Genomic DNA, 144,179 nt, shown 5'->3' on the forward strand with positions numbered 1-144,179 from the left:
GTACACTTACCGTTACAGGTGCTTCCCCGTCCCCCCCCTCCCTACAACCGTCCTGAAGAAGACCCGCAGCAGAGGTCGTGACTTTCCCTTATTGCGCCAGGGTCGAAACGTCGACGATCCCCCCCGTTACTCCCTTAAAGCCTACACCTGCCCCTTCCCGTCCCCTTGTATATTATTGTATATAGATTGTAAATGGGTAGGCTTTACATGTGCAATGTACAAATAATTTCTCTGTTGCACTAAATTACTTTGAAATCTATATTCACATTTTCCTTCACTTGAGCACCAACTTTGTTTCCTTTCCTTTCTTTCTTTGCTGAAATTTTATGAAATTGTAAATAAATTGTAGTAGAAATTGTTGTATACATTGTTGTGTTGGGTTTCCTGTATTCTTGAGCTGAATTAAGCTAACAATACATCTCCGTGTGTTTGTTTGTTCAGATTTAGTCTGATTTTGTTTTTTGACTGTGAAGAAACAATATTCACATCATTAGTTGTGCTTAAATTTTGTATCTAGGACCACTTTCTTCATATATATACACAGTTACCCAGGTCCTATTGATCTTTTGGGTCTACCCCATTGTTTTCAATGATGCCTTCTCTTGCAGCACTTCCTCTTCACTGTACTGGAACACATCCCAGAAGCCCTAATTTGTAAATAAGTAAGACCTTCTATCATCAGAAGGATATCTGACTCTTCCCATGCCACTCACCAATGTTGAAGAGGTATCCTCCTTTTTCAACTTAATGAACTGGTATTCCTATTTCTGGGGCTTTCATCAGGGAGCCTTAGGCACGCTGAAGGCAAGCCTGTCCACACACCGGCAGCACACAGAAAAAGCCATTCTACTCATGTTTCTATCAAGAACACATTAAATTTGATGAAATGATGTAGCAGAAACTTACTGTTGGACCTGGCATTTCTTCAATCAATGGAGGTGGGGAGAAGGAAATCTTGGATCCATCCACTTTCCTTATGGTCAATTCTTTCAATCAAATGTGGGGTGGATCACTTGTCCTGCTAACCTGGATTCCTCAGGTATTCTGTCCGTCCCTTGATAAAAGAACCCTCATGCACTCGAGTTTTTGGCGTAAGTAGCGGTATATCTTGGTTCTCCGCTAAATTGCTTGAGTGTCTGCATAATCACGGGGTTGCTTTGTATGCAGCCTCCACCAGGAGGTAGTCATCCAAGGTTATGTGCAGTAGTGTCCAGTGATAAGTGGAAGTGGTGAAATTTAAAATAACACAAACATCCGGAAACCAATTTTATTATTCCAGAGTTGGGCTAGGTTCTTTGAAAATATCTCTGGTATGCGTTATGAGAATTTTAGGGTTCTCAACGCTACCTATTCTCGTGATTTAAAAGGTCGACATGTTTCAGCCCTCTTTGTCAGGATGATCAATGGGCTTTCTTCAGGACCACGTTGTGAGGGTGAGAAGGTGACGTATTAGTCCCTTCTTTTTCTGAGTCTATCTTTGTGCCTAAAAAGATAAATGTGTCACCTTGGGTGAGGGTGAAAGGGAACTGGTTTACATATTTTATGTTACATTATTCGTCTATTCAATTGTGCCATATCACATCACACACTCATCCTACTTCTGGTAACCACATACCTAAACTCTTTTATGATAAATTTTTATCACTAGTATGTATCATAGATCTGACAGATCTGATTTCGATTTGTTTTCATTCCCTATGTTGTTGTTTTAGTTTCTTATATGTACAGTTAGTTAAACTCGTCATACGTTCATGAGACCATGTGGTTTGTTATGATTACTCACGCATTCGCAGCGGGGCTACTTCCTGATTCTGTTTATGTGTATCCCGCTATTTATTTTTGATACAGCCCAATCATATTCACCTTAACTACGTTCTCTCAAGTTTTCAAATGGCTGTCATCTTCAGTATATGACATGAGAGATTTTGTCATAAATCTATCCATTACTTAGATGTTGTGACTATTTAATTATTATTTTTGTGCATTGGTTGTTAATTTTCTCGATATGTTATGATGGAAAATCTTTGTTTTCTTCAAAACGGCGCATTTTGTTGTATTTCATGCATTCACGCACTCCCAATCAGTTTTTAATCACATACCTCTGCACGTGCTATTATGGGGGTCTTATTCTGTATAAATCATAAAGTGGGACAGGGGTTGGTCACGGTCTTTAAAATAAGTAACTTATCTGATTTTGCGGGAGGCTGGCGTCTTCCTCGTGTTACCTGCAGATCCTCCGCGCGTTACTTGTGCTGACTCTGCTTGCCCGGACCCGGTAGGGTTACCTGGTTGCTAGGAGTCATTTAATCCAACTCGGTATCGACAGTGCAGGAAGACTTCCATGTTAGTCTTTCTTTTTGGACCACATTTTAAATTCTCATGTTTTTAAATATGAGTATTGTAATATGTGGTTCTGCTGAATTAAGTACACCCTGTCTTATTTAAAAATGTTTCATAAAAAAACGCCGTGTATCATCTTTATCTGCTCTCGAGTTACTAATAACTAAATGTCATTAGTTAGAAGAGGCTATCACTTTTTGTCTCTTTTGCTATATGGAATACGTTTTGATTAGTTACTTTTGCATATAATTCCGACAACACATTGTTGAGAGTGGGCCATGTTTCAAAGGGTTACTATACGAATGCACAGCCTCCCCCTCTTTTTTAAAAAGGGCGGTTTCTGTAAATGCACAAAGGGTTATAATTCAGATTCTTGATCTTCATTAAGGGCCTGTTGCACGGGGCTCTTTGTACCTGGCGACTCTTAATTATTCAGGATAAAATTCTTAATACTTCAAGGACTCCTGTATAATATTTTGAAGTTTTTTGGGACCTAGTATTAAAGGGTATGGGTTCATGTCTACCTTGGGAGGTATGATGTGTTATTACTCTCTATTTACTCATACTTGCCCAAGGGACATTGTCATTCAATCCTTGTACATCTGTACCCAATCGGTGCACCCACCTCTGCTCTTTCTCAAAGAGGATGCGTTCTGCATTGTGGTCCTTAGTTTGCAATGTCTCCAAGATTACCCATTGCAAATCATCCACTGTGTGACCTTTATCCAGATAGTGTATCGCCATATTTGTCGTTGTTTTCTTGCATTTGACGTTACTGCGATGTTCGCATATTCTCTGTTTCGCCTTTCGGCACGTCATTCCGATATAGGTCATACTGCAAGGACATGTAATCATGTAGATTATGTGGCTAGTATTACAGTTTGTGTGCGTCCGGATTGTCCATTTGAAATTTGGCAGTAACTGTAGCTCCTTTATTGGTTTGGTAAGTGAGCAAACTGAACACATACCGCATGGAAAATGTCCTTTGATTTGTGGTAAATTCCACAAGGTCGTTTGACTTTGTGGGCACGGTGGTTTTGGTCTCGTGTGGACTAGTTGGTCTTTCAGATTTGCTGTTCGTTTATTCGCAAAGCGTGGTTTTGGCCAGGATATATTTGCAGAGGTGAGAATTCGCCAATGTTTATTTATAATTTTCTTCACTTGATTTGTGATTGGACTGTATGTAGTTACACACGTGAGTAGATCTTCCTGTGGAGTTTTTTCCGTACTCTCCAGTAAGCTTTCTCGATTCTGATTACGAGCTCTTTTCTTGCACTTGTTTATCACCCTCTCCGGATAGTCACGTGCTTTCAATTTGTTGCAGAGATCTTTGGCTTGTGATGTATAGTCTTCTATTTCGCTACAATTCCTTCGAAGCCTTAAAAATTGGCTGTAGGGAAGGTTTTCCCTTAATGGCCGAGGGTGGTAGCTGTTGAAGGACAACAGACTGTTTTTTGCAGTTGGTTTAAAGAAAGTCTTAGTACAGAGGTGATCATTTTCCGCAAAGATAGTAATGTCTAGAAAGTCTATTCTTTTTTTGTCAGCAGTGTAGGTAAATCTGAGCCATTCATCTTGTACATTTAGCCAAGTGTAAAAATCAATGAAGCTCTCTTTATCCCCATTCCAAATTATCAATATGTCGTCAATATAACGTTTCCAGAAGTGGATTTGGTTTTGGAACGGGTTTAGATCTGTATTGACGAACTGTTTTTCAAAATTGCTGACGTATAGTCCAGCCACACTTGGGGCGAAGGTGCTGCCCATCGATGTCCCATGGCGTTGTCTGTACATTGTCTTTTCATATTCGAAAAAGTTCTCAGTTAATGCTAAATTGCAGCATTCTAGGACAAAGTGGCGTGGAGTCTTGTAATTCCACTCTTTCTCGAACAGTAGGTTTTCCAAAGTGTTCAGAGTCTTCTCTTGAGGCAGACTAGTGTATAGACTTTCTACGTCCAACCCTACTAGCAGCATGGTATCTTCTGAGTAGGTTATGTGGCTCAATTAGTTCAAAAGGTCCCTCGTATCTTTCAAATAAGTTGGAGTTTGTTGCACAAGCGGTTTGAGATATTCATCTGCAAATTGTGACAAAGGTTCTAGCACAGACCCAATGCCAGAGACAATGGGTCTGCCTGGAGGTGGTTGTCGTGCTTTATGAATTTTCGGGAGTGAATAAAAATACGGTGTCCTTGGTGTGTTCATCATAAGGAATTCTCCTTCTTTTTTTGTGATCCAGTTGTTTGTTTCTGCTTCCTCAATCATGAGGGAGATTGTTCTCTGTAATGTTGCAGTTGGATCAATGGTTATGATCTCATAAAATCTCTCATCTGAAAGCAGATCAAGGCATTGTTTGTTGTAGCCATCTTTGCTTAACAGGACTACTCCTCCCCCTTTATCCGCTGGTTTAATTACAATTGTCTCATCATTCCTCAGGGTGTTCAGAGCTTGTCTTTCTAACTTGGTCATATTCTGGAACGGTTTATCAATGCGTTCTCTCAGAGTGTCTACCTCTTTCATCACGGCTTGTTAGAATGTTCCGATTTCCATCGGTACCTGGGAATTTAGTGGGCAGAATTTGGATTTTGGGCGATGCTGAGTGTCTCCATCTTTTGGTTGAGGTGTTTGGTTGGAAAAGAAGGCTTTAAGTTTCAACATACGGCAAAATTCTGACACTTCACATTTTGTTCTAAAAATGTCTATTGAAGGTGTAGGTACGTATCCTAAGCCTTTGTTCAAAACTTTGGTCTCCTCCGGAGAGAGTACTCGGTTTGTTAAATTTACGATGAGGGAGCTGTGCTCGGTCCTGCTTTTGCTTTTGTCACGCTCCTGGTTTGGTATTGGCGTGTCTGATCCGACCATGTCACTCCTCTGCGTCTTTGTCTCTGTGGTGCATGGCCCCCCCCTAAAAAAGGAACTCGTTGGTTGTAATTCTGTCCATTACGAGGTTGGTATTGTTGTTGATTCATCATTGGTGGGCCTGGGAAATACGGATTCATCCACCCTTGGAAGTGAGGATCAAATAGTTGAAACGGAGGGGGACCCATCTGGTGATGTTGCCACATATTTCGTCCTCCTCTGTTACCTCTCCGATTTTGATTCCCTCTTCTGCCCATGTTTTGGTATCCGTCGCCACTAGAATCACTGCCATCTCCAGATAAACTGTTGTTAGAGCCATAGTTTGAGGCATTGTCATTGGATCTATACTCCTTGCTACTGTAAGGATGGATTTTTTCCAAAGAGAATTTAGTCAATTCCTTTGTCAGTTTCTGCATTTTCGTTTGTGTCAGAAACTCTTCCATTTCGCTCATCTCTTTGTTGATGCCATCTAATTTGGTCTTGAAGACTGTTATGTGGGGCATGGAATTGAGTTGTGATTCAATCAGCCGGATCTTTATCCTCAGTTCCTCTGTGAGTCTTGTTGCTGTTTTTATAATTAACACCAGGTAGTCTCGAGTACACTTCCAAGATATAGCAGACCAATCTTTGCGGAATGCTAGATCTTTCAAAACAATTCGTGGCGAGTTCGTCACCCAAAGACCACGTGGGGCCGCATTTGCTCTTAAGTACTCCGTCATGATTATGCCATGGACTGCCGTTCTCACCTGTTCCTTCTTAAGATCTGTGAGTTCATCCCATTCATTTGTATTCGTTAGAGTTTGAGTCAGATTTCCTTCAGCTAGGAGTGGTGGTTTTGCTAATATGGCATCAATTTCCTCAATAGAGTAGCTAAGGCCGAAGTTTTCCGCCATGTTGTTCTCAGGACAGTTGCTACTTGAGGTTTTTATGTCGTTAGGTACCTATCAAACGATAGTGTCTCGTTTATTCTCCCACTGCTGTTCGCAGCTAATCATTCTTCAATCAATGGAGGTGGGGAGAAGGAAATCTTGGATCCATCCACTTTCCTTATGGTCAATTCTTTCAATCAAATGTGGGGTGGATCACTTGTCCTGCTAACCTGGATTCCTCAGGTATTCTGTCCGTCCCTTGATAAAAGAACCCTCATGCACTCGAGTTTTTGGCGTAAGTAGCGGTATATCTTGGTTCTCCGCTAAATTGCTCGAGTGTCTGCATAATCACGGGGTTGCTTTGTATGCAGCCTCCACCAGGAGGTAGTCATCCAAGGTTATGTGCAGTAGTGTCCAGTGATAAGTGGAAGTGGTGAAATTTAAAATAACACAAACATCCGGAAACCAATTTTATTATTCCAGAGTTGGGTTAGGTTCTTTGAAAATATCTCTGGTATGCGTTATGAGAATTTTAGGGTTCTCAACGCTACCTATTTCTCCAGGTTAAACCCCAAACTTTTTACCTTCATCTGCCTATTTTTCAGACCTTCTTTTTGTTGGCTTTAGGACTCTAGGCACGTTACCACAGTTAATCAGTACTAAAGTGCATTTGCTTTCTCCCTTAAAACATGGTATGATTGGTTTAGACCGGTCTGTCATATTTAATTTACGTGTAAGTCTCTTGTACAGTGGCATCCCATATACCCAGGGCCTGTAAACTAATTGCTACTAGTGGGCCTGTAGCACTGCTTGTGCCACCCATAGAAGTAGCCTTTCAAACCTGCCCCTATAGGGCCTGAATATGCAGTTTACTACCACAGTGACTTGACTTTTAAAACTACTTGTTAAGACTTAAACTCCCCTTTTATTACACATAGGTCACCCCTAAGTATAGTTAGCCCTACGGGCAGGGCGCAGCATAAGTAACAGGTAAGACATGTGCCTTTATTGTGTGACATGTCCTGGTAGTGACAAACAGCCTATTTTGTTTCTCACTACTGTGAGTCCTACTCCTCTTACAGGCTTGCATTGGGAATTCCCTTATATATGTTTAAGCAGAAATTCCAAATCTGAAAGGAGTAGCGTTGCCATGTTTGGTATGTTTGGAATAGTGGTGATAAATCCTGCTTACTGGTGTAGTTGGATTTCACATTACTATTTTAGAAAGGGCAAACACAAGGAGATGATGGACAGAGCGCTGAAACTTTCCAGACACACACCCCTAGTCACAGATCTGGATGAATTCATCATTGTTCTTTAGCTCACTTCGCCACCCCAGTTCAGACCCAACCATATGCAAATAAGTCTTTACCATGTTCCTTATGGGAACATTGCAACCTGACCTACCAAGCCAGATCTTCCCTGGACAGGAAAAAAGTTTCCAGGGACCAGTATTGGGGTAACATTCCTCATCAACCAGGCTAGCTTGAATCCAGTGGCAAAGTGAGCAAGGGACCCATGTCTAGGCACATCTTGCCAACTTAGGGTGAACAAAGCAAGCAAAAGGAGATGATGGACGGAGAGCTGAAACTTTTCAGACACTCACCTACAGTCACAGATCTGTCTGGGTTGAATGCGTCATTGTTCTTAAGCTTACTCCCATCCCAGTACAGAACCAGCCATATGCAAATCAGTCTTGACCCTCACGGGAACAGTCCAGCCTGAACTGCCAAGCCAGGTCTACCCTGGTCTGGAGACAAGCATCCGGAGACCGTTTTCTGGGTAACACCCCTCCTTAGCCAGGCTAGCTTGAATCCAGTGGTAAAGTGAGCAAGGGACCCACGTCTGGGCCTCCCCTGCCAACTTTTAGAAAGGGGGCATTTCTCCTTGCTTATGGCTCTTAGTACTTTGCAGCCTGATTCCAATTCACGCCTGGGCCTGGTTGACAGCTATACTTTGTGCATACTTTCCATACAGCCATCACACAAGAAGGGTTGGGTGTGACAGGGTTACATCTGGATACTGATGGTCTTCCTGAGCTAGGAGAAAGAGGGGCATTCACACTTTACATTTGTATAGGCTGTGTCCTGCCCTCACACAAAGGGCTGATTTGCCCCCTATTGATGTCTGAATCCAGGGCTGGGGATGAAAAGAAGGGTTGTGTACTTCTAAGGCTTCCTTTTGAAGTTCATCCTTCAACAAAGATTTGAGGATAAGTATGGGGCTCTGACCCCATGTTTGTAGAGCACTTTTGGAATTGGGACTGAACTTCTGTCAGAAGGGCTGCTGCACTGCTTGAAGGATTCATCCAAACTGCTCCTCTGCTTCTGCCCTTCAGCCTGCTACTTGCTGGGGGGGCCAAGGGGCTCACTGGTGTGTTTTTCTGTTTGTTGACATGCTGACATCTGCTCCCTGACTCTGTTCTGCTAGGGCACTATGCTGCTGCCAGGTGAGATTGCCATTAGGACTGCAGGTGTGGATGTGCTGGTCTACCTGCCTACCAATGCCTGGCATGTGCTTTCCCTTGGTGTTCTCCAAGGGGCTAGCATGGGTTTAATGTTGCTTTGTGGCTCCATGTTTCCATGAGTGCCTCAGCGCTCTGCCCCCGGAGACTAAAGGGTGCCTTTGAAACTAGCACATGGTGAGTGTTTCTTTTCCTGCCAGGATCCAAAATTGCCTATAAGCCCTAAATCTGGACTCTGTCTAGAAGCTATAATTGAATGTTCCATTCTTTGAAAGCCATCGCATGGTGAGTGCTTCATTTTTATTCAAATTTCACCACAAAGTAGCATGTGGTTGGCTCTTAGTTTTCACCCCTTGACAAGAGCAGATCGTGTTGATTGCTTTCGCCCAGCAAAGCCTTTGTTCTTGGCAATACGGTCCGCACGGCAAGGAGACTATGACATATGGCACCTGAAGGGAAACGTGCAGTCTAGAGGCACCCTCTCTACCTAGCAGGATACCGCCAGCCGTTTGGAAACCCCCCAGTGGGGCTCTCTCAACAGGGTAGCCACCGTGCTGAGGGAGGATCTCTGCAGTCGCCGCCTGGGGCCAAGATAGTGTTGGCCTCCGGGATCACAAGGACCGTGCTCATCATGCCAGGAGTGCAGACAGTGCGTCGGGCTACAGGGAAGTCGTTCAATCATCATGCGCTCCTTCCCGGGAGGCTCCGCAGTTGCTAGGAGGGCCGTTGCCGCTCTAGGGAGGTGCTGATGATTGTTGACACTCTTGCTGATGGGACCACACCCAAAGTCCTCTGTCCTTCATTGTCGCTGGCTTCAGCCTCGGAACGGCTGCATTCCTTTGTTTTCCTGACTGCGGCATAGACCGAGCAAGGCCTTCTCACATGACTCATTCAGTGTGGGGCCCTCCCCACTTTTTTGGGCCAGAGTTTACCATATTTCATGTAAGAGGCACACAGGTGTCTCTGTTCCTACGCCTGGGGGCTGATTATCATATCAGATTTAATAGGAGCACAGGTGAACCGTACCCTACGAGTGTCTGATGGTACATGTTTTTGTCTCTGAAACCACAGGCTTTACTTGTACTATGCATTGTTTCTGTGGTAAATGATTGCCTATGGGAATTCATGTGTTATCTCTGACAAACCATGATTCATGTGCTTATGGCGACACTTAGTGATTTATGTGTTATACACTATGATTTATACGTTTACTACTGCATCTTCTGAGGATATCATGTATGTTGTTTTGATGCCTGCACAGGCAGGACAGAGAGTAGTATTTCATTCATTGCACTATATGCAAAGTATTATTATTATTATTAGGGAGTTTTATAAAGCGCCTGGTTACGCTCAGATGGCGTGTCCCCGTGCTATGGCAAGTGAAGTAGGCAATGCTGGGCCGCACGGTCAGGTGGATTACCGTGTGTATAGGTACGTTTTAAGCTTCTTCCTGAAGCCAAGTTCAGATGGCTCCAAACGGAGGTCCAGAGGTAAGGCATTCCAGCTTTTCGCCGCCAGGTAACGGAAAGATCTGCCTCCCATGCGAGCCTTTCTTATCCTGGGGACCTTTAAAGGCCTCTATAGGAGGAGCGCAGGGCGCGCATGGGTGCATATCGGGTGACCAAGTACTTAGGATCTATGACACTGTTTGGTCTTATGATATGCATACAAAATAGAAGTCATATTTTGATGTAGTTCCGTGTGATGTTTTCTTTCGTGGTGTATTTAATGTCTTACTGGTTTGAGTGTGTTGCGCACACAGTTTACACACTGCCTCTGATTATAAGCCTGCCTGCTCTATCCCAAGCTACCAGAGGGTGAGCACCAGTTATCTTTGCTGTGCAACTTACTTGCCCTGACTACAGTGGTGGGTCCTGCCTTGCTTAGGTCTATACCCTAGCCAACTAGAAACCCCATTTCTAAAACTTACCTACAAAAGAAACAGTTAAATCAGAACAGTTTACATGATTTAAGTTCCTTTACTTTTTCTAAGGGTATCTCACACACCATTTGCTCCTCATGTTGGATTGCAGGAATAATACGTTATCATCCGCCTGGACCCAATGCTGATTTTGCACAAGCCTTTATGGACTATGTGTCACCTTTTATTATCTTGCATGCATCATTTATTCACCTTGGTTACTTCACTATATGGGCTGATGCCCCCAATAGTACAGCAGCCTCAGATCTGGTGAATTCACTTGCACAGTGGTTCATCAACAGATGGTCACGTCCCTACGCCAAGACATTAGGAGGTGTGTCCCTTACTCTGGACTAATCAATCAGTCATTACATTTCTACCTTCAGTTAGCTGATAACTTTTTTGAGAGAACCAAATGGGAACCTTGTTGTCTCTAAAGAGTCATTGTCTGAACTTATTCCTGAGGTCCTATTAGAAATGTTTCTATCATCCATCCATCCTGCCAGTACAGGTTTGTTAGTAGAGGCATATGACAATTATCGGACATGGATTATCAAGGCCCTGGATTTAATGCTACATTTAAAAAAAACAGGTCTGAGTCAGCACCCTTCTGCACTCTAATTTAATGACGAGCTACTAGTGACCAAACGTCAATGAAAGAAACTTGAAAGATACTGGTACTTGAATCACACAGCAGAATTGAAAGCTGAGTATAAGTAGGCATTATGGAGATATAGAAAGCAGGTCCAAATAGCTAAGGCAGAATATATTTCATGAGCAACTAATCCTGCCAGGAACATTTTTTTATACCATTCACAAGCTATACAATCCCTCCTGTGCTGTACATCTGGTTACCCCCACTCAACTACGTTGTGCTTATCTGACAGCCCTCTTTGGGAATAGGATCAAAGATATTCTCTCATCTCTCACCACTGATCCTAATGACTTAACAACTTCCCTCTCTGTGTCATGAATAGGGTAGGCATCCCCAATTGCAGGTTCTTCCTTTTATTTTTTTACAAATACTTTTTATTGGATTTTGAAGTTTTATAAAGCTTTATAATACAGTAATACATTGTGACAAAATGTACAGTATTCAATCATTATTCCACTGTGTAGATTAGGACAGTACGACACAAAAAATTGCTTTTTTGTGACATTCAGTATGTAGTGACAACTAACATGGACAGTTGCAGAGAATAATAAATGCAGTTGCACTCTTTCATTGTTGTTTGTGTTTTGCCTCCAGTGAAGAGAGAGAACCCAAACTCTCTTAGAGCTCTAAGTCATGAATAATTGATTGAGACAGGTTTACTCTTTGTCAGTTACGTTACTGCATCAACAATGTAATGTGATCAAGATGCGATTATATATAACCAAACATGTGTAACAGGAAGAGACTGATAGGTTTGGGAGACTCCAACGTGGAGGATGAATAAAGGGGAGTGCACTAGCATGTACAGTAGATAGGCGGAGAAGGGGGTTAAGCGACAACCAGGCTGGGGGGCAGCTGAGTAGCCAGAGGGCCTAGTGTCAAGTGCTTTGAAACCAGATGCAGGGTGTGCCTCAGCCTCTTTCTCGGGGGTACTATGAGGCTCTCTACGTGTGACCATTGCACATGAGAGGGCTGCTGGCTGACCACGGCATGGGAGAAGGCCCCTATGATTTATCGGTCGGTCCAGGGGTTGGCCGGCAAGGGGAGCAGGAGGATGTGGGGTGGGGGTTCTTGGCTGTGAGTTCTCTGAATTGTGTTAGCATAGGGTCCCAGGCTGATGCTATGGGTAGTTTCATGATTCACCAGGCTTCCTCTCAGAGTAATGAAGAGCTTTCAGCATCTGCCCAACTGAGTAATTCCCAGGGCCATCGGGAGTAGGTTGGGTGCTGTTGTGCTCGCCAATGCATGACCAGCAATCGCTTAGCCAATAGAAGGGCCACATTAACAATACACCCCCTCACCTTCTGGTTTTTCCTCCTGGGAAATATGCCTAATGCAGTGGCCTGGAACAACAATAAGATGAGGAAGGGCCTAAGGGAGTTTAAAGACCATGCAGAGACACATTCCCTAACTGAACATATGAAATACAAAAGTGTCAAAGGGTCTATATCCAAAGTCTATGTGTGGTACATTAAACTAAAGAAGACTTCTTTTAGTTTAATGTACCACACATAGACTTTGGATATAGACCCTTTGACACTTTTGTATTTCATAATGCAGTGGCCTCCCATGAGTTGAGTGTTCTTAATTCCGTCTCAGTGGTTAGTAGAGTATGTGTGGAGTGCCAGAAGTGGGCTATTTTGGGGCATGACCAAATCATGTGCTGGAAGTCAGCTGACTGAGCTTGACATCTGGGGCAGGTAAGTATGGCCACTGCGAACATTCAATTTAATAGGGAGAGGGGTTGGCCTAACGGCTAAGGCGCTCGACCTCGGACCTGGGGATCTGGGTTTGAGTCTCGGTAATGACGCCAAAAACCTCCTGTGATTCTGGGCAAATCACTTAATCTCCCCGTGCCTAAAAATGAAAGTGTGTGTGTGTCCTCATGTAAAAACGTAACTTGTGCTATGTGAAGCGCTCTGATACCTGATTCAGTTCGGGTCTAGTTTGCGCTATATAAAACTCTGCAAAAAAAAAAAAAAAAAAAAAAGGTGTGAAGTATGCCCAATGGAGAAACATATATTGGAAGTGCTTAAATTGTGTGTTTCTGGAGATGACGTGGGGGGATATGAGTGCCCATATCAATTCAGTGTCCTGTAAGGGCCGTCCCAGATCCTCCTCCCACACCCGCCGGAGATATATCAGCGAGATTCCAGTGTGTTCTCTAATGGCTTTGCAAAGCCAAATAATGAGGTGTCGCCCACCTCCCATGGTAAGTAACATATGTATCACTGCATGGGCGGGTGGTTCTTTGTCACTCACACCCAACAGTGACCTGAGGGCTCCGAATAACTGTCTGTATAAAAGAAATTGACTCAGAGGAATGCTATTTTCCTGGCATAGCTGGTTGAATGGAAGGATCGGGGCTTCCAAAATTAAACCCCCTACCAGGAACTCTCATGTCAGATTGCTAATTGGTCAGCAGTAAAATGCACCAAGGGTCCTGGGATGCCATACAGTGGTGTGGCCAGGGATTAATGGAGTGCGCGTTTTGTGAAATGAGCGACTGTCTCTTGGCACCTCAAGGCGATCCACACATCGAAGGGACCATGAGCAGTATAGTTTAAGGGTGCGATGGAGAAGCTGTTGTATTAAAGGTGGGATGGAGAAGCTGTCGTATTACACATGAAGGGAGAGGACCTTCTGGGTTTCTTCCTTAATGGTGTTAGATGACGTTGGTCTTATATAAGGATATGAATTTTTTGACATTGTTAATTTTATAAGATCTGGTTCTCTGTTAGACCCACTACAGTCCAGAATCTGGAAGCTGCTGTTTGAATATCTTGCTGGTCTTTTTAACAGCTTTATCCAACTGTCATTAGAGACATTAGAGGCAGTTAATGTCCCCTTAGAATGGAAAAAGGCAATAGTATTTTGAAGATGCCTTTCGCAGATCTGCTTAGCAATTTCAGACCTATTTCTCTCCTGCTCTTACCTATAAAAATCCTATAGAATTTTGTTAATAAACTATTCATAAAATGTATGCAAGAAAACACCTTACTAGAGGAGGCTCATTTGGGGTTTGCACTCTCCACGGAATGGAAGGGACGTTGGTCTCTGCCCTGGATGATCTGCACATGACGATCTGCACATGCTTGTACAGGTAGTGCTTGTTATACTTGACCTGTCCACTGTGTTTAATACTGTCAGCCATGATATTTCGGTCACCGGGTTCGCTGATGGAGGTGATGGGAAGAGCTATGCGATGGCTAGTCTCATTTACAGATTGAAGAATACAAGCGATTCACTTGCCACATTTTCAATCCTCGTTTGGAGCAGTTAAGCAGGCAGTACCACAGGGCTCAGCTCTCCCCCCAACAATTTTTAATGTGTATCTTCAACCATTAGCTAAATTAATGAAATCACATGGCCTAACATCTGTGAACTATATCGATGATACACAATTATTTTTCATGTCGGTATGTATTTCACACTCTCCTATGGTTTCTTTTCAAAAGTGTATGAGAGACATCTCAAAGTGGTGTCAATGTGGCTCTTTTAAATGTAATGGAAGTTAGACTGATGTAATGAGCTGCTTTATGGGTTCCTATCTGCAGCCTTTGCTGGTGCATTTTTGGCCTTCAGCTTAACTCTGATAACTGTGACATCTGTTGAGAATCTGGGAGTTTACTTGGACAATGATGTATCTCTTTCACCCATGCCAATACACTATCCTCTACTTGTTTAGACTAAGGAGAGCACTTCGTAAAATACTGCCACTATTACCATTGCACCGTCACCTACTTGTAGTGCAGAGCACCACCCTGATTAAACTTGATTATGGAAATGTTCTGTTTCTAGAGTCACTTGGCAATTTTTACTTAAGCGCTTACAATGTATAGAGGCTGCAGTAGCACATTTTGCACTTTCTTTGCTGAGTTACTCCTCAACTTCAAGGGTTTTGGACTCTTTTAACTGGTTTCTGGCAGCCAAGAGAATTGAATTCTCATCCCAATGCATAATACACAGGGCTTTTCACACCGCATCTGCTGTTTCATAAACTGCAACGCTATACAACTCTTAGATTTCTGCACTCTGTCAATGCCAATTTTTTAAAGGTCCCTAAACTTAACACAAGATTAAACCGGTGACAGAGTGTTCTCTGTGCAGGCAGACAATCTTTGGAAAAGCTTGCCTATCTCACTTCGCTCTGTTGAAAACCTTTATGCTTACAGGAAAGGTTTGAAGACCAAGCTTTACAATCTATTGAGCTTCGACTATGTTTTAGATTGGTCACTGTTAGTGAGTGCCAGGATGCCTGTATAGGTTCAGTCTGCACTTTATAAGTGTAATAATAATAATAATAATAATAATAATAATAATAATAATAATAATCATAATAATAATAAGAGGGTAATGGGAAGGAACCTGAAAAGATCCTGTTCAGGTTCTACATGTCAAAAGAGGTGGGGGGAGATTACCAAAATTTGACACAATGTCAGAACTGCACAAAATCTACTATTCTTACACATAGTTTAGAACTTTACCATGTTTGCATGTGTGCTGTATAGCACAGCAGACTTGCATTGTTGGAAAATCTTTGAGAAAAGTAAACTTTCTCCAACTTTGAGGAGCCCTATTTCCTTGACACAAATCTGTGACTACCAATGTAGATAGGGATTTGCATCAAAATACATTTGGCAGAAAAGAAAATCATGTAATATATGTCCACTCTTCTTTATAACCAGGGCCACTGGAATTGTGCAGGCCCAGCGATTTTCACAGAATGATAATTTGCTGCTTACTTTACTTTATTCTTTATTCGGTTTTTAGAAAAAACATAAAAGCACAAATAAAAACTGAAAAAAAATATAATAAAATCTATTCAAGGTTAAAGCCGTAAGCAACAAGGTTCCAGTTAAAAATAGTTATGAGGGTGCAGGCCTGGACTAAATACAAAATACAATAGATTCCAAGTGGGAAGCAGATGTTAAGTAAAAAGTATTGGCCAATTCAACAATACGACTCATGGAACAGGGCTAAAATACATATAAACAAATAATTCCTAAGGGGCAAGTGCAAAAAATTAGGTACAACCCATCGGCAGTAGGAATCCATTCCAGAAGGAGAAGAACGCGGCAGAGGCGATTCGAAAATCCTGAGCAGAACATATCCAGTTCCCAGGCTAAAAGATACAGACATATGCCCGTTCATGAGAACATTTTAATCTCTACAAAGTTTTACAAACCAAAGAGAGAAGAGGACCCATGCCCTTCAGACCAAAAGACAAGGAAGAGACCTTTTATATTGTGAGGTGTATCAAAAACATAAAAAAACAGCGACCATTGGGAGGAGGATTCCCCAAGGGCAGTGTATACAGAGAGATTCCTATAACACCTATAACATCCATAGGAGATTTTAAACAATAAGTCTAGAAGCCGGTGACCCCAAAGAGACGGCATGTTCTGATGAAGGTGTTACAACATCCAGTGATATAACACCGAAACGCGTTGACGCATTCTTAAATGTTTTAGAATCCAAACAAGGTCAAGGAAGCAACAGATATCTGTATTTTACTGCTACTGTTCTTTGCACCACTAATATAAAAGAAAGACCATTGGATCTAGATAAATAGTGGCGGGAGAATCTTAAGGCCACAGTGGTAGGGGGTTTGTGAAAAGAATTTAATAGTATTTTATATTGTAATTGTATTGATTATCTGTTCCCTTTTTTTTTTAACCTTTTTTCTCGTCAAATAATTTCAATGTATATGATACCGTTATGTTTATGTAATATGTGATGATTTGTTATTAACTGTCGGTGTAACTTTATGGTAATTGATTCATAAAGTGATGTTTTATGATACCTGTTCAAAGGAAAAAAAAAATCTTTGAAATTTTAACATATGATTGTGTGAAGAGGAGTCTTTACGTTTTAGAACAATAATAAAAGATTGTGAACGTTCAATTTTTAGTGTGGAAATCCATTTCTACTTATAATTTTTATTTTTTTATTTTAATTCTTGAGTTGTGTAGACAAACAATGTGCATGACTGAATTGAAGGTATAAAGTAACACAATTACACATTTGCCATAACGTACAACCAGGGATTTCCCTTTGACTAAGTTGTCACTGTACCCTGTTCCCTGGTGTCAGTGGGGTACTCTCTCTTGAGTTTACAGGAATCCTTTCCATAACCTGGTGCTTGGCTGTAGGTTCTTACATCCTAAGCGCCAGGCAATTATCAGGTATTTAAATAGTGCAAAGATTAGCCATTCTGTACAATCGCTTCTTAGGATTCTGATAGTAGTCTTCAAATGTCTTATGGAGATTAAGACAAATTGGGATAAGCCAGGTTTGCCTAATAGTTGTGTAATTTGGGCAAATGTTGGGAGGGTGGGTATGGTTAGAGAAAGGGATGAGAGAGGAAGACAGTCCCCAGAGGAAGGACCAGTGGGTCAGGAGTTGCCAGCTCTGAGGTTGGAGCACCCCCAGGACTGACCCTAGTGAGGCAACTTCTGGCCTGGGGGGGTCTTCATGCTCTGTCAGGTGGACAAGAGGCTGGAGACCTCCGCAAGACAGACTCTCGCACAACTCATGAGGAGTATGGTTGGTGTACTCCCCCGGATGTCCTGGGTTGCCAGGCACAGGTCCAGCCTAAGGGTATAGACCCTGGGTTGGAGGAACAGGTTCAGGGTATCCCCTGACCTGGGAGAAGGGGTGACTGCTAGCAGTTCCCCTACTGGTTTGTCTTCTGGGAGTTCAGCTCTGGGTGGGAGGGTGCAGAACCCAGGAGGGGGGGCAGGGAGAGAGAAGCCTCGCACCAGATCCTGTCCAGCCAAAGGGTACAGACCCTTGTCTGATGTACCAGTCGCAGGATAGCACCCCTGAAGTGATGGGATAATTGTGTAGGGCAACTGCCACAGGTACCCTGACAATTCTGGAGTCTGGGGGTACCACTCCAGGTGGGAGGGTGCGTAGCCCCAGGGAGGAGGACAGGATGTGGGAGAGCCCACCCCATTCTCTTGTCCAGCCGCAGGGTAAAGACCCTGGGCTGGTGGGCCAGTGTCAGGATGCCATACCTGACTTGGCAGAAGGGAGAGTGGATAAAGGGTGCCAGGCACCTGGGTGCCCCCACACTCTGTGTTGCGCAATCAGTCACGGCATTCCGGTTGTGTCCGTCTTGAAGTTGTAAGGTCCCAATTCCCCCCTGAACCAACCAGCTCAACAAGGAAGTGAACACTTGATGAACTGACTAATCCGCAAGGGAAAGGGGAAGTGGAGAGAGAAACAAACAAACACTGGATCTTCGTCTCAGGGGATCCAAATGTTTTCTCTTGCTGAAGTGCTCTGGACCTTCAATCAGCGGGGTGAATCTTGGCCTATAATGACAACAACACCCGGAAGCAAAGACTTATCTGTTGTAAATAACATTCATTTGTTATTCCTCAATTCTCAGTAACATACCTAATGTCTGAAGGGCCATGCAAACACTTCTACAGTTTTTCTGGTGATTCAAAAGGGCTTTACTTCAAAAAAGCTTTACCACCTTAAATGACACAAAACACTTTCAGTTTCTTTTAACACCATCAAGTGCTGAACTGGTTAATAAGTGTTAGTAAAGAAATGGTTGAACATCCACACTAACATTCATACATTTTTCAAACTGTATGCAGAGTCTTCTATAATGGGGTTCTGTAAAGACAATAAAAAATAAAAAAACAACAATACCCCCAAAGATTCTGGGGTTTAGGCCAATTTTGCTTTGGCCTAATATTCAACTCACAATTATCAGTTCCTCTTAGTTTAAATAACGTCAGCGTTTGTACTGTAATTATAAACCCAACACTGATGTAAGGATCACCTAAACATTGTGCACTGCAGTTATATTCATGCTGCAACTATTATTACCAACACGATGTTTTAGATGCAGTATTGTCTTCAATAGAATTTATTGTCCAAATAATATAGAGGTCTGTGCGCGTTAATGCCACAAATGCTCAAAAATCTCTTCTGCTTTTTGCCGGTTAAATGTATTACACTAAGTTCAAGAAGTCTTACCAGTCTTTTGTCGCTTCTTATCAGTGTCCGGTTACCTAGTAACCAGAATTGTTTTCTTTCTTTCTGATTTACAGGAAGTCGTCCTGTTCGCAACCGGAACCCCCCAAAAAGGAAACACAGGCTGGAAGTTCCGATTAACCCAGTGACGAGAACCGATGTCCGAAGTCTTCTTGAAACAGGTAAGAGGGAGCGGGAGAAAGGAGGAGGGAGCGGGAGAAGGGAGGAGGGAAGATGTGATGCTTGCCGGTCTCTGTGCAGTTGGAAGAAGCCGTCCTCGCTGGTGAAGGTCACACGCCGGCTGTCAGCTGTTCCGAAGTCGGGTCCGCAACGCACGTGGTGATGCGTATCAAAGGGAAGTGAAGCTCCGTCTCATTCCAAGGCGCGCCTTTTATACCAGCAGTACGGCGTGTCTTGGAGCATTTGCATGCGCCTCACGTGGGTTTTGACAAGCCGTTTAGATGGTTAACTCACGTGAGGCAGGTAGCAGGGTTTCAAGAAGGCAACAAGCATTGTTAATCACCAGTATTCTCAAAGAAGGCAACAAGCATTGCTAACCACAAATATTCTTAGTCTTGAAACAATCTCATGATTAGAAAATAAATACTGATGTCAAAGGGAAATATCATAACATCTTAATGAGGGGTCACACTCAGGAGATTGCGGCAAATGAACCCTTAACACTCTGATGCCACATATGTTAGAGAGTCCTGAGAAGCCTGGGGCATGGTTCTCAGTTGTCAGTGGCCACTGTGGCTTTCTCTCCTGGTGGACAGAGTTGGCCCTAGGTGGGGGACAGGAGTCACACCATTGGGGTGGACTGGGCCACACCACTGTGTTGGCCATGTGGGTACTGTCAGCCTGTCGGGACACATATGTGAGCAAAGTAATTTCAGGCGCTGCACAGATGGGGTCCACAGGTGAGAAGGGTTCCCCACTGGATAGCTTAATGGGCCCTGAGAGTATGGATAGAGGGATCCAACTGGGTTCAGGGAAGTGTAGAACAGGAAAATACCCCTGCTGTTTTCCGGCCAGGTTCCATGTTCTATCCCCCCAAGCAGGAAAGCCCATTGAGTTATGGATTAGTCTACCCTGGTTTTAGGCTGGAAGGGGGTTGGGTTGGACGTGGCCTTTTTTGCAGGGTTATCCCCAAACGTTTTGCTTCTTCCTCCTATTTTTGCCTGACCTCTGTTTGTTGGCTATTGGACTTTGGGAAATTAATCACTGCTGATCAGTTCTAAAGTGTATATGCCCTCTGGATAATAGTTTTTATGGATTGGTGATTCCATGATTGACATATTTGATTTACTGCTAATTATTAGTAAAGTGCGCTGAGTGTGCCAGGGCCTGTAAATCAAATGCTGCTAGTTGACCTGCAGCACTGATTGTGCCACCAGCATGCATAGCCCTTGAAAAGGTATCTCAGACCTGCCACTGCAGTGTCTGTGCACAGTTTTAAACTGCCATGCATGTGCATCCACATGCCAGGCCCTAACCTTCCCTTTTCTTATATGTAAGGTACCCCTATGGTAGGCCCAAGGTACCCCCATGGGCAAGGTACATTGTATGTGAAAGGAAGGACATGTACTGGTGTATGTGACATGTCCTGATAGTAAAATACGGCCAATTCAGCTTTTCACTATTGAACGGCTATCTGCCACATAGGATAGAATAGGAAATACTTTGTAACAACTTACAAGAATAACTTCCCTTTGGGACAAGATGGAGAAATAAAGTTTAGGCTCTCTGAACTCAAAATGTAATAAAACATCTTTTAGTAACAATGGTTTTTAAATTGTTTTTTCGAAAATGCCACTTTTAGAAAGTAGGCATTTTCCTGTTTAACCATCCTGTGTGCCTCTGCCTGTTTGTGGATTGACTGTCTGGTTTTGGGGTGACAGGGGTTGGGGATGTGCATTCACTGTAGACAGCCACTAGTGGGGATTGAGGTGTGCCTGGCCCATCCTGGATGACTCAGAGCAGAGCCGAATGGAGCTTGGCTGCATTTAGAGTAGTGGGAGGAGATTTCCTTGCACATGAACAGGGCCTGTTTCCCTTGCACAATAATGTCTCCACCCCTGTGGTCATACTGGAACAGTGAGGACAGAACTGGTTTGGACTGGGCTAAGAGACCCTTGCACAAATAGAACAAAGACAAAACGGGATATTAGTAGCAGACCTTAAACCCCAAAACTAGAGACAACTTCTGAACTCAAGAGGAACCTTTGCTAAGAGCGGTGAGGAGGAGTACTGCCCCTTTTGCTGAGTGCTGTGTGGGGTTGACCAGCAGTTGCTGTTTCTGCCAAGGAAAGGACAAAGACTAGAACTTTGCTGGCCTCCTGTTCTGAAGTCTCTTGGACAGAAAGACTTCACCCCCAGCTCCCCTGAACTCTATTACCGAGAGTTCTCACCTGCCAGGAGGTGCCTATTTCAGTATTTTGGCCTTTGGAGGTGGTTCCTGCTGTGGGGAGCTGGAAGAAACCTAAGAGAAGTATGCAAATCTGTCCCCGTCTTCCCTCAGCAACTCTACTGTGACCCCGTGACCTGCACCGAGGCCAGGAGGAACGGTATTGTATTTCTCAATGCAGCGCCCGGTCTGCACTGCAGCTCTGACGTCCTTTGATGCCTGCTGACGCCTGCAGTTATTGGCATTTCCTGATGCTGGCACTCGCACATACTCTGTCATCGCCAACGCTTACATCCTGGTGTCGCTGTTCTGATAACCGCCGAGGGTGACTCCACAAACTCACTGCCTTTGCATCATCACCAGAACCAATGCCTCACCGCAGACACAACTGTCTGCCCCTGTCCTGGACTCGACACCCCGCCTACTCGTGGACACAACGCCTCACTTCCCCAATGGTAGCCAGGCAGCTGGCCACGGCCTCAGCACGGACGCCTCCCCTCCACGACGCCATGCGTTGTCATAGACTTTGTTTCCAAGGTACTGTTTGTTTGGGGGTCCATGTGACTCCAGGCCTGACACTGCGCTCCCCACAGTCGATAGATAGTTTGGATTTATTGCTTTCAGAATGTCGCAATAGCCTCAGGTGGAGCTATTTGTTTTCTACTAGGGATATTTTTGTGATAACTGTTCTAAAGTCATATCTTATTACCTGTATGTTGGACTTTTGTCATTTTGCGTTTAGATAAAGACACTTTATTTTTCTAAACTGGTGTGGTGTCCATCTGTGGTGTTATCACTGTATTACTGTGTGTTTTGAGTACAAATACTTTACACATTGCCATCAGTATAAGCCTGTCTGCACAAGCCAAGCTACCTAGGGGGTGAGCATGGGTCATCTAAAGTGTGTATCCCCCTTACCCTGACTAGAAGCAAGGCTCCCGATTTAGACAAAAAAACTGCCTGTGCCAAGAAAAGGCCCCTATTTATATAAGTGAGTATAAAGTTCTTCAACTGATTGTGCACCTATGAAGTATATTTGTGCAAGAATAACTTGATCCCTCTCAATCACAAGCCACTTAACCCTCCCTGTATTATTACTAAGGGCAGTAGGATGGATTATTTTACCCTTCAGTTGGGAATGTGAGGGAAGAACGAGTGGCCCAACTCTAATATCAAGGCATTGTGATCATTATGTAGTCTGTTGGTTACCCTCATATCATCATAAAGCTCCAAAGAGATAGATCCAGTAAGATAGAGTCTATTCTAGTTCTATAATTAGCTCTTTTAAAGGTGTGTCTTAGATCCTTATCTGAAATTGATCTCCCATTAAAGGCTCGCAAGCCATATTTAAGAGTAAGTGAGGCTACTTGAAATGCCACTTTCGTGTTCCTGGCAGATCTGTGGTGACATAAAACGAGAACTCCCCATTACTCCTCTTCTTCCTCAGTAGCATTTAAGATTCCTTAAAGGTGTTCATTAGTAGTGTTCAGGTTTGCAACAAGTAGTAGATATTTGACACCATCGGCACTTTCTAAGAAATCATCCAGGGCTGTGATAGTGGAAGAGTCAAGGTTCTGCAAAGAGAATCTGTTGTAACTGTTAAGCTTCAGAACCAGTTGCTTATTGTTTGGACTTTTTAGTCTCACAGCTAGTATGTCCCTACAGTTTAAGTTATGCTTTTTAAGAGTGCAATTCGTATATTGACCCAATCTTTAAATCCCCCTGATGGGTGACAAGAGCATGCCAAGTGGCTTCTACACTAAAGTTATTGAACCTCACCTTCTAGACTATATCAATAGCACATGTCTCCCGTAAGACACATATATCAAAACTATATATAACCCCTCCATTCCTCACTAATCAATTTGGTTTTTAGGCGGTCAGAAATGAAAGTGGATGGGTGGGCCCTACTTCAAGGGAGGGAAGTAGGGCCCACCCATCCACTTCTGTTTCTGACCGCTGTCAGAGCAGCACGAGAACATGCAGGGTACCAGACCCCAGATTGAGGAGTTGAACTCAACTAGCCAAGGCCCCCGAATTAACCCCCTCAGAGGGCCGCCAAACAAGCGTGTAAACACCATATAGGCTAGACACCAAGGCATCCTTGGGATCCAGAACAGGACCATCAAAAGAACCCCGAAGGTTTCCATCGATAAACCAACCTGAAAAGCCAAACAATTAAATGGGAGGTGTCCTTAAAGGAACTTGATATACCCTTGGAGAAAACCAACAGCAATCAGCTGTCTTAACGTGTCCACAAAGTTCTCTGCCCTGAAGAAGACTTTCCTTGAAATACACCTTAGGCCCACCTTGAATGAGAAAAACGCATCAGCGCATATACAAACGGGGCCAGGAGCAACCATTAAGTGCAGCATATACGCATAAAACTGTGCATTACGGATGACGGACTCAACAGATTTCATCGGAACATAAATTTAGGCTCTGACCACCATTGGAATAGGGCCAAGTAGTAATGCTGACGACTACAACTATGAGGGTTATAGTGATAAATGCCCCATAAATCTGACAGTGTAGGACACTGGATACGTAACTGTGTATCCCTTTTTCCTATATGTTTTTTGCTTAATTCCTTTTCAAATGTATAACAAATCATGTCATGTCATGCTTTTTTGTCTGTACATGTTTTGTCCTAAATTATTTATTGCAGTGTGACAGAGTTCAATGTACATTATCGAACAACTTACTCAGTAAAAACAGGCTAAATTTTGGATGCTTGAAGAAACAATCGTTTGGTTTCTTAAATAGAGTAAAGATTTGATTGATGATCTTGAAGGTACTTCTCTATGATAAAATTTGCATTGATCCCAGCCTCCAAAGTCATCAACTAGTTCACTCTCCTTTACAACACTCCATAGCACTTCACAGTCTCCTGCTTTGATCTAAAGTGTCACACAATTCCCTCGCTCTGGAGATAGAGTGTATAGAGCAAAGTTTATAATCAAGTATATATGTATAAGAGCAAAGGAACGCTCAGGCGAACGCTTAAAAGCTCTTCCAGCAGTTTTCTTTAATCATTCATTATCCCCAGGTCCTTTTTGTCCTCGTCCCATTCATTACAAAGTGGAGATAACCATCTACCAACAGAAAAAAAGACAGGGGTAATGCTGGTACCCTAATACTGCCCCTCCCACCGGGAGTACATAAGCAGCACTTACCCCGCATCCCGCCTGTTCTTTTTTTCTGTCTGTCGACAGACTGGACATGGATTTGCTGGTGCTGCTCCTACTGGGCTGGAGAGGTGATCTTCTCTCTTCCCCCCGCCTGGCTGCTTGGCTGTGCGGGCGCAGGGTTTTCTGGACTGTCTCCTGGCTTGCTGGGAGTAGGTTGCGGTTTTCTGATGTATTCCTGCATGGCTGCCCGGCCCTTTGCAGCTGTGGCATGGTGTCCTGGTTCCTTCTGGGTCGCGGGCAAGTCCTGGCCAGGTGAGGCATTCCGCGCTTGCAGTGTTCCGGCTGTTCCTTGGTTGAGGTGCGGGCCTTGTTGCTCGTGGAGGCCCCCGCTCCGGGTGAGATCCGCCTGGCGGCTTTGTTTTTTTCCCCTGCCGTTTATTGTCTGTGTTTTCACTCGGCGGTGAGGACACCCTCATGGCGCTTTTGCTCGGCTGGGTGCTGCCGCTCCTCCTTTGCTGGGTTGCGGGACGTTGCTGTGCCGCCATGTGTGCTCCTGCTATCATGGGCTCTCAGGAGTTACGAGGGTTCACTGCTGTTTACCGTTCATAGCAGTTGGATGAGTGTCTGCCTGGGTGACTCCAGGTGCTGTTTCCTGACTTCTGGCTCGTGTCAGTTGGTGCCTGGGGGGGGGGGCGCTTTTCTGGCTGGGAGCTGTCTGTACTGTGGACTCGGTTCGGCCCCTTTCTTGGCCCTGGACTCCGTGTGCCTGTTGCTCGCTGTTCTGTTTTAAGGCCCCTGGTGCATGGGCTCTCACAGAGCGACGTTTCTGTTTCCCTCCGGACTTCGGATTTATCCATTGTTGGGAGACTTTGATCTTGTATCCCCATGGGAGCGGGTTTGCTTCGGTACAATCTCCTGGCGTTCAGAAGAAGGCTCAAAACCTGGCTATATGAGCAAACTCTTGGGTGATCTCCCTGTGTGTGACTCCTTGCCTGATTAGCGCCATGAAACCCTTGGGTGACCGTGCGCTCTATAAATTCCTACTAAGATAAGATAAGATAAGATAAGAGCTCCAGTGGCGCAATTGGTTAGCACGGTACTTATACTGCAGAACTTGCCCTGAGCCATGCTGAGGTTGTGGGTGTGTGCCCCACCTGGAGCAGCGGAGTGGTTTTTCTTAAACCATTTCACTAAAAAGTATAGTTTAAAACTCGGAGTAAAGACGGCCCTTGCTTGTGAGTCTTTACTTCTTAGTCCTTTTGCGGTGCTCCAGGGGGGCTGTGCAGGGGTCCTGGTGATGTGGGCTCTGCTGCACCCTTAGGGGGCTGTGGCTCGTGGGGGTGCCGGTGTTGTTCTGGGGTCTCATGCCTGCTAGCTTGAGATCTGCCCCCTGCTGTTTGCTCTGCGGGTTGGGGTCGCCTCTCACATTCCCAGTCGTGGCCTTTTGGGGCGCGCTTCTGGTCCTCCCTGATCCGGGATCCTCCGCGGCTCCTTGCCCCAGGCTGGTGGTAGGGCAGTGTTCCTGCTCCTTTGGCGGCTGTGTGGGGGGGGCCTGTTGGCTCCCCTGAGTTCCTGTTGGCCTGCCGGGGTCTGCCCCGCTTTTCTTTGCTGCCCCGTTTTTTTCTTTTTTGCCCGTCCCTGCTTCTTGGGGTTGTCGCGGGGGCTGTGGCCTGGCCTTGGGTGTGCTGGGTCTGTCTGTCTGACCCACCCTTTCTGGGGTGGCCTTGCCTCCGCTGTTCATGGCTTCTGGGGTTTCCTTGGTGTTGGCCTTGTGTTCCCCTGTTTCTGTTGTGCCCCTGCTTGCCTTGGGCTTGCTTTGGTGATCCTGGTCGCCCCTCCTGGTTCTGCCAGCAATCCTGCTCTTGTCTGGTCTCTGGGGTCCCGCTTGGTAGGGCCTGGTTTGTTCCTGGTTGGGGCTGCCTGGGGGTGCCTGGTGCTGTGGGCATCTCTGGCTGGTGTGGTTGGGCGCCTGCTCTTCCTTTCCTGTGCGTCCCCCCGGGGTGTGTTTCCGGTGGCTGTTCCCTTTTGGTCCCTGAGGTTAGTGCCACTGCTGTTTGAGCCTGGCTGTCTTTCGCTGCTGCTGTGTCCTTGGCATGGCTCCTGTTTCCTCTCTTCTGTTCTGGGGTTCTCCCGGTTTGGGGTCCGTCTGGGCTCTGGGTGCGTTTGCTCCCTGGGGGGTCCTGGTCTCGTCTGGTTCCCGTTGTGGATGCTTGGCTGGATGTCTGCTGGGGCTTTCCGGCTCCTGCAGGTTTTGAGCACCTGTTGGTTGCTTTTTTTGGCTCTGTGTCCTTGCCTGTGCTCTCTTTGTGTGTTCTGGTGGGGCGCTCTGCTAGTTTGTGGCTGTGTCCTGGTAGGTCCTTCGGGGCCTGCTCCTGCCGGCGGTTCTCTTCCCGAGCTTGGTTCGCCTCTGGTTGGGTGTCCGTTTTTCGGCCTGGGGTTTCCGCTGGTTGCTACTGAGCTTCCGGTTTCCCCTTTTGCCCTGGTGCTCCTTCTTCGTTGGCCCTTCCTCCTGAGTTTCGGTTTCCCGATTCAGGCCTGTGTGAGGTCCTGGTGTTCAGTGTTTCTGGGTTGGCGTGTCCTAGGTTGCCTCCTGTTGCTCCAGGTCTGCTGGCTTCCTGCTGGTTCTGGGTGGCCTCGAGCTGTGCCTCCTTGGCTTGCTGGCTGTGCTGTCGCTTTTTGGCCGACTATGAGGTGTGTTTTGCTGGGCATTCCTGGTTCTTTCCTGGTTCTGGTGTCCTGGTTCGGTCCTGTCTTCCCTTGCTTACCAGGGCTCTGTTCCCGGTGTCGGTGCCCCCACCCCCCTTCTCTGCTTGGGGTGCAGTTCTGTTGTGTTCATCTTGTCTCTGTGGGGTCCTCCCTCTTGGCTGCCTGGGGTGTTGCTGCTGCTTGGCCCTCTACATTCTCTGCTTTCTCCGGTTTCCGTTTTTGTCGGTTTTCTCTGTTTCTTTTTCCGATCTTCTGTGTGATCCTGCGGTGGTGTACTGGGGGCCTCTGCTGGCCTCCCTGCCCTTTGCGTTGGCCTGGGCGCTGTGTGGGCTCCTTCCGGGGGTTGGTTGCGCTTGCGGGTCCTCCTGCATCAGCGGGTTGCTTGGCTTCGGTCCAGGCTTCCTGGTTCCTTTTGCCTTCGTTGGCCTGGTTTGTGCTGTTTTCTTGGCTCCTCTAATGTGTTAGCTGGGGTTGGGCCTTGTGGGCTTCTGGTCTGGGGGTGTGTGCCCTGGGGCCGTTTTTTTTCCCCGCTGCCCCTACCCTTGCTGCATGCTTGGCCTGGGTGTGGGGTGCCTGTGCGGTCCTCCGCCATGCAGCACCTGTTTTTTTCTGCCCTCTGTAGTTCGGTGAGTTTCTGCCTGGTTGTTACCTAGTTTGGGGGCTGCCGGGGGATTTCCCCGTTGTCCTGGACTCCCGTCCTGCCTTGTTTTTCCCTCTTTTTTGGGGTTGGGGGTTTTTGAGGGTTGTGGCCGGTGGCCCTGTCCCAGCCCTTGCTGGGCTTGTTCGTTGTTGGTTTCCAGTCTTTGTTGACCTCTCCGTTGTTTGGTCGGCTTTCAGCTGGTTCTTTCTGGGTCGTCTCTGGCCTGTGGTCTTTGGGTTGGTCCCCTCTGCCCATGCTGTTCTGGGTTTGGTGGCTGTTCTGGTTTGGTTTGCGGCCTCCTTCCCTGTGGGGCTTTTGGCCTCCCGGGGTTTCGTTTCTCTGTCTCATTCCCTGTCCTTTTCTGTTTGGTTGGGATCTCGCTCCTGTTCGGCCCCTGGGCTCTTGCTAAGGCTCCTCCCTCTGGTTGGGTGCTTGGTGGTTGTTCGTTGGTGGCCCTGGGGGTGCTGTTTTTTCTTTCCTGGTTCCAGGGCCTACTCGGCAAAGTTTGGTTGGCTTTCCCCACTGGGCTCTCCTGGGCCGGGTCGTTCGGTTGGTGGGGTCGGCCGGTTTCTGGCCTGTGTTTTCCTCCTTCCTTGTTGGTCTGGCCTTCTTTGGGGAGGTCGCGGTTTGCTCTGTGTCTGTGTGGCTGCCGGGTCCTATGTGCCTTCCAGGTCGTTCTTGACTGGGCGGCCTTGTCCGGTGAGTTCCTTGGCCGTGTCCTTTGGGTCTTGGTCCTGGTTGCCCAGTCTCTATTTTCTATAGTTGGCAGCCTCCTTCTTGGGGCCCTGGACTTCTGCTTTTTTTCTTGATAGGCTCCTGTTCTTGTTTGATCTTTGCTGTCCTGTTCTGAATTACTGGTCGGTTGCTTCCTGCGGTCCCCTTCCCTCTCTCTCGGTGCTCCCTTGGGTTGCTGCTTTTGTTATGGTTTCATGGGTGCGCTTGTGGGTTCGTAAGGCTGGTTTTCTGCTTTGGTATTCTCCACTTTGTAATGAATGGGACGAGGACAACGGGACCCGGAGTAATGAAGATTACCGGTAAGTAAAAGAGCATTTCCACTCGAGGACGGCAAAAAGGAGATCCAAAAAGGCTACAACTTGACCCTTGGCCCTTGCTGAACATTTCTGCTAGTAGCTGCTTGTACCCGTGTGCCTGCCCTGTCGCACACCCATACTCACTCAGCTCTCCAAGTGAGACAAACACAGTGGCAGCGGTGATTAATGGAACAAGAGACCTTCATTCCGACCAAGGGACTATGGCACAAATGGCTCAGCGGCAGCGCGGAAGGGCTATGATCGGTGAAGCAGCAGCGTCAGCGCAAGCCATGGATTCCAACTGCACGCGCATGCTCGATGCACTCAATAGTCTGCAAACCATCCTGTGGGTGGGCACGAACACGGCAACAGGGAAGGAGCAGCGCGGCAAATAATATAAAACAGAATATGAGGGACCCAACATAATCCAGCGTCTGATGCATAATCTGCAGATTTTAACAAAAACAATTGTTTCTAGCTCAAACGGTTCAAAAAGTTACTAAAAATGAAGCAATACATTGTGTTTGCAGTGGAAGGCCCTCTGCAAAGGTTGACTCATGGCCATTCTATTGCTTAATGCTATATTTAGGTGTTAAACTGGTACCCATGAAGTACAACTAATGACTTTTAAAAAATGTGGTGCATAATGCCACATCATTTTCCTTTGCTTGCTGAATAATTTACTTAACCATTCCACATAATGTGGGCCTCCTCTGCTGCATCTTTCCAGAGGCCTGGACATAATACACTGCTTTATCCTGCATATTAACAGTTCTAGCACATACACTAGATTTGGGAGATACTTGACTATTTTTTAGAATGAAACATGATTTTCATAAGGTCAGAACCTGGGTCACCTTTCTATTTTTTCTCCTGTCCTACCCACTCTTTCTCACATATCTTGGGAATGATTGATGACTGTCTTCTCAAAGCTCACTGCTGCACCAAGGTTAGATGGTCTAAAATTATACTTACTTCCTGCATTATGTATGAAGCCCCATTTGCCTTCTCGATGCTTTTAAATTTGATGTTCGCATCTACTATTTTAATAACGTTAACAGATGGGCATCTGGCCCAAAGAGCACAACGTTTGAACGTATGTCTGATTCCTTTATTGTATCCTCTGCATCTCTTGGTATATAACATGCACCTTTAAGCACTTTGTGTGATTATCATCTTTGAATTCTCACCCCATTTTTTTAAGGTGAAGGGAATGTCACTTGAGTGTACTGTTTAAGAAAGATTGATAAATGTCTGTGTATACTTTGCCAAGCCCATATCAAGTAATTGTTATCACAGTGTGACAAAACAGGCTTTCGATGGCTACAACCTGATGTGAGTGAGAATAGTCCATAAAGAACATTTGGTCTGACGGCATAAGGACAGTTTCTAGTGATTTTCAGGGAGTGCTAACAAATGCAACTGAATTTGGAACTGACTTTTACTTCCCCATCCATTTGAGAAGCTTTTTAAGTGGCTGCTTCTGCCCTATACGAAGCACCCTACAACAGACAATTAAATATTTTGGACACTAATTATAATGTGGGTAGGAATGCACTTACAACACTTTGGCCGCCAAATTGTCACTAAAAATAATGGATGTTCACATAGGAATGCCTATGTACCACCCATGGCGCACCCCCTTCAAGCAAAATAGCACAAGGTAGTGCATAGAACTACTTGGCGTTACTTTATCTACTTTCAAGCACAAAACTAGGTTTGTGCTGGAAAGGAAATCTAAATTCTACACTTTTTACTTGCTTGCATCCCTTTTGCCATGGAAACGCGTCACAAAATGTTAATAAATCTAGGCCATGGTCTGATGACTGTCCTTGGTGCGGCCAACTGCTCTTGACCCCTCTGAGATGATTAATCTCCGTTATGTTGCCAATTGTTGACAATACCCCTGCCTTCCTTTGCCAAGAGGCCAATCTATTGTTGCTCTGCAGGGAGAGTTGTTAATGCCAAGCTCAGAGCACACACATGGTTGTACTGAATGGCAGTGCCACAGTAGTCAGAAACCCAGAAAAAATAGAGGGCCTTATTTATAAGGCCTTGCAATACTTTTGCGTCGCTGTTGCGTCACTCTTTGTGATGAACCAGCGGTAAAAAATGTGCCATGTTGAGCCCTATTTACAAAGGGACACATCTAAGCTGATGCGTCACTTTGTAAAACCCTGCCCTACACTATACCTGTGTCAGGTAAAATGTATTCAGGGTGTGCTTTCCCCCTTAAAAAGACTTGTAGAAGTGGGCGCAGTGAAATCAGATTTCACTGCACCACTACGAGGACGCTATTGCGTCAAAATCTTACGCCTGCCTCACAGAGGCATAAGACTGATGCAGGCACATTTAGCATGGGACTTGCTCATGTGTAATTACACATTGCTGGATTTGAAACACACTCCAGCAATGCGCCATTACTGAGACTACAGATATGTCAGAAATACTGACGTATCTGTAACTCCTTGCGACATGGAGCGCCGTACCTTAATACGGCACATCCATTGTGTCGCAAGGAGGGTGCAGTGAAAACTGTTGCATCGCTGCTTTCAGGCAGCTATGCGACAGTTTTAAAAAATGAGGCCTAGAGACTAGAAAAGGGCAAAAATCAGGGCTGGTCATTTAGATAACACAACTCTGCTACATGTGGGTTGACAGCTAATGACCGCTATGACACTGATATTGTCCTAAAGTGTATTTGTACTCAAACTCATATTTGCTAGCAGGCACGAAACATTTTGCGAAATCAACATTTCATAATAAAATTCTGGGTCAATTCTTGTCCAACTTCTGTAGAGAACAGCAGGTGTTCTCATCAAAAAAGTTCATTTCGACCACAGCTCATTAAATTGATGACAAAGTTAAAATAAAATCATAGTTTGAAGGGAAAAACAAGACATAACCTAGAGATATACTTTAAAAAAACATTAGCACACCACCACTAAACCTCGGCTGCGACCTGTTGTAATAATATATTAACAAAAAAGACATCAGTCCTTTTACACAAAAGGCCTGATTGTCAAACTAAACTTTATAGTACATTTTTAGTGCTATAAAAACGTATTCTAGTACAATTTCAACGGTAGTAATGCAACGAAGGCGCACCTCATATACATTTACATTCAGATGAGGACATATATTTGGGGGTTTATGTTTTTCAAAAATAATAACACTTCAATTAGGATTGGTGCTTCTCGGGATATATACGCACCCTACTACCTAGGTGCACAATTACACAAGGTATGTCAGAGACACTTCTTGTGTGATACAACTTTTTATACACAGAATATCCCAGCACTCTACTGTAGTTGATCTAAGTCAGTTGTGTGTTGAATTTGAAACAAGTAACAAAAATTACTATATTCTCAAAAATTCATGTACTACCAACAAATTTTGTTCTCATAGAAAATGGAAAATTTATTTTTACACCAAGTTTAAATTGTATCTTCAAAACAACACATAAGTCATTTCATTATTGACAAACAAGCAAGGAATTTAGCAATCAATTCAAAATATCCTTGATAGATAGAGAGTCGTTGTTCAATGTTAACAACTGTTGTATGTTCTCCTTTCGCAGGTTCGCAAACGACAACAGCCGACACGTGTTTCGTCACGTCACGTCTCAAGGCTTTTAGATTTCCCTAAATGTCATCAGACTTTGTTGTCTGGAATTATGTTGTTCTTCGTGCATTCGTACTGTCGCATATCAATCTTCAGTATTGTCAATTTAAGTTAGAAACTGATGATTTCAATAATATCCGTCTGTCTATATCAAAGACAGGTAGAATCTACAGTCTTTTCGTCACCGTCAGTTTCGAAAACATACTAGATACATTAATTTTAAAAACACATTCCAGTAATTGTGTAGAGAGAATCAGACTCTGATAGGCCTGACTTCATGTGTTATCGTCCAGTCAAGCATCGGTCGCGTGTCCTCCGTGCTCAGCTTGCAGTCCTCAAAAAATCAGGGCTGGTCATTTAGATAACACAACTCTGCTACATGTGGGTTGACAGCTAATGACCGCTATGACACTGATATTGTCCTAAAGTGTATTTGTACTCAAACTCATAATTGCTAGCAGGCACGAAACATTTTGCGAAATCAACATTTCATAATGAATTTCTGGGTCAATTCTTGTCCAACTTCTGTAGAGAACAGCAGGTGTTCTCATCAAAAAAGTTCATTTCAACCACAGCTCATTAAATTGATGACAAAGTTAAAATAAAATCATAGTTTGAAGGGAAAAACAAGACATAACCTAGAGATATACTTTAAAAAAACATTAGCACACCACCACTAAACCTCGGCTGCGACCTGTTGTAATAATATATTAACAAAAAAGACATCAGTCCTTTTACACAAAAGGCCTGATTGTCAAACTAAACGTTATAGTACATTTTTAGTGCTATAAAAACATACTACAAATGCAATTCACATTTGACTTGCAGAGTTTTTTGACTAGGCACTATCCTACCCCTACGTATGTGTACGGATTTCTTCATCCTGACTTACAGAGAACTCTGTACACATATTTAATATGTAGTAGTAGTAGTAGTAAAAGTATGTTTATTAGACCATTGGTCTCCAAACAGCATAATACATATTTCAATAAATAGTTTAAAACATATACAAAACAATTTCACGGATCCCTTAAAAAGGACAATGCCTTCAAGGGGCAGTTCCTGCCTTCCTCCCGCATCTTCAAAATTTAGTACAGCAATACTCCTAAAATTGCAGTCAGCAACACAGTCAAGCAATAACATAAGGATAGTATTCCAACCTAAACACAATTTACATGAAGCATGTCCCACTATAACTCCATGCCAATTTGAATCCAATCATATTTGGTTCCAATAGAGTCCTTTTTACCGCCTTCATATATTTTGCCATGGCGATTGCTATATCAAGATTTGGCATGTCAGTAAATAGATTAACTGGTACCATACGCTCAGTTATGCCATATTTTAAAAACAAAGGTCGTAAAAACAGTTTCCGCTATGACACAAATTTTTGACAGTCTAATAAAATATGGAAATGGTAGCACTTGGTACCTAATCCTCAGCGGCATTTACCATTCGGTTGTACCAATTCTGCTTTTCTATTTTCATGAGATACCCAATGGTTAACCCCTATTCTCCATCGGAGCACTTCAGCTCTTAATCCAGCATTAGGTAGTGTATTCAAATAGGGGTACCACATATCATTCTCCCAGCTATTCATCATATAATGAACTGACACTTTCTTTCTCAGGTATATCATATCATATTGCCTGGATATTTCTCTTCCTGCTGTTCTAAGCTCCACATTTGAAGCTTCAACCGACAGTGTCGCCTGGTCAAATTTTACATTTAGGCTTTTACACAATGCACACTATTTCATTCTAATCACATTGGCCCAATTTAAGTTGCTGTGCAAAATCTTCTCTTTACACCATTGTGACACTTTTGTAACTTCCTACGATCCCAATCTTTTCCAAAATCTTAAAAGGGCCGCTTGTACCTGTATGTTCCATGAAGTCACGCCTAGCTCCAATCGGATTGTCTGAATCAAAGAGGAGCCAGGCAGTGACATCGACGGTTTTACAAATTTCCCCTCCTCAATGCCCCAATTATTCTTCCGGCTCAAATACAAGACTTCGGCCCCGTACTGCACTTGTGGGGGTATCATTGCCTTATAGGCTTTCAGTAACGGTCTATGTGACATATCCCCATAGATTTGGCTAAATTTCCTTAGCTCACATCCTGATGTATGGGCTTTGGCAGTCTGGGCTACCAGATGGATATCCCATTTTAAAGACTTTTCGAACCAAATACCGAGGTATCTGTATTTATTCACGATTTCTAATTTGGTAGATCCCAGGTACCAAATAAAATTCTGAATTTTCTTCCCAAAACATAGGATTTTAGTTGTATCCATATTTACAATCAGGTGTTTAGCCAAGCAGTATTCATTGAAGGCAAATAACTTCCTTTGCAATCCAATTTCCGTTTGGTCAAAGATTACCAAATCATCGGCATACAGAATACAGGACAAATGTTTCCCATGCATTTTGGGACAGGCACTTCTGCTCACTTCTAAAATGGCTGGGAGATCAGCCAGATATACTGCAAACAGTAACTGGGCTAATACACATCCCTGCCATAGACTATTCTTAATCAGTATTTTAGGTGTCAAGGCTCCGTCTGCATCTTTGATGACTTGCGCCCAGTTTTGTTTGTATAGCTCCTGGATAATTTTCAAGAGCCCCTCGGGGATATTGAATTTTCTTAAGGACTACCACAGGCATCTCCTATCTACTAAGTCAAATGCCGCGCAAAAGTCTACGAAGCAGCAGCATAACTTCCCCTGCTTTTCCACAGACTTCCTCGCCACAGCCCACAGTGCGAAACAGTGATCGATCGTGGAGTGCCCCTTCTTAAAACCTCCTTGCTCCACTGGCATGATCGACCACTGTTCCACCCAGTCATTCAGACTGCCCAAAATTATTTTGGAAAATACCTTTTCCTCAATATCCAGCAAGTTAATAAGTCTATAGTTGTTTGCTGCTTTTCTGTCACCCTTCTTGTGGATGGGTCTAATTACTGCTCCCCTCCACTTTTTGGGGATCTTGCCTGACTACAATATTGCCAAAAACATTCAGGAGAAGAATTCCGCCCATCAATCTTGCTGAGATTTTATATTAATTGCTGGCAGAATATCAGGACCTGCAGCACGGTTTGGGTTTAAGTTTCTTATGATTGTATTTACCTTTTCTGTTGTAGATAAAGGTTTTAAATCTACCACAGCCTCCATCCAGGGACAAATATCCCCACCTGCTTCTTCATCATATGTTCTCTATAACTCACCTAGATATTCTTCCCAAGCAGCTTCCTCCTCTTCCCAAGCCTAAATGACAAGTTAAAAAGGCTCTGTCCTGCTGGTTCCTCTTCTCTATTTCTCTGGCCGGTACCAACCTTATCCCTTTCTTTGCTATCTCATTTTCCGCCCTCGCAATTGCTGTTTTTACCAAGCTTGAGTACAGTAGTACCCTAGTAAGTTCTTTCCCGTCGTTATCATTACTAAAACCTACTTGTTTTAAGCCCTTTGATCCCAACCCCCTCAAACTAGGGCATTCAGAGAAAGAATATATGAGTTGGGAATGATTTAGGGGTATGACCTGCCTTCCTTTTTTTCTCCCTTTCTCTATTTCGACAGGTTCGAAATGTAACCACAGATTATCCACATCCTTTGCAGGAGTGGTACCAGGTTGCATCCCCTCCATCCCATTCCATTCCCTTCCTCTTTTTACTGAGGCCTCTCCCCTGTCTACTACTCTATTCATGTTCATTTGCCCCTGAGGTAATTTCCATGAGTTAATCACCTTAACCTCTCCTTTATTTGTTGGCGCAAATTTTGTTTGCTCATTTCTTTTCCTGTTGCTTCCTCCCCTACCCTTACACTATTTTTAGGGATCCTCATTGACCTCCTATTTCTTACTATAACTCTGCCTTCTTTGGGGATTACTGATTCTTTACTCTCTTTCTTCACAGTGTTTGTGATTCCTTCCAGACTTTTTTCCACTGCCCTTAACTTCTTTTTTAAGGGTGCTGTTCTTCTCTTTACTCTTTGTACATTAAATCGCCTATAACCCAATAGGTCCTTCCATCTATTAACCAGCATCGGGCATCTCGATATATAAACCTCCTGATGGTCATTCAGCTGCTCACTGTCCCTTTCCTCTACCTGCAATGGGGGTCCTGGGTCTGGACCGGTCTCAGTATCGTGGGCATCAGCCCCCTGATTCCTTGTAATTCCCCTACAATCTTCTAAAATTGGATTTCCTGGATTTTTAGAATGTCATTATTTAACATCGCCACTTCCAGCAGCCCTTGCTAGGTTTTTTGTAGCATTAGCATTATATCCAACATTGAGGCCGAAGCCGTCACTGATATGTCTATACCCACTGAATTTTCTATAAGTCCTACTCCTTGAATTCCATGTTGCTCCATACTCTTTGCAGTCGCCGACATTCTAATCTGGTCAGAGTCACTCCGCTGTTCTCTTCTGGGGTTGGTTAAGTTCATCCCTTCACAAGACATATCAATACCATCTGTCAGAGAAAAAATCCAAGGTGAAGAGGATAATCTAGGTTCCGGAGTGGCCTCAATAGGACTTTTATTCAGTTGGTTACTGAAGGGTACATCTGAGCTGATTACATCGTCCTCCAGACCCATTTGTTCATGCAATAGTTCTTTATTCAAATCCGGGGTTTTCACTGGGGTTTGCAATTTTTTAAAATGCTTTCCTACAAAGTCGTTAATTGATTTAGATACTTGTGCGCCTCCCTTTAATCCACCTTGGGTGCCTTCACTTGTGTCATTATTTCTTTTAGAAGACCCTTTTGCCACGCCTTTAGATGATTCCATGCTCGCTCCCCGGGACTCATTTTCAGGCACAATTTCCTTAATGGTGCTATCCGGCTCTTTCTGACCTTTATGGTTTTTAGACTTTTTTGATGCCATCATACAATGATTTTTGCTTCCAACTTGGATAGAAATACTTGTTTACTTAGGCTATATTGTATTTAGACGCCTTTCCACCAGGGTATAGTACCGCTGTCCTTTTTGCTCCGACCCCGCCCTCCTTGTATACGTAATTGGGGGTATCAATTTTCTATGTCTCGTAAATTAGAGCCAAATTTAGTTAAGATTTTAAATTACACACACTTATTAGTCCACTTACCTTCACTGTGCCTGTACGGGCTGAACTGACCGGTTGAGTTAAATCCGCTTTCCTTGCTTTCAACACCACGATGTCAGTTGATTCCACCTGTGCTAAGGGTTTGCTTCAGCTGTCTCAGGCAGGAGGCCTTTTGCTTTAAGCTTGCCTCGGCACTACACGCCTGCTAAACCACAGGCTTTCACCTCTCCAGCCTTGTTGCCTTGTAAACGAGAAAAAAATGGCTTGGTGCTCAATACCGTCCTCAGCACCGTTACTACCCCTTGCAGCCTGCGGGGCTTCTCTGCTTGCCACCGCGTCTCGCTCCCCGCTCCTGGCAGCAATCGCCCTGGGAGCGCGCGTGCTCGCAAACGCGGTCGGCAAGAGCAGCCTCGAGCCTACGTCCGCGTTCTCGCCTCGCTTACACACTCACACGTTCACAACTCAGCTCCTCCTGTCACGGTCAGCAGCTCTGTCCTCGGTCCACGCACAGCAAGAGGTAATGAAGTCGTTTCATTACACATAATATGTATAGGAAGTGCGTACTCGTAAAACTCCGTTATTAGTTTATGAATTCTCTGAAAAGTAGTAAAGTTTACTTCTGTAAATCTGGCCCTCCCTAATTTGACAATTTATGTCAAGGGTGCCCTAATCTATACACTGACTTGAAGAAATCGACGACAACAAAACATAACGAGGGAGAATCCAGTCTCCACAGTTCCTTATTCCTGCAGATAATAAAAAGCTTGTGAACCTGTACTTTTGTGAAAAATTAAGTATCAACAAAAACGGTTATATGAATGCATGATTAGTTGGTAAACGAATCTTACAGAAAACAAGGAACACCGCGTTTAGTATAGGTAGTCTGTTTTAATTGTAGTTAACGAAAATATTTTGGGTAATTCTGACATGTTTACAGAAAAATATTTCTGTCTTGTGAAGGTTGGGCCGTATCTAGTTAGCTGAACTGCAGCCAAATGTTGAAATAAATCCGAGTGTGAATCAACCCGTCCGATTTATTTTACGTTATATATTACTTTATGAAGTTAAATCACTGGTTTCAGAAAGCTTTAATTATAAGCAGTTAAGATTTTAGATGTCAACATTAGCATCAATTGAGTGGTTTTTTAGTGTGTGTGTCTGTGCGTGTGTGTTTTATTTCATGCGCACTTCTGTATGTTTCCACGGCTGTATTATTTATATGCAACTTTCACTAGTAAGTAGAAATGCATTTTCTACACGTTTATCAGTTACAGGTTATACCACAAAGATCCAGGTCTAATTGCTGCTGAAAGTGTGAGACAATGCACCATGACCACAGTTTTTGGAGGCGGATTATTGTAGAAAGAAATGGGGGAAATATTTTGTTCCAAAACGAGGACATTATTCAGGATTAAATGCAATATTTCACGTGTCCTAACTCTAAACATCAATGGGATTATAGGATGCCTAAAAACACACACACAAACCTCTCCAGGGATGAGAGACAGAGGAGTGTTTTTCATTTGTAAAAGCTATACACACCAATTTGTGTTTTTTAAAGGGCGTAAAATTCCGCAGAGAAACTGCGAACGCTTAGTAAAGAGCCTATGATTGTGTCATTTACAGCCAAATGAACATCTAATATGCACATGGTGTGCTATTCGTATTTTTTTCTAAATCAAGGAATGTATATTGATGATAAATTTGAGAATTTTGCTAATGTTTAGTACATAATTTTGGAAAGTAATATTAATGTTTTAGGCAAACAAGCAAACAAACATTGATTCTTGGCATTCCTCTGTTGTTATTAGTAGATCTTTTGCCAATATTCATTGACTCTCTTTGTCTTTCAGCTTAGCTCATGCGGCTGGCAATATTACATTGGCAAATGTTTTCTGTGCTTTCAGTAATGTTTTTTTGGTCCTAGCTTTCAGTGTTATCCTGCTGTTTGTTCAAAACACGCTTTCGCAAACCTCCTTTCACTAAAACCCTTTCATTATGTTGGATCCTGGGACTTCATTAACAACCTGACACTTACTTCCTCAAATACTCTGTGTCGAGCTACACAGGGAGTCCATTGATCCTATGTGCTGAATCTTTCAAGACATTCTTTGTATTTTTATTCGTGGTTTTGTAATTTATTTTTTCAAATACTTTGAGCAATTGTTAATATTATATATGATATATAGAGGGCACGTGTTCCCTTCTAAAACCGGTGTATGAATGATGTAGTTGTATGTATGGAGCAGCTTTCTCCTATACCCTGGGGTTATGTGTGCTATGTTGCTCAGTGGTAGCACAGAGTAGGGAGTGTTAACTTATCCTCCATCTGCATGCAATCTCGGGGTTTAGGATTCTCACTTATCTATTGCGTCGCCATGTTTACTCATAACTTGTTACTGATCCCTTAATTAATAATGAGGCCAGTTCTAACTTGATCTACAGTCTTGTGCGGGGAATGGGTTGAGGTGTGAATCCACTTTGCCCCGTATACACTGTTCTGTGTGCTGCTTCCACACTTCTGAAACCCTGTCACTGAGTGCTACACCAGACAGATATGAGTTGCTTGATGCAAACACTGACCTCTCTTCTTGGTCCTCTCAATGGATCAAAAAATAAATTGTGATTTTGTAAAAGCAATGTTCCCACTTCCAAAATGTTGTTAATTCATTAACATTTTAATGAAAGCTTATGTAGTTTGATACAATCCTTGACTCATAATCAGACATCAACAGTTTCCACACATTATATAAAATGCTAATGTAACGACTTAGGAAATGTGCAGAATTATGCTTTGGACCCAACAGGCAACAGGGAAAAAAATTAAGTCAATACTTCAAAGGAATGTTAATAAAATGTATTTCTAATGTCAATATGGCACTCGTATAAGAAATAAAACTTTGCATCTTGGATAAGAATTCAAATTCAAATATTTCTTTATTCGGTTTTTGCCATGTTAAAAACCATAAAAGCATTTTTTCATAAAATAAGTTACATTTCACATTCTAAATTGGTACAAAATACTGCCTCCTAAAATAATTCATAAAAACATGTTTGATAAAAGGAACAAAACAGATTAAGTATTGAGTAAAAAACATCATGTTACATTACACACTAGCTTCTGGGGGGACAATTCATCTTATTAAACACATAATTAAAATTATCAATTCACAGAATTATCGGATACTTTTTATATTTTCAATCGATGGCGAAAGATGCATTTCAAGAACTTAACTATGTACCTTGGTGTCCACTCTTCACCCAGCTATTGTATAACAGGGCCGGGCGGCATCTTCTGATGCCCATGAGTTTTAATAACGGGATTAGCCAAATCTTTCTGTACTCCCTGTAATATTTGCAGAAAAAGAAAGTATGGATGGTTGCCTGGATTGAGATCTCATCACACGGGCATCGTGGTAAAACAGTGTCCCAGTTATTTCTTGTTGGAAAGGCAACTAGACGGTGTAACATATTTAGTCTAAACCTGATTAGAAGGAATCTCTCAAAGGAGGTGAAATCATGAGTTAAATATGGTTGTATAATAAAAGTAGTTTAAACAGACATGCAGTGTTGGACAGATGGTTTAGAGGCTTCATTAGCAGTCCGTAGTTCTTCAAGGTGGGTAAGGGACAACACTTGTAGTGTCTTCCTAGTTAATGACCGAATAGAGGTTGGAACCATATACTGTTTTACCAATCCTAGGTCTTGTAAAAAAGATTTTATATACGATAACCAACCTATTTTGCATGAGAGGTCTAAACCCATACAGTCTAAGATGATTTGCTGTGTAAATATATTTTTGTCTGACAACCATATGCAGTGCCATAGAAGAAGGGGATGTATTCTGGCTAAATCCGAAATGTAGGGAATCCCCAGTTCCATATGGCACGAGAAAGTAGATGCACTCTTAGGTACCATTAAAAGAAATCTCAAGAAAACATTCTCTGCCACTTGTAGATTGTTTGTATTTGCATACCCCCACACTCCAGCCCCGTATAACGCTACAGATTGGCATTTTGCTTTATATATTTTTAAAAGCTCCTCTGGTGGCCTCTTTCCCAGTTTTTTTGAAAAATTTACAAGGGCCTTAGTAGTTCTCATGAGATGGAATTTTCTGGACTCAATAGCTGAATTCCAGTTAAGTTTATGGTCTATGATAATTCCCAAGTATGGGTATTGTGCTGTAGTTGCTAGTTTCTCCTGATTTAAGAATATATCCTTTGTCCTTTTTTCCCCAGAACCAGCTGTCATGACAAAGGTTTTTTTAATATTAATTCGTAAATCCAGCTTACCCATAAATTCGGAATATCTATTTAGGGCCTTCTGTAACTCTAAGGGGGTGCGGGCCAATATCACGGCGTCATCCGCGTAGAGTAGAACAGGAATCAGACGATTTTTCACTAGCGGAAGGTCCTGGCTCCCGTTCAACATAGCTCTCTCCAAGCCATTGGTGTAGAGCGTAAAGAGGAAGGGAGCCAGGACACAGCCTTGTCTGACTCCTCTCTCGACCCCAAACGATGCAGATAGCTCGCCCTTAACCCCAAACCTTACCCTTGCTGAAGCATTGGAATATAATTCACGGAGGAAGTTTACCAAAGGTACGTCCACCCCCATGTCCAGTAGCATGGACCAGAGTTTTACGTGGCAAATGCAGTCAAAGGCTGCTGACAGGTCCACATATACCATGTAAATACTGCCTGCCTTTGCACATACGTATTTCCCTAATAACATTGTAAGGTTTAGAGCCTGTTCAACTGTCCCTAGGCCCTCCCGGAACCCGAACTGGATATCCGAGAGGATCCTACCATTGTCCATCCATCCCTGGAGGCGTTCTAAAATAATTCTGCCTGCCACTTTGCCCAAAGAATCCAGCAATGGGATCGGTCGATAGCAGGAAACCTCCTGACGCTCCCCCTTTTTAAAAAATAGGGACCATAATAGATTTGGACCATGAGTCCATTAGTCCCACCTCACACGCTGCTTTAAGTACCCTCGTCAGAATTGGAGCCCAAAGATCTAAGTTCGATTTAAATAGATCTATTGGGAACCCGTCAGGGCCAGGAGCCTTACCATTTTTGCTGGCTTTTAATGCCTGGATGACGTCATTAATAGTGATTTCAATTTTTAATGGGTAGGGATTCACTAGAGGAGCAGAAGTTGTGGAATCATGCCTACCCTCGTTTACTGGCCCTTTCCCCAAAAATCTTTGAGAAGTGCTCTACCCATGCCGCTTCTTCAATGGCCACCTCAATGGTGGGTGTGTCTTTATGATCGGATAAAAATGCGGATTTGATCGCGGCCCAAAAGGCTGAGCTGTTTTTATAAATGCTACTTTTGTGTAATTGATCCCATAAGGCCTGTTTCAATTCTGCTTTCCTATCCTTTATAGCTATATTATATTCCCTCCTCAGCGTTGTTATTTCCGTATCTGCTGTTTATCTGTACTTAGTATAGTTGTGCCCATCCTGTTACTGTTGTTTCCCCTGTGCCTGCCTTCTCCAGCTGTTCGCCGTATCTGCTGTTATCTGTATTTAGTATAATTGTGCCCATCTTGCTACTGTTGTTTCCCCTGTGCCTGCCTGCCCCGCTCCCCGCTTCCCGCCGCCGTTCACACGCGGCCACGCCGCCTTTGCTTCGTGTCCTCCCCGCTCCCGCCTCCCAGCTGCTCCTCCCTCCCGCTTAGCCTTAAATGGTGACAGCGCAGCGGTTACGCGCAGCGGGCGCGCCGATTGTGCGCCTGAAGGCGCGCCAAAGGCAAGCCCGTCTGCGCCCGTCCGTGCCTGGACCGCGCCCAGCGCCAGGACCCCTGGCGCCCGCCGATGCATGACTACTCGACAGACCTACGACGCCGCCACCCTCAACGCACTCAATGCGGGCCGGAACCCTGCCTGCTACCAAGCCACCCCGAGACGCACCAAACGGACCCTTCACCTGCCAAGCCTGCCAATTCACCTGCCCCCGGACCTGCACCACCCCCGCCAAATCGAGCACCAGCAGCAACCACCTGAAGTGCATCCTGTTGAACACCTGCTCCGTCCACAGGCACGCCGTGGAACTCTGGGACCTGCTCGACGCGACAGCACCAGACGTCGCCTTCCTCACCGAAACATGGATGAACGCCTCCTCAGCGCCCGACATCACCATAGCCATCCCGGACGGTTACAAGATGACCCGGAATGACCGTGTCAACCAGACAGGAGGAGGCATCGCCATTGTACACAAGAACACCATCCACATCTCGACTAACTCCGACGATACCTTCGCCGCCGCCGAACACCTGCACTTCCAGATACACACTGACCCCAAGACCACCCTCCGAGGCACCCTCATCTACAGACCCCCGGGACCACTCACACAATTCAGCGAAGACATCGCAGACTTCATCAGCCCGCACGCCCTGCCCTCCGCCGACTACATCCTCCTAGGGGACCTCAACTTCCACCTGGAGAACAACAACGACAGAAACACCACCGCCCTGCTGGACAACCTCGCCAACCTCGGACTCAAGCAACTGGTGAACACTCCCACCCACTACGCCGGCCACACGCTTGACCCCGTCTTCTCATCCAGCAAGCACATCTCCTTCAGCCACGCCACCGGACTCCACTGGACCGACCACAGCTGCGTCCACTTCAGCTTCAGAAAGACTGCGACCCACCACCACCCGCAACAGGTTCCCCGCCGGAGCTGGAGCAAGATCACCACCAAGCAGCTCACCACCTCCCTCAGCCAGAACACACCCACCAACACAACGGACACAAACGAAGCAGCCAGCAACCTCACCAAGTGGCTGACCGCCTGCGCCGACGACCTCGCACCACTAAAGAACCCTACCGGCAGACCCGGCAGCAAGAAAACCCCCTGGTTCACCAACGAACTCAAGGAATCCAAGAAGAACTGCGGCACCCTCGAGAAAACCTGGCGGCTCGACCAGACCACAGACAACAGGACCACCCTCAAGCACGCCACCCGCAAACACCACCAGCTGATCCGCGCCACCAATAAGTCGGCACTCAAAGAACAACTGGACAACAACGCCCACGACAGCAAGGAACTTTTCAGCATCGTCAAAGAGTTCTCCAACCCCAGCGCCGGAAACAACGACATCACTCCCTCGCAAGACCTCTGCAACTCACTCGCCACGTTCTTCCACCGCAAGATCGCCGACATACATAACAGCTTCGACGCACAGACCACGCACCCTACTGCTGAACCAACGCCCGCCACCACCACCCTCTGCAACTGGACCCCGGTCAACACCGAAGACACCACCCCCATGATGAACTCGATCCACTCCGGATCACCAACCGACCCCTGCCCACACTACGTCTTCAACAAAGCCGACGCCATCATCGCACCCCATCTCCGGGATGTCATCAACTCCTCCTTCCACACCGCCACCTTCCCGGAGAGCTGGAAACACGCCGAGCTTACCGCCCTCCTGAAGAAACCAACAGCGGACCCTACCGTCCCATCTCGCTCCTTCCCTTCCCGGCCAAAGTCATCGAGAAGACCGTCAACAGACAGCTTGCCCCCTCCTCGAGACGAATGGATCCCTCGACCCCTGGCAGTCCGGGTTTCGGGCCAACCACAGCACCGAGACCGCCCTGATCGCAGCCACCGACGACATAAGAACCCTGATCGACAACGGGGAAACAGCGGCCCTCATCCTCTTGGACCTCTCTGCGGCGTTCGACAACGTCTGCCACCGCACCCTAGTGAAGCGCCTCAGCAACATCGGAATCCGAGAGAAAGCACTAGAGTGGATCATCTCGTTCCTTGCCGGAAGAACCCAGAGAGTCCACCTCCCCCCGTTCAGATCCGAGGCCACCGAAGTCATCTGCGGCGTACCACAAGGATCTTCACTGAGTCCAACCCTCTTCAACGTCTACATGAGCCCCCTCGCAGCCATCGCACGTCGCCAACACGACCTCAACATCATCTCCTACGCCGACGACACCCAGCTGATCCTCTCCCTCACCAACGACCCCACCACCGCCAGAGCCAACCTACACGAAGGGATGAAGGACGTCGCCGACTGGATGAGGAACAGCCGCCTTAAACTGAACTCAGACAAGACGGAAGTCCTCATCCTGGGATCATCACCCTCCGCCTGGGATGACTCCTGGTGGCCCCCGGCCCTGGGCACCGCTCCCAAGCCAACGGACCACGCACGCAACCTGGGCTTCATCCTGGACTCCTCCCTGTCGATGACCAGACAAGTCAACGCCGTCTCATCTTCGTGCTTCAACACCCTGCGCATGCTCCGCAAGATCTTCAGATGGATCCCCACCAAAACCAGGAAGACCGTCACCCAGGCACTCGTCACCAGCCGACTGGATTACGGGAACACCCTCTACGCCGGAACCACAGCCAAACTTCAAAAAAGACTCCAGCGCATCCAGAACGCCTCCGCACGACTCATCCTGGACATCCCCCGACACAGCCACATCACCGGACACCTCAGAGACCTGCACTGGCTTCCCGTCAGCAAGAGAATCACGTTCAGACTCCTCACCCACGCACACAAGGCTCTCCACGACCTGGGCCCCAAGTACCTCAACAACCGCATGACCTTCTACACGCCCACCCGCCAGCTACGATCAACCATCCACGCCCTCGCCACCATACCACGCATCCGCAGAGCCACCACCGGAGGAAGATCCTTCTCCTACGAGGACCAGCGTTCCGAGCGGCGCGGATCGGCCGCAGCTGGTCCTCTTCCCGCCCCCTCCTCCTGTCCTGCCTTCATAACTTGCGTGGGAAACGCGCACGCGGGACGCGCGCGGGGCAAAGGCCGGGGCGAAGACCGGGCAAAGAGCGGGCCGTTTAAGGCCGTTCAAGGACGGCAGAGGACGGCCCAGGCCCTGACCCCCTGTATCATCGCCCTGCAACCATTACCAAGGTACTGTCATCTCATTGCTTACATTCATTGGGCCCCATTTGGCATCTGGTCCTGTCGTGCAGATGTCAACTATGCGCCACAAAACTAGAAGTTGCACTAAAAAAGCCATGGGGGTAACCCAAGTGACTGGCCCTATTGACCTTTTTATCTCACGGGTAAATGAGACTATTGATAAGAGCATTGTTTTGTTGGAGAAAAGAGTCTCCTTGGACCTTATGCATGCCAAGCGTTCTTCCCTGGGTTCCCTTGCAAATGCAAACTCGCCTTCTCACCAATCCCTGACCAACTGTTCCCTACCTCTACCCTTGTCCATCACTGGCACAGTTACGGTGCCGAGTGCTGTCGACTTGTCGGTCACTCGTTCGGACACGGATCCGTCCTTTGTGGACCTGGAGGCGACACCAGATCTAGTAGCCTGCCAGACACCAGAGGAGATGGAGCCGGGTCTAGATGAGTTGACTGCTAAGTCGACTCGCTCCGTACCTAGTGACTCTATGGGCAAGGGTGCCAATGTATCATCAAAGGCTGTGCCTAAAACTAAGCCCAAGGAAAAACCTAAAACCAAAACTAGAAACCACAATTTGGTATCACCGACCCCACACCTGGCATCAGGTATCCCCTGCTGGGTTGAAAATATGGTTACAGACCTTAAGCAGGACCTTGAGTCTACAATAGCTGCCCAAATAAAACCCTTGATCTCTAAACTTGACAGGCTCACGTCGCTTATCAACACGAAATGGCCCAATAAGATGAACGAGCCTGGGTCTGTCCAGTTACAAGGGTCTAAAGAATCACTCCCTAACCCCCAACTGTCTGTTAAGTTCCCTAAAAATGCACCCAATAAGGCGAAAACACCCTCAACTACCAAGGACCCACCTGTATCACACCTGTCCCGTTCAGGGAACAATTCCGCCCAACCTCCACTTCTCTTCACCCCAAAGGTGGTGAGTGATACCTTAACCCTGCAGCAACCAGCAGCTGGTAACAAATCCACCATCTCCCAAGCGAAGGATTCCATAGGGAAACCTACGAATCCCTCAGTGTCTAACCCCACAGATGACTCAGAAGCCCCCAAGTCCAAGCAGGCACGCTATAAATCAATCAGCCTGCCCCCAGAAGTCTCTCCTTTTGTGGTTGTGCTGACTGCCGTTCCCCCGCTAAAGGAGGGCGTCAAAGAGTCATTTGTGGAGCTAAGAAACAAATGCGCCCAGTGGCTTCAATTACACAGACCCCTACCCAATAATGTGAGCGGGGAAATTCTCACTGTGCGTAGAGGGGACTGGGTGGGTAGGAGCAAGAAAACAATACCAGGGGATGTCATTACAGTTAATTTTAGGGATATAGGGGCAGTGAGTTACATCTGTAATGCACCCAATAGTGGCCCTGCCACCCAAATTAACCCACTCCCCTTGTCTTATTTCCTCCCTAGCCAGTCAAGACTAAATTCTCTTCGGCCTACTTTTGCAAATAATAGAGGGTCTGTATATCCCCTGCAGCATGCCACCAAACACTGGCATCAGCCACTAAATTTTCCATCCCTATTTTCGCAACAAGCTGGCTTTCAGTGGCGACAACCCTTCCACCCCCCACCACCCTTATATCAACCGGCTCAGCAGTGGCAGCAATTCCATCAGCCTCAACTACCTGCTAACAACCAATGGCAACAGCCATGGCAGGATCTGCCATCTTCCTATGACCCTTCATACTCACAGTTTGCTCACCCAAATAGGTACTGTGTATTGGACGAGGTAGATTGACTCGCCCCTGTGGGAGGTTTAGATAACCACTCCCCTTCTATCACTAATGACTTGGAGGATGTATTGACAACTACATCCTTCTCCACCTGTCCTGTCGCGTCATCACCTACACTGCATCCCAATATACCCATTAGCGACAGCGTAGTTCTACTTAATCCACAAACATCTGACACTTTACATGGTGACCTAATAGATGGTGAGCTTAAAATCCTTAGCTGGAATCTCGCAGGGATTTCTAGGAAATTAGGCCTCCCGGAGTGGAATGCCTTGGTTGACGCCCACAAGATCTGTATATTCCAAGAGACATGGGCTATGGAACCACTGCACCGTGTTGGGTTTGCTACTTTCTTTACACCAGCCGTAAAACCCAAGGCAGGAAAGGGGCGGCCATCAGGGGGGCTTATTATCTGGGTAAGCGTTCTGCTTAACTGCCGGATATCTACCAAGAAGGCAGGTACCCCAGATATTCTTGGTCTCTCCTTATCTGGCCCACGTGGGGGAATATCTATTGATCTCTACAATGTTTATGTTAGAGGTACCAAAAATGGGTGCATTTCACCAACAGTGACGGAGCTCGAGACCCAACTGGGGGTGAATAGTGGCCTTGGTCACACTATAATAGCAGGGGACTTCAACTGTACATATGAACCACTCCCCCTAGAAGGGATACCTGACCTAGGTGAAGAGGATAGCAGGTGGGGTATTCCTACCCTTTCTATCCCACCTATCAAGCGCTGGACTCGCAGTGCAATACACCTAAATGCACTCACCTTTGAGTTCGGATTAAGAGCAGCAAACGGACGCACGCGTTCGGATCTGCTGGGTGCCCCTACCTTCAACAGAGTTGGTCACTCTACAAGAATTGACTATATTTTGTTGGATATGGGACTATGGAGCTCGGTAGTTGATATGGTTGTTATTCCCACTATAGAGAGTGATCACAATTCACTTTCTTTAACTCTAAAAAATCCTTGGTTCCCTGAAGCGTCGTCAGCCCCACTGACTTGTCCACAGGAAATTACTGTCTCGTCCTGCGGCAGGCGCCTTAAGTGGAGCAAGATTATGTGTAACACTGATAAACTATCCACTATAAATGAAGTGGTCAAGGGCACGCAGGATGAAATTGGCACCATTGACCTAACCAAGGCAGCAGATAAGGTTACTACTATCTTTGAAGCAGCCATGAAAACCATAGGGGACCTTTTTTGGGTGCAAGGGTTTGTTGGGAAACCTAAACCCACATCCAAACCTAAAGGCAGGCATGATTGGTACTCGGCAGCCTGCAGGAAGGCCAAATCATGCTTAATAGAGGCAGTTAAAGGGAAGTCCCTTCAAACAATCCAAACAGCCAGAAGTAAACACAAAAAAACCCTGTGCCTAGCTAAAAGGGAGTGGGATGACGCCTATTGGCTAACCCTCAAGGAAGCAAGTATGAAAAAAGACTCCAAATGCTTCTGGGATACTATAAGGGCACGCAATAGACCAGATAGTGACCTTATAACGTGCAATATCCCGGGTCAGGCGTGGGAGGCTCACTTTTCCAAACTTTATTCTTGCCACAAAGGACCTAATGATGGAGGGCTTGCTTTGTCTTCTCCTTATATAAATTATCTACTTCTCCCCAGTGACCCTGACTTTACATTAAAGGAAGTGGAATATGCTATAAACTCTATTATTCCACAAAAAGCTGCTGGACCAGATGGCATCCCGGGGGACCTGTTAAAATCTGATAGTACTAAATGGGGGAAATTGATCCACTCCCTCCTCGTTGCCATCTGTAGGGGTGCCCCCATTCCTTTATCATGGAAGGGGGCGGAGGTGGTCCCCATACATAAGAAAGGTCCAAGGGATGATCCATCTAACTACAGGCCGATCAGCTTGCTTGATATCAGCCAAAAAGTGGTCGGTAAAGTTCTCTCACTCAGAATCCTCAACTGGGTGGAAGAAAACAAAATCCTTACCGACTTCCAGGCTGGTTTCAGGGTAGGCACTGGAACGATTGAGCAAGCATTTAGGCTCATGATGGTATACTGGAAGGTCGTAGTGATAGGCAAGGGCAGTCTTTATCTCGCATTTATCGATCTAAAGACTGCCTTTGACCTTGTCCCTAGGGACTTGTTGTGGAAGGTTTTGGCTGACATGGGGCTGCCACAGTACTTATTGTCCCTTCTGGTTAGGTTACATCAGGACAGCTTTGCCCAAGTTAGGTGGGGCCCTGGAGGGGAGAAAACGGGCAGTATTCCAGTCGAGAGAGGGGTCCGCCAGGGATGCGTTCTGGCTCCCACCCTTTTTTCTTTGTATATCAATGGGGTGGTCGAGCATCTTCTTAAATCTCCATCTGACGAACCATCCCTGGCGGGTGAACGTATACCAACCCTCCTCTTCGCGGACGATACGCTTTTAATCTCCAAAACCCCTATGGGACTCCAGCGACTCTTGGACAATTTCCAATCATTCTGTATCGACCGAGGCCTGGTAATAAACACCAACAAAACAAAGTACCTCGTCCTCAATCCTCCAAAACAACACGTGCGTTCCCCTACCCTAAACACCGAATTCTTGGAAAGGGTAAAAGTGTTCGATTACCTTGGGATACGCCTTTCAGACAGAATGGATTGGTCGCCCCACTTGGACAAAATGCTGCTGAACCACAAAAGGATCTCCGGTGCCCTTTTAAGAGAGCAACGCTCCAGTTCAACAAAACCAATAGGAACAGTTCTTGAGATCTATGCAGCCAAAGGTGTCAGCTCTGCCCTTTATGGTGCGGAACTTTGGGGCTTTTCATCTATCGAAGCCCTGCAAAAATCTGAGAACAATTTTTGCAGACAACTAATGTCCCTTCCACAAAGTACCCCACTACTCCCTTTATTTATGGACCTTGGCTGCACCCAGATTGGCGAAATTGCGACATTCCGTCCACTACTATTATGGGCCCGCATTTGGCGCGTAGAAGAACTTAGCGGATACGCCAGAGGTCTTAAAGAAATTATGGCATCCCCGAATTGGCATAAAATCAAGTGGTTAAAAGACATGCAAATTCTACTGACCAATTTGGGTTTACATGAATCTTGGGCAAGTAGAACCTCACCCCCTAAGCAAACGCTCAAAAAGCTCTACCGGGACTGGATTTGCTCCCAAAGACATTTCAGCACGTCTCTTGGCAAATTAACTGAGGCCTTCTTGCTGTTTAAAGACTGCCCCAGGCGGGAACCCTATCTGGACATAATTGAGAAACCCTTCGCCCGGGCCTTGTATTTTAGATTCAGAACGGGTACTCTGCCATTGAACACTTTTACTAAGAAATGGAAAACCTGTATCGGTAATACCGACTTATGCCCATCGTGCCTTGCCAACCCAGAGACTTTGGCGCATTTTTTGTTTGTTCACAAAGAATATGCTGATCCTAGAAGGGCGTGGCTGAAAAACCTATGCCGACAGCTGGGTACCAGGAGCCATGATGTGGCAATCAGGATACTTGTTTCGGACACTTATGTACCCTATGCCTGTGCCCTAACCAAATTTTTATCTTGGGCTTGGGCTATCCGAGCCAAAAAGCTAAAACAACCTGTTTAATTCTGTTTTTTAACTTTCTTCTTCTTTTATGCATTGCTGACCAAAAAAGGTCTGAAATTATCGCTTGGTCCAAAGATATAGAATTCTTCTTTTTATTATATATTTATTGTTCTGCTTTTATGGTAAATAATTCTTATCGAAATAAAGCTTTTTGACTTGACTTGACCTTCTCCTACCTGGCAGCCAAGACCTGGAACTCCCTCCCCACCCACCTCGGCGAACCCAGGACCATCTCTCCTTCAGGAAGCAGCTCAAGACCTGGCTGTTCGAGCAGTAGCATACCCCCTCCCCCAGCACCTTGAGACCCTCCCGGGTGAGTAGCGCGCTTTATAAATGCCGTGATTGATTGATTGATTGATTGATTGATTGAGGTACTCTGTTTGGCTTTGCAGAGCTTTTTTTAGTTTGGAATGCGCTAATGTGCATCAATGGTTAAACCATCCTACTTTTTTCAACCGGGGTTTTTTTAATTTTACGAAAAGTACATCATTGATTGTTTTTAAAACCTCCCTAAAGTTGCTTAATACTTCCTCATCCGGTATGGACAGGTCTAAGCATTTAAGGATGGAAGGATAGACCGCTTTTATGACTCTCCTGGTGATTTCTGGAGGATCAACTTTCTCCCATTTTAAAGAATATCCATTTAATCTGTCCAAATGTAGTGTATTTTGCCTCAATGTGCTAACTATGCTTTGAGTGCGGTATTCGTGAAGTGGATAAAATGTTATACTAAGAGCGCAGTGGTCACTAAAAACATTGATAAGTGTTTCGAACCCAGTAGCACGATTACCCACCATGTTTGATATTAAAATAAAATCAATGGTAGTATACCTATCCCTACCAATAAATGTTGCATCCGGCCGCTGGGTTGCAGGGTTTTTTTTGTTTGCGATTAGAAGATCCAAATCAAAAAGAGTTTCATTTAAGATAGTTCCCACAGTTGAGTGGGAAAAGTGAATAATAGGATCCTCATATTCGTCAGTTAACCTGCACAAATTCCAATTACTATGTTGTCAAAGATGCTGGTTAAAATCACCTCCCCAAATGATGGTGGCTCCTTCAGTCGATTCCCTTGTTGATACCGATAGCTGAAGTCGCAGCTGTCGCAATACCGTCAGTAGTTCTCCATCTGGTAAATTGTTATAAAAATTTACCAGGAGAACGGTCTCCCCTTTACCAAAACGGATACTTAGTAATTGGAAATTTGCCTCTAAGGCCACAGTAGTTATTTGCACGCCCCCTATCATGTTTGAAATAAAAAAACTCAGACCCCCTTTCGCCCTACCAGATGCTACATGTAATGCGGGTGAGAAATAAGTTTTGTAACCTACCAAGTGTATTACACTGGTGGTCCATGTCTCCTGGAGACATATTATATTAAAATTCCGGAAAAAATCCAGCCCGGTACCATTTTCTACCTTTGGGCGCAATCCAGCTATATTCCAGAAAAGGAACATTATCGGCGCACCTACTGTAACTGGGTTATTATCCACTAACACTTTAGCATGCTCTACTAATGGAACTTCCGTCGTTTCAAGGGGCACGATATTTCCACACTCATTTATGGGTGGTAAAATTTCTAATAGCCTGTCATATTTGCTAGTTAGTTATAAGTAACAAGGACCCCCTGAAGATTGGATCAAGCTCTTGGGTCAGGGTAAATAGACTATTGAAAATAACACACCCAGGCAAGCAACCTAGATAAACAATGTGGTGAGACCCAGACAACTGAAACTGACATGAAACAGCAAAAAAGTATCTGTTTTTAGAAAATTCTTAACGTTTTAATAATTATCATATACATATGAATAAAAAAGTTTTACATACAAAATATTTATACATAATAAAAGTACATTGCATAGACAACAAATTATATAAAAAAATATTTAATTACCATCAATGGGCTTTTAAAACAATCTACAATGAACTCTTCAATGGGATTTAATGATGCTGGCTGTATGCCAATATCCGCTAATATGGACTGTTTACCTTTAAAGCTAGCCTTTTTGGTTACTAGAGTTACTGGTTGTTTTAATTCATAGTACTCCCCAGAAACCTGGTTGGAAAGTCAATCGACTCCTTCCAAACCAGAAAGCATGGAGAAGCGATTGAAAGTAGGAACGTTAAACCCAAAGGTTTCACCGTTACAGCCATATAAGGCGCAAACTCGTGGGGGATTTACCAACAGGGATTGGGGGTAGAAATAACTTAGATCCCGTGTCGAGATTTCATCCCCTCCCTGCACAGTGTACCAGTCACCCATATGTCTGATTACTCTGTGATCCCTGAAATTTATAATGATAAGATCCCCCCTTATGTCCTTCGGTCTACGACCCACCCACCCAAGTCTTCTAACATGGAGAATTTCGCCATTGATGTTTGCGGGAAGTGGCCTGTTGCGACTTAGCCAGGATGTTACTTTGTTTTTAAGCTCTTGGTGGCCCTCAGTCTTCCCAGTCTCTAATTCTGGGACACCCGTTAATATCACCACATAAGGTGCCGCCTCTGGTGGCAGGTCAATTATTTGCTGATTTCCCCTTAGGCAAGTAGTAGGTGAAGGGATCCTGGGTGCGGTTGGGTGAGATTTATCAGGTTTTCTAGCCTGCCTGATCCCTCTTTCTCCCCTGGAAGTATTGTGACCCTTATCTACTACCAAGGGGGTCTCGGGAATATCCTCTGATACTACTGGTGGGTCATTGCTATGTAATTTGTCACCTCGTAATGGCAGGGAAGACGTATTACACATAGATTGAAATGTTCTAGTGTTTATAAGTTCCCTGGTCAAATCTGTATTAGTAGTAAGTGTTTTTTCTATGGTCCCCAGTTGTTCTGACATTCTTTTAACCCTCTCTACTAATGGCAATATTAGTGATTTCACTAATTGCTCCATGCTCCCCATTAGTTCTTTAATAGATTGAGACGATAGGGGAAGATTATCTAGTGTGGTCTCCCCTATCATGTTTCCTGAGTTCTTCGGTGGGCTCTGAGTTACTTTCGATGACTTTGCACTTCTTCCTTTATGACTATTCCCCCCTACGCTTTCTTTTTTTAAATATCTGTGCTGGACCAGTTATTTTTTTATACGTTTTATTACTCTGAGATCGATTAGGGGATATCGTAGATGATTGTTCATCAGAGATGATTTCAACGGGTGGTTCTAAATAGGAATAATCTTTATTTCGTTCAGTTGAAGATGTTTGATCTTGTAGCTGTGGGGGGATGCTAATATCAGCGATGTGATCTCCTTCAGTAATTTGGGCAGGTGGAGTAGTCGCCAACCGGATGTTACCCAAAGATGAGCGTTTCCCAGATAGGAGGTCTAAAGAGAGTCTTTTTTCTGTAAAAGCGATCTCTTTTTCAAAAACTGCTGTGGCCATTTTGATAAAATGGTCAAGGGTGCCCGTAGCTGTCCCCCCTGTGGTCACAAGCGTCACCTTTCTTCCCCTGCCAGAACGAAGTGCCATAATTATCAATACTAACAACAATGCTAAGCAAAGCACAAACAATCTATACAAGCATTAAACATTAAACAGGTAAGGGGAACCCACACAATTTCATAGATAGGAAAAATGAAATAACCTCACTGCATGGAAGTTAGATAGGGGGCCCAGCCCAGCCTTGTTCTGCCTTGGACGGCCATACACAGCCCGCCCTTTGCCCGGGCTTAGCCCGGCGCCACCCGCACGCGTCCCGCGATGCGGAGGGAGTGCCGGTATTTGGTGTTGGTAGGCGGGGCTGTCCCGCAGCGGCTTCTGGGACCTGTAGTCCCCCCACTCAGCGGCCGCTTGTTGTTAGAATGAGCGGCGCAGGACTAGCAGGCAGTAAGATGGTGTTTCCCGGCGCTAGAGAAGCGCAACCCAGACAGCAAACGGTAGTCCCATTATCAAAGGAGCAAAAGTAAGGCGTCAGCGGCGTCTCCCGCTCCACTCCGGGAGCGCCGGTATTTTATGCGCCTCCGGGCGTGGGAATGGGCGTTGGTAGGCGGGGCTGTCCCGCAGGGGCTTCTGGGACGTGTAGTCCCCCCACTCAGCGGCCGCTTGTTGTTAGAATGAGCGGCGGCGGGGGGGACTAGCAGGCAGCAGATGGTTTTTCCCGGCGCTAGAGAAGCGCAACCCAGACAGCAAACGGTAGTCCCGTTATCAAAGGAGCAAAAGTAAGGCACCAGCGGCGTCACCAGCGGATAAGGATTCATCACACTATATAAACTCAATCTGTGACAATGAAAAACAAGAGTTAGACTATTTCTGTGAAACAAATTTTAATACCCAGTCAAATCTATTGTCAAACATTCTGCAGAGAAATAATTTGATTGTGATTTGGATAATGTGCACATGTAATAGACATACTACATGTTTATAGTCATGTTCTACCAAATGTGAAGACATCTATATTATATGCATGTCTCTGCAACATCCAGCACTGCCACACAAGAAACGACCCAATAAAATTCACAAGTGTCATTCGACCTTGTGTTACAAATTGGGTTTCTGGTTGGCAGAGGTATGCAACCTGTCAGGGTAAGCTAGATGCACACTAAAAGATAGGCTGTGCTCGCCCTCTGGTAGCATGGCAATGTGTAAAGTATTTGTGCAGCACACACACACAGCAACACATGGAAACCACCATAAAAAGATTCTACACCAGATTAGAAATATAGACAATATTTGTATGAATAAATCGGGACCAAAATGAGAGAAATGCAATAAATAGAAACAGAGTTATCAATTTTTAAAGATTAAATGAAAATATAGTGCTTAGAGTCATACATCTTTAACCGAGGACATCTGGCTGTGCTTGACCAGGACAAATACAAAGTACTGAACAACTGCGATGGAGCACAGGCAGGATACAGGGACCAGTTGGGCCCACTGAGAAAAGTACCTTGGATGGAGGATGCATTGACGTTCAAGACCAATGCGAGGAGCAGAGGAGGTGATGCATTGTCGTCGATCCCTGGGATGTACGCAATGCATGGATTTTGATCCAGGCAGTCAGAGAAGCACAGTCAGTGAAGCAATGTCCTCGAGCAGCAATGCATCCGAGAGGATACATTGTAACGTATCAGAGCAATGGAGACGGAATATCAATTCTACTGGGTAAGCATAGAAAACTCACTTCCAAGGACTGGTTTGGCACCACTTAGCAAGTTGGGACTCGCAGATGGCAGAGTCCAGGTGCTGATCCCGGGTTTCAGAAAGTCTTTGATGTCCCCTAGACTTCAGAACTGGGGGCAAGTCAGTAAGCCATTGGAGTCTCTCTGGGTTCAAGTGAGATTTGTCCAGTCCTTTTCCTCAGCAGGGCAGAGGGTAGGAGGGCAGCACAGCAAAGCACAACAGAAAAGCTGTTCTTCCAGAGCAGCAGTCCAACAGAGTGGAAGTCCATGTAGGAGTACAACAGTCCTTTATCCTGGCAGAGTTTCTCGCATGTCCAGTAGTGTCTGGTTTGGAGGGGTCAGATACCCAGTACTTATACCCAGTTGTGCCTTTGAACTGGGGGTGATTTCAAAGAAAGGTCCTTGAAGTACACATGGGAACTTTTCTTCCCAGCCCTGGTTCCAGACTATCAGTAGGGAGTAATCAGCCCCTTGTGTGGGGACAGACACAACCTATTTAGGTGCAAGTGTCAGCTCCTCCCTCCATTCATGTCCAGTAGGGGCCATCCCAATGCAGATGAGTGCCCAGACACACCTACTCTTCCTGTGTTTATGGCTGTCTAGAGGGAAATCAAAATGGGAAGTTTATCAATAAAGAGGATTATAATTAAACATTTAAATAAAATAAAACTTGACAAAATGAGTCCTTTCTAATCAAGTATTTCAACTTAAAAGTGTATTAAGAAATCCCCTATGTTAACCTATGAGAGGAGTATGCCTCACAGTACTGAAAAATGAATTTGGGTGTTTGTCACTGCTAGGACATGAAAAAATTGAAACTACATGTCCTAACTTTCACTTACAGAGCATAATGCCCTATGGACTACCTTGGGCCAACCTAACGGGTGACTGATGTGTATTAAAAGGGGGGGTTTAAGGCTTTGCAAAGGGTTTTAAATGCCAAGTCAAAGTGGCAATACACTGCACCCATAGGCCCTGCGGTGGCAAGCCTGAAAAAGGTTTGAAAGGCTATATGTGTGGGTGGCACAATCAGTGCCGCAGGTCTACTAGTAGCATTTAATTTACAGGACCTACGTATGTAGTATACCTCTTTACAAGTGACTTATAAGTGAATTAAATATGCCAATTGTGCATACACCAATGTTTCCATGTTCAGGGGAGAAGCACATACACTTTAGCACTGGCCAGCAGTGGCCAGCAGTTGTAAAGTGTTCAGTGTCCTAAGGCCAACAAAAAGATACAGCAAAAAAGAGGAGGTAAGTAGACAAAACGCTTGGGGGAAGACCAGCTTAGGCTGACAGGTCTAACACCTTGAACATTTCCACTCAATATCTCTCCAAGGAAGCCCATGAATGTGAAAGAAACATAGGCATTGGGTGGTTGCCACTCAACATGTTTGCACTTCAAGAGCACATGTTGGGGTTTATCATGAGCAGAGAACAATTAAGACCACCTATGGACTTATTGACACCTTGAGTATGGGGCTATATGTTTTGTAAAGTGATATCTGTGACTGCTATTAACTTAACTCAAAGACTCTGCAGATTATGTTTGAGTTCTACAGTCAAATCCAATCTATAAGGCCCGCCTTCCTACATCATGGATGCCTTAATATGGTTGAATTTCTGTTCTTGAGTATTATTTCCTTCCACTAAACATGCTTGTCAAAGGAATGAACACTACAAATGGTATGTAAGAAAATGACCACAGAGAACATTTTTCTCTCCCACCTTCCACAGAGAATGCGTATCTTCAGACATTTAGCAAACAAAAGTGTTTGATTGGTTATTGTGAAAGTGAATGAGGAAATCAGATAACTGATGTATACCAATACTTTCAAACCAATAGGACCACTGAATCCTTAAATGAGAAATTGGGAATGTGGTTGCAAAATACAGAAACATTAATCTCTTTGGTAAAACAATAGCAGAAATGCATGTTCATGCATGGCCTATACCTCAGGCAATTGATATGCTTCTTTAAATGAAAAAATAGCATTCCTGACTAGCCCATAACTTCTGATAACAATATGTGAGAGAATATCGTAATATATTGATCTGCATCACCAGCCCATTGACCACAAATTGAAACCACTTCTTTGGGATGTGAAACACTTCTCTTGTCTTACTGAAAACTTAAACCACACTACTCATTAGATGATCATACTTTCCTGGCCACAATTGATATCACATCTTTACAGACACCTGCTACATGACAATTATTGTAAGTCACTATCTAATGCTCTATAAAGCACTATTAAAAGGAATTCAGTGGAAACTCAGGTAGCACCACACTACATAAAAATCATCATGGGCAAACTAGACAACCTTATACTTGCTGCTTGCAGTGTTAAACTTCTGGTTTGGATAAGATACATTGTAAGTTGAAACCTGGAAGAAATTTTTGAGCTGTTGGTATCAAAGTAATCAAAAGCAATACTAGAAATAATTCTCATCCTCATTTTTGGAAGTGCTACTCTGCATCTACAAACAGTAAATTGTTTGAGATCGGTTAACAAGCAAACAGATAACTGTATTAATTCTAGGCTTTCTGTCCTCCATGTCACAGTAAACGCAACATCAACTTTACTGACCACTAAGAATAAAATGAACCTGCAGTGATAAAAACACTTGTACACAACAACTATAAAAACACCTATTGTGAAGGCTCAAATAAAGCAAATTGTAACTAATGCGGGGAGGGTTGAAAATAACATCAATGTGAATACTTTTTACAAAAGTTGGGGCATATTAGCAAGAATCTTGTTGAAATTATCGCCGTTTTAGCGGCAGGAAACTGCTGCTAAAACGGCTAATATTGGGCTTGCTAATATGCGTTTATTGAATTCCAATAGAAGCACAGGTTGGATGTCCTGCACATCTAACCTAGGCTTCTATTGGAATTCTATAACACATATTAGCAAGCCCATTATCGCCGTTTTAGCGGCAGTTTCTTGCCGCTAAAACAGAGATAACTTTAACGAGGTTCTTGCTAATATGCCCCATTATTTGTCACAAGTTCTGTTATAGCAAGGGCCTATAGCAAAAGGCAAAATTTTCCACGCACATCAACATGATTCATTTATGTGATCTAGCTGCAACAAAAAAGACTGTAAGCGTTACAGTGGCTATATGGCAAGAGGCCTCTGTATGCATTTTGGGAATCACATATCAGCGGTAAATAACTTGACCTGTCACCATTCATTCATTTCCGCCATTCAGAAAATGTTCTGTTAAATATGAAGATGTTTCCTGTTGAACATGTTTTCAAGGCAGAACTATTAGACCCAAAAGAAAACTTCTAGAAAACTTCATGTCGATGTACTGATGATCAGTGAAAATGCCACATGGTTAATGCATACCTTAGTATATCTCCGGACACCATTAAACCAATATTCCAATTAGAACATGCAGGAAACCTGGATTGAAGAGCCTCAGCACCATCAGAAATTACTTCTGACAATTGAGATCCTTTGCTTCTACTGTTTTAGTGACTCTGTTCTGTGGCCCCTCATCCTTTGGTTCAAGTGCCCCTTTCAGGAACTGACCCTGATGATAGCAAAGCTGAGTAGTCCAAGGCCCAGCCAGGAAGACGCTGTGGCTCGAAACTTAGAGCGAATCCATATATACCATGCAATAAATTATTGTCTAGCTTGTCTCTTCAAAAAGAAAGATACAATATCATGCACAGAAGTAAATATTATGCAAAACATGGCTGGCGGTACTACTAATGGAAATATCATCTAAACAGCATCACAAGTTAAATGGGGTGCATAGTATATAAAGGTCTGTTCACAGAGGAAGCAGGCACTCTCCATGGGTATTGGGTCTTGATTGGAGGTTTTATTATAACATATCTAGTTGTATTTTGCTATTTGCATATTTAATACTTTTTTAGCATTGGTTTTAGCAAATCTTTTTATCTATTTATATATTTTATGTACTCACATACTAGGGATAATCAATTTTACTTTGTATAATATGGATGACTTGAATGGATTTTTGTATCGTTTAGTATGTCTTTTATGATGAAAATTCGCAATAAAGACTTCTTGACTTGACTTGACTTGAAATAAAGGTCACACTGATCAGCTGACTTCCTGCATGTGGACTAGGTCCACTGTTCCCTGGGTGTATATCCTTCTACAAAGACTTCAAAGCATTCAAGCGACAGAAGGTCACCATATGCTACAAGCAATAGCTGCATATAAACACTTTGCAGATAAAAACCATAGAAAAGCACCACACCATCAGAAAAGGTGTACGGTTTGGTTCTCCACCAAGTATCTAGCAACTCCCTGTTCATATTCCAGTTTCACACCCAGACTTGGAGATCTTTTCACAGTTTCAGGGAAGGTGGATACTTCAGTCATAGGACTGTCACTAACGTCAGACTGTTAAATGCATCCAGTATTCCAAGGGCCTCATTTATGAGAAATGACGCATCGCTGCGTGAAAGCAGCGATGCGTCACTTCTCAGTGTGCACTCCTTGCGACATGATTGATGCGTCATATTTACAGTATGACGCATCATGTCGCAAGGAGTTACAGATACGTCAGTATTTCTGACGTATCTGTAAGCGCAAAAGTCACGCATTGCTGGAATGTGTCACAAAAGTGAAGCAACTCCAGCAATGCGTCCTTTCACATGGGGAAAGCCCCATGTGAAAGGTCTTGCGTCAGTCTTACGCCTGCTGTGAGGCAGGCGCAAGATTTTGACGCAACAGCGTCCTAAACGTGACGCAGTGAAATCTCATAGATTTCACTGCGTCACTATTACGAGGCTTTTTGCGGGGGAACGCCCCCTCTGCATACATTATACCTGACGCAGGTATAATGTAGTGCAGGGGTTTACAAAGTGACGCATCTGCTTAGATGCGTCACTTTGTAAATAGTGCGCAACAGGAGGCATGTTTTACGCCGCCGATGCATCACAAAAAGTGACGCATCAGAAGCGCAAAACTGACACAAGGCCTCATAAATGAGGGCCCATGTCTCTTGAGTTAAATCCCCTATTTCAGATGGAGCCAACAAACCCCCAACACTTTTAGTGATGGATTTCCTGAGTCTGAGGCAGAAAAGTTCATATGTCCATCAATGCCAATTACAGTACATGTGGCGTGGAGAGGGTATGATGTGTCTGAAAGGTGTCGGGAACTGGTACATTTTATGCATAGGAACAGGGATGGGAGCACACCTTTTCACCTCCCAGCAAGGTTCGTAAATATTTTAACAAAGCAAGCAACATGAGACTGTATGTACCATAATGCCAGGGGCAAACCTTGCTGGGAGGTGAAGCGGTGTGCTCCCACCCATGTTCCTACATTTTATGCATAACCTGACTGGTGAAGAGAATACATACATGGTTGTCACCTCTCGAAAATTGTTCCCAATATTATTTCTAAAGCTGGGGAAAATTGAACGAAATGTGATTTACCAGTTTCTCACATCACTATTTATGTGAGCGCACATCACATGTTAAAGAATCTTGCAACTTTCCAGCAGGACACTGGATTGAGTAGAAAAAGTCTGTAAGGGAGGGTATACACCCGTTACAACGCATCTTTTACTCCGCACTACCATTACAACGCGACTTTTACTCCGCATACCATTACAACGCATTGCGCTGGGGGGCGCTCTAGGATAGGGAATAAGTATAATTTACTATCCAACACCTTCCCTAGGGTCCACGGGGACTGGAGTTAGAATAGTAAATTATACTTACCACTATCCAGCGCCCCAAGGCGCTATGCGTTGTAACGGTATGCGGAGTAAAAGTCGCGTTGTAATGGTCTGCGGAGTAATAGTATGCGTTATAACGTCATACATCCGTAAGGGAGACATTTTCTACCTGAACCAGTCTCCTATTTATGTCTTACGAGCTTCTGAAAATGTGACATATACACTTGTGTAAAGGAACCTACGTAATATGGTGCTATGCGCTATATTGAGAAATGTTATTACTTTCACATAGCATAAAATTCAGAAATGTTACAAATGTCACTGCCATAATCAAAATTTCACACAGGCCTTGTTATTTTCCAAGGGCCACTCCTCTGGTCGGCAGGCAGGAGGATACTGTCACGATTCAGGCTAAGTGCACACACAATTCAGATAAATGGTGCACAGGGATTGGAAACTGTGTAAGATGGGTCAGTGGAAACTGAGGAGGGTGGAAAACTAGACCGATAGCTGTCAGATAATCAATCAAGGCACTTCCTGGTTTTGTGACACTTCCAGGTAACTGGTTGCAGAGCTATATTAAAAGCCGTTCATGGTACATGGCTTTGTCCATTATTGTGTCATGAGTTGTTGTGGCTTTTGTTTGTTATTTTTCCCTTAAAGGGTCCATCTGTCTGTTGTCTGTTAGGTCTCTGTGTTGTTGTGTTTGTTGTGCCTACAAGTAGCACGAGCTCGTAATACCAGTTAACATGTCAAACACAGAAATATTGAATATGTACTTTAATTATCTGTTAATCTCTATCTTCCATACAGCTGGTTCATCGCTATAGTATTTAGATAGGATTGTACTGTTCACCAATTTGGACATTTCCCTTCCGTAGAGTTGTATTCAGCACAATGCTTCTTTTTCTATCACACCCCTTCCCTATTTTACCCCCATAGGTAATAATTCCAAGTTGCCTACCTGCCTAGGCATTCAGTTACAGCAAGGGGTTTCAGTGGGTATTTACATCAGGAACCTTACAGCAATGATTATTTGAATATTTTATATTATATATATATATATATATATATTATTTATATATGTTTATAGAGAGAGATATAAGTATAATAATATTTAAACGAAAGACCAGATTTCTTTAGTATATCAAGGTGCCTAGTAAGCTCTAATTACCTAAAACATACCAGTTCCAGAACACACACTAGCTCATCCCTGGGAATGTGGACTTTGGGGGGTTCACCATTACTATATCTCCAAAGACTTATTGGCATGTTACGATGTCAGTGGGACTGACACTGACATCAGTGTTGGTCCCACCGACAACTCTAAACACAGACAGACCACTGCCTTAGGATGCAGTCAGTTGGAACGCATTGGCTTAGGTACTGGCCAACGGCTTCCAATGTCCAAGATCTATTGGGTGGTAGGTTGGACCGCATTTCCACAATGGAGGCAGTGCCTTCTCAGGCACCGCTGTGGGGATTACGATTCACCTTCCTGTCAGCCGTTGCATGTAGGTTCTTCAGATGTGAAAAGGCTGGCGGAAAGGCTTTTTGGGGCCGCTAACAGGGACCCTGTTGCCCGTGGCCCTCTGGTGTGGGCTGTGGTGCATACTCGTGTTCCTACCCAGTATCCCTGTACCGTTGCTGATCTGTGGCAACTTTCCATGTGATTCCACAATCTTCACCCCAGCTCTGCACAGATCAAAAGAAAGAGTGCTTTTCCCTTGCTCTCCTGCCTGCATGCAGTTGGCTGTGAAAGAAGAGAGAGGAGTGTGGCAGTGCTCTGCAGTCATAGGGATCCTTCCAGACAAGGCTGCCACTAACTGATTAGAATATTGGCCCTCCACCTTTAAAGTTATGTAAATAATATCAAATTTGTGTAGGTTTGTTTGTAAGGTCCCCTGGGAGAATTCAACAGAGGAGATGTGAGGGCCAATTACACCACCTTGCTAGGGATTCCTCACTGCTATGGGGGAGGCAGACACTCAGGAGACTTGCTGAAGGTGTAAAAATGCTTGCACAAACAGCAGGGACTGTTCTGAATTTCTCATGCCAGTGGGCTAAATTAATTGGGGTTTGATGAGTTCTGCCTTGTCCCATGTGAGACCATTCTGCAAGTCATTTACACTCAGGGGTTCCAGGCAGGTTATGGACCCCCTCCTTTCTCTGCCAGCAGAAGGCTAATCCCCTAAAATAGTCTATTGTTCCAGGGAGAAAACGTTGCACTGAGATTTGAACTTTGATTTACCCCCATACCCTGGGAATGTCAAGGCTAAATGTACTGTCTGGTGCTGGACTGCCGCCATTCTTCTAGGCATTTAACAGTGTACCACTCCTGGGAAGTAGATTTGTGCATATGCCCCAAACTACCTTAAATAGGGGACCAGAATTCCCACACGCACTAGTGAAATCAAATACAAAATGGAATGGGGTAGGTTCTGGTCTGTATAGCATGGGGCCTTCCCTGATGGTACACTGGACGCCTGGGATTCTTTGTTTCCTCTTGTATTATTTAGCATTGGCTAGGGGTCTGGGCAGGATTGACATTGTGCTGCACCTCTCCATTCCAGGGGGGCACACAAGTGTTTCTGCTCCCCTAGGAGTCAAAATAGGGAGTTTACACCCAGTACTCCCCACATTGAGGCAGAAGCATTCATTAGACCTGAGGGACTACTTTTTATTAGGGTTGGAATTGGCACAGGTCTGAATTGACTTTGGGTCACACCCCTTCACCCAAGGAACCCACACAATCTTTCTGACTCTGTGGATTGAGGAGCTTACTCAACACATGCCCACCCTTGGAGGGATAAAGCATGACTTTGGTAACTGTTTTTTAATTAAGTATGGGTTATAGGGGTTGCCTATTTTGGCATTGAGGTGCCCCCTCCTTGGGCCCAAGACATCCGTACTACCACCCTCGAGAGCAGAATATTGTTTACTGTGCTTTGTCCCTATAGTGGCATACAGACCACTTGATCATGAGGGATTCATTTTTCCAAAAATTTATGGATTAGACTGAAGGCCTGCATTAACATTAAGCTGTACCACTCTACCCCGTGGTACGAAACACTAGGTCATTCCCACCCCGGGAGACTGAGTGATGTAATTTATCACTAATCTGCCAATCCATGGGGATTAAGGGACCACTAAACACTAGGATTATGTATCGGATGGAGAGCTGGTCCATCCCAGCATTGGCAGCCCCCACTCCTGGGTCCAAGACAGTATTTCTGCCTCCTGTAGGACAGATAGATGTTTATTGCTAAAGTATCACAATGGGGGTCATAAAGACTATGAGGCCACAAGAGTAACATTTTCTAAAACGGTAGGCGGTGGAGGGGATTTACTCATCTTGCATCAGGTTGCCCTTGCATCTCTGGGAACGTCTTTCTGCCCTCTGTGGAGGCAAAATGGGGGATTACCCCCTCTATGCCAGCACATATAGCAAACATACTTCCAAAGAAATCCCAATTTCCTCTCACTTGAGATCGAGGTCGACTGTAGTACTCAGGAACAGGGTGGATCCCCAGGGAACCCTATCAACTCTCAGCATTTCTGAAAGCTGAAGTTTCATGGGCATTTTGGAGTATTATAACGTACATGGACCACAACATGTTGTCTTAGCCGTAATGACCTGCAACTGGCAAAACTATACATTAAATCTCCCTCTTTCCTCTTGCTTTTCCTGGGGGATGGCTGCAACATTTGGGCCCAGAGTCAGTAAGCACCCAACTAACAAGACAATCACTGGGCTTTTCTGAACACTAGAGTCTCAAATAAATCCAGGGGGGTGTTGCTTGTGTGCATCATGGCATGCTTTCCTATGCACCCTGCAAATCTGAAACTATGGGTCAAATATGCAATTTATTCTTCATTTATGTGGTAGAAATCTTTCCTCCAGAAAATTGCAAAAGTCTTATTATTCTTTAATCTGGTTTATCTTCTGAAAATAAAGGTACACTACGGGAGTGGGTTGGCCTTACACACCTGCCAGAAAAGGACCAAAACTCTATCCATGTGAAGGTCACAATGACTCTACATTAATTTCACAGAGGTAAAGTTTTGACCAGTTTGTGTTCATTATTATAAACCCACCCACAAAAGTGGGGAACCATTTGCAGTGGAGGAAATGTGTGAACGTAAGAAAGTAGGGGTTTTGCTTTCAGCTGCAGGTTAAGGAATTTTCTGACATATATGTAAATGTAAATGTGTTTGTATTTATATAGCGCCTACTACCCTGAGGTCTCGTAGCGCTGTATTCATACCGCTGTGGAACCCTTCCTGGCTTTCCTGTGAAATGTCCACTCCTGGGCACCCCCAAGGTGAAGCCAGGCATCAAAGCGCTGCTGGGGCCATTGTAGAGATTAAGCAAGCTATTGCCCAGAGTCACAGAGTGGGACCCATGATTAGACTAGGCACCAAGGCGAGAATTATCAGGTCCGGGGAAATTGTGTCCAAGAACCGCCGAGGCGGGAATTGAAGCCTGGTCCCGGGCCAGACCTCTGCATCAGGGTCTGCTGCTCTAACCATTGAGCCACGCTTCTCCACTAAATACCACTGCTACCCACAACCTTAAAAAAATAGTTATTTAAAGAAAAAACCTTGATGCTTCAAAGTTGCATTTTGAGGTTACTACTGCCCCCTTTGACAGGCTAATATATTGAAGTGGGATACGACTTTTGTCTGGAAAAGTGTGGGAATGGTCAGTGGTAGGATTTTGTTGACCTCTTCAGATTCCAGAGCTATCCCTCACAAGATTTTGGGGAAATTCTGAGGTCAGCCAATGTTTGATGATTGTAGTGCATTCTGGGTAAGGAACAGTAGTGCAATCCCCTAAAATCGCACCACTGTGAACAATCCCAGGCATCTCAATTAAAAAAATATTCTTGGATTGGTAAGCTACGATGAGTGGATGTATGACGGTACGACGCGTACTGTCACAACGCGTGCTTTTACAACGCGTCCCTTACAACGCAAGTCGTTACCACGACTTACGTTGGGGGCGCGGATTGAGAATAGTATAATTTACTATTCTAACACCAGTCCCCGTGGACACTAGGGAAGGTGTTGGAATAGTAAATATACTATTCTTAATCCTCTAGCGCCCTCCAGCGCAAGTCGTGGTTACGACTTGCTTTGTAATGGACGCGTTGTAAAAGCCTTGCGGGTAAAGGATGTTTCCCACAATGAGTGTCTGACAACCATGGGCAAATAAAGTGACAACCCTATACGAAGTATCAAAGTAACTCAAATCAAACATAATATTGCTTTCATGGTGTGTTTTTAGGCATTGTATGTCCCATTTCGGAAAATGTGTTATTATTTCTTGAGTTTCTCTACATTTCTGCTTCTAAATATGTTAGCATGTGCAAAATCACTAATTATAAAAAAAGAAAAATACTCAGAATCACCTGACCGCGCTGCATGATAGGGAAAGGGCAGGAATGCGTCATGCTTAACAATATACAGTGCATACCTGTAATTTCCCAATACCGGGACACAACGTGCTTCCTGTGCAAGTGTGCCTTCATGGTAAACAGGATCTTTTTTATGCAGGAAGGGACACCTTCTGAAGTGTTGTTTGAGTTAGCAATGACTGAACCCTTTTGGCTCCTGATGCACTCCATAGAACTATAGAGTAGTGTTAGAGCATGGTGAAGTGATGGCAGGTTTAGAATATTGAGTTGGTGGTTACACGCAGATGAATAAAGACGTGTTATACTTAGCAATGTGTCAGGTTTAGTTATTTGTGCGTACCTAGGTTGTGGAGAACACCACACCTGGGAATGTGTTATATATTAGATCGAGAGTGCTCTTCCAGACAGTTTGCCATGGACCAGCAAACTGCTCATGTGGACCACGCGTGCCTCAGTTAAAGTGCAGAATCAACATTTGGCATAGGTGGACTCAAAGTGCAACTCCAGCCAGTGTAAAGCATTTGTGGATAATGAAAGCTTCATGGAGAAGTCTACGCATCGTTAGGTAATAACCTGCAGGGAAGGCTGCAAAAATAGGTCCTTCACTACTAAACACCTTAAATTTATACATCATATGTAGGGATAATGTTATAGGCAGATACAACCAGGTTTTGAAAGAGCAGCAAATAATGATAGCAAATTGTGAGATAATGCTGTGATCAGAAGTGCTGCGAGTCCAAGATCAGCTCAGTGTCAGGCAGTACAAAGAGACCCCTAAAAGCAAAGCAATTCAAATGCAAGAAATGGTCATCTGCTTACCAAAACTGAGTAAAGATAGTGTTATCGTGCTTCAGGATGGGCAGAGCGGCCCCAGAAGCAGTGCCCAGGGTTGTGCTTCCAGAGTCATACATACATGAAGCGTCACACCACCAAAGCTGCCGAGTGGGGCTCTGAACAACTCCAGAGGTGTTCAAACATTGAAACCCAAGAGCAGCAATCAGAATAGTGAAAGGTTGTTTCTCCAATGGAGACCAAGAAAGAGGCCATGTTTCCTGTAATTATCCAAGATCAAGATAACCCAGAGGCCACCACATTGCAGGCCTCAGAGATGGTTTGCATAATCAAGATCACCAAGCAGCGTTGGAAAGAACACTACTTTCCACATCAGTAAGTTCCACCCAATTTTACAGTGCTGCTGCCTTCTTGAAACCACCACTACCATTTGAGATCACCAAAAACCAAAATATCAGCGACAGATGTCCATCTAGGATAGTGACAATTGATGATTTCATTGACTCAATAGAAGAAGCAGAGAAAAGAAGATCATCTAATACCTTAAGAATTTTGATGATAAAACTGTAAAAGAAGTATTGAAAAAATAACGACTGCCTATCCCCAGTTTCTGAATATACGCTTGGATGTGTGATTAGAGCGCCACCAAGACTCATTGAAGAGTTCTGATAGTATATGGTTGTAAAATATTTTTTTTTATTTAACAAAGCGGGAAATGTAGTGCTGTGTGAGTTAGCAATGATGAAGCCTTTTTGGCTCCTGTAGAACAGTGAAAGAAGCATTAATGCGTAGGAAAGTGAATGCCGGTTTAGAATGTTACGTTGGAAGTTAAACACAAAAAAATAAAGACATGTTATGCTCTGACTGTGCTGGGCACCCAGGCTGGGGAGAACGCTACACCTTCCTGCACAAAAACAATCCTGAGAGGCATTTTCCTCTTTCTATGTGTGCTGCTTTATGCAACAAATGCAGTAGAGAGACGGTCCCTGAGGTTACAGATTAACAGGCAGGCCAATCAGGGGAAAATAGCACAATGAGGTATATGAGATCAACCCTGCCTGTAAGGGACTTTAATGGGCAGACTCTCTTGCCATCATAACAGCGCTCAATAGGAGTAAACGAAAATAGTCAAAATGAGCCAAGAACACAGCAATAACTTAAAAAACAGATATTGTAAATACATACATGCTGTATGTGTGGAAGTTGGTGATTAGAGATTCAGAGTTTTTCTCGTCTGTTTGTGATTTTTTTTCCTTTCATGTATATAGAAATATTTATTGATGTGATCACACAATATATAAGTCTTTGACATTCCAAACTTATAACAAAAATGATAATATATTATTGCCGTTTTTTCATTGTTTAATATATGTCTAATTCATTACATTATAACTTTTCAAACATATATGTATTTACCTTCTGATTTTTCAGTTATTGCTGTGTTCTTGGCTAATTTTTGACTCATTATTTGACTCCTACTGAGCGCTGTTATGATGGCAAGAGATTCAACCCATTAAAGTACCTTACAGGCAGGATAGTTCTCATATACCACATTGTGCTGCTTTATGCAGCACATAGAAAGAGTAAGTAATGAGTAGAAATAAAGATATTTCTCCTCATTATGCCTCTCATGGGGAGGTGTGGCATTTTGACAAATCCCCAGGTTTACCCGTGTTGGCAAATATCGGAATGTGCATGTATGGGTGCATGGGGCATGGGAACACCCAGGCTCCGCCCACGGAACCCCTTCCTATGGCTGAGCAACGCAAAGCAGCGAATTGCTCTGTGTTGCGTTACTCTGGATTTCTCAAGCCATGCAGAGCTACGCAAAGGTGGACTTGCATGGCTTGATACATCCAACTTCGGGTTTGTGTCACCCTTGCGCCCGCTTGTGTGTTGCAAGGGTGACACAAAAGCTTTAACAATATGCCCCCAGTTTTGATTCGGTTTGATCAAACAGCACTTGTACTAAATTAGAATTTCCTTGGGATTTATAATGAGACTATTGACTTTTTCACTTTCTTTTTCTTAAAGCTCAGGATCAGCTATGGCAATGAATTCAACTACAGATGCCTGGTTATATTTATCACCCACATTCACCATTGCGTCTTTTAAAAGTCATACATTTTGACTTTATTTTGCATAGAATGTGAATAAGCCTCCCAGCGTTTTTGATTAAAATACGAGACTACTAAGGCCAAAATGTATATGTAAAACTTAATTCTGTGACTCGCTCAAATTTACCATTTACAGTTTTGCACTGATTACCCAGCACAGGGTATTTTTGAAAGTCAATGAATATTTTAAAAAAACGAATGTGACATTTAAAATGTAAGTAGATCAAATATATCTGTGCTGTGTGGGAACCGGTTCTTCTATCTCGAATATTATGTCACTATTAGTAAGTGAAGGTTTTAGTTTGATCATCTTTTTGATTGATGAAGGGTGAGCAATTTTTGGAGCTGCAGGTTGTAAATCAGGTCTGCAGATAGTACTTTCTGACTGGTTCACTTGTCATTCAGCTCAATCACTCATACAGTGATGAAACTAGCTGAATGTGATATGTTCGGAAGAAACCGTCAGCCAACTTTACCTTTTTAGCTACACTAAATTTATCAAGGCCACGTGGATTGACATTGCAGAATACGAATGAGAGAAAGCATTTTTATACAGCTAGGTAAAATTGCTCAGGCTGAACTTCCTTATGAAACATGCGAGACAGCTGTAAAAATGGATTCTGGACCACATGATAAGGAGCTCCTAAGTTACTTTTTGGGAACATAGCATGTTTCCTGTGCCCAGACTTTGTTTGGAAATGCGACTAGGGAGCTGTTGCTCACTGATCTCCCAAAATTAATTGAAAACTTCTCTCATGCTAATTTGAAGTGGGTAAAAGAAAACTGGGGCTGATGTATGAAATTTCTATTTGCAAAAATGTGCTCTCAGAGTGTGCATTTTTGTGAATGGAAAGGAATTTTGCAAATCATCCTATGTGCTAATAGGTCAGTTCACAACTTTCTGAATTGTAGTGGGTCGCAATCCGAGCTACCTCATCATTATTCATGAGGAAGTTATCAAATTGCAACTCAATATGATTGGATGCCATAACATGGCAGGAGGCCTGCTGGAGGCAGAAGACCACCATATCTGTGATTGCATAGAGTAAACTTTAAAAAAGAAAAAAAAACGCAACCCATTTTTTTTTAAGTAAGTGGGGCTGCACTTAAAATTGAAAGTAATTCTTGTTGTTCTTTGTTTGAGAGTTAGCAATGGTTATATGCCATTTGTGAATGAGTTACCACCTCCTTTGAGGCGTTGCCAATATTATCAATGTCAATGTAAAGTTTATTGTTTAGGTAACCAAAACCATAACAGTTTGCATACAAAATAGTTTTGAGTAACAATATTCATCCAAACACAGCAATTGCTAAGAAATACATGTTTATCCCGCCATAAAAAATATTGCTAAAAGTCATTGCGAGTCGCAATTAAGGAATGCCTTCCCATTCATTCCTATAGGCCTACAGGCCCATAGGAATGAATGGGAGATTGCATGCGCAATTTGCGAGTACCAATAGGTACTCTCAAATTGTGTATGCAATTTCAAGGGTGCAAGAGTGTCAAAAGGACACCCTGTTACGCCCCTGAAATTGCTCTGTGCACACATGTTGTGCACACACATGCCCCAAGGGCATATGTGTGTGTAACCTACAACTTTGAAAAATGCACTTTCGTGCATTTTGCTAAATTTTTGCAAATTACCATCAAGTTAAACCTGATGGTAATTTGTGCCCCCTAGAAGCGAAATCGCTATTCTAAAGTGGTTCTTGCATTGCATTTAAGGAATCGCAGATTGTGATTCCTTAAATGCAATTGCAATTTGGGAAATCACAATTAATTGCGAATTTGAGAAATCACAATTAATTGTAAATTCTCAAATTGCGAGTGCCTTGAACCTTGATTCATTGCAAATGCCCTTTATGCGGGCGCAAATGGGTGATTTTTGCGAATTGCACCGTTTGCGCTTACAAAAATGGTTGATGCATGTGCCTGCAAGTGTTTACATTTCGTATGCGAAATCTTCAGATGCTGATTTGTCATCATGTCTAAATAAGGGCCAATTATGATAACCTGTAATATAATGGCTTGAATATTTAGCGTAAAGATTGAGCAGCTTTGAATTGGATTAACACTTTCAACTCAAATGTGCTATTTTGGCAGAAGATGCATTCATACACTAATAGTCCGAAATTATTAATTCTGCACTTGGTCTCCCAATCGGTTTTTGCATCAGCTGACGCAGCACACAGGGACAAAACTATATTTTTCAATCAAACAATACATTGGAAAATATTTCAGATTAATAGGCATTAAAAGCAGAAATTCACCTCTACACAGTTTCTCATTTCCTGTGCAGGCATGGAGCTCCTCATGTACGTCATACTGCTATTCTGCCTACTTGATTATCTGCAAAGTCAAGACCGTCACAGATGTCACCGCCTGTAAGTGAAACACTTCACATAGACATTAAAGTGCCTACAAAGCAATGGTCTGCCAATAAGGTAGAACTAAAGATGTGCATAAAAACAAAAACATGAAGATATATGCATTGTAATATCACCACTTCTATACGTTCCACATGGTATGGCAACATAACATACATGCACACACAAAAGTATGTGCTACTGATACCTATACACTAGCACACAACATCCTCCCTGACCACAATACCCTCCTCACCACTGCTAGGAGCAGAGACTGAGGGCCCAGCTGAGTTTCTGCTCTGTACCTTGAAGGAGGTTGTTGCTTCGCAATGTCAGGATGAAAAGGTATATTTTGAGAAGTATCACATTAGGAGTCATAAATATGCATTGGAGGAGCGGGCACTGACAGATGTATAGCAGGCCATGAAGTGGTTTGGAGAATGCTAATGCATTGCATACGCAGTAGGGAAGCTATTTTGCATAGAAGGGTTCCACCTAATCGCTAATGAGTGCAGCACCATCATGAACAGACATAATGTTGACTTTGCAGCAGCAGCATCTACCACTGCCCCAGAAGTAATATCTAACGTTATAAATTAATCTACTGCAAATACCTATGTAATGAATCAATACTTGTGTCACCAAAATCAATTGCAAATAATACCCATTGCCAATAACAATAAGTTATACATCTTTGGAACAATGTCATGTGTATAATCACCAATCTAGATCTTGTGCAATGCTAGAAGTATTGACATACCATATGTGTGCTACTAAATGCAAATCACAAATACGAGGCTTACCTTAAGCCACTCAAACTCCTGTTGTAATGAACAAGATAAACTAGTATTAAAGCCAAACATCACTATACTGATCCACTCTACCGCAACCCCAAAGTCAAAAAGCATGTGTATGTGCCAGTGTTTGCAGGTGATAAGTCCCAGCTGAACATATACACACACTCCACATCACTTGACATACAAGCACTCCTTGGCAGCCATGTCCCACACGTTACAACAATCATGGCCCTGTTATAGCACATACATCCCCTTGAAGGCTGGAGACCATGGAAATAGATAGGGGCATGTAATCCCTGGGTGAAACATCCATTGTGGGGTCATGTTTGCAACAAGACAATGTAAATCTCCATCTCATCTGCATGATAAGCTCTATGTCCAGGTTACTGACAATGTACAGGCACAGAATGAAATACTCTAATTGTGAGGTAAGATCAGAAGCTGCTGTACACATGTGTGCAATGACCTGTCGTTCAAGACAATCTCACCATAATTGAAATAGCTATCAACTCCTGTGGCACACAATCGTTTTCCATAAGCTAGGTCCTCTTGCAACTAACACATACATCTTTGTGGAATTTGTTGTTAAGTAATCATAGCCACAGTAGTTCCTGCCACTGAACAAAACGACTGTGTGTCAATATGCTCCTTGTGAAAGAAAAGAATGCTGTGACTCACAGTGAGGCTAGCTGATAGAGAGAAAGAGAGAGACAGAGACAGAGTTTTAATAAACACAAAAAGTCATGGTCAACGTCAGACATAATTGGAGGTCCAATTATTAAATAAAGACTCAAAAGTGCACCCATGTCCTTGCATTAAGTGCAGATATACAGCTTTCATGAATTCACAAGTAGGCCAAGAAAGAGTACTCCTAGAAAATATTTGTGAACTGCAATTTAGCATGAGCAAATCTGCAGGTGTAGATTTGCTCATTCAAACATCTGAGTGTTCTCTTCCCCCCAACCACTTTTTCCCAAACCTGGAAGAAGTTTGATGTCTGCCATTGTCAGAAGTACATTTACAATCTTTCTCGGTATGGGAAAAGATTAGAGAAGAGTTGGTGAAAACCCTTAAAACATGCAAGTTAGAAGGTTTGCACAGACTCAAAAGGGCATTCCAACCTTGGAACTGTTGATTACCATTACCTTCAGCCCCAGTATGTAGATCTGCAGAAACGTGGCAACATAAGGAAATTGCTAGTATTCAAACTATACTATGGAAGGAACCCAGGCAAAATCAAATAGGCTAGTTCAGAGCTCTTCTATAATGAGATTGCTACCATAATTTGACATAGCATTACATGGCACAAAGGGGACAAGGGTATTTTGTTACAGGACAAGTAGATTTATGAAGCAACCTGCCCCATGGACAAGTAGATATTTTCTTAATTTCCACACCCCTGGAGCATGGTGAGCTTGGCTGTCCGACTACTGTATTACGAGTATGGCAGATTGGCTTTGTGAACACCGCCGCTGGACCGCCCACTTCGCGGGCAGTGGCACCACAGTCTGTATTACGAGATGCATGTTCTATGAGCAGATCGCAGAGATCCAACTGCCTGCTTTAATGTGGGGTGTCGCACCCCTTTCTTCTTCTTTCAGGCAGATTCTGACATGGATCCCTTTCTCCAGGTACCCCTTCACAGCAGGATATTCACGCTGACAATTAATGCGATCTACAGGTGAGTCATTTTTGAAAGATTTACCCATTGTCAGTACTGCCCACATATGGGCTGAAAGCCAGTAATGGGTTTATGGTATTTTCCCACATATATCATGCATAGGTGTGCATCAAACACATATGCAGTCGAAATGCACACATAGGCATCAATATATATTTGTGAACAATACTCACCACCGCTGCAAGATCACTGCCTCCATACTGATGGCCCCCTAGTCAACTATCAATATGGCGGTATTTGGACTGCCACTGCCGTGGGTTGCTGGCAGGGGAAAATGAGGTCCTATTGCGGTCGGACTGCCAAACTTGTAATACGGCCCTTTATATTCAGGTATTATGCTAGTACAAATTGCTTATGCAATCTGAAATATCTTAACAACCATTTTCTGAAAGTTCTCTAGGACTAATTTGAAAGCAGAGGGAGAAATATAGCATATTGTGACCATAAACAGTTAGAAACCTTTGTGGTGCAGTGTTGCAGAAAATAAAATGAATTAACCAAACAGTGGCCCAGATTCATCAAGAAGTTGAGTAATTCACAACAGCAAGTAAAGATATTGTTCTGCTTTTTCCGAAAGGGAGAGAGCAGAACAGGGCCATTTTTACTTGGACGTGGTGCCATTGTGCCCCCTAACCACGCTGCCCCACTTCGGGCATCATGAATCAACAGACACCCTTGTGCAATAGTGCAAGAGGGTCTGTTGTGTCATAAGCATAGGTTTTGTGTTGGAACTAGTCTGTTTCAATACAAACCCATTGCTTTAATGTTTTTCCCACTTTCTATGTGTGCTGTACAACGGGGCACACATGCAAGGAGACAAAAGCAAAGAGAACATGAAACATTTCTTCTTGTTGCAGCTGTCCTCCAGGGAAAAAAATATAGATTAATTAAATAATTGTTGCTCTCTCTCTCTCCAATGCAATTGGGATCACAAGGGAAGGCATTGGGTGCAGGGAAGATTTATATATAAATAAATAAATGAATTGGAATGGATCCCTATAGGAGGCGGGAAAAATTTAGTAAGTAAATTTAATAATTGCAGGTGTCCCTCCAGGCATTTTTTAAAACAGAGGGTTTAAGGGAAAAATCAAATAAGTGAATATAATAATTACAGGTTCCATCCATGCCCAATGGGGACTTTATGGGAGGCAGGGAGTGCAGGGGCAGGCAAAAAATCAAATAAATGAATGAAATAATTGCTGGTGTCCATGCAGGTCCCTTAAGATCCCTATGGGAGGCAGGGAGTGCAGGGAAAAATCAAATATGTCAATGAAATAATAACTACCAGCGTCCCTCCCGGGTCCTTGGGACCCCTATGAGACGCATGGGGTGCATGGTACATCGAATAAATGAATTAAATATTTGCTAGTATTCATCCAAGGCCTCTGGGAACTTCTATGGGAGACTGGAGGTGCAGGAAAAATTGAATATCTTATTTAAATACTTGTTTGTGTCCCTACAAGGCACTTGGGATGCAGGGTCCAGGGAAAAAACAAATAAATTATAAAATAATTTCTTGGGTCCATCTAGGTCCCATATAACTCTTATGAGAGGCACAGGGTGCATGGAAATTCAGATAAATATCATAAATAGTTTCTGCTTTCTCTCCAAGGCCCTTGGGAGCCAGAGTGGTGTAGGGAAAAATCAAGCAAAGGAATCAAATAATTGATGATGTACATTCAGGGCTCATTGGGAGTTTATGGAAAGCAAGAGGGCACAGGCAAAAATTGAATAAATGAATAATATAATTGCTGGTTTTAATCCACAGTCCCCGGGACCTGTTTGGGAGGCAAGGAGGAGTAGGGACAATCAGATAAATGAATGAAATAACATAACTGATACTATCCTTCCAGGGCCTATGGGACCCAAATGGGAAGCATGGGGAAACAAACATAATAAATTAATTAAATAATTACGGCATCCCCCAAAGGCCCTCTGGGAGGCAGAGTGACACAGAAAAATCAAATAAAAGACCCCTGTTGAGGATAGGGTGTGCAGGGAAAAATCCGTAAAATGTAATGATATATTTGCTGGGGTCAATCCAGGGACTATGGGACCCCTGTGGGAGGGAGGGGGTGCAGGAAGAATGTATAATTGAAATAAATAATGCTTTTGCCTTTCTAGGGCCCATGGACTCCTATGGAAGGTGGGGGTGCCGGGACATATTGAGCATATAAATTAAATAATTGCTTGCGTCCCACCAAGGCCCTTGGGAGGTAGGGCGGCACATAGAAAATCAATAGGTGAATATAATAATTGCAGGTGTTCATGCAAGTCCTATGGGGACTCTAAGCAGAGGCCAGGGATGGAGGGGAGAATCAATAATTGAATAAATTAGGATGCTGGGGTGCAGGGAAATGTAATAACTTAATAGAAAATGTGTTGTGTCCATACAGGGCCCATGGGACACCTAGGGGAGTTTGGGATGCAAAGGAAAATCCAATAAATGAATTAAACAACTGCTAGTGTCCCACCAATGCCTTTTTGAGGTGGGGGTGCAAGAAAAGATCTATTAAATGAATAAAATATTTGCTGTGCCCTTCCAGGGCCCATCGGGACTATATGGGAGGTGGGAGACACGAATAGATGAATATAAATTTAACAATGTATTGTAATAATCCATAAGCTTTTGCAACCATCCACAAGCACAGATACATTTATTAAACAATTAGCAAAAATGTAATGGGCCTACTTTTATTAATGTTTTTAGGAAACAATTTCGTAGCGCGCCATGCATCACAAAATGCAGTGCATGGCGCTACGAAATTCGTTTTATTTATTAATTTGTTTACGTACCTCCAATTATCCATATTCCGGTTTTTAGCACCCTCCACCCTGACCTCTCCCCCGCCCCGCCTTTTTGCCCCACCGGAACTCCCTCCACGGTCGCGGCTGCTAAATAAGTATGCTCAAGTGATAAAGAGAAGTGACCCCAAATCCATTATTCAGTTAAAGCGGCTGCATTACCAAAGAACATCTTTGAGCTCTCTTTGAAGTGAGAACGGTCTGTCTCAAAACACATTCTCAAAACTAAGGCTTGCTGCAAGCTTTCAAGAAAGCCGATTAAGGTTTCCAAATCCACACCCCATTACAAGCACCCTAAACAGGGAATCGTTCATATGTAGCATGAGTCAGTCACACTTTGGAGAAAAGCTAGGGCCAGATGTACGACTATTCTATTTTGTGGTCCGCAAATTGTGATTTTTTGTGACTCGCAAATTTGTAACTCACAAAACAAAATGTACTAATGTGTCTGAGACACATTTAGTGATTCCAAATGGGGTCATAAATGACCCGCCTCATCAGTATTCTCAAGGTATGTCGCAATTTGCCACCCCTTGGGAATGGGCTGCAATGACAGGGATGGTGGCCTGGTGAAGACAGCAGACCACCATGTGTGTGTTTTTCTTTTTAACCCCTTCCATGCTGCCGTCGGCCATTGTCCGATGGCAGCACTACCTCCCCAGTGCTGCTGTCGGCCAATGGCCCACGCGGCCCCGCCCGTTTTGCGGAAGTGCCGCACTTCCGCAAAATCGCGGGTGCAGTAAACGGGTTAAATAAAGCAACGCTTTTTTTTCAAATGCAGCCCATTTAATTTCTTTCTGGACAGGTCAGTGGTATGTGGGACCACTCCCTGCTCCTAAAAAATATTTTCACAGCCAAACTCAAAAGGGAAGGGGTCCTCTGGGGACCACTTCGCATTTGCGACTGGCTTACCACCTATTTGAAATTGGTGGTAACTGCGATTGTTTTGCATCCCCTGCGACTCGCTATAGGAAGGGAAGCCCTTGGCACACCCCTCCCTAATAGTGACTCGCAAACCCTATTTTGCGAGTCAGTAATAGGATGCCGATTCGCAAAATAGGGTTTGTACATGCTACAACCCTTTTTAGCAGTTGCAAACTGCCCGATTTTCCTTTTGCAACCGCTAAAAACGGTCGTACATCTGGCCCTTATTTCGGGCAACTTAAAAAAGTCTCACATTTTCACTCGCTCAAGGGCAACACACAGTAAATGATTATACGCAGTGTCGCAGGATTTGTTCCTCCTGTTGCCTGATTATTGTTGTGCATTTTTAAAGCATACTTTAAACCAATTTGGACATCGATCATTGGCCTATTTTCAACGGATACTAATGTAAAAAAAAATACATTTGTGGAAAAATATGCAATTGAAATACGTTGAAAAAAATTTGACTTTTTATATAACATTGGGACATAATAACAATTCATAGGCAGAGCAAGTTTGAGGCTTTTGTTTGTTCAATATCATTCTGCTCTCTTTCCCGCCCTCCCTTGCCGTGCCTTTGATTTGTCTTTTGGCACTCCACGGGAAGAATTTCTCTAGGTTCAGAGGATGGCACAGGCAAATGTGATGACTAACATCTGAATGTTCCTTTCCCACCCACTTCACAGCCACCAGCGCTTCCCTTCAGCAGTCATTAGCCAGAATACACGAGCGCTTGGATGACTGCACAGCCAATCTGCTCACATATTTTGGGCAGATTCTTGAAAACTCTTGTTCTTGTCGCAATTAAACGTGGCTTGAGATGTGCTGATAGAACTGCCGGAAAGTGGCACAACAACAAGACGTTGACCTGCTGCGCTATATTAGTGTCCACGTGAGCAGACAGTGTATCGGTTTATGTGGAAAGCAACACTAAAGTAACTATTTGGGATGCAACATAAGGAGCGATGTTCGCCAAACATTCCAAAGAAAACGTGCAATTTAATTTAGAGCAATGAATCCAACATAAATTGGCGCCCAGTCCACAGAGCAGCAGATTTTGTTTTCCTTCGGTTACTTCAAAGAGCGGCAAGGGAGAAAATCCGAGCATTCATCCGCTCTTATATGGCAGTCACAAATAAGTTCACGGAGGTTTCTTTCTGCAGTTCGATGATGCTAGTTGGTCCAAATGGCTAGTTTCCTTTTAACTTCATATACAGGGACGTAAACCTCATACATATAGAAAAGCTGCAACGTGTCGCCGTGTTCTACAGATTAGCATAAAAACAATTTTTGGGAATGTTGACTGAGCTGCAGGCATAAAAACTTATTTTTATAAACTTAGAGATGCCTTTTTGCCCAGTAGAAAGTTAACGAGGCTGTGAAACTGTTATTCAGATAAAAATGTTACCTTATTTCCTCTAACAGATATTCCAGTGTACAGAAACACTCAGGTAACAACCATTGGCAAAACCATTGCATCTCGCCTTTGATATCAGCTATCAGTCTATTGACTCATGGGGCCTCATTTATGAGGCCTTGCGTCAGTTGTGCGCTTCCGATGCGTCACTTTTTGTGACGCATCGGCGGCGTAAAACATGCCTCCTGTTGCGCACTATTTACAAAGTGACGCTTCTAAGCAGATGCGTCACTTTGTAAACCCCTGCACTACATTATACCTGCGTCAGGTATAATGTATGCAAGGGTGGCGTTCCCCCGCAAAAAGCCTTGTATAAGTGACACAGTGAAATCTATGAGATTTCACTGCGTCACTTCTAGGACGCCGTTGCGTCAAAATCTTGCGCCTGCCTCACAGCAGGCGTAAGACTGACGCAGGCCCTTTCACATGGGGCCTGCCCAAAGTACGCATTGCTGGAGTTGCGTCACTTTTGTGACACACTCCAGCAATGCGTCACTTTTGTGCTTACAGATACGTCAGAAATACTGACGTATCTTTAACTCCTTGTGACATGATGTGTCATACTGTAAATATGACACATCAGCTATGTCGCAAGGAGTGCGCACTAGGAAATGACGCATCGCTGCTTTCATGTAGGGATGCGTCATTTCTCATAAATGAGGCCCCATGATGTTTTTCTGTTTCCCAGTCGGCTGGCAAGTGTGAGCATGCATGCATCATCGCCATCTTGTAATGTCTTAAGCTTTATGGTAAAAGAGGCCATTGAGGGAGAGTGGGTGGGGAAAAAGGACACTAGTAGGATTTTAAGTAAAGAGAGAGGAGGCAGAAAAAGAGAGTGGGAGAGGGATGGAGAGAGAGAGAGGGGGTATCCCTACTTGTAAGAATGTAAGGTCTGGACATCAGTATTGCAAGTATAAAACTCATCCAGTTAAAACACGGTGAGATCGAAATGCTTCTTGTACCTAAAAGAAACAAGAATTGAGAGAAAGCAGCTTAATCATGGGAAGTAAGCTAAGATAGAAAAGAAAGCCATCCAATTATGATAAGGGCATCTCAAAGCACACTAAATAAATAATGAACATAATAGGTCTCTTGACAAGAGACAGCTAAAGCTGTCTTTATCTAAGAAATAGAAATGGCATAGGGTATAAAGACAATCAGGAGTACAGGAGGGCTTTAAACAGGTTGCCTTTGTCTTTCTTATACGGATACCTATCTGGTTCTCTAACATTGATTACTGGACGCCTTTAGCAGCCAAAGGAAAGTACCAATACTAAAGTAGATCGCATGGCACATGATGTTAGACAGGTGCACCAATATCCACACCAGTTGGGCATAGTGGCTTGTGCACCAAACATCATGACCAGGAAACAATGACACAGGAAACAAAGACATAGAGCCAGGGGGACACAGGTACCAGGAGACTTTGGGACAGGATGACATCAGTGTGGAAGATAAAGAGATCTGGGAGATGCTGACTCTGGGGACTCATTGACATTGACACAGGGAAATAGGAAACAACTAGGAAGATTGGGAAAAAAAACACTAGGGACAATGTGGCCCAAGCACAGCAGATTGGGGACCAGAGACATTTACTTTGAGCTTGTGACACACAGACAATGGAGCAAGAGAAAACAAGCATTGGATTTTTTAGATATGGAGGCTGAGAACTGAGAGGCACTGGCGTGTATGACGAGGATATACCGGGAACTGGGAGAGAAAAAAAGATGGCACTGTTGGAAGACTTTCTCTCTCTAGTTAGTAAATGGGATATGCCACAATGGCACTGTGCCCTTTACAGTGAAAGACAAACTAACTCTTTTTTGTATATGCTGATCTCCATCGCTACATTCATTTGTATTTATAAACTATGGGGTCCATTAGGATGTCGGGCGGATTTCCTCCGCCAGGCTGGCGGTAGCCACCGCCAGCCTGGCGGAGGAAATCCGCCCGACATCCACAGCCCAATTCTCCCCCGCCATATTAGTATGGCGGGGGGGACCGCGGCGGTGAGAAACACCGCCCGCATGTTTTCCACCCCGGTCGCCTTGCGTCCGGGGCGGAAAACGAGTAACATGGTGGAGGTATCTGTTAGACACCGCCCGCCATATTACAATGGGCTTTCACCAATGCATTTTCGTGGCGCCACGGAAAGGCATGCGGAGACTCCCTGCGGGGGCCCGTTGCGGGCCCCCTGGGAGTCCCCGGCTTGGGGGGGTGCACATGGGGGGACCTATGGTACCCCCCCGCATTTTAAAGTGCAACATGGCAGGCACCGCGCGGTGCCTGTCATGTTGTGCTTTGAAAAGCACAACGTGCACTTTTACCATTGCGGCTGGCGGAGATTTCTGCTCCGCCCGCCGCAATGGTAAACATACAGGATGCGCCCGCCTGTGTGGTGGGTGCATCCTAATGCCCTGATCGGGACCCCCGCCCTTATGGCGGTGGCGGGCGGTCCCGGGTCCCGATATGATGGCGGGCGGACAAAGTCCGCCTGCCATCATAATGACCCCCTATATGTGTTGTCATCATAGTATGTTGGACTATGCCATAGTGGTACATAACAGACCATGGCATGTCAAAGGAAAGATGAAAAGAACACAACTTTATTTAGAAAATAAGATAAATGTAGAAAAGTTATCCAGTGGCAGTGTTGATCTAAAAAAGTATTGTACATAGTGTGCTCGTAACTTTTATCTTTATTCACACAGCATCAGTGAGAAAAGAGAACCATAGTTAAGAGGACATTATAGATATGAGAATACAGGACATAAGATCAGCCCAACATCTCAAAGATTGTAGGGGCAATACATCAATTGTCTAAACTTTCCATTACAGCACAACACTCCAGAACTCATAGTGCCAGAAGGCCCTTATTTCTTATCCATCAGCGCTACCCTCAACCAAGGGCATCCCAGAGATTATTAGCAAGCACAGCTTAGTGGCAACTTCCCCTCCCCTTACAGATGGATGGGCAATACCCGCGGTTCCATACCAACACATACACCAGAATACCGCATAGCGCTCTCTCCCTGTTGGGGTACCTGTCACCAGGCAAATCCCCCCAAAATGTTCAACTTCAGGCATCCCGGGGTAGGATTGAAAGGTCTAGGACCACAGACAAGTAAGTCCACCCTCCTGCCTGGTCAGTGCTCACACAAATCAACACTCCTCCGTGGGGTCAGCACAGTAAATCAGTCCAAATATTTTGGGTAGCCCCTTTTTCTGTTGTTAGCAATTCCACCACACGGTGAAGAGGTCACTGGTAATCTTGTCCTCCCCCTGTCACAAATGGGAGGCTTCAGTACTTGCCCCCAAAATTGTGCAGATGTCACATGAAGAACTTGAACCCCTGAAAGACAAATGTACCCCATCACTATGAGATAGCCCTCCATCCCCAAGATGCCGCTCTATGGGTTCTTCAGGTCTTACCTCTGAACCAGCATTCACCAGATGGTATATGGTCTGTGTCTGTACACACCAGCACCACAAACATATGTCATAGCACACACAAAGGGTGCACAAGTAGACCATTCCAGATGCCATGTATCGATTTGATCTGGCAATGTAAATATTCCAGCAAAACGCAGTTTGCTCCTGACTAGGGGGCTAATGTATTTACTGAAAATTGAAAAAACCTCACAAATTGACCTGTACCTGACAGAGGCAACTCTTTATGTGGGAGATGGTGCTTTGTCCTTTCATGGTTAAGACACACGATCATTAGTCTCTCTGGGTATGAAATAGCTGAGCCTATAATGATAATGCAATACATGTTGCGTAAACATCCAGCACCTGTGATGAAACTGGTAAATTGCACCTTACTAGTTCCTGGCATTACTACCCACTCTGAAGAGCTGGACCACTTGTCTAACCTGAATCAAACAATGGCTCATCTTGTTATTGTGTTTGAGACTTGGTGGCTTAGCTTTGGCTTTGCTAAAACTTTCTCATTAGTCCACTAAGAAATGTTGTATTTTCGGTTGGTCTGTGGACTTCCCTTCTTTCCCCCAGGCATAATATTTTTTGCAAAACCTACATGTGCATACCCTTACAGCATGCAAGAGCTGTGATGGTGTAATCAAGGACAAGAACTGTAGAGAATATTTTTTTTTTACCGTCCCTGGTGATTAGTCAGGGTACCTAACCAGCTTATAAGAATTCCCATGGTCAGCCAAAACTAGCTTGATGCCCTGATATATGTCATGCCTTTGGTGTTTGCCCGGAAACTTGCTAATATGCACACTTACAGATATTGTCCATTGTGGGGTGAAACAGAAAATTCCCCACAGGTGCAATTGAAGAATACCATATATTCAGATAATTGAGCCCTTAAATAGAAAGGCATATTTCACACCACCAGGCAAGTTAGCCAGAAGAACTTTCCAGACTCATGGCAATGGAACCATGCACTGACCTTAAGTGACCATATTGACGGCTGGAGATTCTTCTCTATGGCCCACTTGGACCATTGAACTATGCCTATGCCAGCAGTGCAGTGAACTCCCTCTTATGTTTACTTCCTTTTGTCCTCCTAGGAGCTACATGCATGGGCTATTAGTCAATCCTGCTGCATAGTTTGATCTACTCCTATGTCATGATTTGAATGTTCCTGTTGAATGAGAAGAGGACTAAACTAGGCAGAGGCCCCTGACCTGTGACTTCCTATGCCACTGTCTTGCCAACATTGATGACAAGAACCTTCCCCGGCTATCACACAGGCTCTATAGCCTTCAGCTATTTCATAGAGCCGGGAGAACTGCTCCTCATGCCACTTGAAGGGTACACACTGGCATGGGATATTTTTCTACTGGAAATGAAGAGGTAATTGGTTGTAGTAAAAATGGGAACACACAGAAAAGAATGCAGAAGGTGGCTAGCGAGCAATGCAAGCACCTGAGCAGAGTAGAGGACAGCTGGAATAAAAACATATTTTACTGCTAGAGTGTTGCCTTGAGCATCACTTTGACAGCGCTGCTCTTCTAGCCAGATGGGGGAGAGCAGTAAGCATAAGGAGCACGTATGATCAAGCAATGTGCATATAGAGGGAGCAAATTGTGCACCAACGTTGTGTGACCTGCCTGTCATTTTAGGATGCGATCTACAGTCTAATTGGTTGCGTTGCACATGCCCATTTATTGGGGGTCACATAACACTCTGCCTCTTGAATATTAATTTTGTGGGTCACTATTTGCAATCCCTTCGAAATGGTTACACATGCAGAGATGTTGGCCTGCATGAGATATGAATATTTCATCCCTCCAATCCCATTGCCTAATGGGAAATCTATATTTTTAAAAAGGCACCCATGTGCCTCAATGGAAGGACTGTTCCTATAAAAAAAAAAGCTTCCCTTTTGGAATGACAGGGAAGGTCATTCAGAAGTCACCTGAACCCCTGCCTGATCCCCCGAGGCCGCCTGACCTGATTTCCAAAGATGTAGCGGTAACACCCCAGGGGCCTTAATTAATCAATGTTTTCCTACACAGTTGCAGCCATATAACCATTAATGTATCCCTCTGGTAATTGAAAATAGGAGGGGGTGTCCCTTTCATACTCCCTCCTATTTGCAATTCGGAAAGGGCTGCAAGAACACTTTTACAAGTCAGAAGGCTTCAGTACATTGTAAATAGCTCCTTTTCCATCACAAACCCTTGGAAATTGGAAATTGCTGGGTTCGGACTGCAAATAGGCTTTGTACATCAGACGCAAGATGAAAACTAGAGGTCTCTCTGCTGCAGTGTGAAAAAGAGTGGCTGTTTTGACAAACCCCCCAAACAATTATTCACTCTTCTTTAACAATGTTTCCCCACTACTAATCAGGAAAAATAGGACTAGGGTATCACGACATTCACGCTTAACCTGCTTTTAATGTTGTTTTGCTTCTGATTTTTGTACATTTTGTTTAATTTCTACCTGATTTTTTTTTAAATGTTGTATACATTGTGCTTTAGTCCTGTGTTTTTACACCTGTCATGATTTACATTAGTTTGTTTCAAGCTGTCTCAATAACATGTTACTTTGCTATTTTGTTCTGAATTTTATTGGTACTGTCACTTTATGTCTTCGCATTTTGTCTTTTTACCACTTTGTTCAGCTGTTCATTTGTATTCTGCAGAGATTGTGCTAAGTGACTAGCTGAATGAGATTGATTTTTGTGTTTCAGAACTTAAGGTGCAGTTCTTGGCTTCTTCAATACATATTTCAGACTTTTAGTAACTTTGCTTTTTGTTTTTGCTTTCACTGTATTTCAGACACTAGGAGAAATAAATTGGTAGACATCTGTGGTTCTGCATTTGTTGTTATCAGTTTCCATGGTGATGTGCGGTGAGATGCAGGAACATCTTTATGCTGCTAAATAATTCTATTTATAATGTGTGTAGATCACCTGCAGTTGTTAGATCTGAAACAATTTAATACCTTGCTTCTTTTCATTTAATTTATCAACATGTCTGTAGTTTAATTGCTCTTACATACCCAATGTAAATAGTGTAAGTGTGATAGAGAAATATATAAAACGCAGGGCTATTTGAGCACGTATGCCGCATATAAGTGTATTACTTACGATTCACCTTTGTTGACTTGATAGCATTAACCATATGAAAATCTGTTAAGAAATTTACGGAGGATATTGGGCTGACATTTTCAGGCACCAATAGGGTAAACATAAACAAAATAATTTTCACATTGCCCATCAGCTCTAATTGAGGAAGAGTTCAGTATTTTTCCATACATCAAATTTATAATACACTAGTTGCTCGCATAAATGTGCAGATACCTATTCAGATAGGTGCATTGGATGCGTTATGGAAACATAAGAATGGGCACTTTCTGATTGGTCCTTTCAAGAGCTGGATCATTTCTGGAAATCCATTTTTTAAGAAACTACCAAAATTTGTGGATATGAGATATTAAGTATAGCCTGGATCCTGCATTGTAATGCTGAGGCACCTCTGAGTCTTGTCTCAGGACCAGATGTAGGTGGCCCAATACCGGTCGGTAACGGCTGAAATTACCGAATTTCGGCCGTTACCGACCGGTATTGGGCGTTTGGGATGTAGGGGCCAGATGTAGGTAAATCTATTTTACCGACTCATAAATACCGAATTTTACCGATTCGGTATTTATGAATCGGTAAAATAGAAGTACCGAGATGTAGGTAAATCCAGATGTGCATTTACCGAATCGGTAATATTCGGTATTTACCGATTCGGTAAATACCGACCGGTAATGCCCATTCATTCCTATGGGCTTTGAAGCCCATAGGAATGAATGGGCATTACCGATTCAGTATTTACCGAATCGGTAAATACCGAATTTCACACGGGTGCAGGGGGTGTCACTTTGATACCCTCCAGCACCCCCAAAACAGGTTCGGGTGCCATGTGGCAGGCATACATGCCCTAAGGGCAGGTCTGCCTGTCATATGGCACAGGTGTGCATGCACACATGTGCATGCACACCGGAATCGGTATTTTACCATCAAATTGAATTTGATGGTAAAATACCGATTCGGTAAGGCTTGTGGGACTCAGAAGAGTCCCACCTACATATCAAATTTACCGAATCGGTAAAAATACAGATTCGGTATTTTACAGAATCGGTAAATTTACCGATCGGTAAATTTACCGATTCTGTAAAAATATGCCCCCTACATCTCAAATTCCATTTACCGGTCGGTAACAGCCGAATTCGGCCGTTACCGACCGGTAAAAGCCTACCTACATCTGGCCCTTGGTGGCCTAAATTGCAAATTCGGTAATTTACCGATTCGGTATTTTAAGGAATCGGTATATTACCGATTCCTTAAAATTCCGAATCGGTAAATTACCGAATTTGCATTGTAGGGAGCACTCAAATGAGTGCTTTTCCCATTTTAGGATTCGTTATTTACCACCAACTATAAGTTGGTGGTAAATAAGGAATAACTTTGAAAATGCAAATCAAGTCATTTTCAACTGTGCCATGTGGCAGACATACATGCCCTTAGGGCATGTATGTGTGGCACATCTGCACACAAGCACGATTCAGGGGTGCAACAGGGTGTCAAAGTGACTCCCTGGCACCCTTGAATGTGTCCCCCATTTTACCGAATCGGTATTTATCGATTCAGTAATTGCCATTCATCCCTATGGGCCTGAATGGCAATTACCAAATCGGTAAATACTGATTCGGTAAATATCGAATCTTACTGATTCGGTAATTTTTACTGAATTTTGTGCTACATAGCATTTACCGATTCTAAAATACCGAATCGGTAAAATTCGGTATTTTAGAATCGGTAAATACTATTTACCTACATCTGGCCCCAAGTCATTCTGTTATCAGTGAGAGCATATTGTGGGGTTCCTAATTTCATGATGCATATACAAAATGGAGGTGTCCATCTTCATCTTGGCATACTGAATTGAAATAAATGATGGGAATAAGGCGTTTTCTACAACTGGAGGGTTCGATTCAACAAGTCTGTCAACATTTGGAGCCTTCTGAAGAAGGCTACTCAGAACAGATAATATTGTAATGAGTTAGGTAAGACGCCCATCCAAGACACAGAAAAGCACATGTTTCAATTAATGATGCCTATTATTTTGTGATGTTGTCCATTTTCTAGACATATTTAGTCTTGACTGGGTTTTGATTATCAAATTATGTCCGAGTTTATTTTGATTTCTTTTTGTCTGTGGTTTGCTTCACTACTAACTTGCACATAAAATGACTTGACTCAGAGTAAGAGAAGGGGATCACTTTCACCATTTATGGATAATTGCATGTAATTTCTGCAAGCAAATCGAGAGGATTAGCCTTCGCTGTTCAGTATCTGACTATGGAACTATTAAAATTATGTTGCATCATGTGCCCAAAACAGAGCATTTATCATAATTTCAACACAAAAGCAAATTCTAAGGTACATTCATAATGTAGGAAATGATGCATTACAAAAACCAAGGGCAGTGCTTCATGTATTCACAAGGTCATCTTGTTATTATCTGGGTCCTAATCTTAATGTGAAACATCTCTAAACAGATATCATGTTGATGTCAATGTATGGGCAAATATACAATAGATTTCTTTCAACATAGTTGGCAAGCATTTTCTTCTTAGTCAGTTGTTAAATAAAGGGCATACAGTTCATTCCAATTATTCTACATAGGAAACCTATTGCAATTTAATTCGCCGGTACTGTTGAAAATGTGCTTTTTCTACATGCTCTTCTCAGATATTTAACCATTTCTGCAGCATCATTTTGCTGCCATTTAATGACTCTCTGAACTGAGACGCTGCCATTGGATGCCACAGTTGGCATGAAAGTTAAATGCTCTATGTGGGCTACCAGGTGTATTTGCACGACCAACATATATGAGAAAGTGTATGGTTTCTGAGAACACTAGTATGGTCTAGCTGGACTGCAGTTTAAAGGGACTGGTCAATTTACATTCAGTAGAAGTAGAACAATGTACCTTCATATAATTGCAAAGTCATCCCAGAAATTAGCCTTCTAATGCCATATGGCTGTTTCTATTGTATATTGAATTGGTAAATGCTAAATATCAGGGAAAACGATGTCCTCACTGTAAACCGTTGCAAGTGGCGGTTAGACACTAAGGGGCTGATTCTGATGTCGGACGGACTCAGGTCCGTCCGACATCCTTCAGGAGCCGTAACCGAGCGACCTCCAGTCGTCGGTTATGGCCCTGCCGGGTATGATGCGAGTGAACCCTTTTCGGTCGCATTCGCATGCTTTACAATGGAAGCATGCATTCCGAATGGAATGCATGCCTGCATTGTGTAAAGCAGGGGTGCAGTTCATCCCTGCAACCTGTGACCGGCACCCCAAGGTGCCTGCAATCGGGTGCAGGGATCAACAGAGGGCGCCATTTGGCGGCCTCGCACCCATGGGGGCCCTGCTTAGGGCCCCCAAAGACAGTTTCCGACTGCCTTTTCGTGCCAGAAACACCGGCACAAAAAGGAACTGAAAAACTGCCATCGTACTCCCTCGGTCGTAAAGAGGCAACCGGGGGAGTACTGAAGGATTTCCAGATGGCAGACAGGCTCTCCGAGCCCATCGTAGGCCATCTGGAAATCCGAGTCGGATTTTTTTCCGACCAAGCCCATCAGAATGGCTCGGTCGGAAAGGAATCCGGCCAGCACATTCCGACCGGATTCGAATCGGCCCCTATGTAGGTAGATCATATTATTATTATGTTATTTTTTCATTTCATAATTACTTTATTGCGACTATTACACTCATAAAAGCACATATAAATTAAAACAGACAAAAATACATTTTCCATAACAGTGTACAATAAGATCTCATGGTGACAGCGGCATATGTAAGGATACAGAAATGTCATTAATTATTGATAGCAGAAACCGTTTTAAATAAAAATTAGTTTTAAGAATATAATTTAAGATAAAAACATTAAGAAGATAATTTAAACATATCATATAATTCTTTAAAATACTCCAGAGTAGTTACAGATAATTTAGGCGATCACAGTTAGCTAAGTATCTATTTTCAACAAGTACCTTATTTTGAGCCACACTGCTTGGAGGAATTTACAGCCTGATTCATGTAGCTAAAAGCGCTCGCAAAAGGGCCAGATTCTGATAATCTGGCCCTTTGCGAGTGCGATTTTTGCATTTGGTATTCATCATCCCAAATGCAAAAATCGCTATTTAAGAATTCGCATATTTGCGAGGAATGGCATTTAAGGAATCTCTAATAGAGATTCCTCAAATGCTATTCATGACACAAAAAAAAATTGCGATTTAGCACTTTTGGGCCGCTATTTACCGAGAGGTCAGACCTCTCGGTAAATAGCAAAAACTCAGAAAAATGCTTTTAAAAGCATTTTTCTAAGTTGCATGTTGCACACACACATGTCCTTTGGACATGTGTGTGCGCAACACCTGTTCAATTGTGCATTTTAGGGGTGCTACAGGGTGTCCTTTGGACACCCCTGGCACCCTTAAAATCGCTATCTGATTTGCGAGTAGCAAATTGCTACTCGCAAATGAGGGATACTCCCCATTCATTCCTATGGGCCTTTTGGCCCATAGGAATGAATGGGGAGTTATTCCTTTTTTTGCGAGTAGCAAATTGCTACTCGCAAATAGAGAACATGTAGGAATCGCTATTGATTTAGCAATTCCTACATGAATGCCGTTTTGCGTGTCCTCAATAGCGAGTCGCTATGATTCGCTATTAGGGCCACGCAAAACGGCCCGTACATGAATCAGGCTGTTAGAGATTACAACCACATACACTGGATCTGTATCTGATTTTAAAATCCTATAGAATGCAAGGTAATCCCTAATACCCAAGTTTCTACACAATTGTACAACCCATTTAGACCTAGCCTGTTTGTATGCCGGGCAGAGGAAAAGTACATGGATTTCTGTTTCCTCCGCAGCTAGGCATCCAGGGCAGAGATGACCGGTCACGTCTAACCACTTATTAGTTGTTGCAAAAAGTGGAAGGGTCCCATATCTAAATTGTAGAAACAGCCTCCTTGTTGATGCGGGCTGTATTGAGTCGAGGACTTGCTCAAATTGATAGTGTGCCTTAAAGTCCAAGAACCCATGCGTCAGAGTTGTTGCTCTGGTCGCCAGGATTAAACTAGTCAAATTAAAATCTCTTAATTCTTTAGCTTAGGTTTTTTATGGGGTGGCAGAGCAGGACTCTTCAGGGGTTGCCCATAGGTCCTCCCTACCAATAGCACGAAAGGAGTCCCTCACGAAAGAGAGCCACGGTTTTCTACCCACAGCCCCCAATGATGACAGTAGTGCCTTGAGTTCCTCCCTATAGTATCTCAACTCGGGTGTACTCCATAGCCGTCGCCAATAAAGCAATGATCGGCTCGAGATTAAGTCCACCACTGGGAGGATACCCAGATCCATCCTGAGGGGTACCAAGGGAGTATTTTTTGACAAGGCCGTAATGCATAAATTATGTTATTTATAAAATCCTATTTTATATATTTTCACCAAAGAAAACAGCAGACTTTTCAAAGTGATTTTCCATTTGTTATTAAAATCAAATTAATTGGTGGCAGCAGATTGCTGATTTAAAAAAAAATGTAATTATTTAAATGTTAATTTGTGCTGCCTACGAGTAAACTGGTTTAGAATTGGTTTATAAAAGAGCCAATCTCCAGAGGCTGAATGAGCACCACAAGGTGGCTGATAACAACTCACTTCATGAACGACCAAGCATTAATCATCTAGTAGGGGGAGGAAACAGTGAGCAACAAAATTGTGTATTTCACAACTATTCCTTTTGATGTGGAGAGTCCAATTGGAGATCTCAGAAACTGAAACTATACATGCCAAAGACACCCTACACTGTCTATGTGTGTTCCTAGCAGGAAGAAAAGTGAATTCCAACACAGGCAGAGGGAGAAAATCTCATTTCCATAGGGAAGTGACTAGAAGGAGGGATACAAGTTTGGAAAGTGTGGTCATTTTACATGAGAAATTATAGGAAAGTTTTAAATAAACTAAGACAAAAAGGACTAAAGACAGAGTTCAGTAGAGTAAAGTTCCATGAGCAAGTTGGCTGGATTGAGTGTAGGGAATTAACCTGTCACTTACTAGTACACATCATAAGACTAGAACCTGGAAACAACCTCAATAGAAACTTTGTTCTGAAAGAAAGGAAGATCCTGCCTTACCGCTAGGGGAAAAGGCTGAAGGATTTCTAAGTCATGCACCTTTACTTTCACACACCCCACAGCCTCATTGATCTGTGGAGCTAATCACAACTAAAACCTGCAAATCATCATGTACCATGTCCACGGGCAAAATACCAAACCTTGGGCCTCTCCTTCAAGTCTATTTACCGCCTACCTTCTTTATTCAATCATCCCCTCCTCTCTCATTCTTATACTGCATGCTACCAATCAGGTAGTAAACATGCAAATGCATTTCCTGCAAGTCCAGTGGTTCTTACCCTTTTGACTTCTAGTGACCCCCCTAAAGTCACAACTGGACGTCAGAAACCCCCATTGATTTGTACCTGAACAATATTTCACAAAGATATACAGAAAACACACACTATATGAATAATGTAATTTCATACCTCTCATGAGAAGCATTGGGACAGATGTAGTAAATGGAGTGGCCTTGCTCCGGCAGGCACATGGCAGCTTTGTATGGACAAACCTGGAGACAATGCAGGTCTATGTGTCAAAAGGTGACAAAGATATTCGTTGCATAAAAGCTAGCAAATTCAATATTGTTTTTTAGTCTGAAGCTAATTGCTAATTCAGGTTGGAGAGTGTCTGAAGGAGAACAGTGACTATGAGCATTTGCACATTGTTAGAAATTGTGTTTCTGGTTGGCAGAGGTATGCACCCAGTCCAACAGAAACCAAAATCCTAGTCAGGGTTAGTCACAAACACAACCTAAATTAAGCTTTGGGCACCTCCCAGCAGCTTGGCACAGAGCAGCCAAACTTAACTTAAGAGACAATGTATAAAGTATTTGTGCTACACTTCAAACTGTAAAACTGTGATAACACCAAACAAAAAGATAACACACCTGGTTAGTGTCACTTATTGAACAAAACAAGACCTAAATGACAAAACTCCAATAAGTAGAACCATAGCTATGCATTTATAAACAATACATTGAAATATAGTCCTTAAAAGCTTAAAGCACCAACTAGGGCTATCTGAGCACTCTAGACTGGGTCAAATAACAAAATTCAGGCTGACTGCAATAGAGCATGTTTTGGATATAGGGACCAGCATTGACCCATTCACCCACTGCAGAGTACCTGGGTTGTGTCGTCTTCAAAGACAGATGAGGCAATGTGCCATCTTCGAACCACACAGGTTGGTGATGCATTGGTTCAAAGCAGCTCAACGGCGATGATGCGTTGAGAATGGAGTCATTGCACCGCACAGTTGGTGATGCATTGGAGTTGATCCACACAATGGTGGCGATGAGTTCACGATGGAGGAGATGCACGGCGAGGTGTGCATTCTGCTGGAACAGCACTTCAGACCCATTTACAACTGTCCAGGACTGGGTTGAAACCAACTGGCAGGGCAGACTTACATATACAGCTGCTGTAGCAGGTGAGTTGAAAGTATTTCATGTCCCTGAGACTTGAATTAGAAGGCAAGCCAGCAAGCCCTTGGAGTCACTCTGGGTTCAAGTGATGTTGGTCCAGTCTTTCTCAGTTAGGCCAGAAAGGCAGCAGGTAAGTACAGCAAGAAAGAAGTTCTTCCAGAGCAGCAAAGTGGCATTCCTTCAGCAGCACAGAATTCCATCTTCCTGGCTGAGTCTTCACAGGTTCAGAAGTGTACTGATGTGGTAGGGTCTGAAGCCAAGCTCTTATACCCACTACTGCCATTGAAGTGGGGAAGACTTCAAAGAAGGGCTTTGATGTGCACAGAGGTCCTCTCTTCCAGCCCGGGCTCTCAACTCACTGTTGGGGGGGTATGGAGTTTTTTGTGTGAAAACTGGACACAGCCTATTCCGGTGTAAGTGTGGGGCTGTGTCAAGCTCCTCCCTCCTAACCTGCCCAGGATGGCCGAACAGTATGTGGTTGGCCCAACAGGTCACACCTGAGCTCACTTTATGTATGGCTATCTGGAGGGAAAGCACAAAGCTCAACTGTCACCTACCCAAGATGCGGGCACATAGAGCTAAGAGCAGAACATGCCATATTTCAAAAAGTGTAATGATAAATTCGACTTTACCATTAAAGAGGATTAATCATTAGAATTCCATAGTTACTTATCATGACAATTCTATCTACTTACGAATGGGAAATACAGCTTATTAGTTGTAACAAGGAATCTCCAATGTTAACCTACGGAATGCTTAGTCGCTATGGCAATGTAAACTGCACAAACAGGCTCTGCAGTGGCTGACCTGAGACATGTTTTAAAGGGCTACTGAAGTGGGTGACAGAAAATGCTTAGTTTTGATGACAAAAATAATGTTTATCTGTCCTATGAGTCTGTGAACCCCTGAAGAAATGATGTGGACAACCAACAGGGTCCATGGGTCTTCCAGCAGAGATAACACGGTCTTGGCGGAGATCTGGGTGGCCCACTTGAAGTCTCTGTATACCGATGACCAAAAAGCAACTTGTCCAGACAGATACATTCCACAGAGGAAGTTGGATAACATCAGAGTGGAGCCTCCTGTGCCACAGGCAGATTCTATAATTCCAAGCGAGGCAGCAGTTCGTACTGTCCTTAAAAAGATTCGGCAGAGTGGAGCGCCTGGCCCCAGTAGGCTGCCCAGCTCCCTTTTCAGAGAGGATATAGATTTATGGTCATCAAACCTTTTTAGGGCTCTTTGCAGAATGCAGGCTTCAGGAGGATGTTCCAGTCTCTTGGAGGGGCTCATTGTTGCAAGCAATCTTCAAAAAAGGTTCAAGCGCCGACCCTAAGAATTATCAGATGATTGCCTTGCTGGACATTGAGGGAAAGGCTTATGCCAGCACACTTCTGTAGGAATTAGTAGACTTGGTACACACTGGAGGCCTGTTGCCATTTTATAAAACAGGGTTTAAACCAGGGGGCTAAACAGTAGACAACATCACAGTTCTGTCATAATTAGCTCAACAAGCAGTAGCTCGATGCTCTACCCCGCTCCTTGTCTGTTTCATTAACTACCTCGCAACCTTTGATGCGGTAGTCCGCAGCACCCTTTGGCAGAAAATGGCACGGTGGAACATCTGCCTGAACTTACTACAAGCCATTAGATCTCTGTACTCTCATACCTGGGTAAGAGTCAAACTCTCCAGGGATTCTGCCATTGAGAAAATCGCCATAGATCGGGGGCTAAAGCAGGGATGAGGTCTGGCTTAATCAACTATGCAAACATCAAAACATCAATAAAAAGGCAATCAAGCTTCCGTTCCTGGATCCTGTATGTGGAATCCGTGAAGTCTATCCATCCTGAAAAGCATGGTCAGACATTCCAGAGGGTCGTCTATGCAACTACAAAAGGGAGTCCCTGGCACACATTTTGCTATGCTGCCCAGTCTTGCGCGAAGCTCGCAGAATCTATCTTAGACCCATCCTTCTACAACTGGGCACTCGCACAGCAAAGGAAGCTGTCCGTCAGCTCTACACTTTGGACATTGCGAAGAAAATGTCCAACTTTGCCAAATTTGTACATCTAACACGCATACTTTTGAAAGACAAGTTGGCACAAGTATAGGCCGCCAACCAGCCAGTGAGCTCTATTGCACCAGGGACATCCTTCCAGAGGTCCGTCCCTCTCCTGAATAGTTGATTTTACCAAGGGGCATCATTGAGAAACTATCCTGTCCCAATTATTTTTAATCAGTAAGACTATACTGAGGGTTTTTATATCACCTTGAAGGCTTTTTTAAAGATTAGGAGGTTTTAATGTCCTTTTTTTATACGACTGGCATTCTCCTTTTGCAATATGTTTTTAAATGTTGTATATTGTGAAGGTTTTAAGTAACCACACAATAATAAATATCATATCATATCAGTCCACAAACCACATGTTAAGAACTGGTGCTCTAACCCATGGCATACCATTAAAGCATTAATCATCTCTCTTGGTCTTAGGTGCAATTGTTGCGACAGCCATTTTATGTGCCTCCCTCAAAATCCCTTTCCCCACTGACATCTATTGCAACTTAGCTAACAGAATCCTATTTAACCTTTCCTGTCCCTCTTCCACCTCAATATTTCCCCAAAAACTGAGTGGCACTCAGCAAAACGAAGGGGCTCTCTACAAGTCATTAAAACTATGACGTCAATAGCAAAGTAAATGTATATCTTACTGATATTTTAACCCCATTTACAATATTTCCATGGATCAGAGATCTACAAGACATACCTTTTGGTCATAAGAATATCACCCTACAATGGTAAACAACCTTTACAACGCAACTTTTACCACGCAGTGCCTTTACAACGCAACTTTTACAATGCAAACCATTACAGCGCATTGCGCTGGGGGGCGCTCTAGGATAGGGAATAGGTTTAATGTACTATCCAACACCTTCCCTACTATCCACGTGGACTGGAGTTGGACTAGTAAATTAAACAATTCACTATCCAGCGCCTAAAAGCACTATGTGTTGTAATGGTATGCGTTGTAAAAACCGCGTTGTAAAAGCATGCGATGTAAAAGCATGCGTTGTAGTGTCATACATCCCCCTACAATGCAGCCAAGATTGTTTTATTTTTGCCTTATGTGATACATCATTTAAACTCTCAGGGGCAGATTTACAAGCCCCTTGTGCCACTTTTACGTCTCTTTTCCCATGTTAAAAATGACTCAAAAGTGGTGTAACAGGCTTGTAAATAAGCCCCTCAATCTCTTGATGTTCAGGTTTGCCTCTCACTCTGTGTGTACAATGCTACCTTGAAGTGTGATATCAAGTAAACAAATAACTGATTCTGCTTAATGTACCAAATGTATAATATGTCTTATTTTAATAATCCATGGAGTATCCAGTTCAGTCTTGTTTTTGCTCTCAATTTGACACAGATCTTCACTTTTTTACAATATCTCATTTGCCTGATTTGATTCATGGTGGTCTTGAAAGATGCCTACCATGTAACGCACCTCTATTGTTCTCCTGTACAGCATTTCAGTGAGAACATGTAAATGTTGTTTTTAAATAAATGTTAAAAATCGTGTGTTGATCAGAGTGTTGTGTCACCAGTACATTACTTTGGAAATAATTAAGTGCCAGGGCCCTTGTCAGGGGACCACTGAGGCTTGTACCACCCATTGTGCTACTAATGGCATTTCAGACTTTTGTACATTAAAAATGACTAATACCTACAACCTAAGCTGGTTATGTAGCATTTGGTGGCATTATAGCATTGAGTGGCAGGTTGTAGTAATTATAGAATTATTAAACTACTGTTGTTGCGTTCATTCCAAAATTAGACAAACAGCGCCACCATGTGTTGACAATTAAGTGCCAGGGCCTAGCACCGGAATCCACCTGCTCAAATTAAGCACTGTAGTATCACACATTTTATTATTCACATTATTGGCTGCCTCCTGAAATGTATATGTATTGTTTCGTGGAAGGCATTCGACGTTTTAACTATTTTAAAATACATATTAAATTGAAGGCACTCTGGTGTTAATACAGTCTGTGTGTCTCCATAATATGATGGGCTGTCATAAAAAATAAATCAATTGGCATTGCATCAGGCTGTTAGTGTGGAATAGTGGGGTATTTATGTATTTTAGGAAAAGTGTAGAGAACCATAATCGTGTTCATGCTAGAGCCCATGACAAGTGTGAAAGTGATTAAAAAAGAAAACAAAAAAAATCTTCAAATATGAACACATCATTCTCAAAATAGTAGACTGGTATAGTTCTTAAATATTTTCTCAAATATGAGCATGGTTCTGAACATGAAATATAGCATTTAATACTTTTGGCCAAAGTAAGTCCAAGAAGGGTTAGAAGCAAGGCATCATAGACGCATTGAATAAAAAACAAATGTTCAAAATGTCCTTATATTTCCAGTAGAAATATTGTTAATAAAAATCAAAATTTAAGTGCACCCAATCGCTCCAGGTGGGTCTAAAAACGTAAGTTTTGGAGGCGTGGCCAAGATGGCGGAGTGAACAGACGCTTCTCCTCGGAGCTCCTCCGACCCATCTGGGCCCAAGCCGGAATCTTAGCGTCCCTCCCCCCGGCCTCGGCACAGCAGAGGCAACCGGAGCACGCGCCACAGTCTAGACACTCCCGTGGCGCCCCCGAGGCCCGATACCTTTGAAGGAGGGGGCGAGCGAAGGCGACGACACAGCCCGCAGCGGCGGCTGGGACCGGAGGCGGACAAGGCGACACCAGCCCAGGGGTTGCGGGTTGCGGGCCTGCTCGGAGGGGAGGCGCCGCCTGACCCTGCGAAGCAGTGAAGACCGGTGATTGCGCGGGCCCCGAGTCTCGGCGCCCGGTGGAGACGAGGGCCTCCGCCCGGACCACTAATCGAGGCCGCGGCTGCGGCCTACACGGGAGGGACACCTCCTGAAAACCGCCACGACTCGCGGTGGGTCTGCCGGGACGGCCCCAGGACGCCTGGCCCACCGCATCGGCCCCGATCCGGGTCCCCCGCGGAGTGGGAACTGGGGGGACCCCGACTTGCCCGAAGAGAGTCCGGGAGCAGCCGGCATCAAGGCCGCGGTCGCCATTTTGTACAGGTGCGGACCAGTCCACGCTACGAGGCCGGCGTGAGGCGGGGGAGCGTCGCCAGTACTGCGGAACACCACAGCCCGGCGGTTGGGCGGACCCAGACCTGGACGACCAGCGGAAACGGAGTCCCCTGCCCAGTTAACCACTCGAGGTCGCGGCAGCGGCCTACGCGGGTGCAGCACTTCCCAACTGCCACCAGGGCGCCTGCCGGTCAGCCACGAAAGCCCAGCACGCCGCATCGGCCCAGTCCTCAACCATAGCGCGGCTCCCCCGCCGAAGCACCTACTTCCGAGGCCCATAGCCGGCGCCTGCCGCCATGTGAGTACCACTGGCCCCACAACCACCACTAGGCGGCACTGATCTACTGGGGACAACCGCTGGGGACAACCAAAGGCCTGACCACAGGGGTCCCACGTGGCCTGAGCGCGGCACCCTGTGACAACCGGACCCCTCGAACACCGGAGCGGAGCAGGGGTGGCCCCCCTCAGTATGGCCACCCAAAGGGGACTGAAGAAGGGCGAGCGGACACTGCCTGAAATGCTGCACAAATCCCAAACGAAAGCAGACAGAGGGCAGCCATCTCCGGGCCAGTCAAAGGCCCAGCAAGACGCTGACACGAGCGAACCTCCTATTACTCGCTCCTTTCTGGAATCCCTCTTCAATTCTCTCAGGGAGGACTTCCTTACCCTGAAGCAAGAGGTGGCGGGCGAAGTCAGGGAGGTGCGGAGAGAAGTAGACAGCCTCGGGGAGCGAGTGGCCGCCATAGAAGGCGCGGATACTGCCAGGGACGAGGAGATAGTGCAGCTGCAACAGGAGGTGGTACTCTTGAAAGACCAGCAGCTGGACCCCCAAGCTCACGTCGAGGACCTTGAAAACAGGTCACGCCAGAACAACATCCGGGTCCGAGGCGTTCCGTCCAAAGAAGAAGGTACCGATGTGGCGGGCTACCTACAAGACCTGTTCCGTGACATCCTGGGCGAGCCGGCAGACTACCACATTCGGATTGACAGGGCCCATCATGTGGGACTGGCGAGGCGGACCTCGGCCCCACCGCCGGACATCCTGGCCTTTCTCCCGGACTACCTGCTCAAGGAACGTATCCTGAGCGTAGCTAGGAAAAAGCAGCCATTGCAGTTCCGAGGTCATCCAGTGGCCCTTTATCAAGACCTGTCCGCTATCACACTCCAGAAACGGAAGTCCTTTAAGATCGCGACGGACTTCCTACAAGAACATGAAACGCCGTATGCCTCGGGCCACCCCTTCCGCATCATCTTCAGGTGGAATGGAACTCTACACCAACTCCGCTCTCTCCAGGACACATACGGGGTGTTGGGTATCACGGCAACAGAGGAGGACGCACCTACCCCTTTGACGGCGGCGCATCATGAGAGATGGCTGGCAGAGAGTTACGAGCCGTCGATCATCCAATCCTGCACGCGCCCAGACCCACAGTCTATCAGGGCGGATATGGCCAGCGAAATACGAGAGGTGGCCCGCGACACTGCACCGACTGCCTGAGGCTTTTTCAGGGGGAGAACACTTCAGCATTGATCTTCTAGCAGGTATTGGGCTCCGGGGAGGGGGAGCGAGGGAGAGGGACCTAGTGGCTGGACGTCCACTCAGGTAACTTCCACTGACTTGTCCCCTAGCGGGGCCGGACCTGGACAATATTGTGCTTGAGGGCTAACTCAGGGATGTTCGTTCATGGCTTCTTGTTGGGGTTAGGGAGGGGTCCAGAGGGGAGGGGGGGAGTTGCCAGGGGGAGTTGGAGGGGCGAGGGAGGGGGGTGGGGTGTTGGGAGGGGGGTCCTCCTTGTCCACGGGCCTTCCACACGGCTGTTTCACCTGGTTCGCCTCTGAGGCCCACACGCGCACCACAGCTTCTCCACTTGTAGATTTGCCATGACCCGCCCATTGACTATCCGCACTCTTAACGTGCGAGGCCTCAACAACCCTATCAAGCGCAGAGCGATCCTCTCACTACTGGAGTGCTCCAAAGCAGACATTTGCCTCCTTCAGGAAACGCACCTCCTCTCCAAAGACCACCATAGACTTAAATCACGCTCCTTCCCATGGCAATTCTTTTCCTCTGCTAATAAGAAGGCAGCTGGGGTAGTAATACTAGTGGCCAAGACGTTCGAGGGACGGGTCCTGCATAAGGAAGCTGAAATCAAGGGCAGGCTGTTAGCACATCGCTTTTCCATTGCTGGGCAGACACTCTTAATAGGCTCCATTTACGCACCCAACGATGGTCAAGAGGCATTCTTACACAGGGCATTGGAAGCGGTCACAGCCAACACATACACACATTTGCTGCTAGGGGGAGACCTCAATTTGGTATTTCACAACATCGGAGATCGGTCTGGTCAACGCTCGGGTCAGGTGGGAGCACTCTCGAAAACGGGCCAGTCCCGTCTTGCAGACCTGGGCCTGGTCGATTTGTGGCGACAGATGCACCCGCGCACCACGGCGTACACATATTACTCGGCGGCCCACAAAACGTATGCCCGTCTCGACTACCTCCTGTGTTCCTCCCAACTGGCGGCCTGCACACGAGACATCGAGATCCAGCCGGCCTCCTTGTCGGACCATTCTCCAGTGGTAGCATCCCTCATGATGCCGTCCACCCCTAGGTCCCAGCGGCACTGGCGACTGCGTGACAGCTTGTTACGCAGCCCGGCTGTGGTAGAGCGCATTAAGACTGCCGTGAGCCACTTCCTCGCTCACAACACGAATGGCGACACCACCAGAGCCACCCAATGGCCAGCACTCAAGGCGGTCCTCCGGGGTGAATTTATCTCTCTAGCCACGGCGAACAATAAGGAACGTGCGCAAAAGAGGGCCGAGATCACCCAACGCGGGGCGGAGCTGGAACAAATGCCTCAACGCACGGGGGCTGCCCGAGCCTGGCTCCAGTTATGCATGCAAAGGAAGATGCTTGCGGCCTTAGACCAGGATGTGGTGGAGTACGCCGCCCTTCGGCTGCGTCACGCGTACTATACCGGTGGAGACCGCTGCGGGAGACTCCTGGCAAGCAGGTTGCGGGAACAGCAACAGAGGCGGCTCGTTCGGTCCATCCAGGTTGGGGACGGCGACCCGGTCGTGGACGATGGAGAGATTGCCGCTGCCTTCGGGAACTTCTATGCCGACCTCTATGAGGCGGACCGCTTGGATCTACAACACGGCCGAGACTACCTCCAGGGCGCAACCCTCCCTTCCTTAAATGAGGCACAGGCAGAGTTCCTAGATCGCCCCATAGGATTGGAGGAAGTAACCTCGGCGATATCCCGCCTCAAGCTGGGTAAATCGCCAGGGCCGGACGGCTACTCGCCGGCCTTTTACAAGACGTTTTGCCCCTAGGTGGCCCCTTTACTACGTGATCTATTTAACACCTTCGATCAGCCCGGTGCTGTGCCCCCGGATCTACTAGAAGCTGCGATATCGGTAATACCTAAGCCTGGCCGCGACCCCACCCGGTGTGGATCATATTGACCGATATCCCTTTTGAATATCAATCTCAAATTGTACACAGGGATCATCGCGAGCAGGCTCGCCCCTTATATGCAGCAACTGGTGGATCCCGATCAGGCGGGATTTATTCCGCAGCGGCAGACCAGCGATAACACCAGGCGGGTTCTTCATTTGATAGAGACCGGGCTGCATGCTCCTTACCATCGATGCCGAGAAGGCATTCGACCGAGTGCACTGGCCGTATCTAGACCTGGCACTCCAGAAGTTTGATATGGGGGAGACTCTCCGCAACCGGATTTTTAATTGTTATCGCCGGCCAGCTACGACGGTCAGAGTCAATGGCCATGCATCTGCGCGCTTCCCGATTGGCCGTGGTACCAGGCAGGGGTGCCCACTGTCCCCCCTGTTGTTCGCTCTCTATATGGAGCCACTAGCACAACGAATACGACAACACCGCCTCATTGAAGGTATCCCGTTTGGCGGCGACACACATAAGGTCAGTCTGTACGCGGACGACACTCTACTCTCCCTGATGTCGCCGATGCAGTCCCTTCGGGCGCTCTTTGTGGAACTCCACACCTTTGCCTTGGTCTCGGGCTTCAAGGTTAATGTGGGGAAATCTGAGGCCCTGAACGTCTCCTTGCCACCCAAAGTACTGACGGAGGTCAAAGCTGAATACGACCTGCGGTGGCCCACCTCCCCCGTTTCCTATCTCGGAGTCCTGTTGGCACCGACGGTGAGAGCTACGGCGGACGCCAATTACGCGAGGCTTAGCACACGCCTAAACGGGGAGCTCAGACGGTGGCAACACTTCAACCTCTCCTGGCTGGGCCGCATCGCAGCTGTCAAAATGACCTTGCTGCCTCAGATCCTCTACGTTTTTCAAACTCTCCCCCTACGCCCGCCAGTGGGGTGGCTCCACAAGACGCAATCCGACTTGGCGCGGTATATTTGGAACGGCCGGCGGCCGCGCTTTAAGCATTTGATTGCTACACTTCCCCCGGCCCACGGGGGCGTGGGGATACCAGACCTCACCCTATACTTTCAAGCCGCCCAGTTGCGCACATTGGTAGAATGGCATCAATTAGAATCTAGTAAACACTGGCTCTTCCAGGACCAGGCGGTAGCGGGCCGGCCCCTGCAAGGTGTCCCATTTTTACAGCGAAGCTATAGGCCCCCTAACCTCTACGCGTCACAAATTACGAGTACGGTCATGAGCATATGGGACACAGTGGCAGTACGGCGAGGCTTCACCTCATTCCCCTCCCCGATGACGCCGATCTTCGGCAATCCGGACTTTTCTCCGGGCCTTGAGCCTCAGGCATTTACAGTCTGGGGGACAACACCCTGCAGAGCGGTGGGGCATATGTTTGACCCCAACGGTATTCTCTCCTTTCCGAGAGTAAAAGAGGATTACGGCATTCCGGAATCCGACCGCCTGCCGTACCTTCAGGTCCGTCACTGGGTTCTTCATCCGTCCATTCAGCCTGGCGCACAGAGACTTCTCACGTCTTACGAAAAGTGGCTGTTGACACGTACCTCCGATAAGAAGCTGCTCTCAGACTTGTATCAACACTTGCTACTCACGAACATTCACTCCTACAACGCAGGGAGTGCCAGATGGGAGAGGGACCTGGGGAGGACACTCACTCACAAGGAATGGGAAGGCATATATCACAGGGCTCGCCACTCGGCCTATCATATGGGCCTAACTGAAACGCTGACTAAAGTAGCTACATACTGGTATCACACACCTGAACGCCTACACTGCTGGGACTCCCGGGTCACTGACCGCTGCTGGAGGGGATGCGGGGGGCTGGGCACCCTAGAACATCTGCTATGGAGCTGCACACATCTGCAACCTTATTGGACTGCAATCCTCGACTTAATTGATACACACCTAGACACCCAGCTTCCCAGGTTCCCTGCCTATGTGCTGCTTGGCCTTCCTAACACCTTGATGTACCCCCTGAAATCCTTGAGAGGGAGACTCATAGCGATCACGCTGGGTGCAGCAGTACAGAACATTGTGGCACATTGGAGAGACGTTCAACCTCCTCTGCAACTTGGGTGGTTACATAGGCTCTGGACGATACTGGGTATGGAGAAGCTGTCGCTGACAAAAGCTGGGAGGGGGGATGAATTTGCAGAACTTTGGAGACCGTTCCTGACCCTTCTTACCGGGGAATTCAGGGAGTTGAGTTGCCCCCGTTACCTGCGACTGCTGCACCTGGCGGACACCCCGCTCACAGACCCTACCATACATTCTCGTAGGCTGAGAGCTCGGCGGCACGCACCCTCCCAAGAAATGACTTGAGAAGGTATTAGTTTCCTGCAGCTCGTACCCGATGGACAAGGAGGGGGGTGGGAAGGGTGGGGCCTGGGGGGGGACTGGTTGGGATTGTTCTTGTTCCACTCCATGGCATTCCACATTTGAAGGCGGCTCCGGAACCTTGACTACGCGGCCGGGTTGTAGTTGGGTTGTAGGCGACTTGCTGTGTATTATACCAAACGAACTGGGCGCAGCATGGGCCTCCTCACTTCCTAGTATTATCATGGGAGGTCCGCGCCACTTTTAGCATGAGCCATTGTTCCTATTGTGATGTTCTTTGCAATAAAAAGAGTTAATACTAAAAATGTACGTTTTGAGGTTATTAATAACACAGAAAATAAGTTGCATAACACAATCTATACTTTTGGCCACTCTGTTGTTTTGTTTCATTCAGAACAGATAATACTGAATAACTTCATCAAGAAACGCTAATACCTATCAGGATTTAGCTCGTGCCACAATTTAAATATGTTGCAAACGATTTCCTGATTGCTTCTCTCTCGCAACGTTTTCGTACACACCAATGACATTTCTGCAGTGTGATCATTTAGCATTGTTCAATATTTCTGAAAGATTTCGGCCAGATTTTAATCTCGGCCCAAAGGCATCTCACAAGCAGATAACAATGATATTCAGCTACATTTGGATGGGCCAAGTTATAAACACATTTTCCTTGGATACGAGTGTGATGCCTGACATCTTTGATCATGACATTTTAAGATCACAGCTTGAGATCTGAAATCTCTTGTATGGTTACTGCTATCTTTCCTAGAAATGTCACTACTGCATATGTAACATTGAAACGTTCTATTTGTAAACCAATGCCGCTGTTTCTTTCAATTAATTCCGACCTGTGTATGTGCATGTTCACTCTAGGGAAAAAAGCCAACTTGTGGTGGTGAGTTTAAATTCTGAAGCCATTATAGGACGTGTAAACACAGCTTCCTTTTATTCAACTATAGGTCATTTGAAAAGCAGAATGTCAAAATATGGATCAATTTACAGACGCGCACCACATACTTTTTTTTAATAGTGAAGTATGCATTATTCAGTAACAAACACAATCTCCATTCATTTAATTTTTCATGTACAAACTACTATTCACCAAGGTAATTACTAAAGGAATCCTACAGCTGGCATAAGGCCTGTTTAATATGAATCAGACCCAGGTGTGGCCAGTACAGGTAAGAGCTGTGGGGCGGGCGGACATCAACAGATGACGGGATACGGAAAATAAAATAAATAAATAACTAAAACCACTTACCTTGCGCTCACCGCATCGCTGACTCGGCGATGAGTCGAGCGCAAGGCAAATGGTTTTATATTCCCTATCATGTCATTTGTCAACTTCCCCTCTGCAACGCCCTGCCCCGCCCCACTGCTCTTATCTGCAGTGCTTAATTTGAGCAGGTGCTTTCAGGTGCTCATGAACGGCACGTCCTTCACAGGACCGGGGCTACAATTTCTGGTCCTGTAGGTGGTGGTCTCAATATTAATTGCCCAATTTAAAATAAAAAGAACCACATACCTTGCATGGTGACGGGCTGCTATGTTTTCAAAGGGAGGCATACATCTGTTCAGGCAGGCATGATTGTGTATCATCACTTTAGTGATGATGTCGTCACGCCTGTCATGAATCCAAGAAGTCATCACTAAGAAATGGCTTGCATTCTATTCCCCGAGTCTGCTGCACCCTGCCACTGCCTGGGCCTTAGCCTCCCATTGGATAATTGTAGTGGGGGCCTGCAGCCCTGCATTGCTACTATCCTCAACGTGCTTGATGTAGCGGTGGCCGACCGCAACGTTTGTGCGCTATGGAGTCATCTGCAGTTTCTGTGCGCTGACTCCAAGCATGGTAATTGCTGAGTGTGCTTGAGCCCAGTAGGTGCAACAGCCATACTCCGGTCTCACAGGCATTGCGGCATTACGGTTGGGAGGGCTTTTGCTGTAGCAGGCAGGGTCACAGCAAGTTGAGCAGTGGATGCCTATGCCGTCGTCATAACTGGACCAAACTAATTACAGGCAGCACTAGCAGTGACATGACCTGCTGTGCTCAAACAGCCTCCTGACCTGCAACAAATTCAGTCAGACCGCACTGATTAATAGGTTAAAAAAAAGCATTTTAATTTGATGTACATTTTGTTTTTGCACTCATCTGTCGGCGTAGGTAAAGAAGTAAAACGCATGTCTTAGGGGATAGACAGCAGAGCACGGCACACTGGAGGTAGAAGTGAGCTGTAGCCTCCTTGGCAGCATTTTCAGCCCCGGCACTTCACTTTTTACAAATTAAGTACTGCTTATCTGTACCGGCCGCGCCTGAATTCAGACCAAAATGTTGTGATATTTTCCCTGAAGGTAATTATGGGTGGAAGGTGAATAACTCCGAAGGTTTGTGTAGGTCAGGGTTCTCCCACCTTTTCGCTAATAAAAGAAGGCATGAATGGAATGTTAAATCTTTTTTTTTAAATTCTTTTTATTCTTTTTTCTAGCCACAAAAATAGTACATTGCACAAAAGAGAAAAGAAGAAATGGATCCATGCTCGAGCTATCCATAAACAAGCACACGCTATAATAATTGATGGTAAAGATCTCATAGCTGCCCATGTCAGGTATTACCCCAAATGCTACTTCCTTCTCTGCTATCTGGACATCGTAGCCAGCCAGTGTTGTTAAAACTCCAGTTATATCTGACCAAAATATACTCAGCTTTGGACAAGTAATGAACATATGACATAAATCTTCAGCATACTTTTGACATTTCGGGCAGTATGATTTAGCCGATGGTTGAGTCGTAGCCCACTTACAAATAGGCTCAGGAGTGTAATACAACATAAATACCGTCCTATGTTGTTGCAATTTCAAGTTGACAGATGTTACGGCAGCGTCTATAGTTCCAAAAGAATCCTGCATTACCTCCTATGTTATATCAGTTTTAAGGATCCAACTTAATTTTGCTGCTACCTGTAAGTTATTGTCACTAACGGCTGCAAGAAGTCTCTGATAAGCTATACCACTATCTTTCATCAGGGGAGGATAGTTTGGAGTCCGAGTGCACCACCCTACTGTCTAAACTCGGGGAAGCCATCGAGGTTGTGGCACCGGCACGTAAGATCAGATTGGTAGACAAGGGTAAAGGGTCACCCTGGTTTAACCCCGCACTCAGGGAACTAAAACAAGCACTACGTCAGTGTGAGAGGGCATGGCGCACATCGCATGACCCCTGTGCCCACTCTGCATATGTATTGAAGTTTGCCGCTTACAAAAAAGTCATCCAATTACGGAAGGCTGAAGTTTATGAGTCTGCCATCATACAGGCGGCCAACCCCCAGAAAGAGGTCTTTAGGATCCTAAATGAGTTAAGGAAGGTTAAGATGCAAGAAGCTACCTTCAGTCAAAAGGATTGCCATGATTTTCAATCCTTTTTTCTGATTAAGATAAATGACCTGATGACAGAAATTCATCACATCCCGACCCTGCATTGTTCAATGGAGCCCCCTTACCCCTTCCCTAGGCTGACAAATTTATTGACCACCCTACCCTTACTCACTAAGGAGTTTCTGTCTGTCATAGTGGGACGTGTGAAATCGGGCACCCCAGCCAACCCCTGCCTCCCTAAAATCTTTAGAATGGCTTGGCCGGGCATTGAGGACAAAGTGCTCTCCCTCTTGAATCGCTCCTTGGAAACAGAGCTGGTCCCCTCCAATTTTAAGGAAGGCCGGGTGATCCCACTTTTAAAGAAACCTGGTGCCGATCCTAAAAACTTTAAGAACTTTAGGCCAATTTCTCAGTTACCTTTCCTGATAAAAATCATCGAACAACATATATTACAATCTTTTTCTAGCCACCTGGAGTCCAATCAGCTTCTTGAGCCGAATCAGGCGGGGTTCAGAGCCCATCACAGCACGGAATTGGTCTTGCTTTCCGTACTGGATGATTTGAGACTTAGGGCAGACAAAAAAGTGCTGTGTGCTCTGGTACTACTAGACCTATCCGCAGCGTTTGATACTGTTGATCATTGCCAACTACTATCACGGATTAGTGATCTAGGGATCCAGGGCACGGCTCTGGCCTGGCTGACCTCATTTCTTAAGGACCGGTCGTAGCGAGCACAATTAGGAGATCTGGTTTCGCACCCCGCTACACTGGTTTGTGGAGTACCCCAGGGTTCAGCCTTATCTCCCCTGCTGTTCAATGCATATTTGCAGCCTTTAATTGCTGCACTGAATCAGATGGATTGCAGGGTTTATAACTATGCCGACGACACCCACATTTTGATCCAGATCGACCACTCTTCTAGGGCCCATCTGAGAATGCAAGATATTCTCAAGTTCACCATCAACTCGATGTCGGCAAACTCGCTAAATAAACCCTGAGAAAACTGAGGTTTTAGCGGTCACTACAACCTCAAACCCTTGGAATGACCTGTTCTGGCCTGCAGAACTGGGGCCCTTCCCGAATCGGCCGTGGCCGTAAAAAGTCTTGGTATCAAGATTGATGCCTTGCGATCCATGACACAGCAGGTGTCGGTGGTGGATGGAACCACTGTGGTCCTAATGCGTCAGCTTCGTAAACTGTCTCCACTGTTGTCCTTCGGCAACCTTAGACTGGCAGTTTCAGCCTTGATCCTGTCGCGTCTCGATTATGGTAACTCTCTATATCAGGGTCTACCAAAAAATCTTTTGGCCAGGCTTCAGGTGGTAATGAACAACGGGGCGAGATTCATCTTTAAAAAATCCAGACATACACAGGCCACGCCCTTATTGCAGAACCTACATTGGTTCCCAATTCTACAGAGAGCTAAATTTAAAAGTCTCTGTATTGTGCGTAAGGCTGTTCATGGCTCAGCCCCTAGCTACATTAAGGATCAATTGACTAATTATTGCCCAAGTAGGGCCCTCCGGTCGGCTGATGCCTGCAACCTGGCCTGCCCCCGGTACAATCGTTCGTCCTTGGGTGGGCGAGCCTTCTCGACCTTAGCCCCTCAGGCATGGAACCGCCTTCCCATTGAACTTCGTAAGGAAACAAATCTTCTCCGCTTTAGGAAGAGTTTGAAAACTGTACTGTTCTTAGAGGCATGGGGATCACTCGGAACAGCCCACTTCGCTCTCAACCAGTACTGGACGTTCGCTGATAGCGCTGAGAGACCTCTGGGTGATAACGCGCTTTTTAATTTCACATTAACATAACATAACATAACAATGGATCCTCGGCCTGAGGTCTGATAGAATACAGATAATACTTCAGAGTGCCTCGACATCTCTAATAGTCTCTGACCATTTACAAAGTAATTCCTAACTTGCAAGTATTTAAAAAACGTACTCTGCGGCAGCCCAAACTCGTCTTTTTAAGCTGAAAAAGATCAAAACCCTTGACCATCATAAAGCTGGCCATCCTCTACCAGTGTGATCATGAAATAAGTCAGGCAGTTTTGGATTGCCCCACAACATCATATAGGAATGCAGCGCTGGAAGGGAGTGTTAGAGATATCTTGCCATATCCTAGTAATATCTCTTATTATCTTGAACCGTGCCCCTTTAAAGTAGATGGGGTCAGCCGTTTTATACAGTAAAAACCCTGTGTTTGGTCCACAGGCTAGTTGGTATGATAACCAAGCAATACGTGAATCAGGCCCATTAAATAAACTTTGAATTCGACCAATGAATGCAGCCCAAAAATATAATATAAAATCTGGGAGTTTAAAGCCTCCTTGTTTATATGATAATTTTATATACCGAAGAGCTCTCCTTGCATGCTTATAACCCCATATAAAGCTACCTACGGCACTTTCTAGACGCTTAAAAAACATCCACGGCACCCTTAAGGGAATTGTATGAAATAAATACATACATTTAGGGAGGATGTTCCTTTTTACTACGTTACTAAGAGGAAGCTGGTGCCGTAATTTCGCCACAACACTTTTTAGCCGTGGCTTATAGTTCAAGGAGACCACATCATCTACTCGACTACTAAGACAGAGTCCAAGGTAAGTTGCTGTGTAGTAACCCGTAATGTTGATGGGGCCACACCAGGTTGAGAGTTTAAAATAGTCTGGGTCTTGTTCGGATTTAATTTATAGCCAGAGAAAGAGCCAAAACGTTGTGCCTCTTGCATAATTTCAACTATAGAGTCTACCGGACTAGTGGAAAGGACAGTGATGTCATCAGCATGCACGGTTATTTTTAATTCCAGACCACTAAGAGACACAGGGGGAATCCTAGTGTTTTGCAGCAAATGCTTTATGAAAGGCTCTATATAAAGAGCAAACAGTAGTGGGGATAGCGGACATCCCTGCTGCGTACCCCTTCTGACAGCAAAATGCATTAAAGAAAGGCTGTTAAGCTTGATTGCTTCAGTCAGATTGCTGTACAGTTTCTGAACCGCTGGGACAAACTTTTGACCGAAACGAATGCTGACATAAGGGCCGATTACGATATCGGTTTTCTCGCATGCTCAGGATGCGGCAAAACCGCTGCGGACTGAAAAAAGACCCCCCCGCCAGATTAGGATGGCTGGGGGATCTTTTTTCCGTCCGCAGCTTTTCCGCCGCGGTCACCTTACGACCGCGGCGGAAAAGCTATAACATGGCTGGCGGTGTCTATCAGAAACCGCCAGCCATATTATGATGGTGTAATATGTATGCTTTTCCGCTGCGGCTTTTCCGTCGTGGAAAAGCATACGGACCTTCACTTCGGGGGCCCGTTGCAGGCCCCCTGGGTGAAGGGGGGGTGGGGGGTGCACATGGGGGGTACCATTTGCATGAACAAAGCAGCAGGCCCCGCACGGTGCCTGCAGCTTTGTGCATGCATTTTTAACATTGCGGCGGGTGCAGCTTGATGCTGCACCCGCCGCAATGTTAAAGATTGAGGATGTGGCCGCCACCCTGGCGGTCACATCCTAATTGCACTGGAGGGAACGCCGCAGACCCTGCGGACGTTCCCTCCACCTCCGGGGTCGTGGACGAACGCAGGTCCGTCCACGATCCTAATCGGCCCCTTAGTCGGCCACAGCACTCCCCAAGCAACTCAGTCAAAGGCCTTCTCGGCATCCAGTATCAACATCCCTATACGTTGATTTAGTTGGCCAGAGATGTCAAATGCAGCAATAGCTGTATTAATATGAGCTGCCATGTGTCTACCTGGAGCAAACCACAAAAAGAAAAAGGGAGATACCCTTAAATCCAATCGGGACAGGGACGAGAATTACAAAATAAAAAAATGTCCCAACCTGGACATCCAATGACCCTAGCCCAACACAAATTCCTATTCTTAAGCACTACCTACTGAATATATCTATTACAGTTGCATCCCACGCACAGCGTTTTTCGAATAGATTGATTTTATAACAAGGTATGTTGGGTTGTTCTTTCTTAGCAAGATGGCAAGAATAAACACAATTTGAGCATTATGAACTATAAAGTTATTATGATAGCTGTGTCTTTTGCTTATATGTAATTTTTGTTAGGTTACAATACGGAAGATTGACCTGAACCTTCATATTGCTGAACCTTTCTGATATTTTAAAAGTTTGACAACTAGTCCTTAGTAGAAGGCTAGAGGTATGTAGTTTACATGTTTTGTGTACATTTTAAAGTTGAGGTCTTGTTTTCATGATAAATTTGTTTTAGGTGATTTAGCTTAATGATAATATGAAAAATTACCAGACCTATATGCAATGTGTGTGGGGGGTTGTTGTGCCAATTAAATACAATGTGATAATTAGTATGAATTATTACAGATGATTGTCAAATGTCACAGTTATTTTAGATCAAATGTAAAAAGAATGTGCCTTTTAAACTGTACGTCAGGATATTTCTGAGCCTGTAAAAAAATTTGTATTTTTTATTGTATAGAAAACTGTCCTGAAGAAGGTGACACTTCAAAATTTCACCGAAACGCCGCATCGACTTACTGTTTTCTTTTTTATGGATTGTATATTGTTTTAAAACTGTGGAGGTTTATTCCTCTTTTTATTGTGACTAGAATAAAATGATTATGTTTTTTTTTAATACATTGCAATTTTGTTTGGCTACTTTGCTGTGTTCTACTGACGTACTAATGTGTTTAAAGGCTCTTGTGTAACAAATGTGTGATACATAATATGTTGTAGGTAGTGCCTAGCAATAGGAATTTGTGTTGGGCTAGGGTCATTGGATATCCAGATTGATCTACCTGAAGCAAAGCCATGTTGCTGTTCTGAGACTAAGTGATGAATAACAGGGGACAGCCGAGAGGTGAGGATTTTAGAAAAAAAATTGGCGTCAGCATTGATCAACGATATAGGGCGATACAAACTCATATGTTCTTCAGATTTCCCCTTCTTGGGAAAAACTTTAATGTTGGTAGTATCCAAGAAGAAAGGACGCCCTCCCTTTCAACATTTTTATTAAATAATACAGAAAAACCAGGTACCAAAACATTTTGTAGCAGGGTTTCCGTTCTCCCACAGAACTGTGCATAGAGATTTGGAACCTCGGTGAATTAGGGTGACCCAAAACTCACTTCAGTACCCAAAACCCCTTACCAGGCTAGCTACAGTGTCTCATTGGTCATAACAAACTCCCAATGTTTAGACAAACCAGAACATGAACTTACGATACCTCAGGTTACGTGGAACACATGAACACTCTTTCGTTATACAATCATTTCAAACCAGAACGTGGAGTAAATGAGGACACGTGCACATTTGAAATATTTATTTACTAATGCCGTTTTCTCAAACGCAGTATCTTAGATAATACAAGGATACATATTATCAGAAGCAAAGTTATCAGCATAGTTACTAGTCGATAGAAAGCCAAAGGTGACAGCATAATAAGATGCTGTAATGAATAAGGGTTAACACCACCTATTTCTCATCCTCCCTAACTAGCATATTATATTAATATCTAAGAAGGTCTCTTTGGGTTTGAACAGGGCGGGCCCATACCTCAAGATCCTAGAATGAAGAGATCACATCAGCATCCACCAGGTATCTCTGCATGCGAATCGCATCAAGTGTGTATGTGTGCTCTAAGCAAAGCAATATAAAACGCGCCTAAAGCCTGAATTTGGCAGGAGCTGCACTTATGTTATGTCTATGAAGGTGCGGAGATCAGACTTCACAACAATTCTGTGTCGAGTTATCCTTGAAGCTTCAGCACTCTCTGTACAGACATAGTTTACTAAGCAAAGCTGATATCAGAGCAATGACATATTATTCTCATGTAAATCACAACGCTCTTGTAGGTTGAAAGCTAAATCAACAATTAAGTGTCGTGTGCAGAAGCAGCAAAAGGAAAAATGGCGTTTAAACATTTAATAAGCCCATGCTAACTTAACACAATATATAGATAAACATTAACTATATGACACCCCCCCATGATCCGAGCACGGATAAGATAAGATAAGATAAGGGCCTCTTCATGAAAACAGAGTTCAAGAATGATGAGCAATGGTATAATCTAAATTTCGATGTGAAAAAATTCCATAAACCAATTCAAAAATTCTCAAAATGTCAATACCGTGTTCTCCAGTACTCAAGTCAATAGGTCTGGGAGGTGGAAAAATGCAAAGAAAAAGGTGTCATGATCAGAAACCAAGAAAGTTTTTAGGGCAAGACCGAATATGCAAAATATGCAGCAACACCCTCCAACATGAAATCACCGTCTTCATCCGAAAACAGTTCAGCCATCCAATTCAAAAGTGGGAAAGAACATATGTGCTCTTCTAGTACCGGAGCCTCTATCACCATCAGAGGACAACTCGGTGGGTTTTCAAGAAAGCTCTGTGCCAAGAAATCTTGCGCTGCTGCGAGTATGTTCCAAGGACCCATTAGTCCATGCATCAATGCCAAGGCCATAATCCTATCGCCAGAACAAACCAACTCGTGAGCCACGACGGGACACATCAGCTGATTAAAATCGACGTCAGGAGAAACCGTCTTGCAGAGACACAAATCAACGGCCCAGTCAAAATCACAGCTCAGGCAATGAAATACAGGCTGGACACAGGTGAAATAGGAAAATCGAAACAATAATCCAAACGCCGTGCTTAAAGTCGCAAGCGGCAGTGAGCCATAATATTCAAGCATCCTGTTGCGAAACAGTGCCAGGAGGGTCTGTGCGGGCTCTTGCACAGGAAGGGCATCCATATTTAAGGAAACAAAAAATCACCAGAACGCCTGCCGCTAGTGCCAGTAAAACCGGGAATCCACCGAATAGACTGGAAAAAATAGAATGAAAGAAAGCAGGAATGACTCCAAATATTTTCTCAAATGAAGTCACGAGACCACTGCTAACTATTTTTAAAAAGTGCGCCAGCCCCGTTGTCGAGGACGCATGAAAGATTGAATGAACCAGTTCGCTGAAATGCAACGGTAAATCAGTATTTAAAAGGGCCTGAACCTCTGTACGGGTGTTAGCTATGTGAAGCACGAATGTTTCTCGAGCCGAACTCAAGGCCACTTCTTTTTGGGACAATAGAGCTCTTATTCTGCTCATGCCATTGAACTCCACTTTCAAGGTTGGGATGCGCGGCCAGATGGAAACATCCTCGTTCCCATGCGTGGGTGGGTACAGTACATTTTTGCAGCAAACTACACGTTCAGATACAGTCACCACATAACCAACACCTTTAATTAACCCGCAACAATCCTCATTATTTAAAAGTAAATAACTCCTGTTCGCCAGTAAGTTAAAAGTGGGGGCAGTAGCTGGAACTGGCGTTCCCTTTAAAACACAGGCTAAATTTGGCCGGTCCTGGTTACAAGAACCGTGCAATTGTATGTGCCTACACATCAATGAGTGATCCAGTGTTTCTGTACACTCCTCTCCATTTAGATAAACTTCCTGTCCGTCTTTCAAACATCTGTAAGTAAAAGGAAGGGACCAGACTTCATGGAGGAACGCACTACCTAATGGTTCATATCAACCTATGGCAACATATCGCATACAATTTGTAAATTTATACAAAGCAAAAGGTAATGTTATCAAACTGTGGATAAGCCACGTTGCAGCGGTGGCTTCCGCCACGGAAAAAGGCAAGGACTCCAACCTCTCAATATGTAACATTGAAAAGGATGCATCTCGCATGGAAAGCAAGCGCTGCTTGTCAGTTAAATGAAAGGGGGCAAAGAGAGAGGAGACATTCATGTAGGGCCATGGCACCTTGCCAGATATCAACGTCTGCAGGGTCCACGCAAACTGCATGATAGAACGCAATTGATTTTGACCATGGTACAATACAGACACTTCATCCTGCACAATATCCACTATCGAGGACACAATGTTATCTAACGTGTAAATGCGGGAAGAAAGCATGTTAATACTATTATCTACCACAGCAAGCACTTTTTCCAGATTCGCTTGATCAATAGCTCTAAGGCGTGTTGCTGCCTCAATCTGTGATGTCTTCCAGATTTCATTGTAAATAGCATATATCCACCTTTTTGATCTACCACTAGCCGGGCCTTTTATGAAATCATTCAAATCTACATCTTCATTTAGCTTAGCAAGATGTAATTTAACAGCAGCCAATGTAGAATGTTTCAGCCAATGTTGACATAATTTGCCCACAGAGTAAGTCGTGACAGAATGTTCAGTGTCAAAACGTGGATCAGTTCTGACCTGCTTAAAGCCATCAGATAAACCCGGAAAACGGCGCTGGCATGAATCAGCACTTCTGTGCCACACCAGCCGACCTTTTGAATCCAAACTGGATATGTTAAAGGACGAATTAAGCAAAAGGGTCTGCAAGTCCCTTATTGAAAACTGAGTGTAATTACTCCAGCCAGAATATTCTTCTAACTCAGGGATAGTAGGAGCATTTAATTTTTTAGAAGTAGCCAATCCAAAGCATGTTGTCTGTGAAATAGAGGAATTCAAAAGCAACATTTGGTTTGGGATGAGGCATGCTCGGTGCAAAGCCTCTGTGCCTTGTACCTGCCAGCTTTTAGAACCCCAAACAGATTTATGGTCCACTATTTCCTTCCATAATTCATAGCCGCCAACAGCTAGCTGATCAAGAAAGGACTTCGAGTACAATAATTTGGTATCAGTAAGTCTAAACTTGGACATAGGCTTCTGTGTCATTTTAAAATAAAAGGACCCGGGATTGGACTGATTGAAGTCAGTAAAATAAGTGTACTTTCTCAGAAAAGTACTCGAACTGCCTTGCTTAGGAGCTGGGCAATGCTCCCATTGTGTATAATTTACAGTACTCCTTCTGGAAGTCGTTTTATGTAGGAAGTGATTGCCAAAATGTTGAAAGCAAAACAAATCACCATAATTAGCAGATTCCAAGTACAAATCTTCAGCATCAAAGGCAGCATAGTATTTCAAATCAGAAAACAAAGCTTCCACGGTCTGAACATCCCAATCATCAGAACGTATGTTTTGTTTCACTACATCCCCCATGTTTACTCTAAGCACATTAGGGACATTAACAACCTCTGTAAGGACATGTATTTGAAATCTAACTGCATCCCATACAATCCCATCTAGGACAGGCCAAGCCCTGATATTAACAAATGCCACGTCTCTTTTCAGTCTGTGTGCAGAATGTGACGAGGAAAGCGGTGTCAACGTTCCATTGAGATGAAGAATGCATGTTCTCTCCTCGACATAGTGTCCATTGACTAATCGAAAAAAATAAAACACAAAACCAATTGACATAAAAAGATAAACCGAAAACAGCAACAGCCAAATGTAGGTCCAAGGGGGAATCAAAAAATGTTTTTTAAATAAGCTGGCATAAACTGCAAAACGTGAGGGTTCCTTCGAGGCATTGGAAACAGTGTCAAAGGAAAATCTGGAGTCTGTGGCCAAACGTGCTTGCAGGTCAGGCATGGATAAGTCAGTGGGGTAAGTGTAGTCTATTTCATCACGGTCTGTACCAGGCAAAGTACTTAATAAAGGACTGGAAATTGCAGGCAATTCGATGGCCACTTCAGGTTCAGTACTAGAAGCAGTGGCCAAAACAGAATTTCTCACAATGGAAGGACAGGAGACTGCCGGTGTCATGCTAAGAAGAATCGGCCATTCTGTGTATCTTGACATTGTCAATTGAGATAAACCTGTTTTCCTTACGACCAGGAAGTGGTGGTAAAATGACTGTTCTTGTGCCCTTCACTCCAAGGACTGGAACCGGAGCTCGATAGGAAGGACCAAATTCTTTCTTGTTTTCGATCTTCTCTCGAACCAGTTCTCCAACTTGGGGTAGCCAGCCGACTACCGGGATCTGCAACGCAACATCCGATGTGAAGGGCAAATGTTCCTTTGCAAGACTGTCTCTGGTCTTTTGTAGATCCTGTAAAACATTGCAATGTTCATCTACGTCAAAGGTTGTGGCGGGAGCCACGCAGTCTAGACCGTCAAGGTCAGCGACGTACATCTTGATGCCAAAGAGCATTTCGTATGGGGTCCGCCCACCCAGAGACCTTCTAGGGAGATTATTAAGAGCACGCTGCACGCCATTGAGGTGGGCCAGCCAGTTTCTGCCAGTGCCTATAACTCGGGCTGTCAAAGATTGCTTTAAATCATGGTTCATTCGCTCCACTACACTATTACCCTCAGGTCTGTAGGGAGACGAAAACTTGACTTGGACCCCCATCGAAGTCATGGCATCCTTATACGCCTTAGAGGCGAAAGCCGGACCCTGATCCGAATGGAAGGTACCACAGGCAAAAATCCCTACAAAGATATGCAAATCTCTAATGACAGTCCGTGAATCAGCGCTGCGATGGGGCCAAACCCACACAAAGCGTGTGCATGAATCAACTGCTACTAAGATGTACTTATACGCAGTATCAGAGGAAAAAGGACCGCAGTGATCTAAATAAACACAACCTAGTGGTTTATTAGATATGAACAACTGTGTCTGTGGCGGACGCGCAGCAGTCGAAGGTTTAATCTGCTGACAAATGTCACATTGAAGGACATAATCTCGCGTCTGTTTGTACAGTCCACGCCACCAGAACCGTTGTTGTAATTGAGCTACAGTGGCTGAGACGCCCGCATGCGCAGACGCCACACCTTCATGCGCCGCTGTAATCAAGCTAGCTCTGCGATCCGAGTTGGGAATTAAACGTTCTCCAACTTCAGGAATTTTCACAAAAGGAACCTTGTCGGGACTTAAGTGGTATGTGTACTTCGAAGGGAACCCCGTAGGATGTTTACCTCCCTTCTCAGTGGCAGCAACAGCCGCCAAGATGTCATCATCAATCTTACTTTTGGACCGTGTAACTGCTGCAACTAAGTATGTAGACACTGCTGATTTCGCTGCTTCATCAGCAAGCGAGTTACCGACAGCGTGGACTCCCACACGCAGATGGCCGAGAGTATGAATTACAAAAACGAGTGGCAACGCAGCCTTAAGCTCAGCCACTCAAACCCAGATCATCTTGTGTTTTATTGTGCTACCCTTGGAATCACGAAAATCATTCTGAATCCAAAAGAACAAGTTCTCATTGGAAGACTGGACACAGTAGTAAGAATCACTTACAATAAGAGTAGTCACACTAGGATCAGCGTACTCTAACACTAGTAAGAGAGCACAAAACTCTGCCAATTGTGCGGTGGAGTCCCCTAGAGTCTGCGTGTGTACCACCCTGGACTTGAACTCATCGTTCACCGTGGCACCGACCACAATGGCGCATGCGGAAACGTAGGCGTGTTTAGAGCCATGCGCAACCTGCGCCGAACCATCAGTGTAAATGATGCAATGGAAGTCCTCCAAAGGTCGCATAGCAAGAGGAGCAGGATGAACAAACTCATACTGCAAGTACTCTTGCGACCGTAATGAGGCGTCAAAAATAAACGTGACATCCGTGGACGTCAAGGAAGCAGCCCATTGAATCCACCGAGGGTGCAAAGCTTTAGAATTCGGTACACTGGCTCTCGTAACTGCCTCCAAATGAGGACAGGGTGTAACAACCAACATGCGTTTTCCCTGTGACAGAGCACATTCCTTAAGAATCGCCATCTGCACAGCCGTCAAAACTTTCTCTACAGTGGAAAACCGCATTTCAGCCGAAGTGTACAAGTGTGACTTGTAAGCAATAGGTACTGTGTCTCCTTCATTAAAAGTGAGGTACGTGAAACCCACTGTCCCAGGAATAATTCTTATCACCAGGTTGGTGTGGTTATCACGAGTCAGTAAGAATTTAGAAGCGAGCAGATCAGCCTGCAAGGATTGCAAAGTGGCTGAGTGCTCAGGCAGCCAGCATGATTTGGAAACAGTTGGTTGTATCAAAGCATACAAAGGCTTGATACGCTGGGCATATTCCGGAATGTATGTCCTCCCGAAATTTTAAAAGCCCAGTAAAGACTGTAATTTTTTCAGCGTTGTAGGAGTGCGCAACTGTGCGCATTTCTCCAAGAAGTGAGGAGCCAAACCTCTACCTTCATTGTTGAGCTCATAGCCCAGAAACAACACTGTGTACTCTGCAATGTGCGATTTTGCAAAGTTACATTTGTAGCCCATGTCTGCAAAGGCACAAATTATCAAATCCACTCGACACAGATGCTCCCATATTTCGTCGTCTGTGAGATATATGTCATCCACATACGAGCAAGCATCTGGGTCGATCCTCTCCAAAAGAGAGACTATGCGGGCGGTAAAAATAACAGGACTATTCTTATAGCCCATTGGGAGACGCTGAAATTGTTTTTGGACTCAAGCGCTTGTAAAACTGGTCCATTGGGAGCTAAAGCTATCCAATCTGTGGGCATAGAAACCGTTGGAAATGTCAAGCGTTGTTTTAAAACGCTTATGCACTAGACTATCCACTAGGGCAGAGCCGTGAGTATTCTGTACTGCACAGTTACGGCAATGCGAGTTTAAATGCCGGTAATCCAATACCAAACGATACGATCCGTCAGGCTTGGTCACAGTAAAAAGCGGGTTATTCATCGGTGACACACATGTTTCAATAACTCCCTGATATTCCAATTGTTCAAGGATTGCCGCGACGGAAGCCTTTGCTTCACGCCGAATGGTATATTGAGGTTGAGGCTGAGGCTGAGACCGTAAAGGAATCTCGTGGCTTGGGGACAATTTATCCCAACCACATTGGTTGCGGTACAGAGCCGGTGCTAGCGCCCTAGCCCACTCTTCTGCAAAATGCTGCGCATGCTCTTTCGAGATAGTGTTCGCGAAACATGGGAGGATTACCTCCTCCACTCGCGGCGCCGCGAGCACAAAAGGTGGGGGCCAGTCAGCCTCCGAAAGCAAAATGTCATACGTAGATGAAAGTTTTCCCAAAACACCCCTTTGATGGTACGTTGTATGTCACCTTCTATTAACAGGACAATTTCATAAAGTCTATCAGGGAGCAACTCTTGTATCGGCTGTTTCTATTACAACGTAAATATCAGTCGCTGTCACCTTCAGTAGTGGACGCAGGGCCTCTCTCTCACAATGGTAATCTCCGCCGCGCTGTCCAGCAAGGTCAGAGCCCACGTCAGATTCCGAAGCCGCATTCTCACTATCTGCGGCATATCGATGCGCTGTTAAAGCTGCGACTTTCTTTTTGGCAAACTGTGGTCTCTTCGGCGTCGAGCCGTCCTGCTGACCCGTGCCTTCTGTCTTGCGGGGCTGGTCACATCCTTGCTGACCACCCTGTCCCCTTCCGCCTCCTCCACCACCGGTCTTCGGAGCCGATGAGTCCTGAAAGGAACGAGGAGAGCGTTGATCAGAAACCTGAAATCGATCAGGTGATTTAATCGTCGCGCGATCGCACAAGTCATAAACTCGCTCTGTCGGCGCAGGCACCTGAGCCGCAGGATAAGATTCTTGAGTTTGCTGTTTCTGCTTCCCCTGATTTTGTTTCTTAGGCCAATTTTGTTTTTTGGACTTGGGCTGGACATCTGCCTGAGCAGACTACCCCTGCGGTTGTTTTTTCTCTTTGTCAGAAAAATACTTTAGACCCTTACTTGTGCGACCCACTGTTTTATAAGCAGCCACTACAATCTTCGCTAACTGGCGGGGTTTTTCGGCATCGGGAATAGCTGCCAACGCGTTAAACACCTGAAAGTTCACAGCGTCCCCCTTGACATTAGCAAGTACGAGGTCGCAAACTATTTCAAAGGAGCCACACAAGCGCATACCCAATTCAACCGCTGCTTCCGGTCCGTGATCGTCCTGAACACGTTTAATGATCGTAGGCAGCACAGCCATAGACGGGGTGCCGAAACACCTCGCATAAACAGCCTCAAAAGTTCTCCCCCAGCTCTCACAGTCAACGAGTTCGGGAGCTAAATCTTTAGGTAAACTAATCGTCAAGATTCTATGTTTTTCACCAAGAGTCGTGTTAGGAAACACTGCTTCCAGTTGGTCAAACTTTTTGGCAAGCCAAAAAGGAAAGTCATCCTTATCGTCTGGTCGCTTACCAAACACTGCATTGACCATAACCGGATTGAGCTTCAATCCGCCATGTTCCGCTGGAAGAGCCGGACCCCCCGGGGGTCCACCCGGGAGATGACGACCTATGTATTGCACTTATGCACGAATCACGGCAACGGAAACGTCATGTAACCAACGTACCTCCGCTAGGGTACAATTGCCGCGTTGAGGATGAGGAGTAAATCCAGCCAAAACAGGCCAATTTGCGACTGGAATGGACAAAGGACCTAACCTCGGAGCGGTTAACGAATGGGGTAGGGCGCCACCAAACCAAACGCGATGCTGCCAATGATCAATAGGTACTTCTAGTGCCCTGTACGGAGTATATTCATTCGGCACAGGTGAGGGAGTGTAAGTGTGGAACACACCAGAGTTTCCGTCCACAGCCGGAAACGTCACCCACGAATAAAAGAGTTCGTAAGGGTAAGCTGCATCCGTTATCAGCATAGTTACTAGTCCATAGAAAGCAAAAGGTGACAGCATAATAAGATGCTGTAATGAATAAGGGTTAACACCACCTATTTCTCACCCTCCCTAACTAGCATATTATATTAATATCTAAGAAGGTCTCTTTGGGTTTGAACAGGGCGGGCCCATACCTCAAGATCCTAGAATGAAGAGATCACATCAGCATCCACCAGCTCTCTCTGCATGCGAATCACATCAAGTGTGTATGTGTGCTCTAAGCAAAGCAATATAAAACACGCCTAAAGCCTGAATTTGGCAGGAGCTGCACTTATGTTATGTCTATGAAGGTGCGGAGATCAGACTTCACAACAATTCTGTGTCGAGTTATCCTTGAAGCGTCAGCACTCTCTGTACAGACATAGTTTACTAAGCAAAGCTGATATCAGAGCAATAACATATTATTCTCATGTAAATCACAACGCTCTTGTAGGTTGAAAGCTAAATCAACAATTAAGTGTTGTGTGCAGAAGCAACAAAAGGAAAAATGGCGTTTAAACATTTAATAAGCCCATGCTAACTTAACACAATATATAGATAAGCAGTAACTATATGACAATCTCTAAAGATTTTATAAAATTTCATCTGATTAGTGTCCTCAGCGACAGCCTTGCCTGATGACAAAGCAATAATCGCTTCCTCTACCTCCCACAAATGCACATCTTTTTGCAATGCCTCAGAGTACAGTAAGTTTAAAACAGGCATTTTACTCTCCTGGATATAATCCAGAGCAATCTGTTGGCCAAAAGATTCTGATTCACCATATAAATCAGCATAAAAGATTCTAAAATGTTCCACTATATCAGCCGACCGAGTGTGGGGCGGACCATTGACCCCTTTTATTAATTTAATGTAAGACCTAGCTCTTTGATTGGCAATCTGTATGGCTAACGAATGGCCATGATTTATTCTGCTGGCACAATCAGAGGAACTTGATAATTCAGCATTAAACTTGTAACCCAGAATTACGCTGTTGCACAGCGAAATTAATTTGCAGTAAGAAGAGGAGCAATCTCTCCTTGTTTAAAAATGCTGCAGAAAAGTTTAATCTGCATTGGTTTTAAAAATAGAGGGACTGCCTCCTCTTGCAGCCCTCTGTAGAAACCAAAGCAGTGCTTTCATACTCTGAAGTAATTACTGCAGAGTATGTAAGGGCGCAGAGAGTTATACACTGCAGTGATTTTAAAATGGAATGAGGGAGCAGTTCCTCTATGTTTAGAAAACACTGCAAATTAAACTTTAAGCTGCAGTGATTTTTAAATATAAAGGGACTGCTCCCTCTTCCAGACCTGTTTAAAAATCACTGCACAGCACAACAGTGCACACCCATCGGCAACCTTACATACTCTTTAGCGCCATGAAACCTCTGGGTGCCCGTGCGCTTAATAAATCTTGAATAACATAACATAACATAACTCTGCAGTAATTACTGCAGAGTATTTAGGGGCACAGAGGGCTATTTGAGCAATATGCATCCTCACATTTAGAGAAAATTGGATAAATGTCCACTCCACCCGCCACGGAAGTCCACGGAATCTTGTGGAATTTTAATTAAATTCTGCAGAATTCCTTAGAATCAAATTCTGCCAATTCTGCCCAGCCCTAAATAAGAGCTACTTATGTTCAGTGAAAATAATTTCAAGCTACTAATATTTTGAGTGTTGTAATAGTGATCAGATCAGAGAAGATTACATTTTTCTCAAAACACATCAGTTTATACATTTTGAAAATATTCACCTCAAATATGCTCATTTCAATTTTCTCTAAATTTTTTTATTTAACCATTCAAAAACCTTTAATTTATTATACTGGAAAGCAAACAGGGGAGCTACTTACTGGTAGCTGGAGAACTATCAGTACCTCACGAGCTACTCGTTGGAAAAGCCTGGTGTAGGCAATAGGTATAAACTGGCAGAATAAGGAGCCATTCAATTCATGTTCTTCACTGTCAACGGCTCATCTGTAGGGGTTAACAAATCCTATTGTATATTCAGATCCTCTCAGCTCTCTGTGTATGAGATATTGGCAGTCTCCAATGAGAATGGCACAATAGCATCACCCTTCTTTTTTATGTGTTCCATAGCTATTGGCTTGATTAACACTTTGACTGATGTCACAAACTTGACAGATATCTCGTCCTCCTTATTCCAAGTGTATTATATGCTATGGAACTTGTAATAAGGCAGCTGTGAAAAGCATGTTATGCTTATCACATAGTACGTGTTTGTCAAACTCTAAATCAGGCTTTAGGTGTTAAGAATGGAAAAATAATTCATTAATGAACAGTATAAAGTAGGATGTGGTCAGAGAACACTTAACTGCTATGTATTAAATGAGATAATCGATGACTGTGAAGAAATTTGTGCTACAATTTTGTATCCTCACTAAATGGGTGGACTTTTATGACCAAAGAACCTGTACAAAATACAGGTTCATAAAGGAGTTTAGAAATTCAAGGAGCAGGAAAACGAGAAGTGCTCTTCCCTCTAACTTTAACACAGAGCAGTGCCACTGATAATAACATCAGTACCAACACCACACTAACAGCACAGCAGTAGTAACCAGTCAATTTAGCTATCACCAGACAGCACAGCTGCACAACTTTACTGGGATACTCTCATTCACAGGTGGCAACACAAGGACTTTTGGATACAGCTTTATTAAAACTGGAATTCTTTAATGATTTTCCAAATTTGGACTATTGAGAAACTTCCTCACACTAGATTAGCATGTATATCAAGAACTTCAACAACACAAATAAAAAAGCAGTAAATGGTTCAAATTGCATAGTTGGCTGAGGATTAACACTTTCCATAACGGTGTGTTTGCATACCTCTAAGCCACACCCCTTTAAAAAAAAAGGGGTAATTTGTTTCAACACATACCTCTTTGGTCTCTTTTGCACTCAAGCAGGGAATTTCGGTTATTCAGAAAGATTGCATACACTTGGGAGTAATTTACTTGCGTAGTTTACTCTTACACTTTTGAGTAACTTCACTACTTTTGCTATTTGCAAAGTCTGAATGTAAAATTACTCAAAGGTATAGACATACAAGTCAGCACCCTATGAAAAAAGGGATGGAGCCAATTTTACAAGTGAAAGTTACTACTTTAAAAAAAGTAACAGTATTACGTCTAGCACCACACACCGGAGAAGTATTGGAACTGCAACTTCCTCCCAAATCAAATCCCCATTATTTTATATTGTAAGGTGTTGAAGTACCAGAGGTTGGATGTGTGCGGTGCTAGACTCACTCACTCACTGACTGATTTATAAATATATATACACATATAGATACATATATATATATATATATATATATATATATATATATATATACACATACATACATATATATATATATATATATTTCCCACACGATATCAAATAGTAACACGCTCTCAGAGATATTGGAGAAATTGTAGCATTTAATACTCAGTAGTTTCAACAAAAAGTCTTGATCACACACTGAGTTACGAGAAAGTGCTTTTCGACTGATGTTCTGCAAATGGGGAGAATTTTGTAAAGCTTGAGTGATTATTCAGCCCAGGTATGTGTACTCTTTTACCACTTCCAGCGATTCACCCCACAATGTCCAATTGTACTTTGTGTAGTGCTTTTTCCCTCGAAACTGCAGTATTTTAGTTTTTGTTGTCTTGGGGATCAAGACATTTTCCTTTGTATATTTGGTGAGGGCTTCAAGATTCATTTGAAGTCCAATTGGGATAAGGTCAGGTATTACAACATCATCAGCATACATCATGATATAGATTTTACAAGATGCTATCTTTGGCGGAAAATTAGTGACCTGCAAGAAACATGCCGGTAGGTCACTAAGGTATAATGAAAAGAGAAGGGCAGCCAACAGGCAACCTTGCCGTAGTCTGTTGGATGTGTCTATTGGCTGTGTAAGACCCTTCTCTTTTCCCATTTGAAATTGACACCAAATTTCAGTATGGAGTGTAATAATTATATGAAGGAGATTTGATGGGATTCCCTGGCTTCTGAGCTTATTCCAAAGTGTAGGTCTATCCACTCTGTCAAAGGCTGTTGTAAAATCGACAAAGACAGTGTAAACAACTTGTGATTTTGTGACCACATATTTATCTATGATTGTCTGTAATACTGCGATTTAGTCAGTAACAGCATGTTTTGGGTGAAACACAAACATATGGGGAGAGCCTCAACGACTCTCCACACCCAAACGCACTTAGTGCGTTTGGGTGTGGAGAGTCGTTGAGGCTCTCCCCATCTGTTTGTATTTACTCGGTGCATTCAGGGCATAGCACAGCCCATTCCGCACGCAAGAAGCAAAGTTTGTGAAATAACGGCAGAATAAAATTGTGATAAAAATTGTGAGTAATATGGAGTGCATACCACCTCATTCATTGGGTGAAACACAGCCTGATTAAAAGGGATTGCTCCAGTGGAAAAGGCCCAGTTTTTGAGATGATACAAAACGCTAGCCGCAAAAAATGTTCCTGTTGCATCCAAAAAGATAATCAGAGGGTAGTTACCGGGTTGTAAGCGAGAGCCCTTCTTAAAGATGGGAATCACAATACTACCCTTACATGATTTCGGAATTTTCCCCGTGGAGGAACAGTAGGAATATAAGGGAACCAAAAACGTACTCCACATTTCCGAATTGTTTTGAAGAGCCTTTATCGGTATCTGGTCCGAACCCATAGCAGCTGAAGACCTTGCAATCTTTATATACTGCTCTATTTGATGTGCAACAGGGGCTAGAGTGTTTTCCTCCAGTTCATTTGGTCCTTGCCTCCAAGTTTTGCAGCTTAGGTTTGGTTTGTATAAATTGGATAAGTATATTTCCCAGTCAGTTGGAGGAACTGGTGATGCTTGCAAACATTTATTTGTTCCTGTTTGTTTAGCAATTAGATTCCAAAAATGTGCGAGTGGCATGATTATTAGCTGCAATTTGGATATCAATCCAATTTTGGTGCTGTTGCCTTCTCCGAATTTTTTGTTTTTTCTCCGTCAGCAGTTTTTTAGGTGTTTGATTTCTTTGTCTCATGCCTCAGAAAATTGTAAAAATTGCTGATGGATTAGTTTGTTTAATGCACCAGTTTTTTTTATTCAGATTCTTTTTTGCATGTTTTTTCACTGGAGTATCCCGCTGTTTTAAGGTTTTCTCCAGGAATCGGATCATCTTGGTAAGGGCCATTTCATAATTTGCTACTGGATCTGAAGAGTAATTTATTTGTAGTATTTGAGTTTTACTGATTGCAAAGTTGATTTTATTAAATATGACAGAAGTCCATATTAGTCACCCTTGAGCCTGGTTCACCATTACAGTGCTGTGAGAATACATAATAGTTGCAGAAGAAGTAAGTTGCAGTGTTACTCCAGTTTCGTGGCCTAATATTACGAGGTCACTTCCCAGGAGAAATGTTGTAGTTAGCTTTAATACTCTCCCAAATAAACCCTGACTACATATCATATAGTCCAGGATTGATGAACTGAAGTTACACTTTCTTGTAAAGGAAGCGGGGACGTCTCCTTATGTGCATCCATTTAATATGATGCAGTTTATTACTGGCAGGGAAGACAGTAGAATTTTTCCACGATTATCTGCTTTAGTCCCTGCAGGGAATAGTGGATAGGGTTTAGCAGTGCTTCCTCTTGTTCGCCATATTTCCATTTTTCGAGAAGATCATTGGAGATCTTCCCATTAAAGTCACCTAACAGGAAAGCAGAAGGAAATCCTTCAGCTTCCACCACCTTTTCTATTTCCTCAAATGCTTTCAGGATGTGGGTGTCCGTTGAGGAACCTGGTGGAAAATAACAATTGAAAATAATAAATCGAATAAAGTGTCTGTGGGAGTACTCCAACATTTGACCTTTATGCATTGAGTGTTTTTTGATGCATAGGTAATAGTTCTTGGTCCCAAAGGTAGTCCTCGTGGAGTAATATTGCTATACCTCCTTTGGAGTGTCCCTGGCTTACAGACTCTGCTGGTATATCATATACGAAATAGTCATTTTGGAGAAAAGATTTTGTTTGCCAAGTTTCTTGTAAAGCAACTATCGCCGGGTAATCTTTCAAAACTAGTGCCATTTTCTCCTCGTTCTTCCCTGCTATGTTCCATGATGCTATGTTCAGACTTCTGTTAAAAAAGGAGTTTATTTTCCCGTGCCTGTTTGTGTCTATTTACATTTTCTGGTAGCCGGGACCAGTGTTGTTCCTTAGAAATAGTCTCCTTTTTTTCTATGTTTTCATTCCAGATCTCTCTCTCTCCATTTATGATCGAGATAATTACGTTTCCATCCTGATTACTGGTAAGATTTTTGGAACCACTATCTTTTTGATCGAAGGCCTGTATTTTCCTGTTGATTTTTTTCTTTAATCATCTCCTGTGATTAGTCTCCTTTATTGCATATAGTTGCGACGTCGTATCCATTTTTGTAAAGGATCTCACTTTCTTTTAGGATTCTTGTGGGAATTACATTAGACCAGAATTCGCCAGTAACCACCGTAGTTTTAGCCTTTATCGGAAACATCACTAATTTTATTTCAGAGCTTGTGATAAACTGAAGCGCTGGGATCTTTTAGATTACTTTTATTATTCTCCCTCTATTTAAAGGGTTATTACCTGCAGGGAATAGATCAAAAATTTCCAGGAAGCATGACTGACTTTGCTGTATCTGAAGGCTAGTCACTCCAGAAATTTTCTCTGTGTTTTGAACTGGGATCGATACCAAATTCTCGTTATCAGGCCCAGATGTGGAAAAACTTGGTGCAGATGGAATCAGATGTATGAGGGTCTTTCTCCCTTTAATTTGTAAATTGTATTGGTCATTTGCCTGTGGATCTATTTCAGCTTTTATAGACTGCTAAATTACTGGAGATTTACATTCTGGCGTTAAACTCTTCTGGAATTTCAACTTCTGGGCTTATTTTTTCAAGAATCTTCTTTGAGTTTTTTTGTGTTTTTTGACGTTGAGCCTTTTTGGCCCTTTTTTCCTTTTTACTTGCGTCTGAGGCCAGAGGATCCAAAGTTAAAGATTCAATTTATGTTGTAGCTTTTTTATTTTTTGCATAATTATTAGAAATACATTTGTCTCCTTGCTGATTAAAAATTGGATAAAAAGGAATTACTTCAGCTTGATCTTTTTCAATATTTAGCTCTTTAAATAACTTTTTTAAGGACAAAATGTTTCCATAATCCGTTTTCTCACTCATTCCTTTATCAGAATTCCATTCCGTTTGGGTCGCCTTTTGATTCTTACATGAGGTTGAAATTTCGGTTATCATGTTATCTTTTGGTGTATCAGGATTTCTAACACCCTCCGCTTCTCCTCTTGTTTCTGCATACTGCTGATTAAGTTATTGTAGTTTTTTTTTTCTTGTCGACTAAGTATTGAAGCATACCTATTTGTGTGTCCAACATTTGATCAGAGTTGTCCATTATATTTCCCAAAAGAGATAGTATTGACCCCAAGATTTTTTGTAAAGTGAATAATGAATTGGACACCGGAGTATGACCGTTTTGTGAGTTTGTATTGTTTAAGAATAGTAATTCTGGAGATTGAAAGCTGTTCTCTACTAGGGCGGGTATTTTTTGTGGGGTACAGTTTAATGGAGCTGGCCTCTCCTTTGTTATTATCTCAACTTGGTGAAATAGGGTGTCATTATTATTTATATCAGGTAGGGTAAAATCAGTATGAGAGATTTGACAGATATTGCTATCTGCTTGGCTAGTAGATGGATCTAGACTTCATTGTTGGCCGTCGTTTTTCATAGATGGCAAAGTTGTAGTATCGTTTGTCATATCTTTGACATGCTGTTTATTTTTTCCTATTGGAGTGTTGTCTCTCTCCGTTTTATCAATTCCTGAGCTGTTCCTTGTTCTGGTCGTGCGTTCCCTTGGTCGGGTTTTGCAGTTTTCAAGAAGAATTTTGATATTTTGGTACTCCCTGACAGAAATCCAATATGAAGCACCTTACCAGGGCATTTTCTTAATGGTTGTTCTGTACCTATCCTTTTCATGTGGATTGTACGTGGTCATAATTTTTGTAAGCCATTATGAAAAGAAGATAACACGCAGAGGGCCAGAAAATGTTTACACTTTTGTTTTAGCAGTGCACTCAGTTACTGAATTGATCTTAGAGCGTTCAGGTGAAATTAAAGCTAGGTAGGGCTCTTTTTATTTTGCAAATTCCGGTGAGATATCCAAAGAGTGTTGGAGAAGGTGTCAGTTCACACGCTCTCTCTTCCACCTCTCTGGAACTCTTACCGCAGATGTTTCCGCATCTGCTAAGATTCTTTTCTGGTGCAGTAGATTACGGTGTGCGGCCAAAAAGCAAGTGGGGCTCTACAGGAGGGCAGAGCTGCATCCGGTACCAACCGGGTTGCCTGTGCCTCTACCTGGAGCACACTCTTGGCTGCACTTGCTGCATGCACAAGACACTCAGCGTGATTCTGATGTTGCTTGCTAAACCCAAGGTCCGTTGAGGTTTTTGGTCTGAGTCCTGAATCCCACTCTCCCCAACGGGACCCGGAACCACAATGCACCCGCAAGGGATGTACGTTGTTACAACGCCTACTTTCACTACACATGCCTTTACAACGCAGGATTTACAACGCAAGTCGTTACATCGACTTGCGTTGGGGGTGCTGGATAGTGAATAGTTTAATTCACTATTCCAACTCCAGTCCCCGTGGATAGTAGGGAAGGTGTTGGATAGTAAATTAAACTATTACCTATCCTAGAGCGCCCCCAGCGCAATTCGTTTTAATGACTTGCGTTGTAAATCCTGCGTTGTAAAGGCACTGCGTGGTAAAAGTTGCGTCGTAAAGGATGTTACCACCTACAAGTACGCTCACCTGCGTCTTGGGACAGACTGTCACCACCTTTTCTTTTTTTGCCACCCATCCTGCCTTAAAGGGAGGTCGCGCACCTTCCGTCTCGTTGCCTCCAAGCAAATTCCGATGATAACCAGCACCGAGGCCTGGACCCACATGTTGCACTTGGCCGCAATACGATTATGTGGCGGGATAAAGCCCGGGCTAATCACACCTCACTGGGCCCCCCCGGCGCAGGGGCCAAAAGGAAAGTCTGTGGGAAATATCAGCGGGTGCCAAAAACCGGGGGGCCGGGAATTCAGCCACAACATGCCACACATTACTGCCCACGGGGCACCGTTGTATGAGCAGCTGCTCGATGTCCTCCCACTCTCTCCCGGTGGCCGGTGGTCAATGCAAAAAAGTGGAGGTTGGAAATAAAAAACTTTATAAAACAGCAACATCAAAATGGTAGGAAGCGATCTCCCTCCAAGATTATTTGGATAAGAACATGGTGCCACGGGGACTCCGGATCTACACAACACCTTCTTACGACTCTCTAAATCCCCATATGTTGGAAGAATGGGCTGACAATTCAGCCATCAGTTCAAGAAAGATGCTGTGCATACTAGTCAAGTATGTATGGGAGGATAGAGAGGCAAACTTAAAACAGATTGCAGAACTGGAAGAAGATTTTAAACACATCACTGGACAACAAGTAATTACAAAATTTAAGGAAGATTTGAAGAATAGACTTTTACAACATGAGGAAGATATTAAACTCTGCAAACAGAGGAAACTCCATTGTGACTACGCGGACTATGAGAATGGGCGCATCCCCACGTACAGTGATAAATATGACCACCTGCATAATATCCAAACGACGGAAGCCACAACCAAGACACAAGAAGGCACTGCAAGTGACCCTCCTGCAGCAGCAAGAACAAGCGACTCTGACACTGATATCTTGATCAAAACCGCCAGCTCGTCATCAGAAATTGAAGTAGTCACCAAAACGGCTTCTTTTTTTAGACAAGTACCGCATGCTGAGGAAAAGGGGGTAGCAGATGGGAAGAACTACCCCCTCACCGGGACCATCAACGAGAGGGAGAAGACAACAAGGCAGAGGCAGAGGAAGAGGAAGAGGCAGGGGAGAAGCCAACAAAGGAGACACAGAAGGAAACAAAGGAAGAGGAAATGATTCAGAGCCCAGGGGAAACAGGCGTGGAGGCTCAAGAAGGAGGAAATAATGATGGGCAGCCAAATGGTAAATAAAACCATAATCAATCTAACAAATCACTCATTGTCCTTTCTGGAGAAAAGAACACTGTGCCTAGGCTTAACATTTTGTCCAACTGAGTTGTTTAATTACTCTGACACCTGCATAGGTATTTTCGGATTCATTAGGAATTAGAAACTTAAAAAGTGGCACAGCTTGAAAGAAACTAAACCACCTGAAGGTAACATAAGTGATGCCACTGTCCCATCTATCCTTACAGTGGGGGATGCGGACATACTGATGACAATGCAAGAACTAGAAACACCATTGGCGGTGATACAGAGAGAGGTGCATCTAATAATTTAGAGGTTTGGGGTGTGACTACTTACAAGGCATTATCTACCCCTTTTAAACTCAGATCAGTGTTTTAAACTAATCCTTTCACATGACAATATAGATACATTTCATGGGTGGTCACCAAAGCTTTACTTCAATATAAGCATCAGAGGAATTTGAAAGGGTCTCTGACATTCAATCTAATGCTTAAACAAAACGACATCCTAATGTCATTGGCTAATGACACAGAAATTGTGGTGCGTCCTGCGGACAAAGGTGGTAACATTGTGCTGCTCAGTAAAGACATGTATATATCTGAGGCACAGAGGCAACAGGAGAACAGTACATTTTAAAATAGATGTAGCACCAAAACATATAACAACAGCTTAATGTAGACATGGGGAGAACAGTCTGAATGGCAACAGCACTGCATCATCGCGTGGGAGGATTATCTGTTTTTTAAAAGGGGATATCCCCAATTACCTGTAATGAACTTTCTCCCCGAGGTACACAGGAATGCCAAGGTCCCTCTTGGGAGGCCTATTGTATCATCTATCAGAAACATATTTGAAAACATCTTGAAATAAGTGGACCACTTCCTGAGAGAATATGTCACAAAACATCCCTCAAATGTGAGGGATACTAAGGACTTTTTGTGTAAAATAGAAGGAATTATTTGTGAGGATACTTACATATTTATCACCATGCATGTTAATTCCCTTTACGCAATAATTGATCATGACCAAGGTATCAGGTCATGTATACACTTCTTGAAGGAGAAACATATCAGCTATCTGCTCTCTCCAACATGCTGGTCGAAATGATGTACTTATGCTTACATAATAACATCTTTATGTTCAATGGCGATCTATACAAACAGATCCTAGGAACAGCTTTTGGGTACATGTTTTGCCCATAGTTTCGCTAACCTGTTCCTTGGTCTGCGGGAGGAAGAACTGAGAGAGGATGCCAACCTCATTCTGGATTTCGAAAAGGTCATAGTGTGGCTTTGTTTCATAGATGACCTTTTTTGTAATATGGAAGGGGAGTACAGAAGAAGCACTTGTTTTTATTGATAAACTCAATAACAATCCCTATAAAATTGTGTTCAAACATACCATGAGCAAAGATCAGATCGATTTTTTGGACATCAAGTTTATAGCACAACAAGGTACCTTTGAGACAAGTTTGTTCTGGAAGGACACCGCAGGTAACAGTCTCCTTCATGCCCTCAGTGGCCATCCTGAGGCACTCAAGTGGAGCATTCCGTACGGTGAGCTACTGAGGGCAAGAAGAAACTGTAGTAGTGATGAAACATACTACAAAGAAGAAAAGGTCATTATCACCAGATTTAAGGCACAAGGTTACCCAAATTGGGTTTTGGATTGGGCTCAATCAAAGATCAAAACCACGAATAGACAATAATTTCTTAAACCGAGGGAGGCTACTCAAGGTTGCCAGGAAACAAGAGTGATCTTAACATACAGCAGGGATTCTGATAAAATACAGAAAATCCTAACAGACAATCTGGAAATTCTTAATAGTGACATCACGGTGGACCAAACCATTCCACAGCAACACCCTTTCATTTTGGCGCTGCCCCCTATGTACAAGGGTGGCGTACTTAGGAGGCAGCGCCAAAACTATGACCAGGTAAATCCCGGTCTTAAGTTGGCGAAACGAGGAGAAATGCATTGTTTCTCCTTGTTTTTGCTTTTCCCATGTGTGCTGCCTTGTGCATAAAAATGCAAAATGCCAAGGTTTGTTTATGTACAGGAAGGTGTTCCTTCCGGTACATAAACAAACCTTTAAAAAAATTCAATTTTGTCACTTTCATGTGTGCTGCGTGAATGAAGGTGACAGAATGGCATTTTAGGATTATTTATGTGCAGGAAGGGACACCTTCCTATACGTAAACAATCCTCCCCTGCACTATGGTGCAAGGGTGCCTGCGTTGGAGCTAAGTTGCTAAACTTAGCGCCATTGCAGGGGGAAACGCAAGGCTGCACCACTTTGTGATAAATAGGGTGCAGCCTTGCGTTTTAGAAGTGGCAGAGATAGGCTTTAAGCAAGGAAGGCCTAAACCTCTCTCCAGCATTTCCTTGTACATATCCCCTTAGCGCCTTACACATCTCGAACTATTCCTTAGTGAATAATCATTAGGCCAATTTTTAAGGAACTAATAGTTGGTCCATCTGACCTGTGCAGAGCTGGGCATGTTTCCCTCGGGAGAACATATTGCACAATTACTGCCTATACTGAAATAGTCTCAGCAGCGGCCATAAATGTGCAGAGTTTATCAAAATATGGACATGTCACCTGCAGCTCCATTACTTCTAAAATCTAAGATATCTATATTCAAGTGACTTTGTATTGCCTGGTGAATACACCTCTATCTATAACATAATTCCAAATGTGCATCTATCAGAAGGCCTTCTTTTTTACATTTATTCTTCATTACGCGACATATAAAACATACACATCTTACAATTCATATATACATTATTAAATATACCAAACCAATTTGATGACAAAATGGTTAAATCAATTCACTGAAGGGTAACATACATTTTCCGCACATTTTCTCTTCAGATATATATTTTTCCCCCATTCATCCACTAAAATGTCCGTTGCAGTCTTTGTAGGAATCTGGTTAAATCACTGTCCCTGTGAGTCATCTGTTAAATGGATATGTGGGCCCCTAATAATGAATAACTTTCGTTCACTTTGTCTCAATTTTAAAAGCACTTGTATGCGTGCTATAATATATCAAATGTATCATATGATAAACGTAAAAATCAGGGAACACGTTCACGTACTTTATATGTCATTTGCTGAACAATGCAAGCAAGCGGTCAGTACCAATGGGCAAACAGCTAACATTTTGTTCATTGAAATGAACAAGAAAATTGTATTTTTACCCGTCATCAAGATAATCCACGAATGATTCGACAACATAGAGAAATTACATTGCATCGTAAATGATTGGATGCTAAGGCCTGCATTTAATCTGCACTGTGCACGAACTAATATGTAATGATATGAAGCTGTCTTTAAAATAACCAAGGTCAGCCTAACATGGAGGTCCATTTGGATGGCGGACGGGCAAAGTCCGTCCGCCATCCTGTCGGGGGCCGGTACCGTCTGCCACAAGGGCGGAGGAACCGTGCCCCCAATTTGGATGCATCCGCCACAGTGGTGGGTGCATCCCTCATTATTTACATTGCGGCGGACGGTGCTTGAAGCACCGGCCGCCGCAATGCAAAAAATGTACGTTGTACATTTCAATGCACAACATGACAGGCACCGCGCGGTGCCTGTCGTGGTGTACATTGAAATGCTGGGGGGTACCATAGGTACCCCCCATGTGCACCCCCCAGCCCCCCTTCACTATGGGGGCCCGCAACGGGCCCTCAAAGCAAAGACCGTATGCATTTCCGTGGCGGCATTGCTGCCACGGAAAGGCATTCCTCACCGGCCATGCTAATAAGGCTGGCAGTGTCTGATAGACATCGCCACCATATCAGGCCTTTTCCGCCGTGGTCGCAAGCCGACCGCGGTGGAAAAGCAGCAGATGGTCTTCCCCTCTGCCACGGTCCCCCCCCGCCATCGTAATATGGCGGGGGAAGAAAGGTGGCGGACGGGCAGGGATGGCGGACGGATTGCCACCGCCTGCATGCCGGTGGCGATCCGTCCACCATCCTAATGGACTCCTTAGTGCTAGGGACATGCCAACAATCATGCTGTGTCTGAAATGGTGCATTTCGCTTTGACAGTACCCAATCAAATTCTTCTTGGTGGTAAAAAAGAATAAAAACTACCAATGGACATTCTTAACTTCTGAACAGTGGAGTTTCTTTCAAAATCCCAGATTGCCCTTTAAAATCAACCAGTTGCAAAACTATTTTGATGTGACAGTATATTTTAAATAGAAATAAAAGCAACAGAATAATAAAAGAACAATACAGCTTTTTACAGATTGTACACAACAGTATCACACTTGGAAAATGTATTGAATGCATCTCACCAGCAAAATAAACGGTATTAAAAATTATAAAAAAAAGTTACAGAGTGAAGATGCTTCACTCTGTAGTGAACCATCTTCACTGCAGATGCTTTGTACTGTTCCCTGCAGAATGGTGTCATACATAGTTCTGCAGTTTGGCTAGTGAGGGAGGTTTTGCGTTTCAATTGAAAGATCAGAGGTTCAATAACGATACATTTAAAGTCGAACAATTACATTCTGTGACACATGAACTGCAGGCCTTGTAAATACATTTTAAAAGGTAGGTTTGCAAAGCCAGTCTGTAGCTTTCATAATGCCACATTCTTCCAGAACACAAAGAAGAAAACTAGTCAAATCAACCATAAAAGAAGCACATCAACTGCTGTCTCCACCATCTGACCTATCTTTTCAAGCTCAGTGAATAAACTGGCACAGAGGTTAATTGAAAGAAATGAAAAGCTTCTGAGGATAAAAATAAAAACAGATTATTTAACTTAAAGATAAATATTAAAATATGTTAGATGCCTTCTATATATTTATTTTGAATATACAATACAGCACTATTGAATTATTTTCGAAGTTTTTGAAGTTTAATTTAAAAATAACTGCCCACCTAAAGAAGAAAAATAGTATGCATCAAAAAATATTAAAAGTTATGTATAGAATTATTTTAAATGTTTTTAAATCAGAAATAATGTTACATTAATTTAACATTATTTGCCGCATAGGTTTATTTAATGTCCCTACTTCCATTTTTTTATATGGGAAGTTGTTGCAGTATCAATATCAGTGGATGGCCACTTGTGGTGCTGGTCTAACTACTGTTTTTTAGAAGTAATTTACACTTGGAGTTTACGAACACAGAAAAGTAGCAAACTTATTCAAAAGCGTAAATTACTCCAAAGTGTAAGTTACCTTTGTGAATCGGGCCTCTTGAGTTAAATGCTAAAGGCTTGTTTTGGATGTAAGCTCAAAGAAAGGAAATGTGCAATTTCACAAATTTACACGTATACACTCTACAATTATGCAGCAGACCACTCACAAATAAAGAATAAGGAATTATCAAAACCTTCTGTTGTACTCCTGGAGGCCTATGGATATTGTTGATACCAAGGTGCACTCTTGGAAATGTTTGGACATTTCTGATGCTTTGCTATTTTGAACAGAGTTAAGATATGACGTTTAAGGTCCAGAGAAATAAATATATTTTGGAATAGCTAAGATAATTTTACTAGTATATTTAATAAATATTCATGATCGTTGTTGTTACTTTTTACTTAGAGGTAGGGTTTGTAAAATCTCTTCCATCTGATAAGTTTTTCACACTTGATACGTTGGAAAGCCTTATGAATGAAAACAAATCTTTGCGAGGAATATGCTATTTACTTAGGACATGTGGTGGTTAAGCTTCTCTTGTCTGGGATGCACCTCCTGCACATGATCCCATAGGCTTCTAAACTTGGATGGTTAGGAAACTGTAAATTAATTGAGCTGCATAATTGTGTCCCAGTTTGCTACCATATAAAAGAATATCTTGCTGAGGGCCATGGGTGCTACCATGGATTATGCCAGAGACTAGGGGCTAAAGCTGGGCCTGCCCTGCAAAAGTTTTTTAAACAAAAATGTATTCCCATTGCAAGCTATGGGTGTGATGTGTGGGAGTACAAAGATCTAAGAGAACTGCAGGTGGTTGAGAACAAATTTCTCATTAGCACCATCTCTTTTACAATTCACAAAGAGATTGGAGTAGGTTACATATCAAACCTTTTCGCAGTGGCATCCATAATGTGCTGGCCGAGAATTTGGTCAAGCCCTGTCCCCACCTGGAATCAACATGTACTAGAGGATTGTGCCGCTCTTGAGGGGGCTAGGATATGTCAAGGAGCAGTTGAGCAGGCAAGGCTGCCTGGACCTGTATCCTAACCCAAGATCATTATGCCCTAGCGACTTGAGGAACACCAAAAACATGTTTTTGGCCTGATAGTTTGGAAAAAATGGTGATAAATTTAACACACCATTCACAAGCTGGTGCAAACAGCCCATATCACCAGTTTACCAGCGATAGCAGGCTCAAAAAAACTTTATCACGGATGACCCCGGCAAATATTTCTAATAACGACCAGCAAGATCGGCGAAGAGAACACAAAATATGCGATAAGGTGCGTTAGCACCAGGAAGTTTACACCTGCTCCGACCGAGTGTAAAGTCGGACTACAGCCTGCATCATCAAAGGGAGCCAGCCCACAGCCACACCTGAACAACAACAGATGCCATGGAGCAAAAGATCATGCAGCTCGGATTTACATATAAATCATTTTATGTAAACAAAAGAACAAAACAAAAGTAGGTGCAGCCATGGGGTGTCATCCCTCGACAATCTGTGTGTCATGACTGAGCAGACCTTGGGCAAAAATTCAGCTCTAGCCCCTACCTATAACATTAAAAAGGGTTATGCAGTATTGCAATCCCCATTAGTTGGAGTCAGAGGGTAGCCAAAACTCTACACCGACGATTATTGAAAGAACATCACCAACAGGGAGAGCGCGCATTGGAAGGTTATCGTTCTAGTGTTTTTTGCCTTCCTACGCGCTCAGCCATTTTGTGCGTGAGCATTTAGAATGCTGCGCACTTCAACTGAAGTATATAGTGCACTTGTTTCCTCTTCACTTCAGACTCCACGTTGCATGCACCACTAATAGACTTTTTGGGACTTTCTAACTCATAACAGTGCAGGGCTGCTGAGACAGTACATTCTAACACGTTCAGTATTTGATCAATTAGTAGGTAGAAATGTATATATATATTTTTACTTACCTCCATTCACTGTGAAGCCTGTTGTTCCAGTTGAAGAATCTACAAGAGAATGAAAGCACAACACAATCATACTGCTGGTCATTTACTATACTCTACTGATACAGGAGTAATACAGAATAGCATACATATCCAGCATAGAGAGAGGCAAAGTACCACACACATTCAGGTAAAGCTTAGTCTTGGGTGGACACTTAGAAAAGTCTGGAAAAATAGAACTGTTGTAATTATTTGTTAATTGTTACAGGTGAGCCCTCCCTTTCCTGAAGAATAGCAGTGAGGTCATCGGTGTGGCAGTGTCTCTTTTTTGTTTTCCCATTCCCCTTTCCCCCTCATCTCTGAGTCCAGAATCCTCTTGGTTAGAGGTGTAGGGGAGCTGGGAAACATTTTGCGTTGAGCACAGTCGGTCATTCGCTCCCACGCAATCAGGAATTCCAGGTACTGCTTCTTGACACTGTGAATCACAGCCTGCAAGACAAAAAGCAAGATAATATTGTGCGTCATCAAAGGAGAGAGAGAGAGAGAAAGAGTGAGTGAGAGAGGAAGAGAAAGAGAAAGAAAGAATGAGAGAGAGGAAGAGAGAGAAAGAGAGAAATAGTGTGTGAGAGAGAAAGGATGAGATGGACAGGGAGAGCGAGTGCCAACACTGCAGCCAAAACACTCACAGCTCACAATTCTGCCACCGGTGTGTCTCCAACCAAGTGCCGGGACATACTGTAGGCCTCAAGCTCACTCATCTGAAACATAGTATAGAATCAGTAATGGCAGAGTACATACAACTGCACATGCCTTCATTGATGTCCCACCCCTGCGCACCCAGGCTGCTGCACCCCCATCCACTCCTGCTGCCCAGAGGTGTCTGACTGTCCCTGAACACCCAGGCTGCTGCACACCATCCACTCCCACCGCCCACAGGGGTCTGACCGCCCCAGCGCGCCCATGCTGCTGCACACCATCCACTCCCACCGCCTAGATGTGACTGCCAGCCGCTGCACAAACAAGCCTCTCTGCTCACCTTCCGCCACCGGAGTGTGTCCAAGAGTGCCCACCACGTGCTGAAGTGAGCTCCAAGGCTGGGGCCCATGTACTTGGCAGTCAGAAGGTTGCACATTTGATTCTGGGTCTTGATATCGCAATGGCCTAGAACATATCAATGCACCACAACGAAAAGTAATTTTTCTCTGGCGTACACATCGGTCCGACGAGCTCACAATTCAAATCCGGTCTCAGCTCTGGTGGTACTAACTCAGTGAAACTCAAGTCATCGCCACGTGCCGGGAGGCCAGTGTTGGGCAGAGTGCCTCGGCTGCCACCAACTTTGTGTACTTCAAGTCATGGGAGGAAATGGCGTTGAGCATGTGCGCCAGGCAATTTTTTATTGGCAGGCTCAAATGTACTGTGACACCTATGTTTTATGGGTGTGGTGTGGGTGTAAACGAGCCATGAGGGAGTGGCTGTGGCATACTGACAACTAGACCTGTGATCAGCAGATAACTACAGGGAAGACCTGGGACATATAGCATTGTCATTCCTTCCCTGTAAGCATAAGCGGAGTGGGCTGGCTTAAACGCACATCGTTCACGACTTTACCAATATGGCTGTTTGAATCCGCGCAACCACAGAGATAGGTACACGATGGGTGCGCGACTCCACTTTTTTCTAAAAAATATATATATATTTTAGTTTTTAATAAAAAAAGACATGATATACTTTTAATAACAAACAAAAACTATTTTTATATGAAAGGTTTAATAAACATTAAAATTAGAAATTAGCATTTAAACAAAATGGTAAAATTCACAAAAGAACCATAGGTTTCAGGGATGTTATAGTTAGTTGGACATTTCACTCGTACAAAACCAGAGAAATTCCGCCGTTATAGTTAGTAGAGCTAACTATAACTTGCGCCCCTACAATGCACTGCTGATGATGTCACATATTACATCACTTATGACATGGTCAGTGACATCACTGATGACATCTCAAATTACATCACTGATGACATCATTGATGACATCATCCATGTGATAATTTGATGCACCTCTTCACGCCCTAATATAAGCTTTGAAACACCCACTCTAAAATACAGAATACAATTTTTGAAACCTTAGACAAACCAGTAGCACTTAATACATACTCACTGACTGATTTATAAATATATATACACATAAAGATACATATATATATATATATATATACACATACATACATATATATATATATATTTCCCACACGATATCAAATAGTAACACGCTCTCAGAGATATTGGAGAAATTGTAGCATTTAATAATCAGTAGTTTCAACAAAAAGTCTTGATCACACACTGAGTTACGAGAAAGTGCTTTTCGACTGATGTTCTGCAAATGGGGAGAATTTTGTAAAGCTTGAGTGATTATTCAGCCCAGGTAAGTGTACTCTTTTACCACTTCCAGCGATTCACCCCACAATGTCCAATTGTACTTTGTGTAGTGCTTTTTCCCTCGAAACTGCAGTATTTTAGTTTTTGTTGTCTTGGGGATCAAGACATTTTCCTTTGTATATTTGATGAGGGCTTCAAGATTCATTTGAAGTCCAATTGGGATACGGTCAAGTATTACAACATCATCAGCATACATCATGATATAGATTTTACAAGATGCTATCTTTGGCGAAAAATTAGTGACCTGCAAGAAACATGCCGGTAGGTCACTAAGGTATAATCAAAAGAGAAGGGCAGCCAACAGGCAACCTTGCCTTAGTCTGTTGGATGTATCTATTGGCTGTGTAAGACCCTTCTCTTTTCCCATTTGAAATTGACACCCAATTTCAGTATGGAGTGTACTAATTATATGAAGGAGATTTGATGGGATTCCCTGGCTTCTGAGCTTATTCCAAAGTGTAGGTCTATCCACTCTGTCAAAGGCTGTTGTAAAATCGACAAAGACAGTGTAAACAACTTGCGATTTTGTGACCACATATTTATCTATGATTGTCTGTAATACTGCGATTTAGTCAGTAACAGCATGTTTTGGGTGAAATACAGCCTGATTAAAAGGGATTGCTCCAGTGGAAAAGGCCCAGTCTTTGAGATGATACAAAACGTTAGCCGCAAAAAATGTTCCTGTTGCATCCAAAAAGATAATCAGAGGGTAGTTACTGGGTTGT

At 44.1% G+C, this 144,179-nt stretch overlaps 1 long non-coding RNA gene across 1 annotated transcript; it reads left to right on the forward strand.

The window, feature by feature from the left end:
• The first annotated feature begins 37,755 nt into the window (after positions 1-37,755).
• On the forward strand, positions 37,756-113,921 carry LOC144791052 (uncharacterized). The gene is made up of 3 exons (XR_013602285.1): positions 37,756-38,215; positions 75,822-75,901; positions 113,866-113,921. It is a non-coding gene; the product is annotated as an uncharacterized LOC144791052 (long non-coding RNA).
• Positions 113,922-144,179: the final 30,258 nt, after the last annotated feature.

The sequence above is a fragment of the Lissotriton helveticus genome, chromosome 11, assembly GCF_964261635.1.
Source record: "Lissotriton helveticus chromosome 11, aLisHel1.1, whole genome shotgun sequence".
NCBI lineage: Eukaryota > Metazoa > Chordata > Amphibia > Caudata > Salamandridae > Lissotriton > Lissotriton helveticus.